The sequence below is a fragment of the Balaenoptera acutorostrata genome, chromosome X (assembly GCF_949987535.1).
Source record: "Balaenoptera acutorostrata chromosome X, mBalAcu1.1, whole genome shotgun sequence".
NCBI classification, from domain to species: Eukaryota; Metazoa; Chordata; class Mammalia; order Artiodactyla; family Balaenopteridae; genus Balaenoptera; species Balaenoptera acutorostrata.
In genome coordinates this window covers 42,009,831-42,151,956 of record NC_080085.1, presented here as the reverse complement: position 1 = coordinate 42,151,956, position 142,126 = coordinate 42,009,831, and the positions used below count along the sequence as shown (strand labels likewise).

The 142,126-nt window shown below is 45.0% G+C and overlaps 6 protein-coding genes and 1 non-coding gene across 14 annotated transcripts; 5 read left to right on the top strand and 2 right to left on the bottom strand.

Annotated features, from left to right (window-relative positions):
• The first annotated feature begins 24,427 nt into the window (after positions 1–24,427).
• UXT (ubiquitously expressed prefoldin like chaperone) lies at positions 24,428–30,976 on the top strand. 2 transcript variants are annotated; one of them, XM_007180275.3, is made up of 7 exons: positions 24,428–24,549; positions 24,727–24,833; positions 25,807–25,888; positions 26,024–26,091; positions 26,360–26,467; positions 30,602–30,665; positions 30,881–30,976. In XM_007180275.3, the coding sequence occupies exons 2-7, from the start codon at positions 24,736–24,738 to the stop codon at positions 30,929–30,931; spliced, it is 471 nt and encodes a 156-aa protein (XP_007180337.1). In that variant the 5' UTR covers positions 24,428–24,549; positions 24,727–24,735; the 3' UTR covers positions 30,932–30,976. The 2 variants fall into 2 exon arrangements, with proteins under 2 accessions (XP_007180337.1, XP_007180336.1); XM_007180274.2 differs by lacking the exon at positions 24,428–24,549 and having other exon boundaries at positions 24,685–24,833.
• Positions 30,977–32,138: 1,162 nt separating this feature from the next.
• On the top strand, positions 32,139–46,075 carry ELK1 (ETS transcription factor ELK1). Its single transcript, XM_007180272.2, has 6 exons — positions 32,139–32,298; positions 39,255–39,498; positions 42,182–42,631; positions 43,332–43,796; positions 44,484–44,585; positions 44,671–46,075. Exons 2-6 carry the CDS (start codon positions 39,289–39,291, stop codon positions 44,767–44,769), a joined length of 1,326 nt encoding a protein of 441 aa, XP_007180334.2. The 5' UTR covers positions 32,139–32,298; positions 39,255–39,288; the 3' UTR covers positions 44,770–46,075.
• A 4,264-nt stretch (positions 46,076–50,339) lies between these two features.
• CFP (complement factor properdin) lies at positions 50,340–55,938 on the top strand. The gene is given in 10 exon segments (XM_007180270.3): positions 50,340–50,654; positions 50,738–50,888; positions 52,070–52,245; positions 52,720–52,890; positions 53,028–53,219; positions 53,410–53,583; positions 53,835–54,026; positions 54,186–54,297; positions 55,709–55,847; positions 55,849–55,938. Coding segments are annotated over 10 exon segments (1,410 nt in total). The 5' UTR covers positions 50,340–50,578; the 3' UTR covers positions 55,876–55,938.
• A 4,091-nt stretch (positions 55,939–60,029) lies between these two features.
• SYN1 (synapsin I) lies at positions 60,030–106,394 on the top strand. Of its 2 annotated transcripts, none has more exons than XM_057537833.1 (13): positions 60,030–60,542; positions 71,446–71,503; positions 71,607–71,698; positions 73,348–73,504; positions 73,677–73,766; positions 100,128–100,190; positions 101,271–101,413; positions 101,511–101,585; positions 101,674–101,776; positions 103,088–103,234; positions 103,589–103,676; positions 103,775–104,366; positions 105,367–106,394. In XM_057537833.1, exons 1-13 carry the CDS (start codon positions 60,166–60,168, stop codon positions 105,392–105,394), a joined length of 2,013 nt encoding a protein of 670 aa, XP_057393816.1. In that variant the 5' UTR covers positions 60,030–60,165; the 3' UTR covers positions 105,395–106,394. The 2 variants fall into 2 exon arrangements, with proteins under 2 accessions (XP_057393816.1, XP_057393815.1); XM_057537832.1 differs by having other exon boundaries at positions 105,329–106,394.
• Positions 74,053–74,159, top strand: LOC114237720 (U6 spliceosomal RNA). Its single transcript, XR_003623231.1, has one exon. It is a non-coding gene; the product is annotated as a U6 spliceosomal RNA (small nuclear RNA).
• Positions 91,833–95,448, bottom strand: TIMP1 (TIMP metallopeptidase inhibitor 1). The gene is made up of 6 exons (XM_007180265.2): positions 95,290–95,448; positions 94,294–94,422; positions 93,458–93,537; positions 93,148–93,274; positions 92,784–92,908; positions 91,833–92,108 (listed from the first exon to the last, which is right to left on the bottom strand). The coding sequence occupies exons 1-6, from the start codon at positions 95,429–95,431 to the stop codon at positions 91,938–91,940; spliced, it is 774 nt and encodes a 257-aa protein (XP_007180327.2). The 5' UTR covers positions 95,432–95,448; the 3' UTR covers positions 91,833–91,937.
• ARAF (A-Raf proto-oncogene, serine/threonine kinase) lies at positions 106,384–116,765 on the bottom strand. Of its 6 annotated transcripts, none has more exons than XM_057537839.1 (16): positions 116,670–116,765; positions 115,176–115,330; positions 114,933–115,036; positions 114,068–114,170; positions 113,823–113,980; positions 113,612–113,710; positions 112,036–112,192; positions 111,904–111,931; positions 111,679–111,824; positions 111,382–111,584; positions 109,475–109,651; positions 109,327–109,373; positions 108,670–108,788; positions 108,300–108,431; positions 107,171–107,305; positions 106,384–106,965 (listed from the first exon to the last, which is right to left on the bottom strand). In XM_057537839.1, the coding sequence occupies exons 2-16, from the start codon at positions 115,269–115,271 to the stop codon at positions 106,831–106,833; spliced, it is 1,839 nt and encodes a 612-aa protein (XP_057393822.1). In that variant the 5' UTR covers positions 115,272–115,330; positions 116,670–116,765; the 3' UTR covers positions 106,384–106,830. The 6 variants fall into 6 exon arrangements, with proteins under 6 accessions (XP_057393822.1, XP_057393819.1, XP_057393820.1 ...); XM_057537836.1 differs by lacking the exon at positions 116,670–116,765 and adding an exon at positions 116,526–116,663; XM_057537837.1 differs by lacking the exon at positions 116,670–116,765 and adding an exon at positions 116,526–116,663 and having other exon boundaries at positions 112,036–112,177.
• Positions 116,766–142,126: the final 25,361 nt, after the last annotated feature.

The window sequence follows — 142,126 nt, the reverse complement described above, 5'->3', positions numbered from 1 at the left end:
TACCTTCATTGGAATTCTCCCCTTCTGTTATGTATACAGTGGACATTATATTTTTTAATGATTTCCTGTGGGTGTATATGGTTCCTGCCTTAAGTTTTTTTCTTTTTCAAGTTGAAAGGGTGACTCTTCTGTAATAAGGCTCTATCATGCTCATTATCTTCATATGGAGATTTTCTGATAATTGTTTAAGGCTGAATTATTTTATAAACACTCAATATCTGAGTCAAATTAATGGAAATATGTATGTATGAATTCCCAGTGAAAAAACATGTTTTGAGCTAAGTTAATAATATTTATAGTATCTTTCCTGAGATACTGCTTTCTCCTGTGTGAATTCCACTTGCCTAAATGACTTTCCCAGTTCTTAGATTGCATATTAGTTTCCTGTTACCTCTTTAACAAGTTACTACAAATTTAGTGGCTTAAAACAACACAAATTTTTTATCTCACAGTTCTGGAGGTCAAAATCTGAAATCAGTTTCACTGGGCTAATGTCAAGGTGTTGGCAGGGCTGGTTCTTTCTGGAAGCTCTGAGGAAAGAATCTGTTTCCTTACCTTTTTCAGCTTGTAGTGGCCACCTGTATTCCTTGAGTATGGGTCTTTCCTCCATCTTCAAAGCCTGATTCTCTCATCACATTGCCTTCTCTTCTGTAGTCAAAACTCTCTCAGCTTCCCTTGTATAAGGACACTTGTGATTACATTTAGGGCCCACCTGGATAGTCCAGCATAGTCTCTCTATCTCAAGATCCTTAGCTTAATCACATCTACAAAGTCTTTTTTTGCCATGTAAGGTAACATTCACAGGCTCCAGGGATTAGGACCTGGATATCTTTGGGGGTGCTATTATTTAGCCTTCCACACACGGCTTTTCTAATTCAGGGCCTTTTCAATATTCTCTTAATGTAAAGGACAAAGAATCATCCCTTGTGACTCTTACCATGACAGTTCAGGTCATTGCATGGCTGTTCCCCCAAACATCTCCCACTGAAAAGTTGACCCTGGGTGTTTAAGTAAACTCCCACTCAGAAACAAACTTGACAAATATTTAAAATGTGGAGAAAGAAACGCCAGAATAAAGGTTTAGAAAGTCAACATGGGGGGTCAAAAGGTACAAACTTCTACTTATAAAATAAATAAGTCATGGGGATGTAATGTACAAAAAAAGTCAGTACAGCCAATACAGCTTTCTTCCAAATTCAAAATACAGACCCTTAATTAGAAAAGAATGCAATCATGAGCAAAGACATACTTTGAGAACCTTGGCTATATGAACATGTTGCCAATTACAGGGATAAGGTGTAGACGTTTAGTTAATTTGCTAACAATAATTCTATGACAATTGAGACGGATGTTGACAAAAAGAAGTTATTATCAGAAATCCCCAGTGGAGGGACTTCCCTGGTGGCGCAGTTGTTAGGAATCTGCCTGCCAATGCAGGGGACACGGGTTCGATCCCTGGTCCAGGAAGATCCCACATGCCACAGAGCAAGTCAGCCCGTGCGCGACAACTACTGAGGCCCGAGTGCCTAGAGCCTGTGGTCGGCAACATGACAAGCCACTGCAATGAGAAACCAGCACACCACAACGAAGAGTAGTCCCCGCTCGCCGCACTAGAGAAAGCTCACACGCAGCAACGAAGACCCAATGCAGCCAAAAATAAATAAATAAATTTATTTTAAAAATTAAAAAGAAAGAAAGAAATCCCCAGTGGAGAGAAATTAAGAGCCCATATTAAGTGCAGAGTCCTAACCACTGAACCGCCAGGGAATTTGCTAAAATGTTAAATTTAAAGAAGATAAATAGGTCTTTCTCTGGGATTTGTATGCTGAGTTTGCATGGTTAATGTCCATTCGTGGGAAAGAGTACATGAAGTGGGATGACTGTATAGAAAATAAGACCTTCCATGAAACAGCTGCCAACATTTTCACCCTCAAGGATTCTAAAGATAGGCAAGTGTGAATGTGAGAGCAGCAAATGAGCATACCAAATCTCTCATCAATCAAATAAAAGTCTTTCAAAAGGATCCCAAACACAAATATCCATTCTGTGCCTCTAATATACTGAGGATCCCTGATCTGAAACTCATGCCCAAGCTTAGATACATATTTAAGGAATCCCAAGCATTTTAACCATGGAGGAAATAAAAAGTCAGTGAAAAGTACAGGTCTTCATTTCCGTTGGGAAGTCATTAGACAATAAGCCTCATGATGGCAAGGATCATTTTTGTCTCATGTACTGGTGTTTTCCCAGTCCCCAGCCCACATCCTGGAACAGAATACGTGCTTAAGAAATACTTGCCTCATAAATGACTAAGCGAAGGAATGATGCCATTTGTGCATATTGTCACCAGATTGCTGTAGTTCTTCAGCATCACATCTCTGTATAAGGTACGCTGAGTGAGGTCCAACAGATCCCACTCCTCCCCAGGGGAAGTCCATAGCCACATACCTGAAGACTGCTGATTTTAGTAAAATCACACAGATTCTGTCTTAGTGAGATACCATGTCCTTTAATGTTCATATGAGGACGAATGAGGTGATAGCCCTGTGGTATGAAGACCACATTCACAGGAAATTGAGATGGGTCTTCTACCCTTAAGGCTCAGTGTCCACACTCACTCCCAAAGCAACCGTATCCAGTCTCATGACTCTAATAGCACCTCTAACACATGCCTTAGCTTATATTTATAATACTAGAGTTCTTCCAAACTGATTCCTCTCTTTCTCCAACACTGAGCAGAGTCCCAAGAACAATGTAGGCGTGAGCAAAACACTCAATAACTGAAAAATTATTTCCCCAGTGAGAACATGGATCTCTTGAGGCAAAGACATTTTATCTCATTCTGTAGTGTCCACCGTAGCACTCAGCAGAATGTGATGCCCAGGGGAGGGCGTGTCAGCCCCGGCGAAGAGTTGAATGGGATCATTTCTGTGTAGTCCCCCCTACCCACAAGCAGCCCAGAGACCTGACAAAACATGATCAGGAATCCAGGCAGTTATTGCTGCAGTCTGTTTTAGGAAACTCCTAGCCAGGCAAAGGAGAAATGTCTACCTGGTGTCTGCTTTTTGAAAACGAATGTAATTCCTACTCACCTGTGAAAAATTTGTCATCAACCCAGAGCCATTATTTTCTCCCCTTGTGTCTCTTTCAGGAGACAGGCAGGCTACTGAGACAGTGGAACCAAGAGAATACAGGCTTCTTACATTTCACAGTCACAAGCCTGGATGCTTCCACATACACTAATTTTGAGCTCCTCCTCTCTCCTTACACATTTACACACTGCTGTCATAAGAATTCAGGGTAGTCATGTCTCACCCAGCACCAGAAAAGAGGACTCTGGATGGCGGGCACGGGGAGAGGGAATTGGATGAAGGTGTCAAAAGGTACAAAGTTCCAGTTGTATGATAAATACTAGAGATGTAATGTACAACAGGATTAAGATCATTAACAATGCTGTATGTTATATATGAAAATTGTTGGGAATTCCCTGGCAGTCCAGTGGTTAGGACTCTGTGCTTTCACTGCCACGAGCCCAGGTTCAATCACTGGTTGGTGAACTAAGAGCCTACAAGCCACGTGGCATGGCCTAAAAAAAAAAAAGTTGTTAAGAGAGTAAATCCTGAGTTCTTATCACAAGGAAAAACTTTTTTCTTTTTCTTTTATTTTGTATCTATATGAAATGATAGATATTCACTAAGCTTATTGTGGTAATCAATCGCAGCAACATGTTTTTGGATCCGTCTGTTAGAGTAATGGAAATAAAAGCAAAAGTAGACAAATGGGACCTAATAAAACTTAAGAGCTTTTGCACAGTAAATGAAACCATAAACAAAGTGAAAAGAACCTACAGACTGGGAGAAAATATTTGCAAACGATGTGACTGACAAGGGCTTAAATTCCAAAATACACAAACAGCTCATAGAACTCAATAACAACAACAAAAAAACACCCCAAAGTCAAAAAATGGGCAGAAGACCTAAATAGACATTTCTCCAAAGAAGACACACAGACGACCAATCAGCACATGAAAAGATGCGCAACATCTCTAATTATTAGAGAAATGCAAATCAAAACTACAATGAGGTATCACTTCACACCAGTCAGAATGGCCATCATTAAAAAGTCTACAAATAATAAATGCGAGAGAGGCATCAGAGAGAGGGTGTGGAGAAAAGGGAACACTCCTACACTGTTGATGGGAGTGTAAATTGGTACAGCCACTATGGAAAACAGTATGGAGGTTCCTCAAGAAACTAAAAATGGAGTTGCCATATGATCCAGCAATCCCACTCCTGGGCATATACCCGGACAAAACTATAATACAAAAAGATACACGCACCCCAATGTTCATAGCAGCACTATTCACAATAGCCAAGACATGGAAACAACCTAAATGTCCATCAACAGATGAATGGATAAAGAAGACGTGGTATATATATACAATGGAATACTACTCAGTCATAAAAAAAAGAATGAAATAATGCCATTAGCAGCGACATGGATGGATCTAGAGATTATCATACTAAGTGAAGTAAATCATAAAGCGAAAGACAAATATCATATGATATTACTTATATGTGGAATCTAAAAAAAATGATACAAATGAACTTATTTATAGACTCACAGACATAGAAAACAAACTTATGGTTGCCAAAGGTGAAAGGGAGGGAGGGATAAATTAGGAGTTTGGGATTAACATATGCACACTACTATATATAAAATACATAAACAACAAGGACCTACTGTATAGCACAGGGAACTATATTCAATATCTTATAATAGCCTATAATGGAAAAGAATCTGAAAAAGAATATATATATGTATATCAACTATATTCAATAAAAATTTTTAAAAACTTATTGTGGTAATCATTTCATGATGTATGTAAGTTAAATCATTATGCTGTACACCTTAAACTTGTACAGTGCTGTATGTCAACTACATATCAATAAAACTGGAGTAAAAAAAGAAAAGAGGACTCTGAGCCTTGCTGCCCATGAGGAAGAGATTAACAGTTCCAGCTTGAGAATATAGCTGGCCAGGTCAACTTCATTCCCCCTTGATCCAGTGGAACCTGGAGTCCTGTATTATCACCAATATCATCAACCAACAGTAATGCGACCTAAATCATTAGCTATCTCATGGCAGTGGACCAGGCCACACATGGGAAAGTCTTTTAAAATGTAAAGTGCTCTACTATATTCATATTAATTTTTAAGTGCCATTTACTGAGGATTCACTGTGTGCTGGAGATTGTCCTGAGAACTTTACCTGCATTTGTCCATTTAACTCATAATTCTGCCAAGTACATATTATTCCTCCCACTTAATAGCTGAGGAAACTTAGGCACAAAGATGATATTAACCTAAGACAGACAGGGTTATTAACATGCCCAGTGGGAAAGTGGCTGAGTTAGGATTTGAATGCAGGTCTGTCTGTCTCCAAAGGCTAAACTCTCCTAACCACTACATTTCTATAAAAAGAACCTTAAAGTTTTGGAATTATTGGGAATGTTATGATTCCTTAACATAACTAGGAGATGTTATACAATGTTGCTAATTCATGTGTGGTGTGTGGACTAGCAGCATGACCTGGGAACTTGTTATAAGTGAAGAATCTTGAGTCCCAACTCAGACCTCCTATGTAAAGATGAGCATTATCCTGAACAAGATGATCAGGGGTTTCCGGTGCATGGTTGAATTGGAGAAACACTAGGGTAGAACTCTGCTGGTCACCATAAATTACTAGCAGATGAAACGGTCTATTCCATTCCGATGTCCTGGAGCTCCTCCTGCTGGCAAAACACCTGTGTTTCAGGCCCCACTGCCTGCATTCAGGCCTTTACCTCCACTGGCTCATTTATTAAATTCAGAACTTGCTACACTGAGGCACTGAGGATTCATCAGTGAACAATCACAAATCACAGCACACATGGAGAATTTACAATCTACTGGTGGAAGGCAGAGATTAAACTAAAAATAAATTATATATTGGATGATGTTAAGTAAAAACATGCCAAAGACATGCACACAGCCAAAAGTATTTGTATTGAGAAGCACGACTGATTTTGAGCCAGCTAAGATAAATAATTATCTTTCTGAGCAGAAAGGTAAATAACTATTTCACAGAGCACTATAAATTGAGACCTGGTTTGCTCAAAAAAATGTTATTGGGGACTTCCCTGGTGGCGCAGTGGTTAAGGAGCTGCCTGCTAACGCAGGGGACACATGTTTGATCCCTGGTCCGGGAAGATCCCACATGCTGCACGGAGCAACTAAGCCCATGCACCACAGCTACTGAGCCTGCGCTCTAGAGCCCACGAGCCACAGCTACTGAGCCCACGTGCTGCAACTAGTGAAGCCCGCGTGCCTAGATCTGTGCTTCACAACAAGAGAAGCCACCGCAGTGAGAAGCCCGAGCACCACAACAAAGAGTAGCCCCCACTCACCACAACTAGAGAAAGCCCACGTGCAGCAATGAAGACCCAACGCAGCCCAAAATTTAAAAAAAAAACTGTTACTGAAACCCCCAAAGCATTAGAAAGAACTAGAATGTCATGGTTTTGCAAAATCTCGGGAGAGATTTCTGATGTTGGTCTACTTCAACTTACCCTAACCAGGAGGTGCTGTAATCAAATAGTTCTTGGCCCCCTTCATCTGTAGAGGACAGAACTTAGGTCTCCGCCCAAGATGTAAAGAGGCAGGGCAATGAGGGTCTAAAGAGTCCCCAAGCCAAAAATATGTTCTATTGTCATCCCTCTCTATATCCATACTACAATCTAATCAAGATAAAAACATCAGACATATCCAGATTGGGGGACAGTCTATAGAATACCTGGCCAATACTCCTCAAGACTGTCAAGGTCATGAAAAACAAGGAGGGAGTGAGAAACTGTCATAGACTAGAAGAGATTGGAGAAACATGATAATTAAATGCAACGTGGTGCCTAGATTGGATTCTAGATCAGAAAAAGAACATTAATGGAAAAGACTGCTGAAATCCAAAAAAAGTTTGGAGTTTTACTTAACAGCAATGTATCACTGGTGGTTTCTCTGTTTTTGACAAATAAACCATGGAAATGTAAAATCTTAATAATGGGGAAAATTGGGCGAGAGTTATACAAAAACTCTTCACACTATCTTTGCAACTTTTCTGTAAATCTAAAATTATTCCGAATTAAAAGTTAAAAAGAAAAAACAAAAACCTCAGTTCAAATACTGGCAAAAGGTTGATACTTGTTGAAGCTGGGTGGTAAGTACAAGGTGGAGTCATTTTACTTGTTTCTTCACTTTAAAGTATGTTTGAAAATATCCATAATAAAACTATTTTAGAGAAAAAAGCTCATTCTGATTCTTTGAAATATTTCAGAAAGCAAACGTCGCAAAACGAATTAATAAAGAAAGGAGAGAAAAGGCATCCCAAAAATAGACAACAGTCACTTTAAAAGACTTACAGAATATTGTAAACAATTATGCATTAATTCAAAACGTAGTTGATACTACCTGAATCTGCATATCAATCTTAGCATTATTAAAGGCAGGATGACAGACATTGTCAGTCAACAGGAATATATGGCAATAGAAAGTACACAACGTAGGTAGCCTCATCCACCAGAGGGCACACAGCAAAAGCAAGAAGAACTACAATCCTGCAGCCTGTGGAACAAAAACCACATTCACAGAAAGATAGACAAGATCAAAAGGCAGAGGGCTTTCTACCAGATGAAGGAACAAGATAAAACCCCAGAAAAACAACTAAATGAAGTGAAGATAGGCAACCTTCCAGAAAAAAATTCAGAATAATGATAGTGAAGATGATCCAGGACCTCAGAAAAAGAATGAAGGCAAAGATCGAGAAGATGCAAGAAATGTTTAACAAAGACCTATAAGAATGAAAGAACAAACAAACAGAGATGGGTTATACAATAACTGAAACGAAAACTACACTACAAGGAATCAATAACAGAATAACTGAGGCAGGAGGATGGATAAGTGACCCGGGAGACAGAATGGTGGAATTCACTGCCACAGAACAGAATGAAGAAAAAAGAATGAAAAGAAATGAAGACAGCCTAAGAGACCTCTGAGACAACATTAAATGCAACAACATTCGCATTATAGGGGTCCCAGAAGGAGAAGAGAGAGAGAAAGGACCCGAGAAAATATTTGAAGAGAAAACTTACCGAGCTTGCGAAAGAAAATAGCCACCCAAGTCCAGGAACCACAGAGAGTCCCAGGCAGGATAAACCCAAGGAGAAACATTCAGAGACACATAGTAATCAAATTGACAAAAATTAAATACAAAGAAAAATGAGCCCGTGTCCCTTGCATTGGCAGGCGGATTCTTAACCATTTGCGCCACCAGGGAAGTACTGGCAGACTTTTTTTAAAGCAATTTTTAGTGGATTGATAATTTTTCACAGTGCTTAGTTTCAAACATAACTAACAAAAATAAAAATAACTCAAAGAAGTATTTGTGTATAACCATTACAGATGACAAAATAACAAAAAAATAAACAAATTACAATTCATTTGTAAGACCATAAATTGAGATATTATCTACAATTTATGTCTATCAAGGCATTTTCAGAACTTAAACTTGTTGAATAAATAGTATATAATATTTAAAGGGAAACAGACTTAAGATTCTAAAATTAGTCTTCTCTGAATTAAAAATATTCTTAAGATGGATAAGAAAAATCTGAACCAGATACTTGTAATAACAAGAATGACATTCACTGGGAATTCCCTGGCAGTCCAATGGTTAGGACTCCTCGCTGTCACTACTGAGGGCCTGCGTTCATCCCTGGTTGGGAACTAAGATCCCACAAGCTGTGCGGTGCAGCAACATAAATAAATAAATAAATAACATTTACCTTCTTTAGAACTTGTTTTCACTCTATGATACTAGGAGAATCATTTTAGATGAAATCATCTTAGAAACCACAATTTTAAATTAAAGTCTTTAAATTTTCAGAACATATTAGAATGTGACATCAATCATTCTTCCACTTGGTTACAGAAAAATAAAACTACAAAATTATTCCTATTACCTAATCTAAGGTAACAGCTTAAGAAATAAGTAGTACAATATATAAAATAGATAACTAATAAGGACCTATTGTATAGCACAGGGAACTCTACTCCGTACTCTGTAATGGCCTATATGGGAAAAGAATCTAAAAAAGAGTGGATATATGTATATGTATAACTGATTCACTTTGCTGTACACCTGAAACTAACACAACACTGTAAATCAACTATACTCCAATAAAAGTTTAAAAAAAAGAAAGAAGTAGCAGAGGAAGCTTAAAGTGATATCTAGTTTCTTTATGTAAGTATTAATACATACTTTAAACACCATCTGATTGAGCATGTCAATGTATGAACTGAAATGTCCATGGCAAGGAGGCAATATTTCATCTGCTATGAGGGATAGTAAAGGAGAAACACATTTTTCCCCTAGAAGTGAGAAAAGAATGTTAAACAGAGCTAACATGTGGAAAAAAGACAAAAAAACTAGTCCCTGAAATAAAGGCACCATTAATAAGGAGAGTAATAATATTACTCATTTATTGATACTTCAAACTTTTGTCACCCATTTTGGGGAATAATGCAATATCTCTTCATTCTCATGTGTCACAAGCATCACATATATATGAATAAACATATAAAAATGCAGACTCTGCATGGTGACTAAGCATTTTTGGAACTGATTAAGAGTCTAAGTCACAGCATGCATAAGTCTTTTGTATCAAAACTGTTAATTTATACTGGCACAAATTTTCATTAAGCATACTAACACTTATTAAATGATGCAATCAAAAAATCTGGTTTCAGGAATGGAGAGACTTCTAGAATGGCTAAGTGAGGAGCTTGGCAAATCCTTTCCCCAAAAAGCAGCTACAAAATTGTCAAAAAACAACCAGTTAAAGACTCTGGAAATTGACCAAAATTATACAACAAATTGAAAAGTGCTTATTCGAGAAAATCTACTTGAATCTCAGTAGGAATAATGGGAGTCTGTAATGTTTCAACCTGGAGCTGTTCCTGCCCCCTCCAGCTCTGAGACACAGAAGTTTCACTAGGAAAGAACAGTCCCCAAGGACAAGCAGCTCTGCTGCAGGAGGCGGCTGACTTTTTTTAGAGCAGAGTGAGGAAAATTCCATGCCCAGGGGCATTATCAAAAACATCAGTGGGGCTTCCCTGGTGGCGCAGTGGTTAAGAATCTGCCTGCCAATGCAGGGGACACAGGTTCGAGCCCTGGTCTGGGAAGATCCCACATGCCGCGGAGCAACTAAGCCCATGAGCCACAACTACTGAGCCTGCGCGTCTGGAGCCTGTGCTCCGCAACAAGAGAGGCCGCGATAGTGAGAGGCCCGCATACCGCGATGAAGAGTGGCCCCCGCTCGCCGCAACTGGAGAAAGCCCTCGGACAGAAACGAAGACCCAACACAGCCATAAATAAATAAATAAAAAATAAATAAATAAATTAAAAAAAAAAAACCAACAACACTGAATCATACATTTAAAAAAAAAAAAATCAGTGATCTCAGTGGCTAACAATCAGGAAAGGTCAACATCACAGCTAGCCTGAGGCCTCAATGCTGATTGGGGCAAGCAATAAACCAACAAGTCAGTCATAAATTTAACAGGGAGATCCAGGGAATGACACAGACAAGACAGGCCTTGATAAGATCCTAATTACCAAGTGATCTAGAAGAACTGTGCACATGAGCAAATCTTCATGCATCTTCAGGAAAAACTGGAGCCAGCCCTAGCAAGGTACTCAACCCTGGTTGAACATAAAACACTAAATGTAGACAGTAAAAGCCAGGAGATACTTGGAAAATAGCTGCACTTTTAATGCATTCCCCCAAGCTACACACAGATCCATCAGCAAAGGGTAGTCGCCTTACTGCCTCAAGGTGTCTAAGTATAATCTCTGACCAATCATTGACTGACAACTAAGCTGTGCTGACGCAGGGGCTACCCTAACAAGGCCAGGCTTAAATATATAAAAACAATGTTTTTAAACACTGAGCAGAAATAAAAGCAGCCAGACACTGAGGAAAAACACTCTTTAGAAATAGTCCAAGCAAGTCACAAAACAAACAAAAACACCCTTTAGAGCAGGGATCCCCAACCCCCGGGTCCGCAGCCTGTTAGGCACCAGGCCACACAGCAGGAGGTGAGTGGCGGGCGAGTGAGAGAAGCTTCATCTGCTGTTCCCCATCTCTCCCCATCACTCGCATTACCACCTGAACCATACCCCCCCTTCGGTGGAAAAGTTGTCTTCCATGAAGCCCAGTCCCTGGTGGCAAAAAGGCTGGGGACTGCTGCCTTAGAGGTTGGGGGGATCAGAATCCAGAGTTGTTACAATATATTATCTAAAATATCCTGTTTTCACACCTCCCCCCAAAAACAACAAAAAATTATGAAATATGCAAGAAAACAGAAAAGTATGACCTATACACAGGAAAAAAGCATTCAGTAGAAGCTGTGTATGAAGGGGCCCATATGTTGCACTTAGTAGACAAAGACTTCAAAACAGCTATTATAAATATAAATAAAAGAAACTATGTTTAGAGAATTAAAGGTAAGTATGATGGCAATGACTCATCAAATAAAGAATATCCATGAAGAAAGATAATTATTTTTAAAAGTACCAAATGAAAATTTTGGAGTTGAAAAGTACAATAACTGAAATGAAAATTTCACTATAGGATCTCAAAAGCAGATTTGACCTGGTAGAAAAAAGAATCAGTGAACTTGTAGATCAATAGAGGTTGTCCAACTTGAAGAACAGGAAAAAAAGAATGAAGAAAAATGAAGAGAGCCTCAGAGACCTATAGGACAACATCAAATGTACAAACATACCTGTAATAGGAGTCTCAGAAAGAGAAGAGAATGAATAGGGAAGAAAAAAATATTTGAAAAATAATGTCCACTTACTTCCTAAATTTGATGAAAAGCATTAACCTACTCATCCAACAAGGTCAACAAACTCCAAGAAGGGAAAACACAAACAGACCCACACCTAAACACACCATAGTTAAATTGTTGAAAGACAACGAGAAAACCTAGAAACTGACAAGAAAAAAAAATCACACAAAAAAGGAATCACAATACAATTAAAGCTGACATGTCATCAGAAACAATGCAGGGCAGAAGGCAATAGAATAATATTAAAAGTGCTGAAAGAAAAACACTGTCAAGCAATAACTCTATGTCAAATATGTGCTTCAAAATGAAGGCAAACTATCTCTGCCCATTCGTGCCATTGTGGTTTCAGAGAAGGCTGAATGGGAAGCCAAGATTTTCATTCCCGCCCTGCAGTAATGAGGCTACACCCCTTGTGATGCCCCAGACACCTAGACACTCTGTAAGGACCTTGGACTTCCACATCCAGCAGTAACAAAGATCTTACCCACTGGTGTCAGTGGAGGCCACGTGGGAAGCAGCAATGAGACCCTGACCCCTTCCTAGCCAGGGCAGTGTCAGCAAAGGCCTAGTGGGTAGTATTAACTCCCACCTCTACCCAGCAATAATGAGGTACCCCCACCAGGGTATCAACAGAGGCTATGGGGGGAACTGGGACTTTGACCACTACCTGGCAGTAATGAGGCAATACTCCCTTTTTGCTGTCAGCACAGTGTCTCATATCATAATACCCACAAGTGAAGGATGCAATGGAAAATCACTCGTAATACCAAGAATGAGGAAAATCCTATGTTGAATGAAAAAAACAAACAACAGATGCCAACACCAAGACAATACAGATGTTAGAATTATCTGACAAGGATTTTAAAGCAGCCATCATAAAAATGCTTCAGTTACGAACACACTTGAAACAAATGAAAAAACAGAGAATCTAAGCATAAGCAAAGAAACAAAAGATACAGAGAAAAACCAAACAGAAATTTTATAACTGAAAAATACAATAACTGAATTAAAAAAAACTCAATGGATGGGTTCAAAAACAGAATGGAGAGGACAGAGGAAAGAATCAGTGAACCCGAAAATAGAACAATAGAAAATACCTAATCTGAACATCAGAGAAAAAATAGATTGAAAACAATGAGTAGAGCCTCAGGGACCAGTAGAACATAAACTCCAACATTTGTGTCATCAAAGTCCTGGAAGGAGAGGCAAAAGAGGGCAGGGCTGAAAAAGTATTTGAAAAAGTAATGCCCGAAATTTTGCCATATTTGGTGAAAAATATAAACCTACAGATTCAAGAGGCTGAGCAAACTCTAAACAGAATAAATCTAAAGAAACCCATGTCTGGACACATCATTGTCAAACTTCTGAAGAACTAAACACAAAAATTCTTGAAAGCAAAGAGAGAGAAACAATACTTTATATGTGTGGGAAAACAATTTGGATGACAGTGAATCTCTCATCAGAAAACATGGAGACGAGAAGGAATTGGCATAACATTTTTCAAGTGATGAAGTAAAAAAAAATGTCAACCAAGAAGTCTTTAACCGGCAAAAATATCCTTTAGGAATAAAAGGGAAATCAAGGCATTCTCAGATGAAAATATCTTAGAGAATTTGTCACCAGCAGACCTACTTTGAAAGTATGGCTAAAGGAAATCCTTGTAACAGAAAAGTAATGAAAAAAGGAATCTTGGAGCACCAGAATGGAAGTCAGAACAACTGAAGGAGTAAAACAGGGGTAAATAAAATAGAGTTGATTTCTCTTGAGTTTTCTAAATCATGTTTGATGGTTGAAGCAAAAATTATAACATTGTTTGATGTGGTTTTCAATGTGTGTAGAGGCAATACTTAATATTATAAAAGGAGGAGGATAAAGGGACTTAAATGGAGGTAAGGACTTTACATTTTACTCTACTGGCAAAATAGGGGAAAATGTGGTATATACACACAATGGAATATTATTCAGCCATAAAAAGGAACAAAATACAAAATAAATGTTACAAATAAAATACAAATAAATGTTACATAAAAAGGAATAAAATACAAATAAATGTTACATAAAAAGGAATAAAATACAAATAAATGTTACAATAAAATACAAATAAATGTTAAATGAATGAACCTTGAAAACATCATGCTAAATGAAAGAAGCCAGATACAAAAGCTCACATATTGTATGTTTCTATTTATATGAAATGTCTAGAATATGCATCTCTACAGAAACAGGAAATAAATTTGTGGTTGCTTAGGGCTGGAGTGGACTGAAGAATGGGCACAGGAGTTCAATTTGAGGTGATGAAAATGTTTGAAAATTAAATTGTGGTGATGTTGCACAACTCTGTGAATATACTAAAAATCATTGAATTGTACACTTCAAATGTGTGGATTTTATTGCATATGAATTATATCTCAATAAAGCTGTTTCTTAAAGCATCGTAAACTTAAGTGTAAAACATAACACTACAAAACTTTTAGAATAAAATATAGGAGAAAATCTTTGGGAGCTAGGCTTGTGAAGATATAACACCAAAAGCATGGTCCAAAAAGAAAAATAATCAATAACTTGGACTTCAAAAATTAAAAGCTTTTGCTCCGCAGAAGACCCCATTAAGAGGACAAAAAGACAGATGGAGAAAATATTTGCAAACCATATGTATGACAAAGGATTTGTATCTAGAGTATGTAAAAGAACTCTGAAAACTCAAAAGTTTAAAAAAAAAAACAAAAACCAAGCCAATTAGAAAATGAGCAAAGGATGTGAAAAGACATTTCACCAGAGAGGATATACGAATGACAAACAAGCACAGGAAAAGATGTTCCACATCTTCAGCTATCAGGGAAATGCAAACTAAGGCCACAATGAGATATCACTACACACCTATTAGAATGGCTAAAATTTTTAAAATAGTGACAACACCAAATGCTAGAGAGGATGCAGATAAACTGGGTCACTCATACATTGCTGGTGGGACTATAAAATGTTACAGCCACTCTGGAAAATAGTTTGGCAGTTTCTTAAAGAAATTGAACATCACTACCATGCAACTCAACAATAGCATTCCTGGACATTTAACCTAGAGACATAAAAACTTAAATCCACACAAAAATCTGTACACAATTGTTCATAGCAACCTTATTGGTAATAGCCAAAAATTGGACACAGATGTAAAGAACAAATGTATGGACACCAAGGGGGAAAGGGATGGGATGGGAGGAATTGGGAGATAGGGATTAACACTTATATACTATTGATAATATGGATAAAATAGACAACTGAGGGGAACATACTGTATAGCACAGGGAACTCTACTTAATGCCCTGTGGTGTCCTAAATAGGAGGGAAATCCAAAAGGGAGGGGATATATGTATATGTATATGTATGGCTGTGCAGTAGAAGCTAATACAACATTGTAAAGCAACTATACTCCAATAAAAATTAATTTAAAAAAACAAAAACAAAAATCGGAAACAACCTAAATGTCCCTCAATAGGTAAATGTTTAACACCCTGTAATACATCCATACCATGGAATACTACTTGGCAACAAAAAGAAGGAACTATTGATACCTGCAACAACTTGGATGGATCTCCAGGGCATTATGCTGAGAGAAAAAAATAAATCTCAAAAGGGCACATACTGCATAATTCCATTTATAAAACATTCTCGAAATGACAAAATTATAGAAATGGAAAACAGATTAGTGGTTGCCAGGAGTTAAGAGATATTAGGGAGAGGGGGGTGCGATTATGAAAGGGTAGCATGAGGCAGATAATTTCATTGAGAGAATATTTTTGTATCCTGATTGTTGTAGAGGTTATTGAATCTGCACATGTAATAAAACAGCATAGAACTATCTATATACACACATCATACTGCTGTCAGTCTCCTTTGTTCAATATTGTACTATAGTTATGTAAGATTTAACCATTGCAGGAAACTGGATGAAAGTGCACAGGACCTCTCTGTGCTATTTCTTCAAATTCTAGTGAACCTACAATTATCTTAAAATTTCAAAAATTTAATGAAGACAAAATACATTTCTAGAGAAACAAAGACTAAGAGAATCTTTGCTGGGTGGTCTGTCTGGCTTACAAGAAATTGTAAAAGAAGTTTTAGAATTTTATTTTTAAACTTTATTATTTTGAGGCCATGTTGTTGGGTACATACAGGCCCTGGATTATAACTTTCTGGTGAATAGTTCATGTTCTCTTGTACAGATGTACCTTAATTAGACCCGTCCACCATTGATGGACATTTAGGTTGTTTCTAATATTTTGCTAATACACACGATGCTGCCATGCATGTTCTGGTTGTACTTCAATACATAATGGTGCTAATATACCTGTAGGATAAATTCCTAGAAGTGGAATTTCTGGATCAAAGAGTTAGGTGTACTTTAAACTAGTTAAAGATATTCTAGATGAAAAAGTTCTGGAAACGGATGGTGGTGATGGTTGCAGAACAGTGTGAATGTACTTAATGCTACTGAAGTACACTTAAAAATAGTTTAAATGGTCAATTTTATCTTAGGTATATTTTACAATAAACAAAATTTTAAAAATTCAAATATATATATATTCCTCTGTTTACTTCCCAAACAGCATGTAACAATATTTGCTTTCCCACATAGCTGTCAACTGTGGCCAACGTGGAGATGAGCTTGTCAGACTCCTCTTCAAGAAAGGACTCATTGCCCAGCTTTGAGAGGTATGGTTACTTGAGAGTCTCCAGTTGTTGGCTCTGCTGCGGTTCACCTCAGCTTTAGCGCCAAGGTCCCACTATCCCCAGCCAATTACTGAGCAATGAGGTGGTTCAAAGTGTGAGGCAGGACTCCTCTAATAGGTAATCTTTGCTCTGGAGCTCCTCGTTGGGCTAGCTGCAACTTTGTCAGGCTGGCATCATGGTCTGACAGCTTCCAATCCTGCCCAATCCTCCTTCCCCCCTTTTTCTTTCACAGGTGTTACTGCCCAATAAACCTGCACTTCTAACTCCATCTCAGTATCTACTTCCCAGAGAACTTAAGCTGTGACACCAACAGTATATAGCTGACCCTTGAAGAACACAGGGGTTGGGGTGCTCCCCATAAGAATCCACGTATAACTTTTGACTTCCCTAAAACTTACCTACTAATAGCCTACTGTTGACCAGAAGCCTTACTGATAAGGTAAACAGTTGATAAACACATATTTTGTATGTTATATGTATTATATACTGTATCGTTACAATAAAGTAAGCTAGAGAAAAGAAAATGATATTAATAAAATCATAAGAAAGAGAAAATACATTTATAGTACTGTACTGTATTTATTGATAAGTTCAAGTCATCTGTTTACAAGATGAATCATCTCTCAGTACCTACATCAATATTGCCTTATATGATACAAAGCACTGTAGGGACTTCCCTGGTGGTCCAGTGGCTAAGACTGCACGTTCCCAATGCAGGGGGCCTGGGTTCGATCCCTAGTCAGGGAACTAGATCCCACATGCTGCAACTAAAGATCCCGCATGCCACAACTAAGACCCGGTGCAGCCAAATAAATAAATAAACATTAAAAACAGAACACTGTAGATGTTATCTGTATTACTAACACTAGACATCAAAAATGAAAAGATAATGTGAAAAAGATATTCATATTTATTCATAGTTATAATGTTTCATGCATTGATAGTGAAGAAGCACAATATGATTGCTTTATGATAGGCTAGTATAATTGATACAATTGTTTCACAGTAGCCTAGCCTATACACTAATAAATGAATCATTATAAAATTTTTATGGCATACAGTATTTGTCATATTCATAATACAATATTAGAAACACTGTTACTTTTTTATTTTTACTTTTTAAAAAATTTTAAATTAATTTTTATTGGAGTATAGTTGATTTACAATGTTGTGTTAGTTTCTGCTGTACAGCAAAGTGAATCAATTATACATATACATATATCCACTCTTTTTTAGATTCTATTCCCATATAGGCCATTACAGAGTATTGAATAGAGTTCCCTGTGCTATACAGTAGGTACTTATTAGTTATCTATTTTATATATAGTAGTGTGTATATGTCAATCCCAATCTCCCAATTTAGAAACAAGGTTACTGTTAAAAAACCAACAGTTACCTGTGATTATAGGCTGATACTCAGTTTCTCCAACTGAGAGAGAGAGAGAGAGAGAGAGAGAGAGAGAGAGAGAGAGAGGAGAGAGGAATACTGTATGGTAATGTTATTCTTTGAAAGCAAAGTTATAAAACAGTAAGAAAACTAACACTATTAAATCTTATATTTATATCACTCATCTTATGCCTATGTAGGGATAGACTAGTATCTACATATACTTTACACATTCATGATATAGCTTTTTCTTAATTTTTTCAATATTTCTAGGCTACATGTTTCATCTGCAAGTTTTTTCAAATTGTCACAAATCTCCAAAAAATTTTCCAATATATTTATTGGACCCATGCAGATCAAACCCTAATCCTGTTGTTCAAGGGTCAACGGTATTACAAATCTTTCTGGTCTTTTCCAACCTGATAGATGAAAAAGAGCATTTCATATCTTTATCTTGCATTTCTCTATTATGATTTAGGATGAACACATTTTCATGTATTTAAAAGTGATTTGTGGGACTTCCCTGGTGGTCTAGTGGCTAAGGCTCCGTGCTCCCAATTGCAGGGGCCCCAGGTTCAATCTCTGGTCAGGGAACTAGATCCCACATGCATGCCGCAACTAAGAGTTTGCATGCCACAATTAAAGATCCTGCATGCTGCAACTAAAGATCCTGCATGCTGCAACAAAGATTGAAGATCTCGTGTGCCGCAACTAAGACCTGGCACAGCCAAATAAATAAATAAATAAATAAATAAATAAATAAATAAAATTATAGGGCTTCCCTGGTGGCGCAGTGGTTGAGAATCTGCCTGCCAATGCAGGGGACATGGGTTCGAGCCCTGGTCTGGGAAGATCCCACATGCCGCGGAGCAACTGGGTCCATGAGCCACAACTACTGAGCCTGCGCATCTGGAGCCCGTGCTCCGCAACAAGAGAGGCCGCGATAGTGAGAGGCCCGCGCACGGGGATGAAGAGTGGCCCCCGCTCACCGCAATTAAAGAAAGCCCTCGCACATAAACGAAGACCCAACACAGCCAAAAATAAATAAATAAATAAATTTATTAAAAAAAATTATAAATAAATAAATAAATAAAAGTGATTTGTATATCTATGAATTGTCTCTGTCTAGTTCCTTTTAAATTATTGGCCTTTTATATTGATTTGTAAGCACTCTTTATATATTAAGTAAACTAGCCATTGATTGTATCTCTTGTATCTCTTGCAAATTTTTCTTCGCATTTGTCATTTGGCTTTAAGGCTTTTTAAGTTAATCATGCATACATTAATTTTATGTACACAATGTATCAATATATTCTCTCATGACTTGAGAATTTTATGTCATGATTAGAAAGGACTTCACTCTGAGAGAATAATAAAAGATTCTTCCATTTTTTTCCTTCTAGCACGCTTATAGTTTTATTTTTACATTTAAATCTTTAATCCATCTGGAATTCATTTTAGTGCAGGAAGTGAAGGAGAGTTCTAATTTTATAGTTTCCTGCTGAGTGCCATGAAATATTTCCTTCTGCTGATGAACTGGTATGCTTTTCCCTCATAAACAATACAAATCACATAACTGATGAAAGAAATTTTCACATTCTGACTTACTTCACTCTGTATGACAGACTCTAGGTCTATCCACCTCACTACAAATAACTCAATTTTGTTTCTTTTTATGGCCGAGTAATATTGTATTGTATATATGTGCCACATCTTCTTTATCCATTCATCTGTCCATGGACACTTAGTTTGCTTCCACGTCCTGGCTATTGTAAATAGTGCTGCAATGAACATTATGGTACATGTCTCTTTTTGAATTATGGTTTTAAGTCAGAAAGAGAAAAACAAATACCATGTGCTAACACATATATATGGACTCTAAAAAATGGTTCTGTTGAACCTAGGGGCAGGACAGGAATAAAGACGCAGAGGTAGAGAATGGACTTGAGGACACGGGGAGGGGGAAGGGTACGCTGGGACAAAGTGAAAGAGTAGCATTGACATATATACACTACCAAATATAAAATAGCTAGCTAGTGGGAAGCAGCTGTATAGCACAGGGAGATCAGCTCGGTGCTTTGTGACCACCTAGAGGGGTGGGATAGGGAGGGTGGGAGGGAGACGCAAGAGGGAGGGGATGTGGGGATATATGTATACATATAGCTGATTCACTTTGTTATACAGCAGAAACTAACACAACATTGTAAAGCAATTATACTCCAATAAAGATGTTAAAAAAGAAAAAGAAATTTTCACATATTGAGGTATAGGGAAGTCATTCTGGCATATACATAAGTTAACTTGAATTTTATGCTAACTAAAACTGCCTGTGGCCTATCAAACTTACATTGTGCATACGCTTTAATTATTAAGGAAAAGGGTGCATTGACCAGCAGTAAAAAATGTCCATGTTAAAGATTAAATGCCTCCCTTCCTGGGTTGACAATGGTTGTACGCCAATGTTTAACACGCCCTTAACAGGTGTCAAAGCCGTACTGACTCGCTCTGTATGTGCTGATCTGTTTTTTTTTAACTTTGAAGGAAGTATCCCTGACTTGTTTGATGTTCTTTCTTCTGACAAGATATAAAACCAAGCTTCTCCGGAGCAGTTCCTCAGAGTTATCTGAGAGAGACTGCCTTCCAGGCTAGAGTCCTCAATTTGGCTCAAATAAAACTCTGTTCTATTCCTATTATATTTAGATTGTTTAAAGATTATTTTCATCGACATAACTAACCCAATTTCCTTTTTGCTATGGCTGTGGGAAGATCAGAGACAAATTCACAGCTATGCATAGATGTGAATTTCATACATACTTCCCAATCTTCTTTGATGTTAATCTTTTACTTGCTTTATATTTTCTGTGATCTTACCTTTACTTTTCAATGTAATGGGATGTATTTTTATCAGGTTCCAAATATCCAGTGGAAAATAAAGTAGGTAGTGAATGAACAAATGAGCTATAACTCATCTGGGCCTCAGTTATTTCTTACTCTTCTTGGGTAAAGGCAAAGGCAGAGATCTCTAAGTCAGAGCTGGGGGAGGTTAGGGGATAGGAGGTTGGACCGGAGGAAGAGAAAATATAAATAGAGATATAAGAGCCTCATATCTCCCAGAAGCCTGAAAACGCCCACCCATAAGCCAGTAAGAAGTCACAAGCTGAAGCCAGGGAGGCCCATGTACTTATTATAGTCCCAACCTATGTATTGGTGACTGACATGATTGTGTAGAGCTAGGATTGGCAAACTTTTTCTGTAACGGGCCAGATAGTAAATTCTTTAGAATTTTCAGGCCATATGGTCTCTTTGGCAACTACTCAACTCTGCCATTGTAGTGATGACAAATTGAAATTATAATGGAGTAATCACAGTTCAGACATACAAAAAATGGAGTCGGGCAGCTGTTGGGGATCTTGTCTCAGAAACATCCCTGCACCACTGAGAACTTGAATTTTCTCTGAACTGTATCAAACTCAAGGACACCAGCACCCCTTTTCAAAACAATATCTGCTAGCAGCTGCTAGTTGCAACCTTGTAGTTTCAAAGTCCCCCCTTGGCATCTATGTAATCATTTTGAACCCCAGCCAATGCTTGCTTAACAAGCACACTCACTTCTTACCAGCTGCAATCCTAATTCTTGACAATTTATGTAACCTTGTGGTGTTTTTTTGCCTTTATAAAATTCCCCCATTTTGTAGTCCTGCAGAACACAATTCAAGTGCTTCTTGGGTCTGTGTCTCCTGGACTAGTCCTAACAAACCCCAAATAAATGCCTCTTTATTTCAACCACGCCTCCGTTCTTGGAATTCTTGGTTAACACAGCATGAAAGCAGCCACAGACAATAAGTTGTCGACAGAAATAATCAATAAACAGTCTATGATAGGAATAGGAATAGAAAAGAACTGAGCCAAACTGAGGACTATAGCCCAGAAGACAGCCTCTTAGATAACTCTGAGGAACTGCTCCGGATAAGCTTGGTTTTCAGCCGAGTTTTGTATCTTGTTAGAACAAAGAACATCAAACAGGTCAGGGATACATTCCTACAAAGTTAAAAAAGAAAAAAACAGATCAGAACGTGCAGAGCAAGTCAGTATGGCCTTAGCACCGGGGGAGGGAGTCTTATCATTGAAGGAGTACCAGCATTGGCATCCCAGGAAGGGAGGCATTTAATCTTTATCTTTAACATGGATATTCTTTACTTCTAGTCAATGCGCCCTTTTCTTTAATAATTAAAGTAGATGTACAGTGTAAGTTTGATAAGCCACAAACAGGCTGTTTTGTTTTAGTAAGCATAAAATTCAGGTTAACTCATGTATAAGCCAGAATGACTTCCCCATACCTCAATGTGTGAAAATTTCTTTCATCAAAGTAAATGAATGAGTGTGGCTATGTTTAAAACTTTACTACTGGACACTAAAATTTGAATTTCATATAATTTTCACACGTCACAAAGTATTCTTCTTTTTACTTTTTTTCAAGCCTTTAAAAATTGTAAATAGTATTCTTAGTTTGCAGGCAGTGGGAAAACAAGGGTCAGCAAACTGGGGGCCACAGTGTGCTGACCTCGATGTAAAACTTCGATGAGGAAGTTTGTTATTGGGAGTAGGTGTACAATGGTCACTTAACACTTGCTTTACAATACAAGCCTCCCTTAGATCAATAAATTACAGTCCTAGAAATTTGTCACAAGAAAATAAACATGGTAGCACACAAAATTTTGAAAGCAAAGACTGTTAACTTATCCTGGATTATAACAATGAAAAGAACTGGACACATCCAAACATCGAGGAACAGAAGACTGGCTCAAAAATCTGAGGCCATCCAAAAGACAGAATGCTATACAGCCATGTCAACAATTATTGCGTGGTCTGAAACGAGAGAAAGAAAATGCTATCAAATATTAACATTTGGTGAATCTAAGTGAAGGCTATATGGGTGTTCAGTGCCCACTTTTCTGTAGGTTTGAAATGTAAAAAATAAAGTTGGAAACCTTTTTAAAAAGAAAAAAAAAAGGTTTTTGTGGAATGTAAGTTAATAGACTTGCACAAACCCATCTCCAGCTCATCAGAACTCTGTGCTCTCCATGTTAAATAAAGATAATAAATGTAACACCTTTTTTTCACAAGAAAATGGTATAGATTAACTCGATATTTGTCTAACTACCTAGTGTCTGTTTTGATCAAACTAAATGTAATTGTAACCATATGTAACATGAGAAGATTTACCAAAAAAATTTTTTAACTCACAATATTTCCTTTGCAATCATCTTGTTCTAAGGGCAAAGAAAAGCTTGACTTGCTCAGGTTTTGAGTATTTGAAACAAAGCTTGCTTAAAAGACACGTAAACCCGCAAATTATCTGGGGAGACTTCCCTGATAGGGGTGGGTGCTCTAGGCCCGGCAGGTGGGAATATCATTTGGGGGATCCAGCATCCAGGTTCTCCTCCAGGCTCAGGCCTGGACTTACTGGGTTAGATGCTATTATTTGAAAATTTAACATGGGAAATAAATCCATTCAGTAGTTTGAGCGCTTAGAAATAAACTAATAAAAAGCTTACACATTTAGATAAAAACATAGGAACTATTTCAGCTACAAGATAACCTATCTTGGGCAGAGGACTTCAGCGACCCTCCAATTGACGCCCCTATTAAATGACGTGATTAGACATAGTGCATTGTCAATCTCTGCTTGAACCCCAGTTAGATTGTGGGCCACAGAGCTGGAGTCATCAAAGGTGCATTTTAGAAAAACTGTCTCCTTTTAAAAACGTTTTTTTAATGCTCACATTCATTTCCATTATCGGGAGTCAAACCCAAACTTCCCGTGTGAAAAATCAAAATCCAGGGCGATACAAGGATGTACTTTCCTTTTTACAGACCAGATCCATGATCGATTCTAGCCCGTCTGCTTCTGAAGCTCGGACTTATTTATTTATTTGTTTATTTATTTGTTTGTTTTTTTATTTATTTATTTTCAACATCTTTATTGGAGTATAATTGCTTTACAATGGTGTGTTAGTTTCTGCTGTATAACAAAGTGAGTCAGCTATAGGTATACATATATCCCCAGATCTCCTCTTGCGTCTGTCTCCCTCCCCCCCATCCCACCCCTCTAGGTGGTCACAAAGCACCAAGCTGATCTCCCTGTGAAGCTCTTACTTTTAAATACTAAACACTTTACTCTCTCTACTTCCACCTGTGCGTCCCGCCTCCTCTGGAACCCGCCAAATCCTATTAAACCCCACCCCCACCAACCACGCGCAGTCCTCATAGGCTCCGCGTTTAGTCCCGGTTTCCACGCTCTGCAGCCTTCCTTAATCTCATCGGATTTTGTAAAGGCCCGCCCTTCTCTTCTCTCAGGCGTTTTCTTCCGTTCAGGACCACCCCACGCCACCTGGTTATTTGGTTGGCCAGCGCCCTCGTTGTACGTCATTTACCCGCGCCACCCGGAAGCTAAGGTTCTTACCAACCCTTCTTTTTGCCGGCGGCTCTCAGGTAACGGCCGCGTTTGGGTGTCCCTGTGTGACCGGGTCCCAGAGTTGGGAGGGGCAGAAGGCTGAACCCCCAGCTTGAGCCGGAAGACCTCACTCCTAACGTTGAGAGGGTGCAGATGTACTGTGCTTGAGGGCAAACTGAGTGGTTATCATGGTCTTCCCCCTCCTCATTCCTCAGGAGCCCATCATGGCGACGCCCCCTAAACGGCGGGCGGTGGAGGCCACCGCGGAGAAGGTGCTGCGCTACGAGGCTTTCATCTCTGACGTGCTGCAGCGGGACCTGAGGTGAGTGACAGAATAGGGGGCGGGTCGCTTGGAGCGGTGCACGTGGTGAGCGGGGCGTTCGAAGTCTGGGCGTAGCCTTCTGATTGGTGGGTGAGGCGTTCGGAACCCGGCCCCGCGCGCCATTCAAGGGGGTAGGAGGGGCGATATCCGGGGTGCGACGGCGGGGGGCGGGGGGGGAGAAGACATGAAGGCCTTAATGGAGGGTGTGTCCGCGCATGCGCGGGCTCAGATGGCACTTAAGGATTACGAGCGAGTTTTCAGGTTCGAATCCTGGCTTGGCCTTTTCGCTTTCCGTGTGAACACGTTGTACCTCGCCTCGAGTTTCTGTGCCTCAGTTTTCTCATCTGGGAAATGGGGAAGTTAATGCAACCTTCCTCATGTGGTGGTTTTGAGTTTTCAACGTGTTCAGTCCTTGTAAAGGATTTAACTTGGATACTAGAGGCTCAATGAGTATGAAAAATTATTATTCCTATCATTATTAATCTGAGCAGGAAGTAGAGTTTTCAGGTCTAGGATTATGAGCATCCTAAAAGGGATGGAGGATTTTTTTCTAGGGTGAGAATGGGGTATCCTGATTGGAGGGAGGCATTGGGAGTAGAGTGTAATAATACTAATAAATAATAGCTAACACATATATAGAGCTTCTTATTTGGCAGGCACTATTCTAAATGCTTTATAGTAAACTCATTTAATCCTCCTAATGACTCTGTGAGGTAATACTCGTTATTCCTATTTTAAAGATGGGGAAATTGAGTTCCAAAAAGGTTACTCACTTGCCAAAGTCACACAGCTAGTAAAATGGAAAGCCCGGATTCAAACCGAAGTAGTCTGACCCAGAGTTCAAATCTTGACTTATGCACTAAAACACCTCTTTAGGGCATGGTGACATGAGAGTCTCAGAGGGTCATGATATGCGGTATTCCGAGAGAGACAGGACTTCCTCTTGGTCACCATTTTACTCTTGTCCCATCAGAAAGGTGCTGGACCATCGCGACAAGGTATATGAGCAGCTGGCCAAATACCTTCAACTGAGAAATGTCATTGAGCGACTCCAGGTAAAGATGCCAGGGTTAGGTACCATCTTTTTGTGGGCAAAGGAGGGGGAAGAGAGGAGATACCCCAGACCAAAACCTGTCACCTAACCTAAAAATTGACCACTGATCCCTACCTCTTTCTCCCTGGCCCCACAGGAAGCTAATCACTCGGAGTTATATATGCAGGTGGATTTGGGCTGTAACTTCTTCGTTGACACAGTGGTGTGAGTGTCTACCCGCCCCTCTGAGCCCACAGGGTTCAGCTTCCCCTTTCCTTCATTCAACAAAAATTTTTTTTGAGTATTTGCTATGTACCAGACACTGCTAGGTGCTGGAGATGTGACAGTAACTAAGATAGGACAAAATCCCTGCCCACCCAGAGCTTCAATTTGGGGAAGGCGGGCGAGAGGGGAGTAAAAAAAATCTCAAACTGTGTGGTGTGCTAAACAGGGATAAGGACTTGCCCGCTTCCTCTAACCACTGTTTCCTTAGCCCAGACACTTCACGGATCTATGTGGCCCTTGGATATGGTTTTTTCCTGGAGTTGACACTGGCAGAAGCTCTCAGGTTCATTGATCGTAAGAGCAGTCTCCTCACAGAGTAAGTCCATTGCATGAGGATAGTGCCTAAAAAACACCACCATTTGCAACACCCTTCTTCCCCCTTTCCCCATGGCTACCTGGGATGACACTTAGGAACCCATCTCCCCTCCCCCTCAGGGCTAGGGCTGAGGAAAGTGGGGATGCAAAGCTTAGCCCCAGGTGTAGAACATAATAAGCACTGATATATGGTCTTTTATTGTTCACTCACACAAAAATTTATTGGGCATCTGCTGTGTGCCAGGCTCTGTGCTTGGTGGTGGGGAGGCAGCAGGGAACAAGACAGAAGGGTTCCTTGAAGGCTTACCTCCTAGAAGGACTATAACTGTTACACATCAGCACAGTTTTGACCAGATCCTGGAGGTCTCGGCCTATAAATCAGAAACAATAAAACAAATTACCTCTGACTTCACCTCCTTCTAATTTTCCTGCTCGTTCACTGTGCTCTCACCACACTAACCTTCCCAGGCTTCTTTAAACACCCTCAGAATGATCCCACCTCAGCGTGATTGCAGGGGCTCTTCTCTCTGCCTACAGCACTCTTTCCCCAGGTACCTGCATTGCTTCCTTTCTCCTTATTCAATTTAAGTCTTGCTTAAATGTCACTTCCTCAATGAGGCTTTCTATAACCTAACTTTAAAATTGCAACCCCTGGCACTCCTGATTCCCCGCCCTTGTTCTACTTTTTCCTTTTTTCTCTAGCACTTACGACCTCCTAATGTTTACTGTGTAATTTACTTCTTTACAATGTTCACTGCCTCCTCGCGTTAGGATATAAGCTTTGCAAAGGGAGAGATTTTCTCTATATCCCAAGTCACTAGAATAGCACATAGCATATAGTAGGCACTCTGTTTGTTGAATGAATTTAAAAGCATATGCTGGAAATAGATTTAAGTGGGGATTGAAGCAGATCTCTGTTGGTGGTGATGGGGAGGTAATGTGGGGATAAAGAATGGGCTCCAGTTGAGTTTAAGGTTCTGTGCAGGGAACGGGAATTGGGAGTGTGGACGGGAGGTCTGAAATGTGGCTAGGGAAGGCCTCCCAGAGGAAGTGACATTTGAGTCACTTGGTTGAGTGAACAAGCCGTAGGGCTGTCTGGGGAAGAGCATTCCTGGCAAGGCAACAAGTGTGCCTGCCATGTTAGGAGGAACTGCCGAGAATGGTGAGCATTCACTCACTCAGATGGAGTGAGTGAGGGGACGCTGAGCAAATACACTTAGATTAACAACATCTCACAAGTGTGAACCCCACGGATCTAAGATTCCGTCTAGGTTATATTTCTCTTTATTCCTACATTCATTTCTTCCAGAGTTGCCTCCCTTAGGTTTCAGTAATTCTTCTCTTTTCAAACCTTTTCAGGATTTCAGTGTCCGTAGACCCAAATGAGCCTCAGACCCGCTGGGATTTCTAAGTCTTACTGATCAGGCCAGTTGGTGAATAATTTGGTTGAGGGACCTGGTTTCATAGGCCAATGCAGTTCTGAACTTGGTGGCCATTTAGACCAAGTCCAATTTTTTATGACAAAGCCTTCCTTGTTATGTCACAGGATTCCTGAGCCTTTCACATAGGTTTTAATTTTATGAGACTTGATGTCTTTCCCCAAAATGAGGTATTTGTCATTGCCTGCCCCCTGTCTGGTATTTTTGATTTATTGACCTGGTCTATTAGTGTGATGAGAAATGTGAATCTCTTACTACTTTATGATAATTAGTAGGACTCGGTAGTAATTGAATCTTTCTAGGAGATGAAGATTTGAGTCTGTGTAGCTCACTCTCTTCTTTAAAATACTTGGTTATTCCGGACACACTTTAAAGTAACTTTCTTTCAGGTTATTTTATTTAACCAAAATGGCCTATCAGTCCTTCCTGTTCTCAGTCTGTTTCTTTGTTTGAGGAGTGGGAGGATCAGGTCTCTGTGTACATTCTTTCTGATTACAGAGAAAGGAGTACACATCCATACCCATAAGCAGACATGATTATAGAAGAAACGAATAACCATATGACTATTAACACTGCCTTACATATTAATCAGTAGCAATAAATTAAACATATCCCTTTTGTGTTACAACTAGCATTTGGTGAACTTTATACTTTTCTCCTCCTTTTTTTTTAAGCGTTGAAACCTTTCACAGACTAAGCTTGTACATTGAGTGCCTACTATGTGCCGCACACTGTTTTTGTTCCTGAGGATACAGCGGGAAACAAAGCAGACCAAATCTCTGCCCTTACGCAGCTTACATTCTAGTCAGGGAAGACAGACAGTAAACAAATAAGTAAAGGATGTAGTATGTCACAGGTTGACAGTGTTGCAGAGAACAACAAGGATTGGAGATTAGAAACATTGCCTCTGAGGGAGCAGTTGCAATTTTAAATAGAATGCTTGATTGGATGTGGGGTGTGAGAAAAAGAGAGGAGTCCAGGTTTTTGGCTGAGCAACTAGGAGGATGGAATTGCCATTTTATGAGATGGAGAAGATAAGGGAGGAGCAGATTTGGAGGGGAAGATCAGGACCTGCAGTCTAGGACCTGTTAAGTGTGAGGTGCTCGTTAAACACTGAAATAGATTTTCTGAAGATGTAGTTAAAACTCCCAAGGCTGGAGTTCGGGAGAGAGGGCTGGATTGAAAATATAAATTTGGGAGACAGTGATATATAAATGGGTTCATACTATTTTTTCCCAATTTGACATCCTATGTTGTTGCCTTCTACTTTTCTTAACAGTATTTCGTTTCCTTAAAACACTCCTACACTGACAGATAGCTCAGCCAATAAAATCCACATTCCTATCATGATATCAAGACCCTGCATGATCTAGCCCCTTCCTACCTCTTGGATCTTATCCTGTGCCACTTTCCTTCCACCATTCGCTTAGTTTCTAACACTGGTCTCCTGACAGCTCCTCAGAAAGCTCTCTCCTGCCTCTTGGACTTTTTGTGGAAAAGACTGTCCTACTGTTTAACTCCTACTCATTCTTCAGAAAGGCCTTCCTTGATCCTTTGTATCAATTAGGATTCTTTTGGGTGAGACTGGTCCCAGTTGGCATAGATATAAGGAATTGACTAGTTCACATAACTCAACAGTCCAGAGCCAGAGTGGTTTCAGGCAACTCCAGCTTCCCAGTTGCTTAGGCCTTGGTGTCTTCCTTAAGTCCTCTCTCTCGCACCCAGCATCCTCCTTTGGTAAATCCTGTTGACTCTACCTTCAAAATATATCCCAAATCCAATCATTTCTCATCACCTCAACTGCTGCCGCTGTGGTGTGAGTCTGCATCTCTCACCTGGACTGTTTCAATAGCCTCCTCACTGGGCTTCCTCTTCCACGCTAGCTGTCCTTATCCCTAGTCAGTTCTCCACACAGCAGCCAGATGGATCCTCTTAAACCCTAGTTGTTTCACAAGCCTTCTCTGATCACAATCCTCCCCTGGCTCCCATCTCACTTAGGGTAAAAGCCAGAGTCCTTACTATGGCCTGGCAACTTTTACATGATCTGTCTCCCCCACTTCCCTCTCTGACCTCACCTCCTACAACCCCCCTTCGCTTATTCTTCTCCACCCATGCTGGCCTCTTTGCTGTGCCTCAGACATGCCAGGTACACTCCCACCTCAGAGCCTCTGCATTTGCTGCCCCTTGTGTCTGGAACACTCATCCTCCGTGTATTCACATGATTCGCCTCTTCATTTTAAGTCTTTACTCAAATGCTTCTCAGTGAAGCCATCCCTAAGCACTCTAATTAGAATTACAGCCCCCATGCCTGCACTCCTTATCCTCTCTTATCATTTAATTTTTTCATTGTACTTATAACCATCTGACATACTCTGTGTTTTATTCCATCACTGTCCCTCTTAATGAGAATTTGAGCTCCACGACGCCGAGATTTTTGTTTGTTGTGTTTGCTGCTATCTCCCCAGTACCTAAAACGACCCGGCATAGAGTAGGCGTTCAATAAATGTCTCTGAATCTGTGCCGTCCAGATGGCAGCCAGGCATCTCTGCATAGGAGCAGGTCAGGTAATAGGATGTCCTACCACCTGCCGTGTGGAAGTCATCCAGGATGTAGGTAGTTCCTGAAATGATGAGGAAGCATCATCCTCATGATCGTAAGTGGGGCCCACTTCGCCCTTTCTTGTTTCTTTTCTCCAGGCTCAGCAACAGCCTCACCAAGGACTCCATGAATATCAAGGCCCATATCCACATGTTGCTAGAGGTGAGAGCAACTCACCCCATTCCCAGACTCTATCTCCAAATGTTTACGGTGGTGACCTGAGGAAGAGAGAGAGCCAGAGATGGGAAGTACCATCTTTCCCTCTAAACTGAAGTCAAATTGAAGCCGAGCTGGCTCGGAGGGAAGGGAGTTCTGAGCAAGCCTGGGGTGGGGCCTGGACCCAGGCTCCGTTCAGTCTTTTCTGTTCTCTTTTTCAGGGGCTTAGAGAACTACAAGGCCTGCAGAATTTCCCGGAGCCTCACCATTGACTTCTTCCTACCTCCCCTGACATTAAAGAGCCTGAATGTCTTTGAGTCATATGGCCCTTCTTTCCCCCCTTAACCCCTGCAGTTTGCGAAAGTGCCCTATTTCTAAAGCACAAAGTTACTAGGAGGCCCAGAGATCCAGTCTGTGTGGAACCTTTAAAAACCACTGAAGTCCCGCCTTCAGCCTGTCCCCTGGCAGAATGTGCCACTTGACTTTCTGCTTTGCCCTCTATACCATCGCCTTGACAACCTGGGCCCCCACCTGACCCTTCCATTTCTTTTCCTGTACAATAGTCTTTGAATTACCTTAGAGAATGGGCCAATTCAGGGTGGAGGTTTGCTCCCCAAGGCAGCCTTTCACTCCTGGCCCTAGGGTTTACCCTTCTCCCACACCCCAATCGTTTCTCAGGTACCTTAAATTACACCCACGCCCGTCTAGGCCCAACCTTGGCCTTGCCCCAGCTTCTAATTATCAATAGTTCCAGCTACCAGCAATGGGCCTAGGGCTGATCCCGCCCTCCCTGGTCCAGCCCCTATTCTAGGTTGAGTCAAGCTTCCGCCAATCGATGCAGAGCCTGGTTCCACCGGTTTATTACTAGCTGCAGCTCGACTCGCCCTCGTAGGCATTTAGTTTCCGCCACTCAACACTCCTTCGCTTGTCTGGCAGCTGCTCGGTTCTAAATTCGTCTTTTCTAGCCAATCACTACAGAGTTACCCTGCCCGCCTACGCAGAACCCTTGCCAGACCTCCTCCCTGCGGGCTGCTACGCCTGTGTACTTCTATACAAGTCCCGCTTCCGCTGAGCTGCGTAGAGTTTGGCACCGCCCCGTTAGGGGTTCTGGCAGCTAAGAGTCCCTCGGCCGCCAATCAGCAGAAAGCAGGGCCTAACCACCCCTATCCTCGGACGCTGGCTGTCTTCCATCAATCCCATATAGGCCAATCAGTGCGAGGCAGGCGTCCCCCGAACCTTGCTGTCGCCCATGACCTAGCCATCTGTCTTGAACCAATCAGCGTGGAGCACTGGGAGGGGCCGAGCACGCCCCCTCGGAACCCAGGTGACCATCTGCGTTCCACCAGTTCCCCTCGGGCCAATCACAACATAGCTCTGTGGAGCAAGGCCCGCCTCCCCAGCCCTGGAAGCCGCGCCGTCGATCCACGGTGCTTTGGCCAATCAGCGAGCAGCGGAACGTTCGGCTCCTCCTTCATGGGCCCACGTGAGCAGTGGGGAAACGCAGGGGCGGCTTCTAGGTGCTGCCGCCGCAACCGCTGCCGCCACCGCCGCCTCGGAGCCCGGGCCTGGGGGGCGGTAGGGCCGCGCATGGAGCCCCCGCCCCCCGGAGCTGCCAACACCGCCGCTGCGCTACACACAGGTGAGCCCGGGGCCCGGAGGGTGGAGGGCCCGGTCCGTGACCCTATGTATCCTTCCCGCCCCCGCGCGGGGGGATGTGGCTTGGCCCATGGCCTGCTGGTGTTCGACTCCCCACCACCACCACCTCGGCTGGTGGACCTACCTGTGCCATTGTCCCCTCCCTTTGGCCCTTTGCCCCGTGGCTTAACCTCCCTTCCTGTTTTATAATGGGTCGGTCTGCGTGTTTGTATTTCTTCCCACCCCACCTTACAGTAGACTCGGCCGTGGTCTTGCCCCAGATCCCCGCTTGTAGGGAACCAGTCTCCGGCAATGTCCACCTCCTTGACAGTAGGTGCGTCTGAGTGTTTGTATTCTCCTGTCCTCAACTTTCAGGGGCCCCGTTTGTGGCCTTGTTTTTTCATCCTTACTGTTTCTGTAGTGAGTCAGTCCGTAGCGTTGTACCCACCCCCCCAACAGTGAGTTAATCTGTGAATTTGTATTCCTGCCTCCAATCCCCCAATGCATCAGTCCATGGCTTTATCAAACACACACACACACACACACCATTTTACAGTGGATCAGTCTACATGCTTGTTTTCACGTCCTCCTGCTTATCAGCACATTGCCCTGTCCTCCCTTTTTTGTAGACTATCAGTCCAGTCCTTGGGCTTCTCCCTTCCTTTTAATAGTGGGTCAGTTTAGTGCTTTATATCTCCCCATTTTCAGTAGCCCAGTCCATGGCCTTGTCCCCCTCTCCTTTTAATCAGTCTGTGGGGTGGCTTTTCTCCCTCTCCACTATTGTGCAGGAGTCAATGTGCTTTTCTGCTCTCCTTGCCCCTAGTAAATAAGGTGAGCCTTTACACACACACACACACACACCTTTGCAGTGGATCTGTTCATTGGCCTTCCTGCCACCCATGTGATTGCATTCACACCCCTCCAGTGTACCCTCCTGTGAGTCCAGTGCTTTGTAATCCCTCCAGGAGGGTCAGCCTGTGTGCTTTTATTTCCCCGCTCCTTTCCTTGTGGTGGATCAGTCTGTGGCCTTCCCTGCCACCCTCCCTCCTTCTTAATAGTGGATCAGCCTGTGTGCTTGTTGAACCCAGGACTTTTTTACTCTAGAACACACCCTCTCATACACAACTCTTAACCACTAAGACATCCTGCCTCCCTCCAGTAAATGAATACATTCGTGATAGTGATAATGCCAGTAGGAGCTAACACTTATTGAGCACCTGCTGTGTACCAGGCAAAATGCTGTATGTTAATGAGCTCATTTAATCCACCCTATGAGCTAGGTACTGAGGGAAGTTTGGCATAGGGAGGTTAAATACCTTACACAGAGGTGATCAGTAGGTACCAGGTTAGGTTGCCCCTCAGAACATAGGATAATTTTTGAGGCTTTCCTCTCTCGTTTCATCTCACCTCACGCGAGGCCCCACTCCTTAAAAACCAAATTAGTTCCCATCTCCACGCTTTTGTTTTTGCTGTTCCCTCTGCCTGCAGAGCTGTCTCCATTCCACACCTTGTCTCAGCACCCATCCACCCCCGATCCCAGCAGCTATGTGACCTTAGTGGTTTAACCACTTTCTCTCTGCACCTTTTTCCTCACTGGTTAAATGGGGGAATCAGAACTAGAATACCCTCCAATGTAAATAAAGAATACCTGTGAGTTAATAAAACAAGTAACTTCTCTGGCCTTACCTCCTACTCACCGCCCCCCCCCCCAACTCTGTTCCAGCCACATTGGCCTCCTAACTCATCCTCAAAAACACCAGGTGTGACCCAGCCTTGGGGCCTTTGCCTTGGCTATTTTTTCTGCCCAGAACGCTCTACCCCCATCTCTGTGTGGATCCTTTCAGGGCTCTGTTCAAATGTCAACCCGTCCCTGACCATCTGAACCTGCACACCCAGCAAGACTTAGACCCCTTCTCTGCTTTATTTGTGTCTTTCCCCTTTATCACTGTCAGGCACACTGTATAGTTTACCAGTTTGTCATATTTATTGTCTTTCTCCGTTAGAATGGGAGTCCCATGAGGGACTCTTTTTGTCTGCTTATTCACTGCTGGGTCTCCAGCACCTAAAATTCTTATCCAGTACTTGATAAGAATTTATTGCACGAATGAATGGGAAAAATATAATATCAGACAAATCAGGGTGGGAGGCAGATGGAGATGAAGAGGGCATAAGAGAGCTAGTTAAAAGAGGCTGGTTAGTCGGGACTGTTCATTCAACAAACACTTACAGAGCACCTACAGAGCACCAGGCATTCTAGGTGCTGGGGATATGGGAGGGAACAAAACAGGCAGAAATTCCTGCCTTTGTGGAGCAGACATTTGCTAAGAGTGCAGACTATATAAATAAGTCTAATTAGTTAGTATGTTAGACAAGTGCTAAGGAGGAAAAGTGAAGTAGGGAAGGTAGGAATAGAGTATCAGGGTGGTTGAAATCTTAGGCACAGGGCAGGCCTCACTTAGAAGGTGCTTCTTGAATTAAGGCCTGAAGGAGTTCAGGAAGGGAGCCATAATGCCTAGGGAAAGAGTGTACCAGGCAGAAGGAACAGCCGGTGCAAAGGCCCTGAGGTGGGATTGTGCCTGGCATGTTCAAGGGCCATGAAGGAGGCCAGAGTGGCTGGAGCAGAGTGGAGGGAGAGGTAGGAGGCAAGGTCAGAAAGCTGGTGGGAGCCAGATAGTGAGGCCATGCTGATACATAAGATTGTGGGGGAGGGGCTGGGGAGGGAGTAGAGTGTCAAGCCAGCTAATCGTAACATTTGAGTATCTGCTATGTCCCAGAGATAACTTTTCTAAGTCCTTTACATATACTGACCTTTAATCCTCACAAAAGCCTTTGAGAGTAGGTGTATCTTGCAGATACTTTACTTTGAGGGTGACATATCCGTCATTTTACAGGTACAGAAACAGAGCCAGAGAGGTTGAGTAACTTGCTCAAGGTCACACAGCTAGAACAGGACAGGAGTATGAGGCTGGAGACCCAGAGAGAAGAACAGATCTGCAAGGGCAGACAGGTTATTCGGCACATTGGATCACACAGAGGAAGAATTAATTCTGCCTGGGAGATACCAGAACTTGATGATGTGTGTAATAAAGGGTTCATCATGTGTGGGGAAGGGGGAAGGGCACTCCTGGCAGGGAGAACAGCACATACATATTCTGAGATGGGAACTGGATTAACTCAGGGTGCCCATGCCAAGCTTGGGCCCACCTCAGAGCCTTTGTGCACACTGTTCCCTGTGCTTGAAGCACCCTTCCCACAGATGTCAGCATGGCTTGCTATCTCCCCTCCTTCAGATCTCTGCTTAAATGTCACTTCCTCAGGGAAGCCCTCCCTGCTCACCCTGTGTAAAATAGCATCCCTGTCCCCCTGTAGGATCTTACCCTTCTGTTTTGCTCTATAGAGAGCTGATGGAGCAAGGTGGCCAGGATCACTGCCTAGTGCCAAACTGCCTGGGTTTGAACCCTGGCTCTGCTAACTTCCAGCTGTGTGACCTTAGGCAAGTTAACTTAACTTCTCTGTGCCTCCATTTCCTCATCTGGAAAACGGGAGGGTAATAATAATGCCCACGCATAGTGTTGGTTTGAGGATTGAATGAGTTAAGTGACTAAAATGGTTTGCAGTACACAGTAAGGGCTCTGTGACTGGTTCCTATTTTTTAGATTAGTATTATTATTTCCTGGCATACACGTAGGTATCTCACAGGGCCTCTGAGACTGACCATCTCCAAAACTGATCTCCCGATCTCCCCTCAAAACCTGCTCTCCCGCAGTGCTGCCATCTCAGGTGATCAGGCCACAAACCTAGAATCACCTTTGGCACCTCTCTTACCCCACCCCACCCCCATCCTATCTGCCAGCAAATCCTGTTCGCTCTGCCTTGAGATTTTATCCAGAACTCAGCCACTTCTCGCCAGTTCCACTGCTGCCACCACCATCTCTTACGTGGACTATTGCAGTAGCCTCTTCAGCCCGTACAGTTGGTTCTCCTCACAACAGCCAGAGGGATCCTGTTAAAATCCAAATCACAGCCTGTCACCCCTCTATTCACAGCCTTCTCATGGCTCCTGTCTCACTCAGAGTCAATGTCAAAGCCCTTCCAGGGCCCGAAAAAGCCTTACTCAGTCTGGCCCCTGCTGCCCCTCTGTTCTCATCTCCTGGTACTTTCCCCTCACTGCCTTCTCTCTGACCACGCCAGACTCCTTTCCCTTCCTCTGACCTGACAGGCTCTCCAGCCTCAGGGCCTTTCACCCTGGCTGTTTCCTCTGCCTGGATGGCTGCTCCCCAGGTTGTCACAGACCTGACGCCTTCACCTCTCTTAGGTCTTTCCTCAAATATCACCTCGTGACTACCCTCCCCTGACTACCCTTTCAAAAATAAGAACTCCTTCCCTGCTTCGTTTTTTTTTTTTTCCCCCGGAGCTCTTATCACCATCTGACATAGTCTTGTTTATCTTGTTTCTTGTCTGTCTTCCCCACTAAAATGTGAATTCTGCCAGAGCAGGGATTTTTGACTGTTGTATTCACTGCTGTATCCCCAGCACCTGGCCCACAGTAGGCCCTCCAAAAATGCTTGCTAAATGAACGAAATAAAGAGAAGTAAACACATCTGAGTGAGGCATATGACTAGAACTCTTATTAGGGGTCACATGGGAGACGTGATAATAAACAAAATACAAAACCCCATGTGCTGCGGAGGCTTGAAGCCAACCGTCAGGTTTCACCTTAAGTAAAAGATTCTGTGGCTACTGAAAGAGGAACTGGTAGAATTGCCTGTTGTCGCCACCAGGAGTCACACTGGTCTCTTTGTGCCTCTGAAACAAACAGGCCTTCCAAATAAACCCAGCAAGGTCTCTGATCATGGGACTCTGATCTGGACACTTCGTGGCCTTGTGACTTACATAATTGCCTAAAATTGTGTCTGCAGAATGAACTTCGAAACAGCTCAGACATAAGAGGATCAGACTGTATTTCATTACAGATTAAAGACTCAAGCTATAAATAATAGAGGGAGGTTCTTTGAAACCTTCCGATTTGGAAGGTCTTGTTCTTAACCCAATAGTCCCAGCTGGGTGAACAGTTGATTGATGAAAGCTCATTCCTTAAGGAAAAGGAACCTCATGTTTATTTCCAATTCACACTCAGCAAAGGGAGCAGTTATGGGGTGGGGGGGCGGGGCCGGGAGGGTCCTGTTCTCTGCTCGACATGCTGAGGGAGCAGTCAGTGCAAGGGGCAGTTTAGTCTAATGGTTGAAAAGATCAGACACCTGGAACTTGGCTGCCTGTGTCCAAATCCTGGCTCTGCCACTTAGGGCTGTGTGGCCTGTACATGTCATTTAGACATTTTGTGCCTCTGCTTCCTCATTTGTAAATTAGAGATAATAAGAGTACCTATTTCCCAAAGTTGTGATGAGAGAGAAATGAGTCAATAGCTATAGAAATAGCAATCCAGGTGTACATGCCCTTATCTAAAACCCTTGGGGCCAGATGTGTTTCACAATTTTGAATTTTTCAGATTTTAGAAAGGTGACAAGGTATACATACAAGATGTTACATAACACCCTTAGTGGGCTCTGTAATCAGCCACATTCAGATTTCTGCAGCAAGATGTATGAACAGTCACACCAAGTGAGGATCAGTGAAGACCACAAAAGGCCTTATTTTGTTTCAGATCAGGTTTTGGCATAGCAGATAAGGAATTATGAACAAATTAGAAACTAATATTTCATAAGAGCTTATCATACCCCAGGCGTAGTATATTTAATCTGTACGATAACCCTATGAGCTAGGTGGTATTATTATTATCCCTATTTTACAGATGGGAAAATTGAGGCACAAGAGGTTAAAGAACATGCCCAGTGTCACACTGCTAATAAGTAGCAGAACCAGGATTCCAGCCCTGGTGGTCTGGCTCTGGAGAGGCTGATTGTCCAGTAGGCCATATTGCCTCTGATTGGTACAATGCCTGGCATGTATTTAGCACTCAATAAATGTTCATTATTGCTGTTGTCAAGAAGGAGAACACAGAGGGACAGAGATGGGTCAGAGGAGCGTGGGGTAGAGAGACAGAAGAGAGCAGACATTCAGTGTTAGGAATTTTCATAAAGGCAAGGCCCTTGGGGTTGGGAACTGAACGATGGAGAAGACTTCTAGGCAGAGGAAGGGAACCCAGCATGAAGTGAACAGCCTTTGCGAGGAGCTGGCAGAAGGAACCTCCTGGAAAACTTAATATTTGATGTGGTAGAAGATGCAAATGAAAATGTTCAGGTGAGGGGCCTTATTCTAGTTTTCTATTCGTGCTGTAACAAATTATAACAAACTTTTAACTGCTTAAAACACAAATTATTCTCTTAGACTTCTGGAGGTCCGAAGGCCAGCACAGGTCTCACCAGGCTAAAATCCAGGTGTCGGCAGGGCTGTATTCCTTTCCAGAAGCTCCAGGGGATGATCCATTTCCTGTTCGTTTAGGTTGCTGGCAGAATTCAATTCCTTGAGGTTGTAGGATCTGTATAAAATAAATAAGCAACAAGGGTATATTGTAACCACAAAAAAAAGTTCATGTGATGAGATTGAGCTCACCCAAATAGTCTCTAGCTTAAGGCCCATAACCTTAAACTCACCTGCAACGTTCTTTTTGCCAGGTAACATAATATACTCACAGGTTCCAGAAATTAGGATGTGGACATCTTTGGGTGAGGGGCATTATTCTGCGTGTCACAGTCTGCCCTCTGGCCCCCAGAGGTTCACATTTGTCCCACACGCAGAAGACATTGATGCTATCCTAGCATCCCCAGAAGTCTCATCACATTACAGGAGTCATCCAAAGCCAGGCTAAGGGCGTTCAGGGAATGGTGGTGGCAGTTGGGGACAGAGGTGGAGGCAAGATGGCAAGAAAGGAATCCTCCTCCTGCTGACCTCTTCCCCTTCCTGTGTCTGCAACCTCTCAGCTCTGAGCTTTCTGCTCTCCAGGTACCCCTGGGATGGCGTGAGCGCTCCCCCAACAATGGACCCTTCTGTGACGCTGTGGCAGTTTCTGCTGCAGCTGTTGAGAGAGCAAGGCAATGGCCACATCATCTCCTGGACCTCCCGGGATGGCGGTGAGTTCAAGCTGGTGGATGCTGAGGAGGTGGCCCGGCTCTGGGGGCTGCGCAAGAATAAGACCAACATGAATTATGACAAGCTCAGCCGGGCCTTGCGGTACTACTATGATAAGGTAAGGTGTCTGAGACTAGGGCCAGGAACCCCACCCCCTGGCCTGTGCCAAACATTTAAATCAGTTATGTCATTTTCTTGACTAAATTGATAGAGCTCTAACTTTGAAAACGATATTAAAATTTACCATTTCTTACCCCATCCTCTGGTACTCTTACACGAACGTGGGGGCCCCTAAGCATTTATCTCAGTTGTTTTATTTTCTTGTATTTTATTTTAGCTTTGGCTAAAACCTTCATAGCACCATTAACACTGACCCCCTACTCACTCCACTCTCTCTGAGATCCCCAAAGTCCTGCTGTCCCACCATGCCCCGCACGACATTTCATCTTCTTGCCTTATTCCTCTGGCCAAAACTTTTGAAAACTCTTAGTAGTGACTCTTCCTCATCCTAGGCCAGTCCTGGGCTCCCCCAGTTATTTCATAATCTCTTATCCCAGAATAAGAATTCTAGAATATCCTTATTCTTAGAATCAAAGCCTCCATGACAGCATTATACTAACCTTTCCTTACCTCATTCTCCAGGACCCTCAACGTTTTTATCAATTCTTTTTATCTCTTATTCCGTTAGCTAAGACCTCCAAAACAACATGTATAATGCCCGCTCCACACCCCATCCTCTTGTATTCCCAGAGCAACACTGGTCCACTCCAATATTTATATCAATTATTTTAATTTATCATCTTATTCCTATAGCTAAAATTGTACATTTTCCTTATCTTATCCTTTCAGACTCCCAAACCAGTGCTAGATAACCCCCCCATATTTATACCAGTTATTTCAGTTTTTTATTTCTTTTGTTTTAAAAGTATTTATTTATTTATTTATTTATTTATTTATTTTTAATAAACCTGCACCGGGTCTTAGTTGTGGCATGCAGGATCTTCGTTGCTGCGTGTGGGATCTTTAGTTGCAGCACGTGAGATCTTTAGTTGTGGCATGAGGGCTCTTAGTTGCGGCACGCGGGATCTAATTCCCTGACCAGGGGTCAAACCCGGGCCCCCTGCATTGGGAGCGTGGAGTCTTAACCACTGGACCACCAGGGAAGTCCCGTCAGTTTCTTATTTCTTTACCTGAAACTTCCAAAACAATATTTTTCATCTTCCAGTTTTATTGTGATATAATTGACACACAGCACTGTATAAGTTTAAGGTGACAGCATAGTGATTTGACTTACATACAGCAAGAAATGTTCATCACGATAAGTTTAATGAACGTCCATCATCTCATATAGATACAAAATTTTAAAAAAGGAAGAAAAAATCTTGTGATGAGGACTCTTAGGATTTACCCTCTTAACAACTTTGATATATAACATACAGCAGTGTGGATCATATTTATCATGTTGTACATTACATCCCTAGTACTTATTTTTCTTATAACTGAAAGTGTGTACCTTTTGACTGCCTTCATCCAATTCCCCTTCCTTTCAACCCCCTTTGCAACTTCCAAAACAATATTAATGAATCTCGTTTTTCATTCCTTTTCTGAGAAACACAGACCCACCCTGTGAGATACATGACCAACACTTAAGATGTCCCCAGGGTGCTCTAGTGCCCTCCAGATGCCTGTTGTCCCCCAGAACAGCCCTGGACCTGTGCTTCACACCCTTAACTCATTTATAGCATTTATTCCATTTTTATATTTTAATCCTTTAGCTCAAACCTCTATAACAATATTAATAATGAGGTTGCCTCACTCTGTGCTCTGAGACCACCAGAATATCCCTGAGACCCTCCAGACCTGTCGTGAAATACCCCAAACGTGCTCTGTGACCCACCCAAGCCAGCCTTAAGATTCTCCCAATATTTATACCAGTATTTTAAATTCTTGTTAGTTGCTATCAGTGACTTCATTTTCCAATTGCCTCAGCTTAAACCTCCCCAACAGTATTAAGAATGAGGCTCCCCATCCTGTCCCCCCTGATGACCTTGCCCTGTTCCACGTCTGTGTCAAGAGCTTTAAATAATCCTGTAATAATTCATGTTTATTAACAATTCATCACCACATTCTTCTACATTCATTTAGTCTCTTCCAACATTTATTATCAGTGACTTCATTTTCCTGTCTTACTGTGTAAACTAGACTCCAAAACTGTCCTGGCAGCCAGCCCCAGGGCCTGGCCCTGTTAGCCCACAGACACTCCTGGTTCCTGGAGCCAGGAGGAAAGCCTGCTCCTGGATCTACTCCCCTAGGTGGGCCCCAGTGTGGAGAGGAGCCCGTGGGTGTGGCTGTGTGTATCTGAGGTGGGGGTGGGGGAATTGGACAGAGGGAGATGCAGAGAGTGTGACAGAGGGAGACTTGGAGGGGGATGGACAGGAAGGAGACGTGGAGGGGAGAAGGGCATTCGACTAAAGGAAGGATTATGGGGGGGGGGAACAGAAAAGGAGGAGAAGCTGGGGGAGAATACAGAGAGGGGAATCAGGTTGGGGGAGAGCGGTAGAAACTGGAGGACAACGGAGGAGACCCCAAATTGAGAGATGGGTGAGATGTGAAAGAAGCTGGGAGGGGGAACCTATGGGGGGGCAGACACTGAGGTGGGACGGTGTATATGTAAAAGGACAGGAGAGGGGCACGAGGAAAGAAAGGCACTATAGGAGACAACACCCCTTCACCCCCTCACCATCCGCACCCTCCCTGGCCCTTTCTTCTAAGACCCTCTATCCTGTCTCCCCCCTTCCCAGAACATCATCCGCAAAGTGAGTGGCCAGAAGTTCGTCTACAAGTTTGTGTCCTACCCCGAGGTCGCGGGGTGCTCCACTGAGGACTGCCCGCCCCAGCCTGAGGTGTCTGTCACCTCCACTGTGGCAAATGTGGGCACCACAGCTGTACACGCCGTCCCCGGGGACACTGCCTCTGGGAAGCCAGGCACACCCAAGGGTGCAGGAGTGGCAGGCCCAGGTGGCTTGGCGCGCAGCAGCCGGAACGATTACATGCGCTCGGGCCTCTATTCCACCTTCACCATCCAGTCCCTGCAGCCGCAGCCGCAGCCGCCCTCTCATCCTCGGCCTTCCACAGTGCTCCCCAGCACCGCCCCTGCAGGAGCAGCAGTGCCCCCCTCGGGGAGCAGGAGCACCAGTCCAAGCCCCTTGGAGGCCTGCCTGGAGGCTGAGGAGGCCGGCCTGCCTCTGCAGGTAAGGACTAGAACCCGGAAAGTCAGCAAGAGGAGGGATGTACAATTCCCAAATGAGGAGGGGGGCTGGGAGGAGGGGGGACATAAATGTCCTATTAAAGGAGATATAGTGGAAGGAGGGACACAGAAGTCCCCTTGGAGAAAGGGATGGGGAGGAAAGCTATGCAAAGCCTGGGAAGGAAGAAGGAAATTAAGTACACGACAATTAGCAGTACACCCAACATGTAGTAGGTGTCCTGAATGTGTTTGCTTAATGCACTGGTTCTCACACTTTTAGCACTCATCAGAAAGCACCTGGAGGGCTTTTTAAGCCACAGATTTCGGGGAGCCACCCCCCAGAATGTCTGTTTATGTGGGTCTGTGGATGGGTCTGAGAGTTTGCATTTTTAACAAGTTTCCAGATGAGGCGTATGCTGCTGGTCCATAAAGCAAATTTCTGAGAACCACTGCTTTCGTGAATGGGGGCGGTATCTCCTGGTGTCCCGCCCCTAAAGGCAGCTGTGCCGCTATCAGGTGTCTCACCCCTCCCCTGCCCCCAGATAGGAGGACCTACTCCAGAAGGAGCCCCAGTTCCTTGGCAAAGTCCCACGTCTTATTGGAGGACCTGCTCCCACTACCAGGTCCCGCTTTCCAAGGGAAATAATTGGCTTCACTACCCCAGCAATCCTTAGGCACCCCCTCTGCACTTGTTCCTCTCCCAGGTCATCCTGACCCCACCCGAGGCCCCAAACCTTAAATCCGAAGAGCCAAATATGGAGCCTGGGTTGGGCCGGCCACTCCCCCCAGAAGTCAAAGTGGAAGAGCCCAAGGAAGAGTTAGAAGCCGCAGCCACTGGGGAGGCGGGGTTTGTCCTGGAAGCCGTCAAGGCCGAGCCCTTTGAGCCCAAGGCCGAGCCAGAAGCCCCTCCCGCGGAGGGCGTGCCAGCCCGGCTGCCCGCGGTCGTTATGGAAACTGCGGCGGTGGGCGGCCTTGCGGCTTCCACAACTTCCAGCACGGAGATCGCCCAGCCTCAGAAGGGCCGGAAGCCCCGCGACCTGGAGCTTCCACTCAGCCCGAGCTTGCTGGGTGGGCCGGGACCCGAACGGACTCCGGGATCGGGAACTGGTTCCGGTCTGCAGGCGCCAGGCCCAGCGCTGACGCCTTCCCTGCTACCTACGCACACATTGGTGAGAACCTTCGAAGGGGCGGGGCTGGCACCTGGAATGAATGGGATTGGGGCGGAGTGGGGGTGGGAGGAATTAGACCGACCGCGAGGGCCAATGCGGTTACCTCTGAGTGAGTGGGAGGGTGGAGCCTTCGAGTGGGGTTGGCTGCGCGGAGAGACGGGGCTTGATTGCTACAAGGCGACCGAGCCTGCAATGCTGAGGGGTCGGGTCCCCAAAAGAAGGGCAGGTCTAGGGAGTTCTGTGGGCAGAGACTGAGGGGCCCGAGAGGCTTTCTGCAGGAACTCTTTCTGGGTTGGAGCATAGCTTGAGGAACCTAAGCGGGGCTTTTGGGTCTGGGATTTGCTTGGCGGGTTTCCTGTGAGGTATGCAGGTGGGGGATAAGAGTTGGAAGTTGACCCTGCGCTACTGGGATGGTGAGGTTTGAAAGCGACATGTGGGTGGGGTCTTGTAGGTGGTCTTGCCCAATGAGGCTGGGGTGGGCCCTCAAGAGTTAGGAGGGGTTGTCTGTTTAAAGCTGGAGAGCTGTCACGGGCATGGCCTTAGTAGTTATGGTCCAGGCCTGTGCACTTTTGAGGAGTGATCTCGGAAGTATGAGTGGGAAATCTGAAGGGGCTGGAACCAAGTTCCTTTGGTTTTCCCACACCTGCCCTCTTGCTCACTTGCGCCCCGACCACCCCTTCCCCACAGACCCCGGTGCTGCTGACGCCCAGCTCGCTGCCCCCCAGCATTCACTTCTGGAGCACCCTGAGTCCCATTGCACCCCGTAGCCCGGCCAAGCTCTCCTTCCAGGTAGGATCAGCTCCCCCCATCTTGGAAAGGGTGAGAGATCCTAGCACAGTCCCAATCCATGACCTCTCCCTATTTCTATCCCCAGTTTCCGTCCAGTGGCAGCGCCCAGGTGCACATCCCTTCCATCAGCGTGGATGGCCTCTCAACCCCCGTGGTGCTCTCCCCAGGGCCCCAGAAGCCATGACTATCACCACCACCACCACCACCCCTTTCTGGGGTCACTCCATCCATGCCCTGAACTTCTCTCCAGCCAGCCGTCTCAAGGAGAAACATAGTTCAGCTGACAGACTCGTGCTGTGGTTGTGGTTGGGTGGGGATTCTTAGGAGAAAGGATCTCTCAGTAACCCTTCCGCAGAAAACATACAACTTCTCTCTTCTTGGTCAGTCCCCCAGTGGCCGCTCTTACACGTCTCCTACTGCAGTGGTGGGGACGGTTTATTTATTTATTTTTTGAAGGCCACTGGGAGGAGCCTGGCCCAACTCTTTCGGGGAGGGGGGGTTGGCAAGGGCATCTCCCCCATCTCCACATTTTTTCCCCAAGATGAGATAGTCGGGGTCTGACTTGAGAAGGACCTTTCTTTATTTATTTCTCAGGCTGCCCTTGGGGAGCTGAGGGAGCCCTGTCTCCATTTTGGGGTGTGGGTAGAGGAGCTAGATTGCTGTAGTTTATTATTCCTGGCCCTCCCCAAGGGTCCAGGAAGAATTTGTGCTGTTTAACGGTTTGGGAGTTTTGGCCAAGGAAGGCTCACACCCTTGGAAATGGGAATTTCCACCTCCCCGGCCTTTCTCTCAGACAGCTTGTCCTTTTTCAACCACCTTTTTTGGCCGGGGAGGAATGCCCCTTTTGTTCTTCTTCCCCTGAGAAGCCAATCCTGTGTCTGCCAAACTCCTGGGGTCCTGCCTGTTTCCTCCCAATGGAGGGTTTTTTTTGGGGAGTGGTCCCCGTCTGGGGGGCCCCTCCAACCAGTACTCCAGGTCTCCCTATCCCCCACCCCCTGCCATTTTGATAGTATAATCTATTTTTAAACAGGGCTTTTCAATAGGGGAGAGGGAGGCATCTGTTCCTATATCTGAGATAGGGTGGGTGGGAAGGAAGGGATTTGGGGAGGGGGTCTTCCTGCCTCCCCCAAGTGTTTATTTTTGATACCAAACGTGTATTTTCAGCTCCCTCCCTCCCAGCCCCCCAATTTCCTGCGGGCGGGTACAAAGGACCCTTTAAGTGTCCCTGGAGTTGGGAGGGAGGAATGAGAGACATAAAGCCTGTCCTGTGTGAATTCTAGGCTGGAGAAGGGCGGGTTCAAAGGACTCCTGGGTTCACCTCCCGTCAGCACCGGCCCAGCCTGGGCCTGGGAACCTGGGGGTTGGTGATTTGGGGGACGGTGCTACACCTGTCTCCACTGTTTGTTTTACTTCCCCAAAAATGGATCTTTTTTTCTAAGAGTCCCAGAGAATGGGGAATTGTTCCTGTAAATATATATTTTTAAAGGTGATGCTGGAGGCTGCTAGCATTTTTGTTCCCCCTAAAGCCATTGGAAGTAACTGTGTACAGAGGCGTGACTCTATGTGAAAGGCGGTGACGGTGTGAGATTGATCGTGAGGGTGAGAGAGCATGGTGGTGTGTGTCCGAAACAGTGGTAGAGACTGTAGATTGGTAACCAGGTGTGTGAAAAAGAGAAAACTATGGAAAGCTGTGATTGCGCACGTTCGTTTGTGAAGCCATGTGTTGAGAGAGTGGAAGTTGTAACCGCAAACTTGACATTGTGCCTATGTGAGAAATCGTGGCTGGGTGGCAGAAAACCACCGTAAGACTGAACGAGTGATTAAGGTACTATACGAGAAACTGGTGGTGTGTGTGAAATAACGTTTATGAGAAGGAAGTGGGGACTGTGCATCAGTCACTGTTGAACAGGCTGATGGTGAGCAAAACAGACTGAGTAACCAAAACAACGTGTGAGAGCCTGTACGAGCACGAAAGTGCCATAGAGATCGTCAGGGACCGTGCGTAGGTAAGGAACTTCACTGTAAGTAAGCAGGTGACTCAGTGTTTGGGAGATGGCTTGTGCGTGAAACTGTTCACGCAAGGCTGTTGGATCAACTAAAGTAATGGGAGCGTATGTGTGAGAGGTTGATGGTATGAGAGAAAATGGCTGTGAGGCCAGATGGGTGCCTGAGACGTAAGATACCAGAATACACAATTGTGTGTATGAAAACCGTTCCTGTGAGACTAAACTAACAAAGACTGTGTGAGAGACTGAGAAAATGTGGCCGCGACTGGAAGAGCGTGAGAGGCTGTAATTGTGTGTGTGTGTGTGTGTGTGTGTGTGTGTGTACTTCAGCCTAGTGGCAGATTGATTTGCAGTTACTACTCCAGTCTAGCCCACAGGTTCAGGGACTCTGAAAGTGTAAGAGAAAATGATGGTGAGACTGAGTGAGTGAAAGTGAGCTAGAGACCACCTCACTGTGAGTGAGAGGCGATGAGTAAAAAAGAAGGAAGTCAGTGCCGCCTGAGAGAAAACTGATGACTGAGCAGCGTGTGAGAGTGTGAAACGTTTCATGAAAGACTGTAAACCGGAGACTACATGCTGGTGAAAAACTGAGAAAATGAAACAGAGTAAATGAGACACAGAGACCATGCGATCAGTGTGTGTGAGAAACCACTGAGGCTGTAATTGTGTCTGAGGGTACACGATACGCTGGCTGGATGCAGCAGATGATGGTGTAAATGACTAAGACGGGCCACGAGAGGCTGTGTGTGTGAGACTTACTGAGAGCCTAGTAACGTTGGTGAATTAGTGATGACAGGATGTCAGAGGCTGAGTGAGGGCAAGTGACCGTGACACTGATTGGGTGACTGAGAGTGTCTGAGAAAACGAGTGAGAGTGTCTGAGAAACTGTGGGTCTGTGTAAAACTGCAAGAGACTTTATTAAAGGCTGTAGAGCAAGGACTGGGCATGTTGGAAGCTGCTTGCAAAGAAATGTGAGACTAGGCGACTAAGACGGTGTCTGAGACTCTGTGCGATTGTGTATGCGTGTGAAACTCAGCATAGTGACTGGGTGTGCAGAATGGGTGCGAGTGTGAAGAGGTGGGAGAAAGAGTGATTGTGGGTGTGGGTGTGGGTGTGTGCGTGAGAAACTTCCAGAGAGACCACTGGTGGCTAAAATCACTAACCATTTGTGTATGTGAGAAAATGACGGCCCGAGCGAACGGTGGAAACATCCTATCAAAAGGCGTGACTCTGTGTGGATGTGCAAAACTGACCCGTGAGGGTAACTGTGGTCTTGGCCGAAGGAGACCATAGTAAGACTGGGGGCCAATGACAGTAAACAACTCCCTGAGTGGCTGAAAGAGGCTGTGCATTTGAGTATGTATGTGAGCTTGTTCGTAAGAGACTATAGTAGAGGCTAAATTCAGAAGTGTGTGTGTAAGTATGTAAAAAAAAAGAAAAAGAGAAAATGAGGCTGAATTCGTGTGTGAGAGCCCATGGATGGAATGTGCCAGGCCTAGAGGAAGGCCCTCTTCCATCTGTCCTCTTCCTCCTCAGGCCCCTGGGCTGGCTTCTCCCGGTTCTCCAAAACGTGAAATGCTGGAGTTCGCCGGGGCTTTGCCTGGGCTTCCCTTCCCTCTTCTCACGAGCCAAGCCCTCTCCAGGTGGTCTGGTCCAGTCCCGGCACTTGAGACACTACTTCTCCCTGCCGTGATGCTCGCATTTTTACCTCCAATCCAGATTATTCCTCTTCACGCTTATCAGAATCTCTAAAGCTCTATTTATTGCATTTATTTATTCATTCAGCAGAGGTTTATTGAGCACCTACTGTTTGCTGGTGCCCATCCAGGACCTCCAGACACAGCAGTTAACACACCAGACACAAATCCCTGCCTTTGTGGAGCTGGCATTTTAGTGAGGACAACAGACAAATACATCATATTAGGTGGTGTTGCAGTGATTACATGAGATAAGACTCAATCTTTGTTTAAATAAGAAATCTGCAGTCATTTTATTGCCCAAACGTGTAGCAGAAGATGAAAGTGGTGACAATCCCCTTCCCAACGAAATCCAGTGAGTAGGTATACAGTTTAGGAACAAAGGAAGTATCGATTATAACATTATTACCAGGGCAACAGGTGATTAGATAAAGCAGCCAACCAGAATTACAGGTTTCTTGGGGAGTTTGTTTTCATAGGCTAACAGCACTGATGTCTGAAGTCCTAGAAGCATAACAAAACCCCTTTGTTCAAAGCACACTTTCAAAGACAGGCTTGTCTTACCAGGAAACAGTACATCTGTAACGGATACGAATGTCAACACACCTTATCACCCATAAAGCAAGACCAGTATTCTTGAGAAGGTTCTGTTTTAACGCCTGGCCAAATCGAATCCTTCAACCTTGTTTTAATTTGCAGAATGGTGTTCCTCCTTGGATGCAGGGGAAATGAGACATTGCCTTCCTAATTCTTAGACTCCTTTTTGTTAATTAAAAAGATTCCTGTTTTTAAAGCAGGCTCTGGAGTTTCACTCATTAGGACTTATTTTAAAAAAACAAAAAAGGCTCTGTGGAGCATGGAAAATGGGCTGCATTGGAATTAATTATTAAGATAAGGGTTACGAAGAATAGTTTTTCTACATGAGATCCACAAAGAAAAGTAAAGGGTCAGGAACTAGAATGATGGGTCTTAAAGTGTGGTCCCCGACCAGCAGGATCAGTGTCACCTGGGACGTTGTTAGAAATTCACATTCTTGAGCCCCACCCCGGACCTACAGAATCAGAAACTGGGGTGGGGCCTGGCAATCTGGATTCAACAAACCTTCCAGATGATTCTGATGCACATATAGGTTTGAGAGCCACTGGGCTAGAGAATGAGAGGTGCCCTACAAAAAGCTGAGGAAGGCTTCTGTGAGGGAGGTGACATTTATTGTCTGCCTCTTTTAGAGCGTAAGTCCCTTGAGGGCCAGGATTTGGGGCTGTCTTGTTGTCTGTTCCAGCCAATGCCCAGAACGACTGGCACCCAATAGTTGCTCAGTAGATGTTGAATCAGTGTATTTAACAAAGAGTGCCTGCTGTATGCCAGGCACTGGGCTAAGGACTTTTAAAAATCTTAACTCCCAATCTTCGCAACATGCCCTATGATGTAGGCTGTGTGTGGGGTGGGGAGGGGTGGCAGGTATTACCTACCCAAGATACTTGATGGAACATGGCCAAGCCAACCACCCCCTTCCTCGGGCCCTGAGGGTGTCCCCAGCTGGCCCCTGGGGCAGTGGATATCCCCAGTTTAGTCCTTCTGAATTCTCCTCCCCATCCTCTTGCCACTTCCCCTTCTCACTTCCCTTGTGCTGACCTCCCCTCCACATTGCTGACCACAATGAACCTCACTTTTAGGAAAGAGGAGGGTGGTGGTGAAGTCAGGATGGAGGATGAAGTAATTACCTCGATGCCCGCTCCACCCCATGAGGAGGGACACGCTGAGCATGCCATGCTCACTTCACCCTTGTTCAACACCCCTGTGAGTTTGGCCCTGTCATTGTGGTAGAGGGCGTGCATTTTACAGGTGGAGAAACTGAGGCTCAGAGAGAGGTTCAAGTGACTTGCTCAAGGTCACACAGCGAGGGAGTTCAATCTTGCTTCCAACTTCCAGGCTCCACTTCCCCCTCAGTAAGAATTTGTCCAAAGAGCATTGATTGAGTGCCACTGGGCTGCTGGGCGGGGCCTAGGGTGTTGGGGACACAGTGACAAAACAGGACCGAGAGTGAGGCAGGAAGTAGGGAGGGGAGAGGAGAGGAGGAAGCTCAGGGACAGAGGTGGCAAGGGAGAGGTCGGAGCTGAAGAGACCTGCACGATACCCTCCCCTCCCCGCCATCCCCCATCACCACCGCTGCCCTTCACCCTCCTAGTTCCTCCTGCCCTTGGTTCCTCTTTCCCGCTGACTCTAGGAGCAGATCAGCCCACACAAAGCCGGGCCTCCTTTCTGGCGGGGCTGCAGGGGTGCAGTGCTCAGCATGCCCACCCGAGTGCAGGCCCACCGGTTACTGCTGCTACTGCTGCCGCTGCCGCTGCTCACCCTGCCAGCCACAGGTGAGTGGGTGGGGGCCCGGCTGGCCCCCAGGGGTGCCTGGGCCCCCCCACACCCCTGACCGTGCTCCCCCGCCCTGTTCCAGGCTCAGACCCTGTACTCTGCTTCACCCAGTATGAGGAATCCACGGGCAAGTGCAAGGGCCTCCTTGGGGGAGGTGTCAGCACGGAAGACTGCTGTCTCAATGCTGACTACGCCTTCCAGGAGCCCGGCAGCAAGCTCTGTATGGCGTGCAGGTTAGGGGGAGCCTGGGGTTTGAGGGGAGGCAGAAAGGACTGTCTGCAGGGCGACCCAGAACTTGGGCTCTGGCCTTCTCTGAGATTCTCAAGCGTGGCTCCAAGGCCCTGATCGTGACCATGACTCCAGGTCTCTCAGCCTCGGCTCTGTTGCCATTTGGGGCCAGAAAATTCTTTGTTGTGAGGGCTGACCTGTGCGTTGCAGGACGTGTTGTAGCATCCCTGGCCTCCCACTAGATGCCAGTGGCAACTTGCAACAACTAAAATGTCTCCAGACAGGTAAAAATCATCCCGAGTTGAGAACTGCCATGGCTTACATGTATTGAGCGCTTCCTGAATACCAGAAGCATTGTGGGTGGGGTGCAGCTCAGGTATTTCTGAAGGTAGCTCAAGTCCCCAGATGGTGATGACAGCTCATACGGAGCACTTACTGTATACAGACACATTGCTGGAGGGGGAGAGTTTGGGCAATTCTGAGGGCAGCTGCAGGTCCCTAATTATAATGACACTTCATATTCATTGAGCACTTCCGGCATACCAGATGCATTGCAGAGGTTGGGGGTAGCCAGAGGATTTCTGAGGGTATCTCTAGTCTCCTAATCGTGATGCCAGCTTACGTGTACTGAGCCCTCTCTGTATGTCAGACGTATTTTCTAACTCTTTACTATATATATCCCAGATACACCATGGGGATGGGGCACTTGGGGATTTTTGAAGGCAGCTCTGGGTCCCTAGTTGTCAACAGGTCCCACCTGTTTAGCATTATGCCATGCAGGGGCTTGGATCTGGGGTATTTCTGATGGGGTCTCTGAGCTCATTGGGATGATGGCTCCTATTTATTATGCACTTCCTGTTTGCCCGCTACCGTGCATGGCTGTGGCCTGGTAGGCTTCTGACAGCAGTTCTGGGCCCCCAGTCCTTGCACTTGTTTACTGCGTGCCTGGCACTGTCCTTGGGGGACTTCAAAGGGTAACTCCAGGTTCCTGATCATGAAGGTAAATGATATTTAAGTATTTGTTGTGTGCCCATTTCCTCCCCAACATCACTAAGAGGTAGATACTCTCATCACTCCATTCCACATACATTTATCCCACACCCCTGTCTGTGCCTACCCACACTCTGGTTCCATACACCATCCTTGTCAGAGCGTGCCAGGATGGGACACGCGTTTCTCTCTGCAGGCTCCCACAATGGTCACCGTGGTCCGAGTGGGTCCCCTGCTCAGTGACCTGCATGGAGGGCTCCCAGCTGCGGCACCGGCGCTGCATAGGCTGGGGCGGGCAATGCCCCGAGAAGGTGGAGCCTGGGAACCTCCAGTGGCAGCTGCGGGCGTGTGAGGACAAGCCGTGCTGTCCTGGTGAGGAGGAGCAGCAAGGCGGGCGAGCACCGTCAGTTACCCGGCACTGGGAACTATCAGGGCAGAAGCCCTGAGGGTGGGAGTGTGCTTCATGTTTGTGAGGTGTCGAGGAGGAGGCCGGCGTGGCTGGAGGAGAGTGGTGGGAGGTGAGGTCAGAGGGGGACTGATCCCTGTGGGCCACAGTGAGGATGTTGGCTTTTATTCTGACTGATGTAGTGATGGCGGAAAAACATGATCTGACCTGGGTTGTGACAGATCCCTCTCGCTGTCAGAACGACAGACTGTATGTGGTGAGTAGTGAAGCAAAGGGACCACTGTGAAGGCTACTGCAATAGTCCAGATGAGCAATGGTGGTGGGCCAGGTGTGGCAGAAACAATGGGCACAGGATTAGCTGATGTGGGATACATGAGGAAGCCTGGACCCCTGAATGACACCACCACCTCCATCTTGTCCCCCTCTTTTCTCTCCCACAGAGATGGGTGGTTGGTCCAACTGGGGGCCCTGGGCATCTTGCTCTGTCACCTGCTCTAAAGGGACCCGGATTCGTCATCGAGCATGTGATCGCCCCACCCCCAAGTGTGGGGGCCACTGCCCAGGAGAGGCACAGGAGTCAGAGGCCTGTGACACCAAACAGGTCTGCCCCAGTGAGTGAGGGCAACCACAGAGCAATGATGTGGGCACCCAGGGTGGGTCTGGGGGTTACAGCAGGGAACTTCCAGGGTGGGAGGACTGCAGCATGCATGACCACACTTGGCATCTCCCCACCCCCACCCCATCACAGCACACGGGGCCTGGGCTGCTTGGGGCCCCTGGGGCCCCTGCTCAGGCACCTGCCACGGTGGACCCAAGGCATCTGAGGAGAGACGAAGCCGCACATGCTCTGCACCTGAGCCCTCCACGCAGCCTCCTGGGAATCCCTGCCCAGGGTCATCCTCTGAGCAGCGGGCCTGCACCGGCCTGCCACCCTGCCCAGGTACTCGGGGATGAGGCCTCTGACACTCTGCTCTTGATTTAGGCACAGATGCTCTGCCATTTCAAGGGACAGCGATCTGAGACCATGTGACCATGGAGCCCTTCGTTTGGGGGCAGCCTGTCTCAAGGGTCTAGGGGCTGAGGGGGGAGATTGAGGTGGCCTTTCTCCCCACTCCTGTCCTCCCCAACAGTGGCTGGTGGCTGGGGGCCATGGGGCGCTGTGAGCCCCTGCCCTGTGACCTGCGGCCTGGGTCAGACTCGGGAACAACGGACATGTGATCGCCCTGTGCCCCAGCACGGGGGCCCCTTCTGTGTCGGTGATGCCACCCGGACCCACGTCTGCAACACGGCCGTGCACTGCCCCGGTCAGTACCCCAAGATGCACCATTTCCATGCCTAAGCCCCCCACCCATCTCTGCTGCCCAGTCCCCGCTGTTAATGCCTTGTTCCTGCCTCTGATTCCTCCATTCCTGGCTCCGATGCCTTGGTTCCAACTCTGATCCCCCTTTCCCACATCTGATCATTCCCACCCCCTCTCCCAGCCCCCATTCCTTCCTCTGAACCCCCTTGCTGGCTCCTTTCTTTGGTGCAAGCCCAGCTGCCCCTGTCTCTGCAGTGAACGGAGAGTGGGAGCTCTGGGCGGAGTGGAGCACCTGCATCCGCCGGAACATAAAACACATCAGCTGCCAGGAGATCCCAGGCCAGCAGACCCGCTCCAGGCTCTGCAAGGGCCGCAAGTTTGATGGACAGCGATGTAGCGGGGAACAACAGGATATCCGGCACTGCTACAACATCCAGCGCTGCCTCTGTGAGTGCCCCCAGAGACCATGCTGTGAGGGTGCGGCAGCCGGTGCAGGGACAGGGGCTTTCTGACTCTCTGCCGCAGACCGCATGTCCCTGCAGCCTCTCTCTCACCACCCCACCAAGACCTCTAATTCTGACTCAGGAACCCCTCCCCTCATGGCAGGGAAAGGCTCCTGGTCGGAGTGGAGTACCTGGGGGCTGTGCATGCCCCCGTGTGGACCCAACCCCATCCGCACCCGCCAGCGCCTCTGCAAGGCCACGCTCCCCAAATTCTCGTGAGTGAGGGGGAAGTGTGCCTTGGAAGGGGTCATGATATTGATATGTCAGCAGTCAGGGTGGGAGAGTTGGCCACCCCCAACCAGGGCTTCCACCACTGGGTCCAAGGTGCCTGTCTGGCCGAGTGCCATCTCGCAGCTGTAGGAAGAGGGGAGAAACTAAAGAAGAAGCTGAGAAAGAGGATGTTGAGGGGAGAATCAGTAGCCTCCGTGCCCTTCAGTGACTCATTCAGTCACTCAGCCATTCTCCCATTCACTCCGTCCTTCCTGTGCCCATGTGCTCTGGCCCCTCAGTTACCCGAGCTTTGACTTGCTCGTTTAGTCACTCATGCCTCCATTCACTTTCTCATTCCCTCAGTCACCCGTGCCCCAAAGCACTCTAAGGCCTTTTTGGCAAAACAGTTGCAGACACACAGAACCCAGATCCCATGGATTCCCCCACGGGATCCAGGTCCGCTGGGCCCTGACAGAAGGCATCTGAGAAATGGTTGGTGTGTGGAAAAGGGACTGCCACCTCAATCTGGGTCCAGGAAGCTGATGGGGCCTCCCCTGGCAGGAGGGGGTTGGGGGAGGCTTTCCCACCATGTAAACTGTGTGAGCAGAGTCCCGGACACAGGTGATCAGCCGCCTGAAGTGTTTCCAGGTGGCCAGGGTGGCCCAGGTGTTGGAGAGGGTTGAAACACTCACTTACCCCTTCCTTATTTCCACATGCATCAAACTACTAGATTAAGTGGCCTCTTCCCAACTCATGGAAAGCCTGCCATCTGGTCTCTGGGTGTGGGGTGTAGAGTGGGTCCAGAAGATGAGTTAGGGGTGTTGAATGGAGGCATGAAGGACTTGACAGAGGGAGGGAATGAATGGAGAAAGGACTGATTGAGAGAATCGGAATGGGAGTGAGTGGAGAGCTTGCCTAGTGGGACAAATAACCCAGGCAAAGACCATTTTGGACATGGGGCTTTGAATAAAGTGGAAGCGAGAACTAGAGATTGACTTGGGGGCAGGGATTTGCACCTAACAACAAGGCTTGAATGCCAGGGCAAGGCATTTGGGTTTTTTCCAGTGGGCAATGGGGAAATAAATAAAAGGTTTTAGAGGTGAGAGAAGGTAGCTCATATCAACAAATAATTACCAGCATTTATTGAGCACTTACTGTGTACCCAACATGACTCTGAGCACTTTACCTGAATCAACTCATTTATCCTCACTCAGCCCAGTGAGGTGGGTATTACTAGTATTCCCATTTTTCAGATGAAGAAAACCGGGGTACAGGGGAGATAAAGAAATTGCCCAATATCTCACAGCTTAAAAAAAATAGTGTTGGGCACACAGTAGGCACTCAATAAGAGTTTGTTGAATGCATTCTTGCCTTCCCTGAGCTTCTCGCCTTCATCCCCCACCCCTAACGCACCAGGCCCACCGTTACCATGGTCGAAGGTCAGGGTGAGAAGAATGTGACCTTCTGGGGGAAACCGTCGGCACTGTGCGATGTGCTGCAAGGGCAGAAGGTGGTGGTGGAGGAGAAACGGCCATGTCTACACGTGCCTCCCTGCGAAAAACCCTGAGGATGAGAAGCTCTAACATCTCTCTCTTCCACTCTGACCCCCTGACCTCTCAGACTTCAATAAACCAGCCTCTTCCCCAGGAGTGGAGCCATGGCATCTTCTAGGCCAAAGAGCGCAGCACAGGCAAAGTCGCAGTGGCCTGTGGTGGAAAACAGTATTTTCCGCCGTGGCCACGGTGTGACAGGAGTGAAGGCGAGTGTCCGTCCCTGCTGTAGCCCTGATGTCTGTCCCCCTTCCCCGCAGTGCCCCGGGTCACCCAGCACGTCCCTCTGCAGAGTCCCGATTTACGAATTACGGGCTTCCTGATTGGCTACCCTCCCTGGCAGGCACTTTCTGATTGGCCAGAGTGCTTGTTTTCCATCTCCCCGCTCCTAAAGCTCCCTCCGCTGGCGGATTCCGCGTCATCCGGCAATGAGGCCTGGCAGGGGTTGGCGCCCCACGGAGCGAACACCTGCACCCACCCACTCCCAACAGCCCAGCTCCAACGCTGCAATTATCGGCGACAAATAGCTCCCGCGAGGCGGGGGGCGGGCTGAGGAAGTGCCTACGAGGTGCTTTGAGCCGGGACAGGGGCAAAGAGAAGCTAGAGTCAGCATCTGCCAGGAGGAGCCCCCAAGACACTCAGACACATTCCTTTAGCGTTTGTTCATTCATTCAACACTTATTAGCATCTACTGTATACTAGAGCTAAGTCTGGGCATCGGGTGGAGGAGGGCTGGTAGAAGGGGAGGACATCTAAGCAAGGGAACAGACTAGAAAGGGTGATCCTTTCATTCGAACATTTTATTCAACACTTACCAACGCCTACTGTATACTAACAATAGCGCTGGACAGCATGGGGGATGGGGAAGAAGAGTCAGAGCCATATGTGTCTCCACAGTGAAGGGAACAAACCCAGGCTGTGTGCCTGGTAGTGTTTTAAGACTTTCCATAGCATGAATTCATTTAATCCACAATGAACATATGAGGTCAATATTATTATCCTCATTTTACCAAGGAGGAAACAGGCACAGATAGGTAGTGGGCTGGACATTTTTGAAACACCATGTCAGGAGCAGAGTTTAGGACTTTGTCCTGTGAGTGGAGGGGCACCTCTGTGTGGGAGGCTTCCGTTGGGAAATCTGTGACACCTGGAGTCTGTCAGGGCGCTCACTTCTCTGGGTCGACTTTCCCTTGTGTAAAATGGGTCAATTGATGGATTGGGGTGAAGATGAAATCGATGGATATTCGGTTATCTTGGAAGGAATGAGCCTAAGTGAGGGGTTCCGGTGCTACTGCCAGGGTATGAGAAAAATATGGGTTTATAAGAAAGTGGAAATTTGGCTCTATGTGTGCGTTATGAGGCACATATCTCTGTGAATGTGTGATATGCAGACCTATGGGTCTGTGCAGGAATTAAGGATGTATTGAGTGTATGTGGAGTGCGTGTGAAGTTACAACCGTGTGCATATAACAGTGTGTAAGTTATAGGAATGTGGGTGTGTGTGCATGCTCATTAAAGTGGCATGAATATGTATGTGTGAGTTATAAACATGGGTACAATACTGATTACGAACATATGTCAAGTGTGTGTGATTCAGAGTCATTGCTCACCAATGCACAACAAAGAAACACATTCTTGGAGCCCCTTCTGTATGTGCCTTCCTGCTGGAGAAGATGAAGCCAGTACAGAGGAGCCTTACCTCTGCCTCAGGGAGTTGAGACACTCCTGCGGTGGGGGTCGGGGGAATCTTCGTTCTTCTGCAAAACAGTCTACCAAAAAATTAATTTCTGGAAAATGAGCCACCTGGAGAAAGGGAATGACACTGGGGGACATGAGTACTAGGAACCTGGCAATGGGGCTACTGGGAAGAGGCAGACTGGAGACAGATTCCTAAGGAGCCCAACTTCTCACTCCCAGAGGAGCCAGAAAGATCTGTAGACCTGCAGCTGCTCCCATCCCCCAGAGAGGGCACCACGGGCCCAGCAGAGCTTGTTTGCTTGTGTTACTGAGCAAAAACTGGGGAGCACATACTTCAAAATGTTGGGAGATACCCAATTTCTGGAGAGTTCCCCATTTGGGGAACACTGGGATATGGGATGCCAGAGAGGGCATCCATGAGAGGGGGAAGGAATGGCCAAAGCAGAGGCCTGCAAGTGGGCTGAAGCTGGCTGCGATGGAGGAGGGAACAGAGATAGTGGACTGTGAGAGCCTAAGGGAAGAGGGGACTTCCTGGAGACCTAGGCCAAAGACGATCCTTGAGAGAGAGAAGGAAAGGACATTCCTGGCAGAAGTCACAGCACTCCCCCACCCCCACCCTTCTAGAGTTGGGTCGGGTGATCATTTTTACAGATGAGGAAGCCAAGTTTCAGAGGCTGTTAAGTCACTTTCTCAAGAGTATAGTGGAGGCCCAGTTTGAACCCAGGCTCTCTGGCTCCAGACCTCACACCACGACCTTGTTTAAACAGGCCAAAGATGTAATGAATGAAGAATAAACAAATGAATAACTGGATGATTCACTTGAAAATCCTGATGGCACAAGGAGCTCCAAATCTGCCTACTTCTTGCCATATCTTCTTCCACTTCACTTGGTCCACCATTATCGCTCACGATGGCCCACAAGGCCCTGCTCCATCTGGTCCCTGCTAACCTCTCTGTCCCCATCTCCTGCCACAATCTCCCTCACTCACTTTGTTCCAGCCACACTGACACCTCTTTCTGGCACATTCTTAAAAGAAAAAAAAAATGTATGGATCACAAAGTGAACATGACCCTCTGGGAATGAATTGGAGTTCGTGGATTCCATCTGTAAAATGGAAATCATATTACCCGCCCCATAGTACTGTAGTGAGGGTTGGGTACAATCAGTCAACAAATGATTATTTTTAAATGGATTTGTGTTTTCATTGTAGCCAGGATCTTACAGGGAGCTTCCACAGCCCACCTCTGCCCAACCTACAAGGATCATTTGCTCATGTGGCAAACGCTATTTGGCACCTACAGTTTGCATACCCTAGGATGGGTCTGCCTCTGTCTGTGGAAAGTTCTTTGGTGCAGGGGAAGATGGCCTTGAGCACTGACGATGCCAGATGGTTATCGTGGTTTTTGACTGTGTCCAGGGCAAAGGGATGGGGACCTATAGGCCAAGTGTGTGTGTAGGGGGGTGAGGTGGGGAGGTGAACACACATCAAGGCTAGAGCTTCAGGAAATGTCTGTGTGGAGATCTAGGTTTGTCCATGATTGTCTGTGGGTGTGTTTTGTCTGGGTGTGCATGCTCATGTGAGTTTCCCTGGGTCTCCGTGTGTCCGAGTGGTGCCTGTGTGCGTGTGTAGGCGTATTTGCGTGCATGTATGCATGCATGCCCATGAGTGTTACCCTGGGCTTATGTGTGTCTGTATAGATACCTAGATCGGTGTGTTCTCTCTCTGCACATGCCTCCGTATGTTTCCTTACTTGTGTGTGTGTCTATATTTCTCCACATACGTGGCATTCCCTGTGTGCCTCCAGCCCCCCCCCCCAGCGCAAGGGTATGTACTCCCCACAAGTGTCCACCTCCCCCTGTCTGATGCTGTCTACGCCACCCCCGCATCCATCTCTCTGCCTAGCTGAGCCTATGTGGACGTGGGAAACTGATCTCGCGGAGTACTGCGTGTGACCCCCAGCCCTCGCCGTGAGGGGGTTATTTCACTACTTTTGAGTCTCCGGGTGTTCCCATCCCCCCAAATGCCTCCTGTGGTGAATATCAACACTGGAAACCGAGTATCTGCGGAGGGTCCTGCGCGTGAGTGCGAGTGCGTGTGAAGACCAGGATGAGGCGGGGTGGGGGGCTTGCCTGACGCACCCACCCGGACCCTCAGGACAAACACCCGCCCCGCCCCGCCCCCACTCCCCAAATTGCGCATCCCCAATCGGAGGCGGGGGAGGGGAGAGAGGATGCGGCGTGGCGCTTGCGCAATGACGCCTTCAGCACCGCGGACAGTGCCTTCGCCCCCGCCTGCCGGCGCGCGCCACCGCCACCCCAGCCCTGAAGGCGCGCTGACGTCACTCGCCGCTCCTCCGCAAACTCCCCTTCCCAGTCGCCTTGGTCGCGTCCGCGCCGCCACCGGCCCAGCCGGACTGCACCACGCGGGGCGCGAAAGAGGGGGTCACGGGCGCGACCATCCGCGCTGCGGCGGCGGCGGCGACTCAGCGCTGCCTCAGTCTGCAGCGGGCAGCGGAAGAGTCGCGTCGTGCCTGAGAGCACAGCTGTGCTCCTGGGCCCCGCGCGGTCCGCCCCCGCGGTCCTGACCAGACTGCTCCTAGGACGCCCTGCCCCGCGTCGCAGCCATGAACTACCTGCGGCGCCGCCTGTCGGACAGCAACTTCATGGCCAATCTGCCAAATGGGTACATGACAGACCTGCAGCGCCCGCAGCCGCCCCCGCCGCCGCCCGCTGCCCCCAGCCCGGGAGCCACGCCCGGTCCTGCGACCGCCACTGCTGAGAGGGCCTCATCGGCAGCCCCCGTGGCCTCTCCGGCTGCCCCTAGCCCCGGGTCCTCGGGGGGCGGTGGCTTCTTCTCGTCGCTGTCCAATGCGGTCAAGCAGACCACGGCGGCCGCGGCCGCCACCTTCAGCGAGCAAGTGGGCGGCGGCTCTGGGGGCGCAGGCCGTGGGGGCGCCGCCGCCAGGGTGCTGCTGGTAATCGACGAGCCCCACACCGACTGGTAAGCCACTGCTGCGGACGTCCCCCCGCGGTTCTGGGTCCCCAGATCGTTCCATCATGAGCAATTATCGAGCGCCGCTTGTGTGCCCTGTGCCTGGCCCCCTCGCCCAAACCCTTTTCCTTTAAATTATTATGCGGAGCGCTTCCTGTGTGCCCCGCCCTTGCCTCCTCCTTGCCCCTACCCAGACCTTCTAGATCCATACGGGGAGCAGTTATCAGGCGCCTGCTGTGTGCCTCCTTCCCAAAAGCCTTGACTTCAGTATATCCTGCGAGCAATCAAGAGCCTGTGTGCTCTGCACCCCCAACCCGTGCCCCAAAGGTCTTGTCCTCTAATGGATCTTGTGAGCATTTATCAAGTGCCTGGAGTGTGCCTCAGTGGGAGCCCTTCCTCAAGGCCTTTGGCTTACGTGAATTTTGTGAACATTCGTTGAGAGCTTGATATGTGTCTTGTCCCCCTCGGTCCTTGCCCTAAGGCCTTCTCTGATCTTGTGAGCATGTATCCAGAGTGCGCTATGTGCCCCCACCCCAGCCCTCACCTCAAAAACCTTTTAAACTATTCACTAAACATTGATTGAGTGCCTGCTATGTATCCCATCCCAGATTCTCGCCCAAAGCGTTGCCTTTAATGGATCCTGTGAGCCTTTATTGAATGCCTTCTTTGTGCCCCAACTCAGTCCCCCTCTCTAAGAGCCTATTTCTCCAAAGGATCTAGGAAGCATTTATTAAGTGCCTGGTGTATGCCCCACCCCCAAGCCCCTTCCTCAAACATATTTTCCTCAAATGAGTTCTATGAGCATTTTTGAGCCTTCTGTGTGGGGCTCATCTTCAGGCTCTCTGCTCCAAATCCTTTTCCTACAACGGATCTAGAAAGCATTCATTTGAGTGCCTCCCTTAACCCCTATTCTCAAGCTACTTCTTCAAAGACCTTTCCTTTGGTGGACCCACTTAGCATTTATCAACTGCCTGATCTAAAGGTGTGAGCCTTCTCTAAAGGCTCTTTCCTTCAGTGTATTCAGCAAGCATTTATTGAGTGCTCGCTGTTTACCTCACCCCAGACCCTTTTCCCAATACCTTTTCCTCCAGTGGCTTCAGTCTGTATATATTGAGCACCATCTGCATGACCCAATCTTAGACCTTCTCCATAAAGGCCTTTGCCTCCAATTAATAGTGATCATATATCTGCACTTACTGCGTGCACCGTTTCAATCTTTCTTTCCAAAGACCTTTTAAAAAACTCACTCCTGGAGCATTTGTGGCGCACCCACTGTGTGCCTGATTCTGTGCCTTCTCCATAAAAGCCTTTCCTCCCAAGAATGGAGAATCAAGCTTACATAAATCAAGTTACTGTATCCCCGTTCCCCTTCCCCCAAAGACTTTTCCTCCAATGGATCCAGTGACGATATGCCCATCTCTAGCCACCCCCCTTCCCCAAAGACCTTTTCTTTTAATGGATCCAGTGAGCATTTAGCCATTGTCTGCCGGGTGCTCGATTCTAAATCACCTTCCCCCGAAGGCCTTTTCCTCTAATAGCTCCTGTGAGCATTGATGGAGTGCCTTCTGTGTGTTCTATAGTCACACCTCCTCCCCAAAGTGCCTTTCTTCCAGTGGGCCCAGTGAGCACGTATGCAGTACCTGTCGTGCGTAGGAAGCAGATTCCCCTTCTTTACTCCTAGGATAACCTGTGCCAATCATAAAGCCTCTCCCCAGGGTCCTTTCCTTCAATAAATCTAGAACCAAATTTAGAAGGGTTACCCTTTTCCCACTCCCTTCAGTATCGCTAGGATTCCCTCTCCCAATCTTAAGTCTATACCCCAAAGGGCCTTTTTTCTATTTAAGCCAGTAAACACTTACTGAGCACCTACTATATAAGAGCCATTCTCAACTTCCTCTTGCCAAGCTTGGAAGTTCCTGCCCTTGTCTCAGGAGCTCTCTCTCCAGGGGTCTCTTTCAGCCTGAATTTATTGAGTACCAGTTCTTTACTGGTTAGTCACCCCTCTCCCCAGGAACCCTTACCCAGAAGCCTTTGTCTCTATTCAGAGCTCTCTCTATTTATTCATTCTACAGATATTTATTGCATACTTTCCATGTGTAAGAGTATGGGAGGCATTTATTAAGCACTACTATATACTAGGATGAACCCTCCTCAGTTCCCTTTCCTTCTAATCCCAACCACCAGCTGTATTCTCCATACTTTCTCCTCCACTCAGCCCCAACAATCTTTTAATGAACACTTACTGTATACTACTGAGAACCCCATATTCAGCGCCTCTTCTCCCCCTCCTGTAGCCCTAACTCCCCCTTCGACAATCTCCATCCTGCCTTTCACACGACACAATCGAAAGCTCATGATGTGTACCTACTGTTTTCTGGCTAGGTTCCCTCCCCCACATAGCAGCCATCTTCCCAACTGCCCTTTTCCCCCAATTAATCCAAAAAGCATTTATCACTCTTTTACTGTGTCCTGTTCAAACAACGACATTCCCATCCCTGCAGCAGACTCCTCCACTCTCTTCTCCCTCAATCCATAAAGCATTTATTGAACACGTGTTGTAATTCCTTCACTAACACCCACTCACACAGATGCCATCTTCCTGGCTAAATTTGCTCCATTGAAGTCAACAAACCTTAATGAAGCCCCTGCTGTATACCGGTAACCACCCTCCTTTAGACTTCCCTCCTTCACTTCGACCCTCCAGGCAGGTCCTTTGCTGCCTTTTCCCTCGTTCCATCAAGCATTTATTAATTATCTACTGACTACTGACAAGACCCTTCCCCTTTCCATAATCACAACTCCAGTGTTTTCCACTTTTTTCTTCGAACTTGTCTAGCGAGCATTTATTGAGCATCTGCTGAATTCTGTGAACAATTCTTCCCTTCCACTTCTGTATCCCAAAAGCCCTCCTTTATCCCAGCAGCCACTCCAGTCTTCTCTTCCAATCAACCTAGCAACCATTTCTTTAGTGTCTGCTGTAGGTGGGGTGGGATGGGCAAAGGGAGAGAGCCTGTGTACACCAGGTTCAGTGTGAGGAATAGAGACCTCTGCATCACCAACTTGCAGACATTCAGAAGCACGCAAGCTTAGGGGTTTCAGCCTGGAATAAAGGAGGAGTTGTGCAAACTCTGTAATGGATTGTACACCTAAGCACAGTCTGATGCCTTTCCCACCAAACCTCACCACTCTCATTCCTTCCTGGGTCTTGAGCCCTGTGTGGTTTAAAGTTGCAGACTCAGAGTTGAGACTCGTCACCTCTTTCTACAGATAATTTAGTCCAGTGTTTTTTCGGCTCTGGGTCACCTCTTGGCTTGTGACCAGCATTTCATTCTCTTCATGAAATGAAAGTAGAACTGTGATACATGATCATATTGATACATAAAAATAGTAACAGAGTATATTGCACATAGTAAGTGGAATTATTATTTAGTGAAACTGTCACTCCAACAAGAAATGTAATCAATAATGTATACCATATATATTATGTCTATTCTCTAATACATTTGTTATATAATGAGTTTATAGTATATAATACATATATATGTGTATGTTTTTCTTCATGAAATGGAATAAAATAGAATAGGAAATATCAGACTCCATTGCAAATACTAAAGGTAATTATTTACTGAAACTTTCATTCTAATATATGCATATTTATACACATTCTAGATACTGTAACACATAATATATAATATGTAATATGTTATATAAGACATCCTATATTAAATTTTCTGTACAACATTATATGTCTTATATAATATATATTACATATATAGGATGGGTTATTATGTAAATTTGTATATAGTGGGTTATATATTTCTTCTTGTGGCTTCTTTTCTTAGACTTTCCTGGAAGCAGACCCTGAGACTCTGAGATTTGTGTGCAGATTGATCGGAGAGAGCTCTTGGGAATAACACGTGTTGCAGGGGAGGAGTGGGGGAAGCAGGATTTGGCAGAAGGAAAGGCTGAGCTGTGATGCTTCACAACAGTTGTCCCAGCCGATCATCTGGGGAGCTCTGGAGCTGGGATGACCCTTCAGAGTTGTCCCAGTTGAGATGGGGTGGCCAGGCTTTTGTAGTCCTGCATCAGTCAGTCACTGGCTGCAGGCTGCCCTCTGGGAGGAGGCATAATCTTGCGGAAGGTGAGTCCCTGCTTCAGGGGGCAGTTCCCAGTGACGGACAGCACTGTGAGCCTTCAGCAGCAGGTGTTCCCAGAAGCTGGGGGACAGATGTGACAAGAAGGAGGAGTGTGAAGATCTGGATGGAGCGCACAGCCTACCCCCTGGGCTGCTCAGATTCACTTGCTTTTTAGAAGTAAGTTCACCCCATCTGGGAACAGCGTCTCCAGGATTCTAATTGATCTTGTTTTCTGGGGGACACTTGAAAGAGCACAGTTAGTTGGACAAACTACAGCCTCCACTGCCATAGTTGATAAATGTGGCATAAGTAAATGATGCATTGTTTCCTTCCTCTCCCTCACATTCTAGATTCCCCTCACCCTCGGCTAGCACCCCCCTTGGTCTCAGTGGCTTACCTGGTGAGTGATCCATTCCCTCATCCTTGAGGGATCCCTGAGCTCCTGGTCCCCATCCCCTCAGGCTGTGGCTGCTGTACTCGTCCATTTGCCATCAATGTTAAGCAAGGAGTACCGACGGATGCCCAAGCAGATCGCCTGGGGGCCAAACATATTCCTCCCTGCCCCCACTGTGTAACAGCAACCCTATCTCCTCCTGATGATTAGGGTCACGTGCCCCTGCCAAGACAGTGACTCGTCTTCCTTTCCGTTGGCATGAGAAACCTGAAGCGTCCAGGTAGCAGTCAAAGCTTAGAAGGTAATGGGATTCTTGCTGTGTCCCCTGGTAGCAGTGTTCCCCCTTGGAAAACCAGGACCTCTAACCTTGCAGAACCCTGAGGGAACAGGAAGCACACATTCCAAAAGTGGATCACTGGGATTGATGGTAAGCCGGGCCACTCCTACTTTCACCTCCGAGTCTCCAGACAGGTGTATTCTACCTCTAAAGAGCACAGCACAAACAACAGATTTAGCGTGTACCCTGTGTTTTGGAGGATGGTATCCCATTCCTGCACGGTATCACCTCCAAGCTTAGGTCTTAGCTGCGGCTACACCAGGTTGTTCTATCACTCTATCAGGCCAGCAGCTTCTGGGTGGCGCGGTATATAATGTCATCAGTTGATTCCATGGTCGTGGGCTTACTTTTGCACCTCCTTTGCTGTAAAGTGTGTCCTTCAGTTTGATGCAATGTTATGTGGGATCCTATACTGGTGGATCAAATATTATGTAAGCCCTTGGACAGGGTTGCTGGCTAAGGTCCTGTAGTCAGGAAAGACAAACCCATATATAGAATATTCCAGTCAAAATCAGTCATTACTCTTTCCAGAGTGGAAGGAGCCCAGTGTAGTCAGTTCGCCATGGAGTGGCCGGTTGGTCTTCTTGAGGGATGGTGCTGTGTCAGGGACTCAATATTGGTCTCTGGTGCTGGCAGGTTGGACATTCAGCAATAATGCCGTAGGCCTCACATGCTGCCTCTATCTCTGTTACCCTTGCCACTTCATACGTGTGCCCATCTGCCAGCACTGGCTGATTCTAGAAGCTGGCTGACATCATTTGGCTGAGTCATTCTGTCTACCTGGTTGCTTAGTGCCACTTCCAGGGTGGATGCTATCTGATGGGTGTAAACACACAGTACAAATATCTTCACTCCTCACTCCGTTTCATCTCCACTCCCGTATGTCCACCCACATTTCGGTGTCCCAGACCTCCTTTTCCTGATCTTCCAATATTGTTCATTCAAGGCCTCTGTCTAATCAGCCAAGCCATTTACCACTGCCCATCAGTGAATATGTATTCGAATCTTGGGTCACTTCTCTTTCCCCACAAAATAGATGACCAGGTGCACAGCCCAAAGCTCTGCCCATTGGGAGCTTTGCCACTGTTTTTCAAGACCACTCTGAGTGGGGCTATAGCATCGTCATTGTCCATTTTTGGCTTCCACCCACGTACCAAGCCAACTCATTTGTGAACCCAGCTTAGGCTTTTTCTTCCTTCATCTGCTGGTTGTAAGGTGTTCCCTTAGTGAGCTGAGGGAGGCACTAACACACAGTGTGGATGACACGGGCATCCGGGTTACTTGCTCAGGCAGCTTGCATGGTCCTGCCTGGGGTCGATCCTGGCTCCTGGGCCCATCTGACTTCATTACTTGGGGGCCTGGCAGGACCCAGCTCATAATAGGCACCAGGATACGTGGTCCCTTGGTACCCCACGGTCAAGCATTCTGTCTCTCTCGGGGCCCAGTACTGCACCAGGATTTGTTTCTCAAAAACTGTGTAATTCTCTGCTGCAGATGGCATGGCCTTGCTCCAGAACCCCAGAGGCCTCCCACTCAGGCATCCCGTAAGCTGCACACTGCATTTTCCCCACTATCCAGTATCGTAGGATCTGCCAGATCATATGACCTGAGTGGCAGGACTGCTCACACCACGGCCTGGACCTGCTCAGGACTGGCAGCCTTATGTGTCACCTGAAATATGGATCGGAACAGTATTTCCAGGTGTGGAATATGCTGCCTCCAGAACCTAAAGAGACCTCTCACCTGAACCTGAAGAGGCCTTCCTCATGGTGGAAGGTGCAAGATGCAATGCTCTGCGCGATTATTTGGAGGGGCTGTCCTGGCATACCTTGGCCCACTGAATCCCTAAAAATCGCACTAATGGGCAGGACCCTGAGTCTTTTCAGGGTTTATCTCCCACCCTCTGGAGTGCATGTGTCTTATCAAGGCAATGTGCTAACCATCTCTTGCTCATCTTGGCCAATCAATATGATGTAATCGATATAGTAGTCCAGTGTGATATTCTCTGGGATGTACAGATGGTCCATGTCCTCTTGGACTATATGATGACATAGGGTGAGGAAGATAACATAGCCCTATGGCAAGACCATCAATGTATATTGTGGTCAGTCTCATGTGAGTGTGAAATGTCTCTGATCCTCTCTTCTGATCAGAATAGAAAAGAAGTCATTCACTAAATCAGTGCCCACCTGCCGTACCTGAGATCCTTTAATTTGCTCCAGCAATGAGAGCATGACCAGTACAGCAGCTTCAATCAAGGCTACCACTTGGTTGAGCTCGCAGTAGTCTACATTCTTTAGGATCCATCCAGCCTCCTCAGGGCCCAAACTGGTTAATTCAGTGGAGATACGATGGGACTGACACCCCTGCGTCCTTTAGCTCTTTCAGAGGAGCACTAATTTCCACCATCACCCCTAGGATAGATACAATATTGTCTTTGATTTACAGTTTCGATCAGGGGAGGGGGGTATAATTTCCGAGGCATGCATTTGAACTTCCCCACTACCATAGCTCTGCCCCGGCAGGCCAAGGAACTCATGTAGGGGTTCTGAAAACTACAGATATGTCCATTCCAATTATGTATTTGTGAGCTGGGGAAGTGACCACTAGGTGGACCTGTGGACCCAACGTACCCACTGTGAGCAGGACCTGGGCCAGGACTTCATTTATGACCTTATGTCCACTGTGCTTCTCAACATGGCTGGTGCCACTCTCACCAACATATTCATCATTTTGTAAGTCGGGTATATCCTCTGGGCCCTCCCATAGAATATAGTCAGCTGGTTGGTTTTCCAGACTTAAGTAGTGTATCTCCTCTAATACATTTGCTTCTCTGAGCCCTTTGATCCTTTCCTCCACAATCTGCCATGGAAGTCTGGTATTTCTGCTTCACTTGGTGTGGGCCACTGTTTTTTCCAAGCTTCCACAAGTCATCCAAAATTGTATCAGCAACATTTCCTAGAGTCCTTGCCGTGGTTTTAAGTTCTGTGTCCTGGGAGAGTGCTCCAAGTTCATGCTTCACTCCCTTGGTCCATTGTCCTCAGCATCCAGTCTCAGGCATGCTTTCCCAGCTCCTGCTGATACATGTTAGTCAGATTCTTCAGCTTCTGTATATCATTCCTTTCCTTCCTTTGCAAGCTTAGAACCTCTCCAGTCAGGTTGTGCTAGGATTTGACCCTGGTTATTGATGGTTGCCAAGAGGGGAAGGGAAGTTGATTCTGAAAGGGGTAAGAATTGTTTTATAAGACACATGCTTCGTTCGAGGCCTCTGCATTATTTTCAAGCACAGGGAAGGTCTGTATTCTAACAAGGAATGGGCTACTCCAGCAGACCCAGTGGGTTCAGGTGAATCTGTAAGTTCAAGGTGTTACATGCATCTTTCCAGATATCCCCATCACAATCTCAGGGTTCCACTCCTGTCCTTTTAGAGCCCTGAGCATGGCATAGGAGATGTACTGGGCCTGAGAATTCAACCTTCTCTGAAGTTCTGCTACACTTACAGTTAGGTCCTAAGTCTGATCTTCTCCTCTGTCTGCCCTCTGGTTGCAGAAGATTGGGGTTTCCTTAAATACAGCCAAGGAGGTCTTCTGCCTTTTACAGTTTGCTTTGAATTGGTGATTATTCACCCTGAGCATGTCATATCTTTCTTCAGCTGATCAATGGTGTTTAGCGAATAGTCATCCAAGTCTGGTTACCATTTCCCTCACACCTCCCTAGTACCAGGAATATTTCACCAGCTAGTGCATTCCCTTCCACTAGTATCTCATTACAGTCCACCATCAGTTAAAGTTCCTGCTGCTTCAAAACCCCATGGGCCTGCACTATAATTCTCCCACTCAGGAGAATCAACTCCACACTGCATCTTTTCTCACTACAGACATCTCCAGTATCATAGGGTTTGCCAGATCATATGGTTCAAGTGGCATCCTGCTTGCACCACAGCCCAGACATGTCACAGGGCGCTTTGTGTTGCTACAGCACGTCAGGGACTATTGTGGTCCACCCCCACAAATGATGCTTCCTTATTGCCTGCTGGCTGCTGGGTGGCCCAGCTCCAGAAAGGCAGTAGAGTCTTCTTTGTAGTTTGACTTCTCTGGCCCACTGTTTTAGGTTGGGGTCTCTGAAAACAGATTTTGAGGCAGAGAATTGCATGCACAGGCTTACTGGGGTGTGCCTTTGGAATCAGCACCTGTAAGGAGGGCAAGGTTGAGCAGAGGGAGAAGTGGGTCCACAATGCGGTAGCATCCAAGGCCTCAGCTGATCCTAAGGGGGAGCTCTAGAGCTAGGATGGTCCTTCAGAGTCAGCCTATATTGAGGCAAAGAGGCTGGCCTTTGTACTCACTCATAGACCAGATATCAGCCATGGGCTGCCAGAAGCAAGTATAACCTTGGCCAAGGAAGTTCCCTGTGACAGAAGACAGTTCCCAAGGGGACACAGCTGTGATCTTTCAACAGCTGATATTCAGGGTGCATTGGCCCTGCAGAGGAGATCTGAGCAGAACACCACAGTATCTACTACATTTATGGTCAAAAAGGTTTTTTAAAAAAAGTGAGATAGTCTATGCTCATCATTTTCATTTATTTATTTATTTATTTTTCCATTCATCTAATTTTTTTATTTTTATTTTTTTAAATTTTTTATTGGAGTATAGTTGATTTATAATGTTGTGTTAGTTTCAGGTGTACAGCAAAGTGAATCAGTTATACATATATCCACTCTTTTTTAGATTCTTGTCCCATATAGGTCATTACAGAGTACTGAGTAGAGTTCCTTGTGCTATACAGTAGGTCCTTACTAGTTATCTATTTTATATATAGTAGCATGTATATGTCAATCCCAAATTCCCAATTTATCCCTCCCCCCCCCTTTCCCCCTGGTAACCATAAGTTTGTTTTCTACATCTGTGATTCTATTTCTGTTTTGTACATAAGTTCATTTGTACCATTTTTTTAGATTCCACATATAAGTGATATCATGTGATCATCATCATTTTCTAAATGAAAAATGCACAGGTCTAAGAGATTCTCTTCCAACATCTGTGAGGGGACAGTGTCAGTGATGGAGTAGGGGGTAGGAGGGAAGAGGGAGAGAGAGGAGAAAATAGCTGTGCTTGGGGTCTTAGGGGTATGTCAGTGAAATCACTAGGGCTGGTTGTGCTGTGTATATCACAGACCCTGACTGTGTGCATGTAGGCAATCCCAGGAGTGGCTCCTCCCCTCAGCCTTCTTCTACGGGAAACCTGATTGGGGATGAGCTTCTGTCTGTGGAGAAGCCTGTCAGGAAGGAATCCTGGGCCTGGGGGAGAAGCCCATCTGGGAATGGGCCCAGGGACAGTGACTTAGCAGTTCGTGATGTGTCTACTGCTGTTCCTACGCCTCTCCCCTCCTGTGGCTTCCCCTCATCCTCAGCTGCATTCCTCCCCACCCTCATCATGGCTGACTCTGGCTTCTATAGAACCCCCACCGGCCTGCACCCCTCAATCTGCTCCTCCTTTTCTAATGCAGCTGCCCACTCATGGCTGCTGTGTCCCTCTCAGTGCACAACTACACATGGTGAATGTGTTCTTCCTTGGGAAAGGGCTAGAAAGCAGAGAGATGCTTCAGGCCACACAAGCAGACATAGGCGCTGACGCATACCTGGGCACACTCCGTATATATATATCCCCTAAGGTTCTTTGCCATTTATAAACCTCCATGCAATTTCAAAGTATGTTACACTTTACAAAGCACTCCTTGTTTTGCAAAGCTTTTCAGATAGCAGTGTGACAAGCAGACCATACTTTGGGAAATGCCTGCTCTCTGTGTTTTAAGAACTTGTTTTATAGTTTGCAATGTCCTTTGACATTTACATACCTCCACAAGGATTACAACAGACTTCATTGTTCACAAAGAACTGTTAGGTTTTTCAAAGTATTTCAACAATTATAAATCACATTATAGTTTCTCTAGTGGCACTGGAGGGGCAAAGGGGTCAAAGGACCAGCCTGGGTTTTGTCTTCCTGAGATTTGGAGCATTGACGGATGTGCTCTGCTTTTCCTCTTCAGGGCGAAATACTTCAAAGGGAAAAAGATCCATGGAGAAATTGACATTAAAGTAGAACAGGTTAGTTCGGGCAGGTGGACATGGGGGTCAACTGTCCAGACTGCAAACTGAGTGGTCTTTTTTGTGTGATGTGAGTGAATCCCTGATTTTTTTTCCTTCCCAGGCTGAATTCTCTGATCTCAACCTCGTGGCTCATGCCAATGGTGGATTCTCTGTGGACATGGAAGTTCTTCGGAATGGGGTGAAGGTTGTGCGGTGAGTGTAAAAAGGTTACCTTGGTGTTATGGGGGAAGCATAAGGGCTCCCTTAGAGCTGAGGGAGAGTCCCCACCTCCCCTCTCATCCTTCTGTGAGCAAGAACTTAGGCACGTTGCAATAGCCAACCTAAGTATCCATCAACAGATGAATGGATAAAGAAGTGATACACACACACACACATACACACACACACACACGGGATGTTATTCAGCCATGAGAAAGAAGGAAATCCTGCCATTTGTGACAACATGGTTGGATCTTGAGGACATTATGCTAAGTGAGATAAATCAGACAGAGAAAGAGAAATACTGTATGCTATCACTTATATGTGGAATCTGAAAGAGCCAAACTAATAGAGACAGAGAGTAGAAAGGTGATTGCCAGAGGCTAGGGGGTGGGGTGGAAGAATAGGAGAGATGTTGTTTAAGAGTACAAACTTGCAACTGGTAGATAAATAAATCCTAGAGATCTAATCCACAGTACGGTGGATACAGACAATAATATTGTATCATAATCAGCAAACCTGCTAAAAGACCAGATCTTAATTATTCCCACCATGAAAAAGGAAATAATTATGTGACATGGTAGAGGTACTAACTAATGCTACAATGGCAATCATATTATAATATGTAAATGTATCAAATCAACATGTTATACACCTTAAACTTATACAATAATTGACATATAGCATGCCAATTGTATTCCAATTTTTAGAAAAAGAACTTAGGCACAGAATGTAAGGAGATAGCTTCTCTTCTGGAGAAGAGCCAAGGATCCCAGAAGACCACAAGCCAAACTTCTCAGTTATTGGGTTGGCCAAAAAGTTCATTCGAGTTCTTCCATAACATCTTACAGAAAAATCCAAACGAACTTTTTGGCCAACCAAATATTGATTCAACAAACATTTCTTGAGCATCTACTGCATGCCAGGTGCTGCTCTCAGCATTTTACATTCAACAAATATTTACTGAGTATCTATTGTGTGCCAGGAGCTGTTGTACATGCTGAGGTCCTGGCAGTGAACAAAACAGACCCCAAAAAAGACAAAAAATCCCTCTGCTCTCATGAAGCTTACATTCTACTGTGGGATACACACAATAAACAAATAAAGAAGAAAATTCAAAGTGCTAAGAAAAAAATATCAGCAAAGGGATATAGGGATTGGTGAAGGGATTGGGGAAGGGTCTGCTGTTTGGTTGGGGGTAGACCAGTAGTGTGAGAGACATTTGAGAAAAGGCCTGAAGGAGGTGGAGGAGTGGTGCATGTAGAAATCTAGAGAGGAAGCGTTTCAGGCAGAGGGAATAGCCCATGTAGAGGCTCTGAGGCTGGAATTTATTCTGGGCAGCATCCTTTGTGGACAGAAGTAGTCTGAGAGATTGTGACCGGGAGCTGTGAGAGCTGAGCGGGCAAGTTGCAAGCTCACCTTGGTGAGGAGAGGAGCAGGCAGGAAAGGCTTAAGAGGGCCACCAGATGAGGAAAGGGTAGGAAGGGCACATGTGGTGGAGGGAACAGCTTGTGTATGTGGCTGAGGTGAGAAACCACTGTGTAGTTTCTAGGAGCTGTGGAGATTTCAAAACTTGACCTTTATTCTAAAGGCGGTGGGGAGCTTCTGGGAGGACCATCTACACTCTACCCTTGCCACCCCAGGTCTCTGAAACCAGACTTCGTGCTGATCCGCCAGCATGCCTTCAGCATGGCACGGAATGGAGACTACCGCAGTTTGGTCATTGGGCTGCAGTATGCCGGAATCCCCAGTGTTAACTCTTTGCATTCTGTCTACAACTTCTGTGACAAGCCCTGGGTGGTAAGTGACAGGAAGGGTGCTACTGGCAGAGGGAACAGCTCATACATGCATGCAGGAGCTTGAAACCACTGTGATCTGGGGGAACGGAGGAAGTTTGGAAGCTTGGAGTCCCAGCTTGGAGACTCCCTCCAGGTAAAGGGACTTGCTGACCCGTCTCTCCTGACTCTCATAGTTCGCTCAGATGGTTCGACTGCACAAGAAACTGGGGACAGAGGAATTCCCTCTAATCGATCAGACCTTCTACCCCAATCACAAAGAGATGGTGAGTCTGGGGAAAGGGAGTGAGCTGGAAGGAAAGGCATCATGCCTATTGCAATAGTATTGCCAATGGATGTATTACCAGTGGTATGCTATCAGAGAGTGCAGCCGGCACATGCACATGGAGGGCGACGTTGCTTCGTGATAGGGTTTATTACTACCAGGAATTTACTTATGTTGTTACAAGTGTGATTAAATCATTGATCCTGTTATAGTATCTATTCTCACCAGTATTAAAAAACTGATTTCTAATGTAAATTAACAGAATTAATGTAATGATTCAGATTATGGTGCTCACTTCGGCAGCACATGTACTAAAATTGGAACGATTCAGAGAAGACTAGCATGGCCCCTGCGCAAGGATGACACGCAAATTCATGAAGCGTTGCATAATTCTAAGATCCCACATGCCTCACGGCCAAAATACCAAAACATAAAACAGAAGCAATATTGTAACAAATTCAATAAAGACTTAAAAAATAATGATGCACATCAGATTATGTTACATATACAAATCAAGTCATTGTTACTAACATTACCAAATATTCCTCCTGATAGAAATGTTAATAGTGTTTCAAATTAGGATTGCCAATAAAAATTATCAGTAGCAGTGTTAAAAATTAGATTGTATACAAATAGAAAATTGGATTGTCGGCTACTTTTACCACAAATATAATCACTAATATTATAAATTATACCCAGTATTACAAATTACTGTTATTGATAAAAAATTGTGAGTACCAATGTTATGAATTAAATTATAGTTCCTAATAGAAGTTGATAATTATTACTAGTACCATTGAAGATTATAACTATTATTACAAATTATTATCAATATTATAAATTGTGCTCTAATATAAATTATAAGTCCCTGTTTTGAATTATATTACACTTAATAATAAAAATTGTATTATCATTACTAATATCATCAAATATTACAACTAAGATTACAATTTATTACAGTGTTACAAATTAAGATCATCAATATAAGTGATTAGTACCTATGTTGTGAATTAAGTTATAATTACTAAAAGAAATTAAACTATTAGTACAAACATTGTAAAGTACTGTTACAAATTACTGCCAATGTTACAAATTAAGATTACTAATATAAATTATGAGTACCTATGTTTTGAGCTATCCTACAGTTACTAACAGAAATCATTATTAATATGGTTAACATCCAATTGATATCATAAATAATTACTAACATTAAAGTTATGTTTACTAGTATAAGTTATGAGTACCACAGTTATGAATCAGGTTTTAGTTACAAATAGAAATTGGAAAAAAAAAAAGAAATTGAATCACCATTACCAATGCCATCAAGTTTTATAACTAATTTGAGAAGTTTTTTACAATGTTACAAATTATGTTTACTTATATAAATAATCATCACCAGTTTTATGAATTAAATTACAATTAAATATCAGTATTGACCCAGCTTTACCAACTTAAATAAACATTGGTACTAATATTAAAAATTCTTACAAGTATTACAAATTATGGTCACTGATATAAGTCAACAGTGCTATGAATTAAGTTTACTAACAGATGAAGATCAAATCATTAGTTCTTAGGAAACCAAGTTTGTTTATCATTATTATTATTTTACATTCACTGAGAGATAGTATAGCTGACTATGGTTAAGAACATGGACCCTGTAGTCAGAATTTCTGTGTTGTAATCCTAACTCCACAACTTATTAGCTTCCGAACATAAGAAATGTTAGTTAAATGCTCTGTGCCTCAGTTTTCCCATCTGTAAAATATGGGTAATAATAGTTCCTGCCTTATAGAGTTAATGTGAGAATTAAATTATTTAATGAACATAAAGTGGTTACAACAGTGCATCTGACATTTATTAACTGCTACCTAAGTGTTGATGAAGTTCCCTTCTATTCTTTATTTGTTGAAGTGTTTTTATCATGGAAGGATGCTGGACTCTGTCAAATGCTTTTTCTATGTTTTTTGATATGATACGGCTTTTTGTCCTTTATTCTATGAATATGGCGTATTACCATATTGATTTTCATGCAAATTGAGCCACACTTGCATTCTTGGGCCAGATCCCACTTGGTCTGACATATAATCCTTTTTATATGCTATGGGATTCAGTTAGTATTTTGTTGAAAATTATGGTATCAATAATCATAAGGGATATTGATCTGTAGTTTTCTAATGATGTCTTTGTCTGGTTTTGGTATCAGGGTAATAGTAGCCTCATAGAATGAAATGGACAGTGTTCCCTCCTCTTCTATTTGTAGGAAGAGTTAATGAAAGATTAGTGTTTATTTTATTTTTAATATTTAAATTTTTGTATTTTTTTGCTGTGCCGTGCGACACGTGGGATCTTAATTCCCCAACCAGGGATCAAACCCGTGTCCCCTGCAGTGGAAGCATGGAGTCTTAACCACTGGACCTCCAGGAAAGTCCCTAGTGTTAATTTTATTTTAAATGTTTGGCATACTTCACTGGTGAAGACATCTGGTCCTGGGTATTTCTTTGTAGGAAGTTTTTTTTTTTTTAAATACTAATTCAATCTCTTCACTTATCGTAGGTCTATTCAGATTTTCCATTTCTTCTTGAATTAGTTTTGGGAGTTTGTGTCTTCCTAGAAATTTGTCCATTTCAACTAGGTTTTCTAATTTGTTGGCATAGAATTGTTCATAGTGTTCTCTTATAATCCTTTTTATTTCTTTAAGGTCAGTAGTTATGTCTCTTTCATTCCTGATTTTAGTAATTAGTTTTCTCTTTTTTAAAATCTTAGTTTAAATAAATAAATAAATAAATAAATAAATAAAACCTTAGTCTAAATGTTTGCTTATTTTGTTGATCTTCTCAAAGAACCAACTTTTGGTTTCATTGATTTTCTCTATTGTTTTTCTAGTCTCAACTTCATTTATTTCCACTCTAATCTTTATTACTTCTTTCTTTCTGCTTGCTCTGGTGTTTGTTTTTGTTTTTTGTATAGTTTCTTAAGAAGATTAGGTTATTTTTTTTTAAGATTAGGTTATTGATTTGATATCTTTCTTCTTTTTAAATGTAGACGTTTACGGCTAAAATTTCCCTATAAGCAATTTTTGTATGTTGTCTTCATTTTCATTCATCTCAAAGTATCTTCTAATTTTCATGGTGAGTTCTTCTTTGACCCATTGGTTATTTAGGAGTGTGTTGTTTACTTTCCACATATTTGTGAATTTCCCAAATTTCCTTCTGTTATTGGTTTCTAATTTCATTCAGTTGTGGTCAGAGAACATACTTTGTATGTTTCAGCTCTTTTACATTATTGAGATTTGTTTTGTGTAACATATAGTCTGTCCTAGAGAATGTTCTATGTACACTTGAGAAGAACATGTATGCTGCTGTTGTAGGATGGAATGTTCTATAGATGTCTGTTAGGTCTAGTTGGTTTATAGTGTTGTTTGGGTCTTCTCTTCCCTTGTTTATCCTCTGTCTAGTTGTTTTATCCATTATTTAAAGTGAAGTATTGAAATCTCCAACAATTATTGTTCTTTTGCTTTTTTTATTTTTTGGCTGCATTGGGTCTTTGTTGCTGTGCATGGGCTTTCTCTAGTTGCAGCGAGTGGGGGCTACTCTTCATTGTGGTGCGTGGGCTTCTCATTGCAGTGGCTTCTCTTGTTGCAGAACACAGGCTCTAGGCACACGGGCTTCAGTAGTTGCAGTGCATGGACTCAGTAGTTGTGGCTCACGGGCTCTAGAGCACAGGCTCAGTAGTTGTGGCGCACGAGCTTAGTTGCTCCGTGGCACGTGGGATCTTCCTGGACCAGGGATTGAACCTGAGTCCCCTGTATTGGCAGGCATATTCTTAACCACTGTGCCCCAGGGAAGTCCCAACAATTATTATTGAATTGTCTATTTCTTCCCTTCAGTTCTGCCTGTTTTTTTGTTTCATGTATTTGGGGCTCTGTTGTTAGGTGCATATATGTTGATAATTGTTATATCTTCTTGATGGAATGACCCTTTTATCAGTATAAAATGTCCTTTTTTATCTCTAGTAACAATTTTTGTTTTAAAGTCTATTTTATCTGATGTTAGTATAGCCATTCCAGCTCTCTTTTGGTTACTATTTGCATGGTAAATCTTTTTCCATTCATTTACTTTCAAGTTATTTGTATCTTTGAATCTAAAGGGTGTCTCCTATAGACAGCATATAATTACGTCATGTTTTTCATCTATTTTGCCTATCTCTGCCTTTTAATTGGAGTGTTTAATTAATTTACATTTAATGTAATTTCTGATAAGGTAGAATTTATGCTTGTAATTTTGCTATTTGTTTTCTATATTTCTTATGCCTTTTGTGTTCCTGTATTCCTCCATTAATGCATACTTTTGTGTTAAATAGATATTTTCCTGTGTGCCATTTTAATTCTCTTGTTGTTTCTTTTCCCATGTTTTTTAAAAAATTATTTTCTTTGTAGTTTCCCTGGGGATTACAATTAACATTTTAATTTATACCACTCTCATTTTAATTAAAACCAATTTAATTTCAATAGTATTAAAAAAAACTTTGCCTTTTTATAGCTTTATTCCCTCACTCTGCCTTTGTGCTATTATTGTCATACAAATTACATCTTTACACATCATATGCCCATGAATATAGACTTATAATTATTGCTTGATGCAGTTATCTTTTAAATCAGATAGGAGGAAAAAAGCATTACAAATAAAAAATGCATTCACACTGTCTTTTATATTTATCTATGTAGTTACCTTTACAGGTGCTCTTTATTTCTTCATGTGAATGTGAGTTACTGTTTAGTGTCATTTCATTTCAGCCTGAAGGACTCTCTTAGTATTTCTTGTAGGAGAAGTGTGCTAGTGACAAATTATCTAAGTTTTTGCTTATCTGTGAATGTCTTAACTTTTCCTTCATTTTTGAAATATAGTTTTGAAAGATATAGAATTCTTAGTTGACAGTCTTTTTCTTTCAGTGCTTTGAATATGTTGTCCCACTGCCTTCTGGCCTCCAAGGTTTCTGATGAGAAATCAGCTGTCAGTCCTACTGAGGATCCTTTGTATGTGAAAAGTCACTTCTCTCTTACTACTTTCAAGATTCTCTCTTTGTCTTTCACTTTTATAGGTTTGCTTATGATGCACCTAGATGTAGATCTCTATGAGTTTATCCTATTTGAAGTTCATGAGCTTCTTTGATGTACAGATTAATCTTTTTCATCAGATTTGGGAGGTTTTCAGCCATTATTCCTTCAAATATTCTTTATTTCACTTTTCTCTTTTCTCTCTCCTTTTAGGACTCCCAGTATGTGTGTGTTGACATGCTTGTGGTGTTTTACAGGCCTCTGAGGCTCCAGTAATTTTGTTTATTGTTTTCTTTCTGCTCCTCAGATTGGATAATCTCAGTCGACCTATCTTCAAATTTGCTGATTCTTTCCTCTGCCAGCTCAAATCTACTGTTGAGCCCCTGTAATGAATTTTTCATTTCAGTTATTATGTTTTTCAATTCCAGAATTTCTATTATTTTATAATTTTTATCTCTACTGATAGTTTCTATTTGTTAGAACACCATTCTTATACTTTCATTTGGTTCTTTAGACATGGTTTCCTTTAGTTCTTTGGAAATATTCCAAGTAGTTGATTTATAGTCTATTAATTCCAACATCTGGACTTCCTCAGGGACAGTGTCTACTGACTGCTTTATTTTTCTGTGTTTGGGTCATACTTTATTGTTTCTTCGCATGTCTTATAAATTTTAGTTGAAAACTGAATATCTTAAATAATGTAATGTGGCAACTCTGGAAATCAGATTCCCCCTCCTCCCCAGGGTTTGCTTTTGTTGTTCTTTGGGGGGTTTTTTAGGGACTTTCCTGAACTAATTCTGTAAAGTCTATATTCTTTGTCATATATGGTCATTGAAGTCTCTGCTTTATTAGCTTAGTGGTCAACTAATGATTGGACAGATATTTCTTTAAACACCTGGATCTAGTAAGTCTCCCAGCCTTTGCTGATGGGCTCTGAGGGCACGTTGGGGCATGCCTTCAATGTTTAGGCAGGCTGTTTACAACTTTGCCTTAGCCTTCACTTCCTGCCTGTGCAGAGCCTCAAGGTCAGCCAGAGATCCTAGGCATGCACACAGCATTATGCATATTTATGGCTTTCTAGATTCCTAGGAATATGTCAGAACTTTTCAAAGCCTCCTATGAACGTCTTATTACTCAGATTTTTCTGTTAAGTTTTGGTCAGCTTGTTGATTGTCTTAACTGTAATCGTTGCCTCAAACAGCTGCTGTGTTAAACAATTGCTGCTGATTATTTTTGAAAAGCACCCCCAAGAAAACCTGTTCACACCAGGTGAATTCTGAGTCAGGTCAAATAGACAAGTCTGGTGAATGGAGTTTTCTGGGGAAGTGCCATACAGGTCAAATAAAGATAGTTTCTGGGAATGGGGCTTTAGAGGAACTCCTACCCTGTTCTGCTTCCTCCATTGGCTGCTAGCCAGCCTGCTGTGTTTTCATCAGAATTGCAAGGGTATTGATTTTAAAATCTGTTGTGGAAGTGGGAAGAAGAGAGTGGGAACAGGAAAAGTTCAAATGCCACAAAACTTACTGTTCTTAGTGAGATTCAGCCTTTTTCTTCAATAAATGCTTCCTGAATTATTGTAAACCTCTGGTCAGTTTCCAGAGTTCTGATAAAGTTGATTGTGACAATTTTTACCAATATTCTCATTGCTTTTATGGAGGAGAGGATTTTTATAGGCCCTTACTCTGGCATTTCTGCCAACATCACCTCCAGGCATATCTTATTCTTTCACAACCCTAGGATAATGGTATTTCAAAGCCAGGATCTGGGAGCTAGATGTACTCATTGCTACTGGAATGTCCTTGCTTCTAGATCCTCTCGTTGTGCAGAGCTTAGGAAATTTCATTATATATATATATGAAATATATACATATGAAATTTTATATATACATATATATGAAATTATATGAAATGTGTTCATACTGATACTTTTTTTGGGTTTTTTTGGCTATACCATACGGCTTGTGAGATCTTAGTTCCCCAACCAGGGATCAAGCCTGGGCCCCCAGCAGTGAAAGTGCCAAGTCCTAACCACTGAACTGCCAGGGAATTCCCCTGATACTTTCTTTTTCTTTTTCTTTTTTTTTTGTATTTTTTTTAAAGGATTTTCTTATTTATTTATTTATTTATTTTATTTTTGGCTGTGTTGGGTCTTCGGTTCGTGCGAGGGCTTTCTCCAGTTGCGGCAAGCGGGGGCCACTCTTCATCGCGGTGCGGGGACCGCTCTTCATCGCGGTGCGCGGGCCTTTCTCTATCGCGGCCCCTCCCGTCGCGGGGCACAGGCTCCAGACGCGCAGGCTCAGCAATTGTGGCTCACGGGCCCAGCTGCTCCGTGGCATGTGGGATCTTCCCAGACCAGGGCTCGAACCCGTGTCCCCTGCATTAGCAGGCAGATTCTCAACCACTGCGCCACCAGGGAAGCCCTTTTTTTTTTTTTTATGGCTGCATTGGGTCTTCGTTTCTGCGCGAGGGCTTTCTCTCGTTGCGGCAAGCGGGGGCCACTCTTCATCGCGGTGCGCGGGCCTCTCACTATCGTGGCCTCTCTTGTTGTGGAGCACAGGCTCCAGATGCGCAGGCTCAGTAATTGTGGCTCACGGGCCCCGTCGCTCCGCGGCATGTGGGATCCTCCCAGACCAGGGCTCGAACCCGTGTCCCCTGCATTGGCAGGCAGACCCTCAACCACTGCGCCACCAGGGAAGCCCCTCTTTTTCTTTTTTAAGAATTAAATTGTTTTATTTCTTTATAATAAACTTATGAACAGTAGTGTGAGCAATGACTGCCTTCTTTTCATGGCATACCTGATGGCAGGGAGCCAACATTATTTCTATGCTTTGTAAATTGTCATCCTCCTTGCCAAGTTTGGATCAGCCTTCCACATTGGATCCTTTGTGTTTCCAATGTCATGAAATTCCCCCAGAGTTTTGTTACTCTGAAATTTCCTGGCTGTGTCACTTCATCTGGGGCGTCTTCAGAGTTTACTTCACACACTTTCCTCCTTCCTGCATCTCTGGGAGAAGGGGGGATTTGAGCCTGAGAGGAACAGAAGCCATGGAGAGAGGGGCGCCCTTGACTGGTTCAAGATCACACGCAGGAAAATGGAGGGAGAAGGGTCTGGATTTACATGCCTTTTATCCACAGGAGGTGCCTCACCACATTGTCTCACTGTGCAGGTTGGCTCCACTGAAGGAGAAAGGGCGCAGATCAGCAAGTCACTGAAGCAGCAGGAGGGAAACATTCCTACCAGTATTAGTGTGGTGTATCTGATGAAAACTGTTTTTTTCATTCTGGGCAGAAACTCACAGGATCCTCGTGATCAGCAATCAGTTGGACCAGGGAATTGGGAGGAGTTTCTTCTCTTTGAGCTAGGATCCCCGATACTTTCAATTCTAATCCAACACAACATAGGGTTCCTCCTAGCCTTCCCTCTTTCTATATTTATATTTATCTTCTCTAACATTGAGAGCCCTAGCTTCCAACATCATCGATATATTTACTCATTTGGTCAATCCTACAATACACAGAAAGTATTTTTAGAGTTTCAACACCCTTACCACTGTGAAAAACAACTGTAGTAAGGTATAGCTTGAGATTTGTTTGCCCTTTTTATGTCTTTAGATGAGGATATACAAAGTACTGTATTCAAATGTTACATGGTTTAGTTCATTTTGTCATTCAACATGGTTATATTATTCATGTTATTTCAAATATAATTTGTTTCCCTTTATATTAAATTTTAGGTTTCCCCCCATCTATACTGACTTAATTTTATGCATTTAAATGTAATATGTTAACATGATTCCAAAAGTTAAAATATAAAAAGGCATACACAGATAAAATTTTAAACCTACAGGAAATGGATAATTTTCTAGGGAAACACAGTTTACCAAAATCGACCCCATTTGAGCTTAACAGACCAATTTCCATAAAAGAAATAAAGTTATTAAGGAACTACCCCCTAAAAAAGCATCAGGCCCAGATGGTTTCACAGGGGAATTCTACCAAACTGTTACAGACCAGTTAATCCCAATGCCACCTAAATTGTTACAAAGAACAGAAAATGAAGAGAAACTTCCACATTATTTTTCTAAAGCAATTATAACATTGATAACACAAAAAGAAAAGCATAGACCATTTTCAATCATAAATATCAATGCAAAAATCCTAAATAAAATATTAGCAAACAAATCCAGAACTAAATTAAGAAAATAAGATAGCATAACTGTGTAAGTAAGTTTCCTTCTTGGAATGCGAGGATGGTTTGTTATAGGTAATGTATTAATATAATACAACATATTAACAGATCTGAGGAGAAAGTCATATGATCATTTCCATAGATATTTTAAAAGCCTTTAACAAAGTTCAGCACCCATTATGATAAAATCATTCAAAAACAGAAATCAACTCATGCCTTCTTAACATAATCAAATTTGTATACCTCAATCCGAAAGTTATTATCAACTTAATAGGACAACATTGAAAGCATTTCCACTAAGGTCAGGAACAAAGCAAGGTGCCCACTGTCTCCATTCCTTTTCAACATTGTACAATACTTAGAGGTATTAGACCAATGCAGTTAGACTAGGCAAAGCAATTATAGATGCAAGAATGGGTAAAGAGGATGTAAAAATATCTCTATTAATAGATGATATGATAGTATATCTGGAAATCCCCCAGAGAACCAATAACAACTTCAAACAATAAAATAACTTAATAACATAGCAGAATATAAAATCAACGTACAGAGATCAGTAGTTTTCATATACACAAATAACCAGATAGAAGAGAAAACCCCATTTAAGGTAGCAACAAAAAAGATAAAATATTTCAGGATAAATTTAGCAAGGGGTGTGCAAACTTATATGAGGACAAGTTTAAAACACTCCTGAAAGACTCAAAGGTAGACTTACACAACTGGAAAGACATTCCTTATTTGTGGATAAGATTAATTAACATCATAAAGATGTCAGTTCCCCTTCTTAGGTCTCTATTTTTAATTTATAAATACAATGTGATCCCCCAAAATATACCTATAAGCTGTTATCTGGAGCTGGACAAGTTGATAGTAGAGTTCATATGGAAAAGCAAACATGCAAGAATAGCCAGGAAAACCCTGAAAAAGAAGAGCTATGAGAGGGGACTAGCCCTACCAGCCTACAAGGAGTTTAATGCATTTGCCAGCAAACATTTTATGAAGCTTTTCTAATTTAAACAATATGATGCTGACACATGAATAGATAGACTAACAGACTAAAAGAAGAAAAATTAAAAACCCAGATTTAGATCCATGTACATATGGAAATTTAGTAGATGATAAAAGTGGCAAGCTTTGTTTTTGACATTTAAGTTCTTCATCCATCTGAAGTTGATTTACTTTTTCTGTTTCTTTTTAGCATTCTTACAAACATCTTTATTACATGTTTTCTTTAACGCTTGCTTGTAACATGCATTACAGAGTGGTCATCACATCCATTCACTTACATTACGCTGTTCTCAATGTAGCAATCAAGTAGCACTCTTCTGAACATCTTTATTATATGTGTTCCTTGAAATTGATTTTCATATACAGTGTGACATAGATAAGGATCCAGTTTCATCTTTTCCCTTATAGGCAACACTTTTTTCCCCACTGATCTGGTATGCCACCTCCGTCATATCCTAAAATCCTATATATGTGTGGGGCAAGTTCAGGACTCTCTGTTCTACTCCATCGGTCACTTTCTCTATACCTGTTCCAGTGCAGTACTGTCTTAATAACTATATTTTCTCATTAGTTCCTGATATCTAGTAGGGCAGACGCACCTCCTGGCTGTCTGTAGCTGTGCAGAGGCTATTTTTGTCAAGGGACAGAAAGAACAGGACTTCAGAGGCCAGGAAGAAGACAAAGTTAATGGTGGGTAATGGTGGCGAGTGGTGGCAGAAGCATTAGACTTCCCACAGGCCAGCTTGCCTCCCCTATTTCCTCTTTTGTCCCCAACCCCACTGTGCAGCATGGAGGGGCAAAAGCTAGGCATGGATTTGTGGGAGCAGTCTTGCGCCACCCCGTACTTTGAAGCTGGAAGACACATATCAGGAGTCTGGCCCCCCTACCCCATCTACTCCCATCCAGTTTGGAGACCACCAGGAATCCTCAAGGATACTCATCTCAATGTGTCTAAATAGTCACCAGTCAGGGGTGGGGCACAGGGAAGATCTTGTGAAGCACAGTTTGACTTCTTTTCACCCCAACTTCCCTAGCCTGGTGATCTACTTACATCAACTTGGTCATGCAGACCTAGAGGGTGGGGTGCTATGGGCATAAGGACTTCCCTTCCCTTGCTACCTGCACTCCAGGTGATTTGTGGCTCAGCAAATATTTGCAGAGGGTTCATGATGTGACGGGTGGAGTCCAACACCAAGGTCTCTCCGGATCCAGTCCCCTCTCTGGGCCCAGGATTCATGGTCCCTGTGCTATGAGGAAAGAGAGGGTGCTTTGGGGTGAGAATCAACAGGGTCAGGGATGTGGGGATTGTGTGAAAAGAGAGAGAGCAGGAGTGAGGGAGCAATTGAAGTAAAGAGCGAGGGAGATATGTCAAGAGGGCGGGGGTTTCTTTTTCTTCCCTTTCTTTTTTTTAACTTATTATTTTTTTATTGAAGTATAGTTGACTTACAATATTATATTAGTTTCAGGTGTGCAACATAGTGATTCACAATTTTTATTGATTATACTCCATTTACAGTTATTATAAAATATTGGCTATATTCTCTGTGCTGTACAGTATATTCTTGTAGCTTATGGGGTTTTGTTTTGAAGGGCCAATTTCACTGAGGTATAACAAGTTCGGAAAAGGGGACATATCATAAGAGTACAGCTCATTGAATTTTCACAAAGTGAACACACTCCTGTCTTCTGCACCCAGATCAAGAAACACAACACAAACCAGACAGATCCCTAGCACAGTTAGAAGCTGGTGGTCTTTGGGAGGCTTGAGGGGGTGGTGGGGGAGGTTGATGGGCTTAGATTTGTTTGTGATGTTGAAGGAGGTGAAGCGTCCCCAGCCCACTGTGGTTGAATAGAAGTCTGGGTCCAAGGCCAGAGGCTGTTGTACAGGAAGATTCAATAGCAGATATCAGGTCACCGGGGAAGACAGCCAAGTTCATGGCTTCATGTTCTTCTTGCCAGTGCTCAGATAAACAGAGGTCCCTCCACGGACACTGTGCAAGGTTGAGACTCAGGTATGTGGCTTTGTGGGGGTGGCAGGGAGGCACCTGGGGGTGGTTGGGCAGGGCACTCCTCCACTCGCTTCTCCTCATAGCTTCTGCTCCTGGAAGAGAAGGGCCACAGACGCTAAGGATAGGCAGGGGAGCCAGGGACCCATGAAAGGGAATAGCAAACAACGAGGAAACAAAGAGGAGTGGGGAGCAGAGAGGAAAGAAGAGAGCAAGGAGAGGGCGCAGGAGCGGGGGGAGGGATAGAACACGGAGAAGGAGCAGGGGCAGGGGACCAGGAGAGGAAGTAGGGCCCAGCAAACAGGAACAGGGAGCAGAAAGAACAGGGCAGAGCTGGAGCTGTGGCTGCAGGCATACCTGAGGGGCACACTCAAGGCCCCGGGCATCCTTACCTGTAGATATTCAAGATACCTCCTGATATACTCCTACCCGAGCCCCTTCCAAGGCTACACAACTCAGTGCAAGTTCCCATCCCTCAAAGAGCCTAGAGGGGATGGATGCCATGTCCTGATGGTCAGTAAAGTGTGACCAGATGTCATTTGGCTGGGACAGATTGTGATCCCCAGGTAGTCAGCCCCAGAGATCCAGGACATTATGGGTCAGGGACAGAATTTGCTGTGGTTGGCTGAAATCAAGAGCACAGTATCCTGAGGTTGGGGGTATTTGGTAGAAGAATGCCCCAGGGAGGGGCACTTTGTTCCAGGGCTGGGACAGAGCCGGAAGTCTGAGGATGAGGAGTCCATGCAGGGTGGGGACAGGCTGGCTGACCTGAGATAAGGAATTCCTAGAAGAAAACTTCTCCCCGTGGATGTCACCACCACTGTTCTTGGTGGGTGTGTAGATAGATACAACCACATTGCTCTTTATATTTGGGTACTTTCATGACCCAGAGTTTCAGGACCCCTTTCAGGACGTTGATTGTCTGTGAGGGGGGAAAAGAGAGAGGGACACTGGGACTGAAGAGCATTTATGGGGTGAGGGGCTGGGTCTTAGTATTGCATCATTAGCTTTTGGATCTCAAAGACCCACCCTATTCCCTCAGTCAGAGCAAGGTAGGGGCTTGTATTTTGGTGGGGAGGTGGGTACAGGGAAGAGGTGAGCAGGGTGCCCTGGTTGCTTGAACTCATAATGCCTCATGGTCTCAGTGAGAAGACCCAGGAATTAAGCCACAAGGACTAAGGGTGGGAGAAATGTGTCAGGGAACCCCTTGGGGTTCAAACATTCAAGATTTTCCCTGTCCCCAAGACTCTTGGGAAAAAAAGGTTTGCAGAGCAACTACCATCCAGGTTCAACCACCTCAAGGGGCTTTATTCACCCTTCTGGAACCTCACTGTGAGTCCCTGCATCAGAGGCTTCTCTGAGGTCTACCCAGACTTACCCACGTCTGAGTTACAATAAACAGTATGAGGGCCAGCCCAAGGGTGGTCAGGGACAGAGCCAGGAGCAAAGCAGGGGCCAGCAGGAAGTCGGAACTCATGGCAAGGACCTGGAGACACAGTGGGGGTGGGGGGAGTCGAAGCATAACTTTTCCCTGGCCCAGCTCACCCCCAATCAGGAGAGGATTCAGGGAACATTTAATTAACACTACTACTTTCCAGGGGCCTGGGGTCAGGGGAGGCCCCCATGGTGTGGTGGGGGGAAAGGACACTGAGACTGGGCCTCTGGTACCAGTGGCCCCACCTCCATTCATCAGAGCTGTAACTCTCCACAGAGGTTCAGCAGGAGGCCCAAGCTCAGTGGTGGATAAATAGTCAACAACAGGGAGGTGCGGCCTGGGCATTCCTGCCCATTTGAACCCTCTGTTTTACTCTTATAAGAGATCATGTCTTTAGCCTTCTATTGGAGTGGGGATTGGTATTTGGGGCGTGTCTGGGGTTCTCACAGCTTCTCATGCAGACTTTCAACTAATCTCTTTTTTAAACTCCACCTTCACGCCTGCATCCAGAGAGAGCTTGTGCCCTAATCATTTCCTTTGGTGGGCGCTCTACAGTATAACTGGGGTTGGTCCTCAGATTTCACCACTACTGGCATAGGAAGTGTCCAAGGCTGGAGAGTGAGACGTAGGTGTCAGTATTGATAAAAAGGAAGGGTTGTTCGTATAGAAATCTACCTCTTCATCTGTCATTGGGGGGTGTGGAGAGATGTTTCAACATATAGGGTAATATATTGGGAGCTGTTCCAGCAGGGAGATTTTCCAACTAGAGATATCTAAGGATGGGGAAATGTCAATGGGGGAAGTCAATCAAGAGGGGCTATATGGATGGATGGGGTTTTATGAATGGAAAGATTTTAAAGTCGGCTTATCAATGAGGTAGATATCAATGGTGGGTATTTCTGAATAGGAAGATTGACAATGAGAGCATTTTGATGGGCATGTCTGAATGGGGAGATATGCCAGTAGAATACATGGGAAGATTTGTCAGTAGAGGTTGTCAGTGAGAATTATGTCATAGAAAGGTATTTATGAATAGAGAGATTTGTCAACTGAGTGGTCATAGGAGATATGCCAATGGATCGGGTAATTATGAAGAGAGATATTTGTCACTGGGGTCCATGAGTGGGTGATAGATTACTTCTGGGTATTTGTGAATGGGGATATTTGTCAATGCGGGGGGTCTTCAATGGAGATATGTCAATGGGATATTTAGGAATAAAGAGGGTAGGGAAGAGGTGAGCAGGGTGCCCTGGTTGCTTGAACTCATAATGCCTCATGGTCTCAGTGAGAAGACCAATGCGGGGGGTCTTCAATGGAGATATGTCAATGGGATATTTAGGAATAAAGAGGGTAGCTCAACAGAGGTATTTGTTAGTGGGGTGTTTGTGAAAGAGGTATTTGTACAGTGAAGAGAGGGGACTTTTCAAAGGAAAGATTTACCAAGGGCTTAGAGATTTGTCACCTGTAGTTTTGGCAACAGTAGAGATTTATAAATGTGGTGATTTGTCCACAGTGAGGACTTCATAGTGGGGAATGTTATCACTGGGGAGAGGGGTTGTCCTCAGAAGTCTTTTTAAATGTTGGTATTTTTAAGTGGGGTGATTTGCACATTGGGAAGCAGTGTAAAAGTATCATAGTAATAAGAAAAAACAAATGAGCATATTAAATATTTGTAACATCTGTGGGGGAGATTATCAGGATCACGAGTTAAACTAAGGTTTCCAGGGTGCATTCAGTTATTACTACTGATATTATACATTATTTCCAATATTGTAAATTATCATTCCTGACATTAAATGTGATTTTCAATATTGTAAATAATCATTAGTGAGAAGAATGATCACTACTAAAGTTATACATTAAATTACATTTATCTTACTACTACTAACCAATACTTGTAAGTGCTATGTGCCTAACACAGTTCCAGGCACTTTACATGTAAAGTTACATTGTCCCTAGGAGTTAGGCATTTGTTTTATACCAATTTTACAGATGTGGAAACTGAGGCATAAAGAGGTAATGTGATTTCCCCAAGGTCTCAGAGCTAGTACATGGAAGGGGCAGGATTTGACTGCAAATGACCTGGCTCTAGTGTTTAGGCTCTTAACCACTACACTACACTGCCAGTCTAGAAATTAATATCACTGTTAGTAATCTTACACAGGAAGTTATTGTTATGAGAGTTTCATGTGTTTTGACCCCCCCCAAATACCCAATGAACGAATGCACCCATAAATCATCCTCCAACCCTAGCACAGACCTCGGAAGGATTCTGGGTAGGGAGTGTGAGACCCATTTTTCAGGGAGAAGTACTGAGGCTCGGGTGAGGGAAGGGCCAGCCCCCAGGCTACCCATGGAGCTGGACCCCATGCTGCACACCTCACAGGACTGCTACCCCCTCGTGCTTTCTCTCAGCCATCAGAGATGCTCTTCCAAGCAGAGATTGACACACAGACACATGGAATGTGGGGGTGAGGGGTAACTCACTTCACTCACTGTAGTGGATTTTCTAGGAGAGTGATGAGGGATGTAGTGACCCCAGGACTACAAATCTCCTGCCAGGAGCTCCTGCCGGGGTCTGGGGGAGGTGGCCTTGTATGTTGTTCTAAATTCTGTGAAGTGGGCTGCTGTTGGGCCTGGCGGTCAGCCCCGTGAAGCGTTGAGTCCTGATCCAGGGCACTACCTGCAGGTGGACAGGTCGGCAGGAGAACCGTCTCCACACCAGGCTCCATCCTTCTTATGCCACTTTCTCCTTCACCTTCCTCCCAGGGGTTAAAATAGCAGAGCGCTCAGGGAAGAAGCCCTGGCATCAGGGAACAGTGTAAGAGTACAGGGTATGGTGAACTGTCAGGAGCTGCCAGACTCTTGCAGGCAGTTGAGCCAATAGCGACAAGGCCACCAGGGCCCAGGTCCTTCCCTTACACTTGTACCCATCAGCGGAAGCTGCCATTTGCCCCTTTCGGTGGACAGGGTTCAGATCCTCCCAGGGCATATCAACATGTAGATACTGACATAGAAATTGTTGCTGGACGTATCTGCACAAGCAGCCACTGGGTGCTCAAAATCCACACATCCCTGGGACATACCTTAGACCCTGGCAGAACCTTCCAGGAGTGCAAAAGGACAGGGACCACAGAGGATCCAGGGGGCCACGCTTGGTGACCCAGAATGTCCTGGAGGAGACCTGGGTTCTTATTGGTAGCACCAGTAGGTAGTCTGATGGGAGGGAATTTGGGGGTCTTTTCCTTCAACAAAGATCTCTGTAAAGAGGATTCAGGTCAACAGGACACTTGAGTGTTCCACTGAATGTTTGCACCAATCTGAAAGCCCAGTTCCCACTTCAGTCAGGACCTTTGGAGTGTAAGGGGTAGGCACCAGGGACTGGGAAGAGCCCAGAGGGGCCTGGGCCCGGCTGTGTGAGCAGGAAGGCCTGAGGAAGGGAGTGTTTGGAGGGTCTCTGACTCAGATTTCATGGGGGAAGATGAAGCAGAAAGGTGAGGCTCGAGTCTAGAGGCCTCAGTTTTGGTGAAGGGACAGCTGTGTAGGGGAAGGGGGGGCGGTGCTAACGTGCCTGGTTGGTCCTGATTTTGAACACTACATGTACTTCACTGCGTCAGAGTTGGTCAAAGGAGTGAGGGGAGGAGAAATAGGGAAGAGGGGAGAAGGGCAGAGCTTGGGCATTTCCAGATCACACCTTCTCCCCATCTCTCCTTTTCTCCAAACGAACACTTCCAAGGAATCTCCCACAGGCTGTGGGTGGGAGACCAGGGCTACCCTTTCTTCCAGAGTCCCTGGCTCGGTTATGTTGATGGGGGGCCTCTGGGCCCCCTGGGAGTCTCCTCTTTCACTCAAGTCAGACTCACAGTACAAAACCTAAGGGTGGGGACAGTAACACCCACAGGTTTGGATGGGGTAAAATATCCTCCCTGAATGACATCAGGACCACACCCGAGGCAAGGAGGAGAGCCATTTACTGATTGATAGGGCATTTGTCAATGAGCTGGTCAACTGGAGGGATTTGTGAATAGCGGAATCTGCCAGTGAGGTAGTGATTTGGCAGCAGTGGGATAATTTATGAACTAGAAAGCTCAATGCAAATAGGAATTACAAATTAGTCTGGTAAAATGCTTTTAAGCGTTGAGTAGAGAGATTATCCAATAAGCCGTGGTTGATAAGGCAGGTTAAATTACCATTACTGATGTTGCAGGCGCCAGCACTAATGCCAATGTAGAGAATTATTACCAATACCTCAAATTTTATGTAAAATATAAAAAGCATTTGACACCCCTCACCCCCTCAGCATTGGTCCCAGGATGCTCGCACCAGGTCGTCTGACATAGGTTTGTTCCCAGACACTACACAGGGACACTGCCTGCTGAGTGGTAGTTCTTTATTTCATTGTCTTGGAGAAAGACAGGCAGGAGTGGAAATGGGGGTGAACACTGTGCAGGCTTCAGCTTCCGCTGAAGGGGTAGGATTCAGGCCATCCGGGGCCGCAAGGACTGCCAGGTGCACATCCCTGGCTCCCGGGGCAGGCAGGCAAGGTGGCGGCTCTGGAAGCCCTTGTCAGAGCCCGTGAGGAGCTGGTCCGTCCACAAGCAATGAGTGTCACTCTGCAGTTTGCAGGGGATGGATGAACAGGGGAACACCTGGAGGAGGGGAGGGAGACACATCTCTGAGGGCTTCTCCTCCTGCGCCTACCTCCCCTCCGGAGGAGAACTTTCTGCTCCTCAGCTTTTAATTTGGAGCTGCTGGGGAGACCTGTTGTCACCCCACCTGGGTACAGACTCAAGAACACTCCCTCCCATCGTGGGGAACAGTCATTGGGCTTGAGGAGGTGACAGCAGTCCAGGGAAAGGATCAGCTTCCCGGAATGGTGGTGGGGGAACAGTCAGGCAGGTCTCCTGGGGACCTGTCCCACTGGATAGGGAACAGCTGGCAGTAGCAGGGAACAACCGGTGGGCACGAAACTTAAGCATAAGGAGATGTGGGGCTCAGAGATAGTCACTGGAGTCAGAGGACATTCAGGGCCATCAGGGAGCAGTCTTGGAACAGTCAGAGTGGCCGAGCAGTCACAAGGGGGAGTCAGAGGGACAGGAAGCAGCCAGAAAGTCCAGGAAACAGCGAATTCCCAGGAACAAGCAGAATGTCCAAGGGAACAGTCTCAGATTTGAGGGAACAGCAGGAGAGATCAGGGACATCCCTAGGGTTTGGGAAGCAGCCATAGGGACAAGGAATAGTCAGAGGGAACCAAAAACGAGCCATGGTTTGGGGAAGAGCCCAAGGACTGCTCTCCAGGTGGCGGGCAAGGTCCAGGCACTCACTGTGCATTCCTCACAGCCAGCAGCATAGGTCTTGGTGAAGCCCCGGCGCTGAGCGGAGCTCAGACTGTTCCAAGGAGCCACGAAACTGCAGGTGGTGATGTACAGGTTCCCGTTCGACAGTTGTCCTGCGGGGGGGGGCAACAGGCAGATTCTGATTGGCTGGGCCAGGGACAGAGTGGTGCCAGATTGGTTTCCCAGGACCACAGACCCCGCTGGGCAAAGCCCCAGCCTTCTGATAGGCTGGAATTGGGGCGGTCCCCATTTCAACTGGGACCATTCCCACAGAGCCTCTCCTCCCTCCCTTGCAGTTGCCAGGCAGCAGCGGAGGGGTGTCGTGGCACAGGGCGATGGGGCGGGGCCTCACCAGCTATGAGAAACTCCTCACTGCGGTTCTGGGACCTGTGGAAGTATCCGCAGACGCTCTCCATGGCGGCGGTGTAGATGAACCGGATGTCAGAGGCATCCCCCAAGGCATTGAACCCTTTGAACATCTGTCAATGGATGAGGGGAAGAATCTTTTACTGACATAATCCTCCCACTCCACATTCTTCCCTGAAGTCGTATAGCACTCTGATATCACAGCTAATTTCCTCGCCAAACCGGTGGCCAAAGGCTTTTATTTTGACAGGGAGGAAGATTTTAGGAACTGCCGGGGGAAGGGGCAGGAGGGATACCTTGGTCATCTTGATCTCGTAACGCTGGTATAAGGAAGTCCGATTGACTTCTGCAGTCCCCACAAATTTGGCCCTGATGACTACAGAAGAGGGGAAAAAAACGAGTCAAAGGGACTGCATGAGCCAATAAAAATAATCACAATAATAATACTAGCAAAGCACATACTTAAATAGGGATTGCTGGATGCCAGACAGCACCCTAGCGATTTATACATTGGTTAATTGCTTCACCTGTATGTTGGTGCCTACTCTTAGCCAAGCACTGCTTCAAGCCTCTTTCACATATTCATCATGTGTTCGTTCACTCAACAAATATTTTGCAGCGCCTGCTCTGTGCCAGGCACTGTTCTTGGTGTCAGGGACATAACAGTGAACAAAACACAGAAATCCGTTCCTTGTGGAGCTCACATTCTAGCCAGGAGAAGAGAGACTAAACACAAGCAAAATAATTAAGTATATAGGAAGTTAGACGGTATTAAGTGTGATGGGGAACTTCAGAGCTGGGTGAGGGGGATCAGGAGTAGTAGGGGACAGGGGTTCAAGTTTTGAACAGGGTGGTCAGGGAAGGCCACCCTGAGAAGGTGACATTTAAGGCAGCCACCCATGTGGATACCTGGGGGGATGGGTATACCAGGCAGAGGAAGTAGACAGTACAAAGGCCCTGAGGTGGGATTGGGCCTTGAGTAATCACGGAAGTGTGAGGATGGCAGAGCGGCTAAAGCAGAGTCAGTGTGGGGCTGAGTGGAATTGTTCTAGAGGTAGGCACCATCGTGAACCCCACTGGACTGAGAGGGAAACCGAAGCCCAGAGTGTGTGGGCAGGGTGGATACACTCACCGAGGTCGGAGCTGCAGAAGGCCGTCTGTGGGTGGGGTGGGACGCAGGTACAGGCTCGGCTGGGGGCTGTCAGCCACAGCAGCAACAGGATGCCAGAGGCCAGGGGTGCAAAGGGGGCCATGGTGCGTTCTGTGGGGGTGGGGAGGAGGGTTCAGAGGGCCCCCAGCTCAGCCGATCCATGTACCTGGGCAGGCCTCCCACCCCATTCTACCCCCTACACACACCGGGTTGGGGAGTTTGGGGATTTTAAGGGGCTTGGGGATTTGAGAGCCCAGGGGAGTTTAGGGGGGTAGGGAGTCAGGAGGGTTTAGGAGTTGTGGAGTTTGAGGGATTTAGGGGACTAGGTGAGTGGGGGAGTTATGGGGCTGTAGCGTTTGGGGAATAAGGGGGCTGGGGAGTTTGAGAATTTAAGAGTGTTGAAGAAGTCGGAAGGTTGAGGAGTTGGGGCTGAGGAATTTGGGCTTTGGGGAGCTGGAGGAGTTTTTGGGGAGGTTGGGAGTTTGGGGGTTGCGCATATTGAGAGGTGGAGGAGGTGGGGGAGTTGAGGGAAGTTGAGGAATTTGGAGGAGGTTGGGGATTTAGGGAGTTGAGGGAGTTTGGGGGCTTAAGGGGGTGGGAGTGCCTGAGGGATTTGGGTTCAGAGGAAGCTTTGAGTTTAGGGATTTGGGAGGCTGGGGATTGGGAGGCTGGGGGAGTTTAGGGAGCATCAGGGGTTTGGGTTGCTGGGGGACAGGGAGGGAATTTAGAGGAGTTGGCAGCTTGGGAGGCATCTGACATTAAGGGCTCATGGCTTTCGGGGAGCTGAGGATGGATGCCAGGGGTTCAAAGGAATTTGGAGTGTCGAGATTGGGGGAGCAGTTCCAGCACCCCACCCTCTTCCCCTGGACCAGCCTAGGCTCCCGGTACCCGCTGGCCAGGCTGAGCAGCCGAGTATCATCAGGCAGGAAAGCTCCAGCCCAGTTCCAGGCCCTGCGGGCCGCCCAAGCCCCTACCTACCTCTAGTGTAGCCTCTCTGGGCGCTGGGTCTTCGGCGATGGCGGCAGGGCTGGAGCAGCGGAGGATAAATATCCAAGCGAGGGGCGGGGTGGCAGCTGGTAGGAAACCACAGGCCTCCAGGCTTCCTGGATGCATTACTCATCCGCCCACCATCCGTGGAGGCCAAGGGGCGGGCCCTGGGCTGCCGAAAAGGAGATGCACCCTCCTCCTCTCCCTCCCCCTGAGCCTCGCCCTGACCACCCCCCTCCCCCATCTCCACGTCAGGCACCAGTCCCTCCAGGCGGTCTCATGGAGGGCTTACAGGCAGGATTCCACCCAGTGCAATTCCCTAAAGTCTCCAAAATCTATCCGATCACCCACATCCCCGAAAATCCCCATGGCTAAAGCCCAAATTAGTTCATTCCTTCAATAAGCATTTCTTGTGTACCTACTGTTTTGGGAGGGGGCGGTGAGCGGCAGAGAGCAAACAAGTAGAAGCAGTGGAGGGAGGTAGGGCAGGTGAATGGAGGAAGGATACAAGGTGGGGAAACTGAGGCACGGAGAGGTTAAGTGATTTATCCAAGGTCACAGTTAATAAGTGGCAGAACTGGGATTGGAACTCAGGTGACCTGGATGGAGCCAGAGCCTGGGTCTTAACCCTTCTCAAAAAAAAAAAAACACAGGCAAATAGTCAGCATTTATATAGCACCAACTGTGTACCGGGCGGCACTCGGCATAATTTATTTCACTTAAAGCTTACGATAAGCCTCTGAGGTGGTTATCGGTATTATTCCCATTTCCCAGACAGGCATAAAGGAATTGAAGAACTTTCCCAGGACCACAGGGCATGGCTGGGATTTGAACCTAGGCTAACTGGCACCAGGATCTTAACCCACGCTGGGCACAGTCCTGGCAAGCGGGGAGGTCGCTGGTGAATGAATGAGCATTGGGGTGGGGGGAGTTGAATGGTGGTGAAAGAGGCCAGTGAGTCAGTAGAAAACTGATCCCCTCCCATCCTGCCCTGCCCCTTCCCCACCAACCCTCCCACGCCCCTGGTGGGGATCGGCGTGAGGCAATCTCTGTCCACCAGCTTCCAGATGCTGCCTGAATCTTCCCTGGCGTCCTGGGAAAGGGCTCTGAGGGCCGATTAACATCCTCGGTTAGGTCAGGGAGGACAGGCCAATAATAATAATGATGATGGTAGTGATGATAGGAGCCACTTATGGAGCGCTTACTGTGTACTGTGCCCTGAAGCCTTTGTGTAGTTCTCTCATCCAATCCCCATCACCCCCTTGCTAATTAAGCTTGATTAACTCAGAGTGGCTAGCACAACCATCACCACCAACACTACCACCAAAACAGAAACTACCACCAGCACTACGAAGTGCTTACTATTACTATGTATCAAACACGGCTCTAAAATCTTTGGAAGTACTTTATCTGTCAGTCAATCCCAATTACCTCCTTGTTAATTAATATTGGCTAACCTAGGGATATTAAACCAATAATAATAATAGTGCCCAACACCTTTTGAGGATGGAGGCTTCCTGTGTGCCAGATACTGTGCTAAGCATTTTGCCCGAAATAACTAATGTGTTCCTCACAACATCTGTGAGTTAGAGACTGTTCGTGTTCTCATTATACCAATGAGGAAAATGAGATACACAAAGGGGTCAAGTGATCTGCCCAGGAAGGAGAGTGAAGAAATGACTCTGTTGGGGGGGTGGGCAGGACCAGATAAGAGGGAAGAGAAGTAAACCAGGAATTTGGAGGAGCTGACTGTGAAAGTGGGAAATGAGAGTGAATGAGATGGGGGGGCTAAGTCGGTGGTGGAGGCGAAGGGAGAAGTGAGGGCAGGGGAAGTCCTGCTGCAGCATCATGACTTTGAAACCTGAGTCAGCACAGAGTTTTGCCCACTGTCTACATGTGAGGGGTTGTGTGGACCCGGGTTATCGTGCAGGTTTTGAAACTGGTGGGGTTTCATGGACGGGTGTCTGGCTGTATGGCCACCTGGCGAGCTGGATGGGTGTGGGGGGCGTGGGGTCCAGCTGGGTGTGCACAGCAGACACCTGGCAGTCCCCACACACACCGACTGCTTGGGCCTGATTGTACCCTTTATACAGATCAGGAAACTGAGGACCAGAGAGGGTTAAGTGACCTGCCTGGGGTTGAACATGGCCTTAGGAAGAGGAGAGGCCAAGATTCAAACCTAGGGTTGGCCAGGGGATCCCAGTGTTCAGAGCTCCCTGCATGCACACATGTGTGGGCACACGCATACACATATACACAGTGTTGTGTTCAGGCTCAGGTCCAGAGAAAACAAGGAAGGTTTATGAAAAGAGCCTAAAAACCTCGGGGCGGGGGGCGGTGTGCGTGTGTGCTTGCACACAGTTTCCTGCTGCGTCTCTGCCTCTGAGAGTTGCCTGTGTGCCTTTAGGTGGTGTGTGCCCCTCTGTGGTGTGTGTGTGTACTTGAGTGTACCTGAGCCCAGTATGGTTTTTTTGTTGGTGGTTTTTTTTTTTTTTTTTTAAATTATTTATTTATTTATTTATTTATTTTTGGCTGTGTTGGGTCTTCGTTTCTGTGCGTGGGCTTTCTCAAGTTGTGGCAAGTGGGGGCCACTCTTCATCGCGGTGCGCGGGCCTCTCACTGTCGCGGCCTCTCTTGTTGAGGAGCACAAGCTCCAGACGCGCGGGCTCAGTAGTTGTGGCTCACGGGCCTAGTTGCTCCGTGGCATGTGGGATCTTCCCAGACCAGGGCTCGAACCCGTGTCCCCTGCATTGGCAGGCAGATTCTCAACCACTGCGCCACCAGGGAAGCCCCGGTGGTTTTTTTTTTATTGTATTATTTATTTATTATTTTTCGCTGCATTGGGTCTTCGCTGCTGCACGCGGGCTTTCTCTAGTTGTGGCGAGCGGGGGCTACTCTTCGTTGCAGTGCGTGGGGCTTCTCATTGCAGTAGCTTCTCTTGTTGCGGAGCACGGGCTCTAGGCGCATGGGCTTCAGTTGTGGCACGCAGGCTCAGTAGTTGTGGCACACAGGCTCAGTAGTTGTGGCACGTGGGCTCAGTAGTTGTGGCTCACGGGCTCTAGAGCGCAGGCTCAGTAGTTGTGGCGCACGGAGCTTAGCTGCTCCGCGGCATGTGGGATCTTCCCGGAACAGGGCTCAAACCCGTGTCCCCTGCATTGGCAGGTGGATGACTAACCACTGTGCCACCAGGGAAGTCCTCAGCCCATTATGTTTTCTGCTGCTTCTGGAGTTGTGCCTGCCCCTGTAAAGCAGGTCTGGGTTGCGAATGGAATTGAGGATGTGCTACCACCTCTGTGATCTGCGTGTGTGCCTGTTATGTCATCTGCCATTTCAGCCTGGTTTCCCTGGAATGCTAATCAGAGCATCCTGGTAACAACTCAGTGCCTCTCAGCGCCCCATCATGACGCCAGTCATTTGGGGAATGAGGAAGGTGGGGGGGCGTGCAGAGGGAGGGTGAGGCCTGAAGGTCAATCGGTCACCCTGACCCTGTGGACTTCCTGTGCCTGTCGGGAACTGGGAACCGCCACCGCCCCAGCAGCCCCTCCGGGAATGCCATCCTCTACCCTGTCACCCCTGTCGGCACAGAGGAGGGAGGGCAAAGCCCTGCATGTGCATCCATATATGGTGGCGCTGGGGTCGGCCAACTAGGTCCCCTCTACTCCACCCAGGGTTGGGGGAGACTTGAGGTATCCCCACGCCTGAATGTGAGTGTGTGTGCATGTACACACCCCGGGGTGTTGTCCATGTACTTAGGAGGTTCTGGGTGTCTCTGGTTGTGTGCATGCCTCTCCATCTGTATATATGGCAAGGCACGTTTTTTGTGTGTGCGTCCCTGCATACACTTTGCGTGTGCCCAGGAGTATGAGTCTCTGTGTTGTGGGTCTCGGTGGTTCTGTGAATACCTAGAAGTGTGAATACCTAGAAGTGTGTATACCTGTCCATGTGGTGTGGGTCCTTCTGTTTGTTGTGCGTATGCCTAGGAGCGTTGCATGTGTATCTGTCAGTGTTGAATACGTGCCCAGTTCTGTTGTGTGTGCCTGTCAGAGTTGTGTGTGCCTCTGCATTCTGTGGCTGTGCCTCTGAGGGTTGTTCGTCTCTGTGTTGCATGGATAACCTTCGTGTTGCGTGTCCCTCTGTTACGTGGATTTGGGTGAGAGGAGGAGGGCTGTGTGTATGTCTCTGCCCAAAAGTGTTGATTGCGTGTCTACAAGTGTTGAGTGTGTGCTGCTGGGCTGGCTGGCTGGCTGTGAGGGTCTCTGTGCAGCCACACAGCAAGGCAGGCTCCGGAACCGGTGTTGGTGGTGGATCTTTCCATCGCGTGGGTCTCAGCATGTGTGGGAAGCTCTGGGTTTGGCTGTGTAGATCTGAGTTCTGAGGGTTTGTGTGTCTCTGGGTTGTATATGTGTGTGGAGGAGACACACACAAGGCCTGGCTGAGGGGTCCAGTTGCTACATGCTCGCCACTACGCCCCCACGCACGCACATGCACACACTCACTTCTCTATCATCCATTCACTGTAAAAACAAACTTTCCCTTTTCCGGAAAAGTCCCCCACCCCTATCCCATGCCTCTGCCCAGGAAAGCAGAGGCGGGAAGTCTGGGACTTGGGGGTGGTGGAGGGAGGGACAGGCAGGCAGGGCTCTGGGTTCAATTCTGGGCGCCGAGGTACTGTGTGACCCCCAGCTGCCGGCTGGCTGTCTCTGACCCACCTCTTCTGGGAAAATCGCTCTCAGTGTGGCTCCCGCTGGATGGGCTCCCCTCAGCACCACCCCCAGCCATGGCTGTCAGCCCTTCTTCCCTGACCATGCTCTCCCTTTCCACCCTACCAGCTCAGCAGCACAACGTACCCTGTGGTTGTGAAGATGGGGCACGCACACTCTGGGATGGGTAAGGTAAGTCCCCGGGTGGGCTTTGTATGTGCGTGCTTGTAAATGATGCATGTTCCTGGCATCGTGCGGATATAAGAACAGGCATACCTCGTTTTATTGCACTTCGCTTTATTGCGCTTCACAGATACCACATTTTTTTTTTTACAAATTGAAGGTTCGTGACAACCCTGGGTTGTCAGATGATGGTTAGCATCTTTTAGCAATAAAGTATTTTTAAATTAAGGTACGTACATTGTTTTTCTTAGACACTTAGATGTATTGCACACTTAACAGATTACAGTATAAGCATAACTTTTATATGCACTGGGAAACCAAAAAGTTTGTGTGACTTGCTTTATTGTGACCTTCGCTTTATTGCGGTGGTCCAGAACTGAACCCACAGTATCTCCGAGAAGGTACGCCTGTTAGAAGTATATTGTGTATTCAGTGCACACAATAATTCTGTATAATTGTGTCGTTTATCTATTTGTATTTTTCCTCATATTCTTACATTTTGGTGGCCCAATTTTCTATCATGCGTTCAGCCAGTTTTGTGTGTCCTGTTATTTTGTTAGTGTATCCAGCACTGTGTCTGTGTATAGGCAGGCCTCTGTGTTGAACACACACTACATCATCTTTTACATTCAAGGGTCTTGGGGTCCTGTATGCTGTCCACCCATCTGATTTTGTCTGTGTCCGTAGAAAGCAGACTTGTAATTTGTATGTTTGAGTGTGTCCATGCTTCTGTATGTTTATATATTGTGTGTACAATTGATTTTGTCTGGGTGCCCACATGCATATACTGTATATACACACAATTTTCCCACAGCTTTATTGAGATATAATTCACATACCATACAACTTAACCATTTAAAGTAAACAAGTCTAAAAGTCGGGTTTTGTGTGTTCACAGAGTTGTAGACGCCCAATTTGGTGTCTGTGTGTACATGTAAAAACCAGGAGACCCAGAATTAATGCATGCTTGAGTGCCTTGGGCTGTCCACCAAATTTCTGTGCACTCACCACACCTGTGTCATTTGCCCTAAGGCACCCCGACTGCCGCCCCCTCCTGACCGGGCCCTGCTCCCCACCCCACTCCCACAGGTCAAGGTGGACAACCAGCACGACTTCCAGGACATCGCGAGTGTCGTGGCACTGACCAAGACATATGCCACTGCCGAGCCCTTCATTGATGCCAAATACGATGTGCGCATCCAGAAGATTGGGCAGAACTACAAGGCCTACATGTGAGTAAGGAGACCAAGGCCTGGGTAGGGGTCCCCTGCCCTGCCTTGTGCAGCCCAGGCCCCCCAAGCCTCTCTCCTGTCTCCTCTTACTCTCCAGGAGGACGTCAGTGTCAGGAAACTGGAAGACCAACACCGGCTCTGCGATGCTCGAGCAGATTGCCATGTCTGACAGGTGGGCGGCCTGAACTCGGGCTTGGGGGGTAGAAGTGTGGCCGCCCAGACCAGGCACTGACGGGCTTCCTTGCCTTGTGTCCTGGCAGGTACAAGCTGTGGGTGGACACGTGCTCAGAGATCTTTGGGGGACTGGACATCTGCGCAGTGGAAGCGCTGCATGGCAAGGACGGAAGGGACCACATCATTGAGGTAGGAGCACCCCAGAATTTGGTGGGGGCACAGAGCGGGGAGCAGGTGCAGGGCAGCAACACTGTGAAGCACGCCAGGGCCTAGAAAGCCCTCAGCGAATGGCAATATGTAAAACTGTAAAGTGCCTTGTGAACCGGGACATCCCTGGCAAATGGCAAAATACTTACTAAGTTCTAAACTGCTCTGTGAACTTGGACATCTTTAGTGAAGCGCAAAACACTTGTCAAGCTGTAACGTCCTCTGTGAACTGAGACATTCTGGTGAATGACCAAGCACTTAGTAATCTTTAAAGTGTTCTGTGAATTTGTACTTGGCCAACAGCAAAGTACTTCGTAAGCTACAAAGAACTTTATAGAGAGTGGTGGTTGATACTAAAGCATTCTGTAAACTGTAAAGTACCTTAGGAAGGTACTGCTTAGTGAACAGCAAAGTGCTTCATAAAATTATTTTAAAGAGGAGCTCTGTAAACTGGGAAATCCTCATTATTGAAGCAAAGCACTTTCAAAATTCTAAAGCTCTTTATAAGCAGCAGTGTCCTCGGTAAACAGTAAAGCAATCTGCAAACTGTAAAATACCTTGAAAATTCAGAGTGCATGGTAAACGGTAGCGCTTTATACATGGTAAAGCATCGTGTAAACAGTGGTGCCCTTTGCAAAGCACTTTCCAAAGTCTAAACACGCCATATATGTAACAGTCCTTTGTAAAGGGCAAGGAGCTTTGTAAACTGTAAAGTACCATGTAAACCACAAAGTTCTTTGTAAAACACAGAGCACCGAGCAAACTATAAAGCAGGGATTGGCAAACGTTTTCTGTCGAGGCCAGACGGTGCGTATCTTAGGCTTTGTGGGCCATACGGTCGCTACTGCAGCTCCTCAGTTCTGCAAGAGCAGCCACAGATGATACGGCAAGAAAGTAAGGGTGGCTGTGTTCCCATGAAACTTGGTTTATGGACAATGAAATTTAAATTTCATATAATTTTCACGTCATGAAATCTTTTGATTTTTTTTCAATCATTAAAAAATGTAAAACCCATCCTTAGCTCCGGGGCCTGGGGCTGCACAGAAACAGGTGCTGGGCCGGATTTGGCCAGTAGGCCCTCATTAGCTCACCCCTGCTAGTCTGTCCTAAGCTGTAAGGTATCTCGTAAAAGGCAAGCCTTCCCCACACTGCATAATCGGTGCTTCTCATACTGAAGTTGGTTTCCTGGGCAGCCGCCAGTCATGCCTTTTCCCAACTTAAAGCACTTCGTCATCGTCACCCTCCCATGCACTTCCTGCTTCTCTCCTCACTGGATCCCTTCTCCTCCCCCAGGTGGTGGGCTCCTCCATGCCGCTCATCGGTGACCACCAGGATGAAGACAAGCAACTCATCGTAGAGCTTGTGGTCAACAAGATGGCCCAGGCCCTGCCCCGGCAGCGGCAGCGGGATGCCTCTCCCGGCAGGGGCTCCCACAGCCAGGTCAGGCCCCTGGCTCTGGCCCTTGGAGGCTAGTGGCGGGCAGGCCAGCCCTTGGTCATACTGTGTCACAGAGCTGATAATCAGCAGGCTAGGGGCATCGCCATGACGCACATGTGTCGCAGCAGTTACCAACTATTTTCAAAAATGATAAATAGCTGCTACCCTGACTGCCCTGAGTGCCTCCTGACCCCTCCCCTGGGAGTGAGTCCCGCACCCCACAACCTGCCATCCCCTCAGCTCAGCCACAAATGCGGCAACACCCAGCACACAGGGAACCCATGTCATTCTGATTGGCTGATGCTCCACCGGCTGGTAACTATTTTTAACCTCTCCTGCTCCACTCCTCTGCCGCAGACTCCGTCCCCAGGGGCCCTGCCCTTGGGCCGCCAGACCTCCCAGCAGCCCGCGGGGCCCCCAGCTCAGCAACGACCCCCGCCACAGGGTAAGTGAGGGGCCAGCTTCCTGGGCCCCGACCCCGCCGGCAGCCCCCCACCTCTCACTTGCTCGCTCTCACGTGTGCACTTTCTCTCTGTCCCTCAGGCGGCCCTCCACAGCCGGGCCCAGGCCCCCAACGCCAGGGACCCCCGTTGCAGCAGCGCCCGACCCCGCAGGGTCAGCAGCACCTTTCGGGCCTTGGACCCCCAGCTGGCAGCCCCCTGCCCCAGCGCCTACCGAGTCCCACATCAGCGCCCCAGCAGCCTGCATCCCAGGCCACACCGCTGCCCCAGGGTCAAGGCCGCCAATCCCGGCCAGTGGCGGGAGGCCCCGGGGCACCTCCAGCAGCCCGCCCGCCGGCCTCCCCCTCTCCCCAGCGCCAGGCAGGCCCCCCACAGGCTACTCGTCAGACATCGGCCTCTGGTCAGGCTCCGCCAAAGGCCTCTGGGGCTCCACCGGGTGGTCAGCAGCGCCAGGGCCCACCCCAGAAACCCCCAGGCCCTGCCGGCCCCACACGCCAGGCCAGCCAGGCGGGTCCCATGCCCCGCACTGGGCCACCCACCACGCAGCAGCCTCGACCCAGTGGCTCGGGCCCCGCTGGACGTCCCACCAAGCCACAGCTGGCCCAGAAACCCAGCCAGGACGTGCCGCCACCTGCCACCGCCGCTGCCGGGGGACCCCCACACCCCCAGCTCAAGTAAGGGGACCCCACAGCAGCCCTCACCTTGCTGCTCACAGAATGCGCTCCTGCACCTGGAGGGCAGCCCCAGCTCCCAGGCTCCTCAGACCCAGGTCCTACACAGGGGTCCTGAGAGCTCTCTCTCCAGTTCCAGTCTGGGCCAGACCCCTCCCAGTTCACAGAGGCTCCTGCCCTCCATCCCAGAGAAACCCCCTTTGAAGTGCAGAATCCTCCCAGTAGGCCCTGGGAAAGCCCCCCAGCCCAGCTCCTCTCGGCCCACCCCAGGCACCTTGCTGACCCTCCTTCAGTACTTCCCTGCCAAACTCATCCTCCTCCTGCCCAACCTGACTCCCCCCCAACCGAACCTGCAAACTCCTCCCGGCCCCATCCACAGTCCTCCTATGTCACTTCACTCTTCCCAGTCGTCCTCATGCTTTTCCTAAAGTCTAGGCTCCCTTCTGGTCCATCTCAGTCTCCTCCCAAATCACACCATCCTCTCTGCCTCTTCTGGTCCATTCCAGACCTCCTCTCTTAGCTCAGAAGTCCTCCCTGCCCCACCCAACTGCTCCCCCTTAGATTTGCCCCTTCCAGCCTGTCCTTGGTCCAAGCACCGCCCCCCCCCTTTTCTGGACTCCTCACCCTTAGACTGGAAACCTCCCTGCCCATCATCACCTATATATCAAACTCCTCCCAATCTAGCCTAGAATTATAAGAGAAGATTCAGCCCAGAACTCTTCCCATCAATCCCAGGCTTCTTCACCTTGGATCCAAGTCCTCCCAGCCTGGCCCAGGGCTCCTCCATTCGTCCTGAGACTCCCTCAGGGTCCAGGCCCGTGCTGGGGGGTGGGAGGGTCACAGGCACAGCCCCAGGACCAGAGGGGCAGGGCTGGGGCCGGGCCTGGGGTAACGTTGTGTTTCTCTCCCCCTCCTCCCTTCCTCTCCCCCCCTTCCTCCCACGCCTCCACCTTGTTTCTCTCTAGCAAATCCCAGTCTCTGACCAATGCCTTCAACCTTCCAGAGCCAGCCCCGCCCAGGCCCAGCCTTAGCCAGGACGAGGTGAAAGCTGAGACCATCCGCAGCCTGAGGAAGTCTTTCGCCAGCCTCTTCTCCGACTGACACCCCACCCTGAGAGCCCCCAAATCCCTGGGCAACCCCTGTCTGGGCCCTGAATCTAATTCTCACTTTTGGAAGCTCATCCCTTGAGAAGCCCTCTCCTGGATCGCCAAGATCCCTCTTCTCACTCCTCAGAATGCCCAAGTCCCTGGGGAAACCTCACTCCTGGTCCTAAATCCAGTTCTCATGTTTAGAATTCCCAGGTCCTTTCAAAAACTGAGACCTACTTCTCAGTTTTAGAACCTCCAAGTCCCTGAAGACCTCCACTCCTGGTGCCCTCAGAATGCATTTTCCTTTCTGGAAGCTCCCAAACACCAGGCAACCCCTCCCGGAGCCCTGAAATTCCTGGAAAACCCCACTCCTGGTACCAGATCTCTCAAGCACACCTTGTTCCCTATCAAAATTTCCCAAATCCTTAAGAAACCCCTACCTTTGAGACCCTTTCTATGGATCTCACATCTCTGGAGATCCACCTCTTCAACTGCCCCCACCCAGCTCCCCAAGGATTTCCCTTCACCCCCCCACCCCAACCAACCCCACTCAACACACTGGGAGCCCCTCCCACTGCTAGGACCCCTCAATTCCCCAGGGACCCCTGCCCCACTTTCCTGCCTCTGACAGCTGTCTTTAAATATGCAAACTCCACCCATCCTCCCAGAATCCTTTGCACACAGGCCAGTGGTCCCCCACTTCCCCACCTTTGCAGTGATGTCTGTGTCTGTGACTGACGTGGCCTCCTCTCGTGCCGTGCTTGGCATATGTGGTCCTCGTTCATCGTGCCGCCTGTGGTGATGCGTGCAGTGGCGCTGTTTGTGTGGTCCGCACCTCCCCTCAACCTCCAACCCTTGCCTGGACTCACCCTCACCCCTCAGCGGCTCTGAACCCCATGAGAAGAGTCCGGAAGAAAAATAAACAAGCAAAGGCCCAGCAGAATTCTGTGCTTCTTGGTGAAGAAAGAGGGGAGTCCTTGAATGGTGGGAGAGAGACAGAGGGGACCCCCCAAATCCACATGGGGTGCTGGGGACCCCAAAATCCAGTGGAAGGCACATCAGGCACAAATTCCAGAGAGGTTCTGAGTGGAATCCCTGCCACAAATCCCAGCCGTTGGAGATGGAGGAACTCCCGAATTTAGAAGTATCGCCAAAGCCAAGAGGAAACCGAATTATGGAGGAGGCAGGGGTCTCGGTCTTTGAGGGTCCCCCAATTCCAGAGGAACTTGAAAAGTACATGGGCACCCCCTCATCTCCCAGGGCAGGGATGGGGGATCCTGAGGCAGTAACGGGGCAGAGACAGAACATTGATTGGTTGGTGGGCAGGGCTCCTTGGCGTGGCAGGTTGAGATTGGCTCCCTGGTGGCTGGGGGTGGGGCCTAAGGCACAAGGCGGGCTGCGCTGAGTAGGCAGGCAGGCAACTCATCAGCCTGGGTACGGTGCAAGGAGGGTTCGGAGGCACTCCGCTCAATCTTGGGGAGTGACCGCTGCAGCAGCTCAATCGTGGCCAGGATCTGGGGGCAGGGGCGGGTGAGGAGGGGTGTCCAGAGCCGCGTGGGCACCCTGACACCCCCAGACCCCAGCCTAATGGGGAAGCACACACTCACACACATTGTACACCTCGGAGCCTTGAACACAACACAGTTCACATTCACACCTCAGAGTCCTTCTCCTCAGAGGCTCCCTCCCCAGGGTGTCCAGCCCTCCTCCTCGGCCCACCTGTGGGAAGAGGGGCCGCTCCTCCCGCTGGAACTTAAGGCAGTCAGACAGCAGGCGCCTCATGGCCTTGGGGCAGTTGCTGGAGATTTTGCTGAGGTCCGGGGACAGATAGCCACGGCCCACCATAAAGATAATCTGGGAGGGAGGACAGGAATGGGGTGATCTGGGGGTCTGGGCTGGGAAGCCCAGGGAATTCTGGGTCTTGAGGGACCTGGAGGGCTCCTTTTAGGAGAACTGGGGTATTCTGGGTATTGGGGCCCAGAGGACTGTGGGTATCTTGTGGATCTAAAGATTCTGGGTCTCTGAGGACTTAGAAGGATTCTCTGCTTACAGAACAGAAGGATTTAAGCTTGGGGGAAGTCAAGGACTGTAGGTGTCCAGGGCCCAGATGATTATGGGTCCACAGGTTTCTAGGGGGCTTAGGGGCCTAGAAAGTACTGAGTCTGGGGGAAACATGAAATTCTGGGTCTGGAGGAAGCTAAAGGATTCCAGCCCTCAGTAGCTTGTATTTCTGTAGAGGTCTGGGGCCTACAGGACTATGGGTCCACGTGGTCTGTAGGATTGTGAGTGCTCAAGACCCAAAGACTACTGGTACCTGAAGCCTAGAGGATCCTGGGTTTCTGAGGGTCTGGGAGAGTCCAGGCCTTGAACCTGGAGAAATGTCTGGGGCCTAGAATATTATGGATTCAAGGGCCCTGAAGTCTGACAGATACCTAAGGCCTGAATGGTTGTAGGTAACTGTGAGGATTCCAGAAGTACAAAGGGATTGTTTCTGGGAGAAATGGGACTCTGGTCTTTGGGGACTTTGGAGAGTTTGAGTACCCAGGCCAGAGGACTGTATGTGTCTAGGGGTCCAGAGGGCTTCTGGGCTTTGGGGGGCCTAGGGGGATTCTGGGTACAGGGGATTCAGGAGATTCTGGACTTTGAGGACCCAGAGGAGTAGATGTGGGTGAAGGAGGGAATTCTGGGTACGGAAGACCCAGAGGAATCTGGGAATCCTCAGCTCAGAAAACTTGGGGTTTCTGGGGGAAGTGTGGTGTTCTTGGTCCGTGCAAAGGTGGAGATCTGAGGTTTGGAGGCTGAGGGGATCCCTTGGCCTGGGAGATGGCAGGTAAGGCACGGGGCTCACCTGGTCACGGCTGCCAATGTGGCTGTAAGGCAGCGAGCCGGTCATGAGCTCGTAGAGCACAACCCCATAGGCATAGACATCTGACTGGAAGCTGTAGGGGTTCGGGTCCTGCATACGGATCACCTCAGCTGCCTTCAATAGGCCGGACCGGGCAGGAGGAATGTGGAGGTCAGCAAATGACTGGCCCATAGGCCCAGAGCCCACCAGCCACACTGGGTGTAACTCAGAGCCACCCACATGGGGTGAAGCATGAGCAGTCCAGACACCCACACCTTGGGGTGCAGGCATCCCCGGCCCCACTCGGCCTCCCACATCCTAGCCCAGCAGCCCATGTCCCTATATGCCCCCAGTCCAGCCTGGCCCAACTCACCATCCATAGCACAGAGCCCGAGGGCTGCTCCAAAGGCTGGGCTCCACTCCACCGCGTCTTCACTGTGGCCAGGCCAAAGTCCCCAATCTTCACCGTGAGCCCCTCGTGTAGGAAGATGTCCGCCAGGGTCAAGGGCCACTACAGGGACTCCCAATAGCCGGGCTTCTCGCCCTGACTGGGGGGCTCTCGTTGACACCTCCACACCAGTCACGCCTCTAACCCCGACCAGAAGCCCCGCAATGTCACACAAACTAGCCACAACCTTGACTTGGGTGGGGAGCTCCAATTAATGCCCCCTACACTTGGCCCTCCTGTGCCTCCTGACTAGGAAGCTCCTCTAATGGCACCCACACTCACCATGCCTGTGACACTGGTCAGGAGCTCCCCTAACGCCCTCCACAGCTGCCGCTCCTCAGACCCTGACCAGAGTCCCGAAGAACAGCACCTGCACCAGCCAAAACCCTGACTCCTGACCAAGAGACTCCCATTAAAGGCCCCTCCCCAGCCACAGCTCTGGCACCTGGCAAAGGGAAATGCCACGTGTGCCCCTCCCTGTTTGTCCCCAGAAAGCCTCCCACAAGAGCCATCCCTCTAAGCCCTCATCCTGTTTGATGCCCCCCACCCCAGCCCAGCCCTTAGAGAGGAACATGTAGATACTGTTCGACTTGAGATCTCGATGGATGATGTTCTTGGCATGGAGGTAGCTGTTGGGGTACAAGCAGGTGTCAGATGGTCTGAGGGCTACCTCATCTCCCCACCCCCAGATCCCCCAGCCCCTCCCTAGTCCCCGGGCCAGGACGCTCACTCCATGCCCTGGGCAGTCTGCCGGGCCACGTCAATGAGCTGGACCATGTCGAAGCGTGTGTCGGCCACGTGCAGGTGGTGGTAGAGACTGGAGCCCTCGCACCACTGTGTGATGATGGCAAATCCCGGCCGGGTCATGAAGCCCATGAACAGCAAGATGTTGACGTGACGTGTCTTCCTGCAGGCAGGGCGGGAGGTATCAGGGCAGGGAGGGTAAACAGCAACTTTCTGAGCACTGGGAATGGCGCTGTTCACTGCTGCCTTCTGCCATCATTCCCACCCTGGCTTTCAGGAGGCTCAGGGCCAGACTATGGCCAGATTCAATGAATTTGTGAGATGTGTTTGCTGGGCTATGATTCCACGCTGGGCGCTTATGTCCTGGGCTTCCTCATCCAAGTCTCCCAACAAAAGCAGGAGGGAGGGATTACCCCTCACCCCCTGCTGACCAGGAGTGTCTTAATCATCAGTACCTGCCATACCTCTGACCCTGACCATGACCTGAGCCTGTGACCATTTGAGATGAGATGAGAAAGTGGAATGCCAACCTTCATCAGTGATATATCAACAGAATATTGATAAATGCCGGGTAAAAATATCAGTGATGTGTGACTATATCCTGTTAACCATGAGAGGCTTAGAGGTAAAGAGCTTGGGATTTGGACTCAAATTAGATCCTAAGTTCCAATCCAGGCTTCCCTGGGTACTCACTGTACAATCTCAGGGAAGACACTTAACTTCTCTGTGCCTCATTTTCCTCAACTGCAAAACTGTGATAATTCCGTGAGCTACCTGACAGGGGTGTTGGGAGGACTATGTGAGTAAATAACCTGTAAGGTGCTTATTAGAACAGCTGAACACAAGCAAGCACCCTGAAAATATCACTGTCCTTGCTGTTATCGCTACTGGGTACCTAGGTTACCGGATAGAAACTCTGTCCTGTATGAATGGGGCCACCCTCATTTAGAAGAAAACTTTCACTCCTTATAGAAGTATTAACTGCAGTTACAATGGTAACTTACACGCAAAGAACATCAACAACGCTCCGCAATTTTGCTCACAGCACGTTAGTATTCTTCACAGCAGTTAGGTTATAGTTTCAATACGAACACAACGCAAATTCACAGCCTGCTCAAATCATTGTCATTTCATAGAGAGGAGCAAAGACTGAAAATTTCCTTACTGTGGCATCCATTATGAGGATGAGTATTAAAACAGCACAAGGAATTATGATAACGTCAACTCTGCAACATAATTGTGCCCACTTGTCAGAGGGGAAAGCCCACCCTGGCAACCCCAGGAGTGGTAGGAACTAGGGTGGCAAAAAGGGAGCATCAGGGTTTCTTAGCACAAATGAGTTAATATAGTATGAATGATATATTAGGCAGAGCAACCACAATCATTAATCAAACAATGATTAAATTCTGGTTCTGATTATAGTTCTAATACTGTTCTTTAAAGTATGGTATTGTTATAATTAATAACAAGAAGGCAACACAATAAACATATACTAATGATGCAGAACAAGCAGAGGAGAGGGAAGGACGCCAGGCTGCCTGGCGATGCAGTTAACTCACATTATGCCATTGATGTAAGTACCACAGTAACATTAGTGATACCCATTTCACAGCAGGCAAATGAAAAGACCCACATTTTGGAGGCAGAGCCATTAATTAATACCAGTATTTACACAAACACAAACACCAATGTGACCAGAGGTCCTCTAAACATACCCTTTTCCCAGAGGGGAAAGGGGCTTCTCTGATAGAGAAGAAACTTACCATTATGGTTATAACACCACACGTACACAGGGGACGTGCAGGAAGTGCCTTCAGTATGGCCTTTCTCCAGAGAGGCACCAAGGCGGTGCCCACCGCCCCTGCCCCCATCCCTGCGCGCGAGCAATCTCACCTGAGCACCTGCATCTCGTTCTTGAAGGCCTGGGCCTGCTCAGCTGTGGGTTGGGCCACCTTGAGCACCTTCACGGCCACATCGCCGTGCCACCGCCCACGAAACACGGTCCCAAACGAGCCCGTCCCGATCCTCTTCAGCAGCTGCACCTCACTGGGTGGCACCTCCCAGTAATAGCCCGAGTCCCGGTACCCCAGATTCTTCTGCGGGCCACAAGGGCGGCATCTCAGGGGCCTGCCCACACCCCTCATCACTCGGCCTGCGGTGCCCCCACCAAAGGTGCCCCCTGGAGCTCACCACTTTCTTCTTGTCATCGGCCAAGGACTTCCGCTCCCGCTGCTCTGACGGGGACTTGGAATGTGGGGACTTCCTCCCCGAGGACACGCTGGCCGGGCTGGGGCTCCCCCGGGGGGTTCCATCGCCACCACCTCTATTCCCGGCAGCTGCAGTTGCAGAGAAGATGTGAGTGGAGCCGGGTGGGGTGGGGTGGGGGACTCAGGGTGCAGGTAGCGGGGGGCTCACCGTCAGTGTTGAAACTCTGGGCAGGGAGCTGGAAGCAGAGGGCTGGGCGTCAGAGAGAGGACATGGAAGACAACAGGAATGGCCCTCCCCTCTGCCCGGTGCTCCCCCGTGACCTCCCGCCTCGACACCAACCTGGATGAGGCCGGAGTCCATGGGGGCTGTGGTGCTGACCATGTGGACGTTGGGGGTGGATGTGGAGCGGATGCGCTGGAGGGGGGCGTTGGCCGGGGCAGGGAAGGGGAAGTGCTTGGGGTCGCGGTGCTGGGTGCAGGAGCTGGCAGGGGAAAGGCTGTGAAATCACTGTCGAGTGAATGAGAGAACCAGCAGAGCTGCCACCACCGCCCACGCCCCGCCCCGTCCTAAGTGTGTGTTTAGCTCACACAGAGTAAATGTCCACTGTCATTACTATTATGCATTTGTTCAAGAAGCGCTGACTGAGTGCCTGCCATGTGCCAGATACCATTCTAGGTAGTGGAAATAAAACTGTGGACGAAACAAATAAAGGTTCTACACGCATGCTGATTTGAACTGTACTAAAAATTTTAAATTTAAAAAAAACAAAAAACAAATAAAGGTTCTTGCCCTCATGGGGCTGACTGCAGCAGGAAAAAAGAGAAATAAAAAACAAAGAATATTTAATATGTCCAATGGTGATAGGTGCAATAAAGCAAAAAATAAAGCAACATAAGGAGACAGGAAGTGTCCCTGGTGATGTCAGGAAAGGCTTCTCTGAGCAAGTGACATTTGAGCGAAGACTTAAAGGAAGGACAGCAAGCCATGCAGATAGTGGGGGAAGAGCAATATATAATATTGTATAACTCTATGTACTATTCAAATATATTATGTATTATATAACATACAGTATGTTATCTATATTAAAATTACAATGCTTTACACATATTATAATAATGTTATATGTTACACGTACACATCTGTTATACATGATATATACTAAATATATTATAATGTTACAAAAATATTTCTTAATGGTCCCTTCACTATCCTGAAATGCAATTCATAGATAATTTATTCACATATACCCATAATTAAAAATAACATAATGCTCTAACTTTACTATTTTATATATTACATAAAAATGTTTGATGTTCTACATTATATGAAAATATTATCAACATAACACATAATACAATAGCATAAATATATCATATAAATATTGACATTATAAAATATATAGATATATAAAATGCATATCATATGAACATGATATATTAGAGCAATAATATATTTCAACATTGAAATACTATAGTATTATAATACTTAACATAAAGGAGAAGCGAAAGGGAATTTACGATAAAATAATATGTATTTCAAAGTGGAAAGGCTTGAGCATGGTTATACTGGAAGAATTAACTAAGTAGTTAGATGCATATATATAGATATATATTATAATTAATAAGAACTTATCCTATACCAGTTCTTGGTCTAAGCATTGGACATGTCTTAACTCATTTAATCCTCACCAGAACCCTATGTGGTCATTATCCGCTCTTTACAGATGAGAAGACTAAGGCCCAGAGAGATCAGGGGACTCACCCGAGGCCCCAGAGCTCCATGCCCTTACTCACACTTGTAGGTGCTAAATAAATGTTCATGGCGTAAACAAATGAATTCAGTATGGCTTGTACTCTACGGAGGCCTCCAGATCTTTTTCTTCTGACAGCAGCCCTTCAGCTAAGGCATTCCCTACCTGGGACCCTGAGGGGTGAGTGGCTCATTCAGGGGGCGGTTCGAGGGAGCCTCATGCTGTCTGGAGCCTCCGGACAAATCCTGGACACTGTGGTAGAACCTTGAGGGCATTCAGGGTGTAAAGCAAGGGAACATGGGTCAGCTGTCTGTAAGAGCCTTGTGGCTGGGCCTCTGTCCTCCCCATCCCCCTGCCCACCCCAGGCCAGGCTCACTGTCGGCGGTTGGTACTCATGTCGACACAGACTGTGGGGACCTTGGAGGAACAATGCTGGTGGAACTTGTATCCACAGGTTTGGCAGCGGAAGCCATGGAACAGAAACTTAAGGCAGAAGTCACAAAAGGCCAGGCTGAAGAACGTCTTCCGTACCTGCTGTCACAGAGTAGAGAAGATTGAGGCCTGGTCAGGGACCCTCCCGCCACACCCACGGTCTGCCCCCACTTTCTACCCTGCACTCACAAAATTGTGCATGGTCAGGGGGACGTCTTCGAGGACCTCCACAATGAGCTCCTCGCCATCCAGGGGGGCAATGGCTGTGTCCCAGGCGGTGACTGTCTTTCGCCTGCAGAAGGCATGGAAGGGAGTGAGTGGGAGGGTGGACAGGGGCCATGGGGAAGAAGGGAACCCCCCAAAAGTCCCTCCAAGCCTGCCATCCATGCAATAATAGATGACATGTTTCATTCTTAGTACAGCAACTCTAGGAACTAGTACTATCCTTGCCCCCATTTTACGTATGGGGAAACTGAGGCTCAGGGGGATGAAACGACTTGTCCAGAGCCACAAGGGATTGTGAGTGGCAGGACAGTGCGAAGAGTCCATGCTCTTAGCCACAAGACGAGCAGCAAATGAGACTGAAGAAACAACTAAATCTTAGAAGTCCTGAGCAAGCCCCCGACAAAGCAGCTGGTGAGGCACTGAGATAACAAATAAAAAGCAATGCGTGAATTGAATACAAAAAAGTTAAGGAACTCTAAAACGGAGGAATAAAGGGAAGGTCAGCGAGGCCCACACAGCAGACAGAGAACAAGGAAATGGGGGAAGGAGAGAGCTGACAAATTGATAAAACAGTGAAAGATGAAACAGATGAATTCTGGGAGGACATGACGGAGCACGGTGAGGATTTGGGGTCCAAGAAGAAAATGAGTTGCTGACCTTACAGGCCAATAAACTAATGAAGTAATGAGACAAAAGCTGGATGCACTCACGGATTCACTGAATGAAGGGAAGACTAACAGAGACTGCACAGCGGAGTGGAGAGTCGCATGACTCTGAGGAGGGGCTGGAAGGCTGCGCGCCCAGTTGGAGGTGGCGGTGCCACACTTACCCCTTGATGAGCCGGTAGACCACACAGCAATCCTGATTGAGACCCCGCACCTTGAGGGCCTTGTCTAGAGAGTCGTAGACACTCATGCCATCCCGGACAGTCACCTGTGTGTGTGTAGGTGTGAGGAGTCAGCGCTCAGTGGGGTCCCCAGCTGACTCTCCCAGCCCTTGTCACCTTTCTGATCCAAGATTTACAACTGGGTCCACGCCCACCCCTTGCCAGTTTTGCTCCCGTCAGACTCACCACCGTGCGTTGCTTGTTGGGCAGGTACACTTTGACGGTGCCCACTGCCCGGGACGGCTCGGCCCCGTTGGCAGGGGGGCCCCGTGGTGGCTCCATGGAGCCTAGGACTTTGTCAAGACGGGCTAAGGTGGGGCTGGGCAGGTGCCATGGGGCTCCTAGAAGACAGAGGGAAAATTCAGAGGTCCCATAATGATGGTCTGGAAGCCAAGTGGCAGGGGGCAAAAATTCAATCTCCCAGCTCCACGTCACCCCTTGTAGCCTAATTTCCACACAGCCCAAGGGATCCAGTTCCTCCTCTGCTCAGCCGCTCCTGTTGTTTGTCTCACACTTAAGTGCCAAGGTCTCGGATTCACTGCATAGGGCAGGGTGGGGTGGGGGGTAGGACATAGTGAGAGGTACACACACTGTCCCGGAGGGCACAGGAGCACGTAAGTCTCCGTGCTAGGGACTAACGGGGAAGTCAGCACGCACTGCACTGGGGCCTGTCAGGTACGTAATGGACATGAACAGGCTGCCCTGGCTTTCTAATGGCGAAGGGGGTTACCAGATACTGTGGTGCGGAGGGAGTCACAGACAGGGTGATGGGGGAACTAACAGAGGATCATCAGATACTGCCCTTAGTTTGAGGGAAGTGGGAATTGCATCAAACAGCGTTCGTAAGGGCACTGTGGGCATCCCAAAGCCCTGAACTGTTATGATGGTAGGTTCACGGATACTGTGTTAAGTGGCTAATGGGAGTCACCAGACTGTGATGGGGAGTTCATAGAGGCTCAGCAGACACTACGCTGAGGGGAGATGTAATAGGGGTCACTAGGGACTGTAGTGGGAAGAAGAGTGGATAACGGGTGTCACCAGACACTGTCATGGGGGAAAGGAGGGTAATGGAGCATCACCAGACGTGGCTGAGTTGAGATAAACGGGGGTAAAGCGCGGGTGGGGCGGAGGGCGCGCCAAAATTCTCCCTGACAACTAATGAAAGGGTCGCAGGCATATTACTGGTGATAATGGAAGGAGGGTGGGGAGGGTTAAAGAGGAGGAATGGGGGAATCCTCAAACATTCTCCTAGTGGGCTAGACATTGATCCAGAATAAGGAAAGCGAGAAGTGAGCTACGTCTTCACGCATTCCCCGTTGTCGGTAAGCAAGGGTCATCAGATACCTTAAGGAGGTTAAGAGGGACTGCACATGACAAGGCACCACAACCCAAGCCCCATTCGGCCCGGCCCCGCCCACCGAGGGCCTTCCAGTTCTGCGCAGGCGCGCTGCCACACGCGACGGGCGAAACCATCCCCCGCAGCCTTGCACCCCTATTCCAGTCTACCCCCCCCCGCGTTGTCGACGATGGTCTCACCCCAGGTCAAACCACTCCTCCGGTTCCGGGCGGGGGGCGTCGGGGCCCAGGCGCAGCCATCCTGGAGCTGAGCTTTCGGTCCCGGCTCCCTACCCGAGCCCAGCGGTCGCTCCAGAAACCTAACCCTGCCGGGCCCGCCCTCACCTGTCACGCCGCTACAGCCGCCGCCGCCTCCATCTTGGGCCTGTCTTCTTGTTTCCTTACAGAGTCCGCCTCCACCGCCCCTTGGACTTTGGCTATTGGCTCCGGCGGACTCAGCCCTCCATTCGTATTGGATTAGAGTCACGCCTGTCAAGGCAGGACCGGCGGAATGTGGGTCGTGTTCCGCATTAGGAGGGGCTGCCTGAAACGTCAGGGTCTAGGGCAAATTCGCCTGTCCTGAGTCGCGCAGGCGCAGTCGGGAGGAGACCCGCGTTCCGTGGGCTTTAACCCCAATCGTGCCGTAGTGGAATCAAGCAGGGTTTTTTTTGGTTTGTTTGTTTTTTTTTGGTCACCTGGGGCTGACTTTAGGGATCCCCGAATTTGGGCGGGGGATCCTTAAGCGTCCTTTTTGCTCCAGTGACCCGGCGCCTTAAGTACCCATTTGGGATTTTCCTGTCTCAGTTTTACCGTCTTTGAAATGGGTTAGAATCAGACCAAATATCTGCAAAGTTTTCCAATTCTGAGAGACTGTAGTCATAGCCTTTGATAACAGCGAGTCTCTAGTGTGGCCGTGGCTGTGGCTCTAGGAGTGGCGGCCTGCTGTTTGGGGAGGCTTCCTTTAGGAATGGAGTTGATAAGGATTTTGAAAGACTAATAGTAGAAGGTCAGGGGAAATTGTGGACCTGGAGTAGGGCATAACGCAGGGAAGCGTGTGGAAATATTGTAGGGTAAACACAAAGTTTTTAAAAGTTGAATTTTTCCTGGTGTCACAAGTGAAAGAGACTTTCCATCCTCCCTTTTCTTGGAGTATTTCCTTCAGAAAACTTGTAACTTTTTTCTCCGTACCTTCAAGATATATGTAACTCTTTAAAAAAAAAAAGCTAAATAGGCCTCCTGCCAGTTTTACAACTCAGGAATGTCGTTCTTGAGGGCCTGGGAGCCATCTCTTTGAAATGTAAACGTCAGCGGAGATAGCGCCCTATCTCCACGACCCTAGGAATTTGACCTAGGCGACTGGCTCCAAGTTGTCACCTGCTTGTCAAGGAGATATGTATTTTATTCTTCCTTTGCCTAAAGGCAGATGGCTACACCGATTACCAGGGAATTTGAGATGACCTGTGTGTAGTAAATGGTGCTGTCAAGTTCTCTTGAGGGCAAGTTATCATCTGTCTTAAGAACCTGTGTGCAATGGGTTGTATCTGCCTGGCTATATAAAAGGATGAGGTTTCTTTCCTTCTCTGAAATCTCTACAGTGAATTGCTTGTGATGCACATCACGAGCTGGTTTAATGCTTATTCGACAATAAAACTATTTCATTCTTTTCTACATTTGTGGAGCGAATTCACTGGGTTGGCACAAGATTTTATTTTTAATTATTCCCCAACAGTATGAACGCGGCCTGTTGTGTTTGAAGTGATTACCTTCTCCCATTAGGAGCCTCAGCATTCCTCTGAGAAGAAATGGGAAAGATCAGGGAAAGGGCATTATGTGAGGGGATCTCAACATGCTTCAACTTGTATTTACTGAGGTCTTTCTCTGTCTATAAGGAGAGAGACAAATGTACAGCTTACTTGGCTGCCATATTACCTCCATTTCCCATCACCCCTCTTCTATTCAGATCTTCATTCAATTGCTAAAATTAAAAAGACTGACAATACCACGTATTCATGAGAATGTGGAGCAACTGGAACTTTCATATGTTGCTATTGGGAGTGTAAAATGTTACACCACTTTGAAAACAGTTTGGCAGCTTCATATAAAGTAAAACAGACATACCATAAATCCAGCGATCTCACTCCTAGGTATTTACTCCAAAAAAAAAGAAAACGTATGTCCAATGGTGTACTGGTAAATGTTTACCAACCAGCTCTCCGGGGAAAGAAAGCTCTAATTTGTAGCAATTGCCAACTATGGTGTAAATACTCCCATCATGGCTTATTTCAAACTGTGTACTAATATGACGTCACAGAACCAGAGTTGAGAAGAGATTTGCAAAATTGGCTCTGGTGAGCCAGCCACAGCATGCTACCGCAATGTGTCCACACAAAAAACTTGTGCTCAAATGTTCACATTAGCTTTCTTCACGATAGCAAAAAAACTGGAAACATCCCAGGAGTCCAGCAACCTAAGAATTGACAAAGAAACACAACAATGGGATCATGGAATACTACTTAGCAAATGAAAGGGACAAACTACTTCATATGTCTGTGAAGTTCATAAACACAGGGTTGAGTGAAAGAAGCCAGACACAAAATAGAAATACTGTAATTATTCCATTTGTATGAAATTGTAAGCCAGGAAAAATAATCTGTAGTGAAGGAAATCAAACTAGTTGTTGTCTTGGGGGAGAATGATTGGGATGAGCATGAAGGAATTTTGGAGGTTGATTGGGACGTTCTCTATGCATTTGTCAAGATTCATTGAACTCTATACTGAAAATGGGCATATTTTATTGTATGTAAAATATACCTTGATTTTTAAAATGCATGGCAAAAAATGGCTTCAAACGTAATTCTAAACATTTAATTTCTTATGAATTCTTATTGATTAGAGGATTTAAAAAACAAATTCTCTATTCTGAAATTGGATCCCTGGACCGGGCATGCCTGTCTCCCAGTGCAGGAGCCCTGGCGGCCACCTTAGCGCCACGTGGGGTAAGGAACAACTCCAGCTGGAGCTCAGTGAGGGGCTCCGAAATGCTCACCAGGAGAAACAATAATTTCATGGCTGGGGAGAGTGTATTTTAAATTTCAATTCATTTAAATATTATTTAATTTGATTAAAAACTTTAATTTCTAGGCAGTATTTGAACACAGATTTCTGACTCCTTTGCACAACGTTTATAAAAAGATGAGCAAAATCCCAGGGCAAGCTCACTGCACAGTGCTGTGTGGGGAAGAGGAAGGATGGGGCGGGGGCGGATTGGGGGGGGCGAGGCTCACTCAAAGGCGATCCGTTCTCTCCAAAGACTCATAGACTCACTCAAAACCCATCCCAACTAACACGACTTCAGCCATATACCTCACAGGTACCTGACAAGCCATGAAGGCCATTAAAGGGATTTGGGTTTTTAATCATCATCATCACATTAAAATCATCAGAAGCACCATGTATTAAAACAAAAATTAAAACCCAAACTAGCTGATTATGGTTTTCTGACATCACCCTCAAAATTATCCACCTAAAACTTTTAAAAGATTTTAAACTCGTTGTTGGTTTTTGTTAGTGTTGATTTTAAATTCTGAGAAACATTCAAAACCTGAAGTGTTCACCGACTGCTGTTGTAAGGCTACCCATTTTACAGCTGAGCAAATTGAGGTTCAGTCTGCCCTTACTGGACAGAGGTGAGGGAGCCCCAGGAATAAATGTTTGGTTAACAAAAAATGTTAAACAAGGGTGCAAGCCAGGGGCACCTCCTTAAGGAATCTTGGCTCTACCCCAGCAGTCCTGCGTGCCTGAGGCTCCCCTCTGAAACCTGCCACTCCCATTTCCCAAGGCCACTGCCCTGGCTCGCCCCTGTGGCCGCCAGGTTAATGCCACCTCTGAAATCCCATCACCCTGCCTCCCGCTCAGCAACCCATTACAGGAGAGATGACTGCGGAAGGGGACTGCGTATACACATTTTGCTGAGTGACAAACCAAGACTTAGCCGGGAGTCCCAGGTCCTGGCTCAGCGCCCTCAATTATCGGCTCCTCTAGGCCACTGCAGTGGTCTGCAGGGAGTCACTCTGAGCCCAGGTGGTCTTTGGGCCGTCCCAGCCAATGAGAGGTGGTGCGGGCCTGAGTCTTGCTGCAAACCAGCTTTAATGTTGCTCTTAGATGAGTGCCAGTGCAACTGTAAGTGTTCCATCTAAAGCAGAGTGTGGAAGTTTCCACTTCTGAATATTTCTTGAAGACATTTATAATATACAACCCAGGGGTCAGAAGTGTGGGAAATTTGCAAGTGAACCGAAACACTACCTGTAACATTAATATTCCTTATTAAAAAGTCTGTCCTACAAAATGCATTGGGTGATAATTTGAATTTGCTATCCCTGTGATCCAAATGGATGAGAAACATACCATTAAACCAACAGACAGGGTTCTTTTGTTTTAAATTAATTTTTTTAAAAGTTCCTTATATGTTAAATATGATACTTCCATGTTTTCATAAAACGTGTGGTTTTGTATATTTTCAGTTTCCAAACCCAAGGACCAGATGAGTTTAAAAAAAAAAAAAAGTCAACTATTTCTCAATAAAGCTGGGGGAAAAAAGAAAAAAATAATTAAACCAAATAACAGGTCCTGTAATTCTGTTATTAAAGTTTACTCTGATGAGGAAATCCTTCGGTGGCTATGTTTATTTCTTAGAAATAAAGCAAAACTCGAATATGAAAATATTTAATAGTCAAACAAAGAGATCAATATAAACCTACAAACTGATCTGTGGAACCATCTTTGAAATGCCATGAACAGTGACACACACCTCTGGCCCTCCCTGGTAGCTCCTTTGGTAGGGATTGCAATTCAATATGTTCAGCAATTATTTTTAAATTTTTAATTAAACAAACAAAAAGCAATTTCCCCAAAGGAAGTGATTCTGTAATGTTTGCTTTTGATTTTGATCAGAAATGCATTTGGTAAAAAATTTCTCAAGGTTAGCATATTTATTCCAAGCACATGTACACTGACCCACAGGTCCATCAAAGGTGAAAAAAAAGTTTAATATCTGTTGGTTCACTTCACACATATTCAATAAGTTTTTATTCAATTTGTAAAACCATTGTAAATGAGATTTCAGACAAATATGCCCCAAATAAATTTTCATTATTTCTGGATAAATGATCCACATATGGTCTTTGCTACATCATTCTTGATATTATATATGTATTATATTTAGTCCTTTGTATATATAAAAATTCCTCATAGTTTTTGGGCTGCCCATATACATGTTGTGTACCATCATGTACTATGAGAAAATCAATTCTGAAGTTACCCAGAATGTCTTAAGAGTTGACCTTTTGTCTAGTTAGAGTGTGTGAGTATCCCCATGTCCTGCTATGTAACTGTACGACCTTGGACGAATTGTTTCCTTTCTCTGTGTCTCGGTTTCCTTATCTTTAATATATATATTTTTAAATACTTCCATCATAGGGTGGTTGTAAGATTCTGTGAACTAACCTATATCAAACTTTACACAGTGCCTGATGCATAGTGGCTGTGCAGTAACTGTTAGCTATTCCTATTATCACTATCATCACCACTGATATTAGTAAAGTATCAAAGCAAAGATCTATGTCCCTTGGCAGAACTTGATGTATGATCCAAGTTCAAGGACGCTGACAGGATTACGAGAGATTAAACATCTCAAAGAATCCAATACGAAGGCTAGTTTCATTTCAGAAGGCTCATTCCCAGCATTGACAGATGTTTTAGCAATCCTGGTGGCCTGCAGGTACCCAGCTTCGCCAGCCAGGGCTATGGCCTTGAGGAGCTCTGCTCCTTTTTTTCCCTTTCCTTTCCTTTTCCCAGATACCCTATAAAGTTTCCTGTTATCCTAATTTTCTGGGGGTTTTTGTCAAAATGAGTATCAGATTTTGTGAAATGCTTTTCTGCATCTATTTAGATGATCATGTGGTTTTCTTTTTAACTTTGTCATTGTGGTAATTGTGGTGAATCACATTAATTGCTTTTCAAATGTTAAACCAATTCTGCATTCCTGGGATAAATCCCACTCGGTCACAATGTATTATCATTTTAATACATTATGGAATTCGATTTGCCAAAATTTTGTTTAGAAATTTTATATCTATATTACTGAGGGATATTGGTCTGTAGTTTTCTTTTCTGGTAATGTCATTGTCTGATTTTGGTATGAGGATAATGCTGGCCTCATAGGATGAGTTGGGAGGTATTGCCACCTCTCCAATTTTGGGGAAGAGTTTGTGTAGAATTGTTATTATTTCCTCCTTAATATTTGGTAGATTCACCAGTAAAGCCACGGCCTGGAGTTTTCTGTTTTTTGTTTTTCTGTAGAAACATTTTAAACTACAATTTCAATTTCTTTAAGGCTACTCAGATTATCTTCTGGAGTGAGCCTTGGTAATTTGTGTCTTTCAAGGAATTTGCCCAGTTCATCCATGTTGTCAAATTTATTACCATAAAGTGGTTCATAATATTCCCTAATTATCTTTTTTAATGTCTGTAGAATCTGTAGTCATGTCACCTCTTTCATTCCTGATTTTGGTAAGTGGTGCCTTTTTTTCCTCATCAGTCTATCTAGAGGTTTATCAATTTTATTGATCTCAAAAAGACAGCTTTTGATTTCATTGATTTTCTCTATTGTTTTTCAGTTTTCTGTTTCACTGAGTTCTGCTTTGATCTTTATTAATTCCTTCCGTCTGCTTACTTTGGATTTAATTTTCTCCTCTTTTTCTAGTTGCTTGATGTGGAAGCTAAGCTCATCGAATTGAGATCTTCTTTCCTAATATAGGTATTTCCTCCTAAATACTGCTTTAGCAGCATCCCACAAATTCTAAGATTTAAAAAAATTTTCTCTTGATTTCTCTTTGATCCATGGGTTATTTAGTTTCCAAATACTTGGGGATTTTCCAAGGATCTTTTTGTTATTGGTTTCTGCCTGCTGCATCTGTCCATTTATGAGAGAAAGGTGTTGAAGACTCAAACTATGATAGGGGATTCATCTGTTATTGGTTTCTAATTCAATTTCATTTTGGTCAGAGTACATACTTTGCATGACTTTAATCTTTATAAATTTATTGAAACTTGTTTTATGGCCCCAAATATGGTCTATATTGGTAAATGTTCCATGTGCACTTGAGAAGAATATATTCTGCTGTTATTGGGTGGATTGTTCTATAAGTGTTAGTCTGGTCAAGCTGGTTAGTAGTGTTGTTATAAACTGAATTGTGTTCCCCCACAATCATACGTTGAAGACCTAACCCCCAAAGTGACTATATCTGGTGACAGGGCCTTTAAAGAGGTAATTAAAGTTCAATCCGGTTATAAGGGTTGGTCTTAATCCAGTATGACTGGTGTCCTTTTAAGAAGAGAGAGAGTCACCAGCAGCACACATACACACAGAGAAAAGACCATGTCAGACACAGTGAGTAGGTGGCCATCCGCAGCCAAGGAGAGAGGCCTGAGGAGAAACCAAATCTGCCAACACCTTGATCTTGGACTTCCAGCTCCCAGGACTGTGAGAAAATAAATTTCTGTTGTTTAAGCCACCCAGTCTTTTTTGTTATGGCAGCCTGAACAGAATAATACAGTGTTGTTCACATCTACTATATCCCTGTTAATTTTCTGCCTACTTGTTCCATCAGCTTTTGAAAGAAGGGTATTGAAATCTCTATTTCTTCTTGCAGTTCAATCAGTTTTTGCTTCATGTATCTTGATCCACTGTTATTAGGTGCATAAATGTTTAGGATTGTTACGTCCTCTTGATTAATTGGCTACTTTTCATTATGAAATGACCTTTTCTGTGATATATTCTTTGCTCTGGAATCAACATTGTGTGATATTTATATAGTCACTCCACTAGTGTTCACTAGTATTAGCACAGTGTATCTGTTCCCACACTATTACTTTTAACCTATTTCTGTTTTTATATTTAAAGCATTTCTTGTAGGAAGCATATAGTAGTGTCTTGCCTTTTTATCCAATCTGACAATCTGTGCCTTTTAATTTGGATGTTTAGACCATTTATGTTCAGTGTGATTATTGATATGGTTAGGTTCGAGTCTATCATCTTGCTATTCATCTTCTGTTTGTCCCGTCTGTTCTTTGTGCCCTTTTATCTCTTTTTCTACCATCTTTTTTTTTTTTTTTTTTCTACCATCTTTTGGATTGATATTTTTACGATGATTCCATGTTATCTCCTTTGTGGACTTATGAGCTATAACTGTTACTTTAGTGGTTGCTTTAGGTTTCATAGTAAGCATATTTAACTTATCATAGTCTACATTCAAGTTACAGTATACCACTTCATATATAGTATAAGAACCTTACAATAGTATACTTCCATTTCTACCCTCTTAAAATTTGTACTATTGTTGTCATGCATTATATTTTTACATGTTATAAACCCCATAATGCATTATTATTATTTTTGTTTAAACAGGCAATTTTCTTTTAAAGAGATTTGAATGTACAAAATCTTATATATTTACATATGTAGTTTCCAAGGCCAGTGTTCATCATTCCTTTGGGGTTTTTAAAATATTTTATTTATTTATTTTTTGACTGTGTCGGGTCTTAGTTGTGGCATGTGGGATCTTTCATTGCTGCGTGCAGACTTCTCTCTAGTTATGGCACGTGGGCTCAGTAGTTGTGGCATGAGGACCTAGTTGCCCCGTGGCATGTGGGATCTTAGTTCCCCAACCAGGGATCGAACCGGCGTCCCCTGCATTGGAAGGCGGACTCTTGACCACTGGACCACCAGGGAAGTCCCTCATCATTTTTTTGGGTAGGTCCTGATTTCCATCTGTTATCATTTGGTTTCTGCCTGAAGGACATGCTTTAACATTTCTCATGCTGCAGGTCTACTAGTGATTAATTCTTTCAGCTTTTCTATATCTGAAAGCACCTTTATTTCTCTTATTTTTAAAGTTAAAGTTTTTTAAAACTTCATCTTGACATAATTGTAGATTCACATGCAGTTGTAGGAAATAATACAGAGAAGTCCATGTACCCTTTTCCAAATTTCCCCCAATGGTAACATCTTGCAAAACTGTAGTACACTATCACAACCAGGAGATCTTCCCAACTCAAGGAGTCTACTGGGCTTCATCTCATTCTCTGACACTTTGCTGGGCATGGAAACTCTCTCAAGGTGGTAAGCTGGGGCAATCACAGGTCTCACCTTGTTTATCTTCCATATCTCAGGGATCATTGTCCTTCATTGCCTGATACCCAGTGTCTTAAAAAACCATTGTTTCATTTATATTGTCCACTGTCATTTATATTGTTTCAATTATTTTGGTTCTTTCAGATGGGAGGTTATATCTGTTACCTGTTACTTCATCTTGGCTGGAAGCAGAAGTGCCTGCTCCTTTTCTTAATGACTCCACACAATCCCCAAAACCAAGACCTTGGGTGCTTTTTCCAAAATAATGATATAACTCTGGCTAAAGTCTCTTTAAAAGCTGCTGTTTCCCTGAAACTTTTGGGTTTTGTTTTGTTTTTTTTCACAGTGGTAGGAGAAGTTTTGCTACACACAGCATCCTTCCTCTTGAAAAGGCCTGTCTGTTATTCCTGGGTTTAATTCTAGGTTAGCAGTTAAATGCTTAATATAGAAATGGTCTAGGTATACAATATGCTTCAGCACAATATTTCTGTCAATCAGATATTTTATAGGAAACATAAATACCTTCAGGCATAGAGAGAATATTCTCTGAGCCTTCTGAAAAAATTTTACTATGCTGTGGAATGCCATCTTTAGCTTTAATATTTAAAGAGATTTTACCAATATATTTATGGGGAACAAGTACATTCAGTACATTCAGCTCGTTATTTATGGGAGAGAATGAAGGCATCTTCACCATATGTTATGGAGTGAATGCTGCGTCCCCTCAAAATTCACATGTGTGGCTAACCCCCCAGTGTGGCTATATTTAGAGATGTGGCCTCTAAGGAAGTAATTACGGTTAAGTGAGGTCATAAGGGTGGAGCCCTGATCTGATGGATTAGTGTCCTTAAAAGAAGAGACATCAAAAAGTGCTCACAAGCTTTCTCTCTCCCTCTCTCCATCTCCCTCTCTCTCTTTCTCTCTATCCCTCTCTCTCTCTTCTCTCTCCCTCTTTCCTTCCCTTCCTCCCTCTCTTCTTCTCACTCCCCTCCCCTTCACAAAGAAGAGGTCATGTGAGCACACAGTGAGATGGCAGCCGCCTACAAATCAAGAAAAGAGGTCTCAGAATGAAATTTACTTTGGGAGCAGCTTGATCTTGGACTTCCAGCCTCCAGAACTGTGAGAATTAAATTTCTGTTGTTTAAGCCACCCAGTCTGTGGTATTTTGTTATGGCAACTCCAGAAGCTAAATACACCATATTTCTCGTTCAAGGATAAGGATCTGGGAACATTTCTTTCCTCTAGATTACACAACATTTTTGTCTCAGTTTCACGTTCTCAACAACTATGTGAGCAAAGATGATGTTAGCAAAGGGCATGGAAGGAAAATATTCAAAACATCTTCTTATCAGCGTTCCCTTGAGAAATCACTGAAAAATAACAATTCTTGGCATTCAGAAATGCACACTCACTTGAAAATCTTTACAATTTTATAGATAATGCCTAATTTTCCAGTCTAAAGGTCATTCTGTCTCATGGGAAGCCTCTTCCAATGCAGAAGGAAAAAGAGATGTCTTAAGGCATTAATGTAGAGTGAGGTGCCCAAAGGTGGAGACAGTCTAGGCAGAGGCTGGTAAACATGAAGTTGGAACAAGTAAGGAGAATCAGACTCCCTTTCTTCCCTCCCTGGTCCTAAGGATGAGGGGGCTGAACTTGCCAGGGACAGAATGAGGGGGCCTAGACCCACCCTTCCCAGCAGTGCCTAGCCTAGCTCTCTAAACCTGTGTCCACTCCTTTATTCCCAATCTTGCTCCTAAAACAATGTAATTTGCATCGTAATACTAGAAGAATTTTAATTGATGCTAAAAACGGTGTCAAAGCTTTTAAGAATGCCACAGAAGGGTGAGCTTCTTTTAACCTTTTTTCTTTAAAAGTTCAGGTTCCCATGAGAAATGGTACTTCTTAATTCTGAAGAGCAGTATTGGCACTGTTAGGCCCTAGGACATCTAAGATCCTTCCTGTAACCCATCAACACCTAATGTTTTGTTGTCACTGTCTACCTCTCTCTCTCTGTCTCCCTCTTTCTCATTTTCTTCACGCAAGTTATTTTCTATCTTAAAGTTTTTAAGGCTCTTAAAACCAGCAATTGCTAAACCTAGCAACCTCTACTATACCAAGTGTTTCCTTAGGTGCAGGCCCTCTAGTGGCACTGTTGAAAGATTTCAAGAGAGACTTAGTCATTTATACTGCACTAAAAATTTCTATTTCAAAAAGATGCAGGGCGGGGAGGTATAAATTAAGGGTTTGGGATCAACAGATACACACTACTATATATAAAGTAAACAATAAGGACCTACTGTATAGCACAGGGAACTATATTCTGTATCTTGTAATAACCTATAATGGAAAAGAATCTGAAAAAGAATATATATATGAATATATGTGTGTATATATATACATATATATGTATATATATATATATATATATATATATATATATATATAACTGAATCACTTTGCTATACATCTGAAACTAACACAAGATTGTAAAAAGATGCAAATATTTTGCTCTGAGTTCAAATGTTTCTGTTCAGATTAATCTTAAAATTTATGTCACACTAAAGTATAAGAAACAAAAAAGGCTAAGATGGTAAAAAACATTTCATCCTCAATATGAAGTTTTAATTCAGGTAAAATTCTTACATTTCTAGATCACCAGTTTTTTTCTTTTTCTTTCTTTCTTCTATTTTTTTTTTTTTACAATTAATGGGCAGGTTTTCAGGTTTAATCCAAGAATCTGAGTGCCTTAGTATTCGTACAAACTAGTTGAAATCTAAGCTGAGTTAAAGGATTTCTTTCCATTTATATCTTCAAAATGCACACGTTTCACAGTAGGCCGAAGCTTTGCAACTTGAGGTGTATTTTAGCTATATAATATTAGCTATGTTATATACAGAAGTTTGTTGAAACCATATACCTTGAAGCCAAAGACTCATCCATCTGATCTGGTAGTTGCAATGTTTGTCATTTCCTTTAAAACCTGACAGCATAGGCAGCAAGATAGGAAGGTGGTATTGCAGGTGGGGCTCTCTAACAAGCAGGCCCCACGATGGAGTTTAGTGTTCAGACTGTTTATTCTGGAATGTTCTTGGTATCGGTGCATGTGGAGGGGAGGTGGAGAGGCCAGACTGGACAGAGGGACACGTCGAGTTGTTATGTGCAGTCCCTAGGATAGCCTTGGCTGATCACGCAGGAAAGCTCTGGAGATAGGTTGGCCCATCAGAGATTTCCCAAGCTGGGCTGAAGGTAGCCAGGCCTTTATGCCCCCACCCCCATCCTGCATTGGTCAATGACTGGGTGGGGACCACCCTGGGAGGGCATGGCCTTGTGCAAGGAAGCTCTCTGAAGGGACTGATGGCTGAGGACTGTGCTCCAAGTGCTCCCAGCAGCTGGGTCCACAAGTCCTTGCTTGAAGGGGGATCTAGGTACCACATCAGAGTCTCTACCATTGGTGGGTTGGTTTTTTCTCCCCTAGCTTATTGAAGCATAATGGACAAAATAAAAATTATATGTATTTAAGATGTACAACCTGATGATTCGATATACCTATACATTACAAAATGATTACCACAACCAAGCTATTTAACACATGTATCACCTCACAGAGTTGGCTTTTTTTTTTTTATAGTGAGAACATTTAAGATATACTCTCTTAGGAAATTTCAAGTATATAATACAGTATTATTAACATAGTCACCATGCTGTTCATTAGATTCTCAGAATTTATTCATAACTGAAAGTATGTACCTTTTGACCAACATCGGTGGGTTGATTTTAATTGACACCTAGAACAACAAGTTGTTCTAATTGAGAATTCCCACAGCAAGGACAGTGAGCTAGCATTTGTTCGGAAAGGCCTCACTCTGGTTGTTCATCTATATTATCTCTGATCAACACTTGAGGCTTTGCTAATTTGTATAATGAACATTTAAAATGTCTTTTCAATTGAAAAATTAGTGCTTGTTATTAGCTTGTGAATGTTAAAAATGGGCTTTCAATGGTCAGATTACTGAGGTTCAGGATATATACACCAACTGAACTATTTAGGGAAATCCCTGCACTGGCATGGGTTAAACTGCAGCCAGCCTATCCTGAGGGATGGCTCAGACAGACATGTATTTGCACCTCTGTGTCATAGAGAGTACATATCCTTAATGTCATTAGATAATGCCAAGCTGTTTCCTATAAATGTGCACCTATTACAGTTCCATCACACTTTAAAATGCTTGACAATCTGTTGGGTGTGTAGTAACATCTTATTGTGGTTTTAATTGGCAATTTCCCTACTACTAGTAAAATAGAGCCCTTTTTCATATGTTTATATACCATCTGAATTTCCTCAATTATGAGTTGCTTGTATAGACCCTTTCCTGTTGGGTTGCTCGTTTTTATATTGATTTGCAAAAACTCTTTTCACCTTCTGGATAAGAGAACTTTCATAGCTATGTTACAAATACTTTCTCCCATTCTGTGGCTTGTCTCTTTATTTTAATTATAGTATAATTTGATGAACAAATTTCCTAATTTAATAGAGTAAAATAAATCACACTTTTCATTTGAGTTTTGTGATTTGAAGTTTTCGTTTAAAAAGAAATTCCTTACCACCAAGTCATGAAGCTATCCCTGTATCTTATCTATTAAAGGATTTATAGTTCTGCCTTTCTTATTTAGCTATAATGCCCTGCTAGTTGATGCTTAGTGGATAGTGTGAAATAGGGAACCAAATTCAGCCTTTTTCCATGTAGATACACAATTGGCCCAGAGCCACTTATTGAAAAGGTCTACCTTCCCCATTGCTCTGTAATAACACCTTGATCATAGGTCAAGGGTCTGTACTGGACATACTGCTATACTTTCCATTCAACTTCATTTATTTGCTTGCCTATCCCTGCACTATTACCACATTGCCCTAATTTATATACATTCTGACATCTGGTGGAACAAGTCTTCCAAACTTGCTTTTCTTCAAAAAGATCATCTACACAATCTAAGCCCACCTCCAGCAGGTCCTAAAGCAAGAATGCATATATATATATATATATATATACACACACACACACACACACACACACATACATATATATACACACACATATATATTCATATATATACATATATACATATATGCATATATATATTTAAAAGTTATAAATCAAACTAAAAATTTAAATAAACATGTTGTCTCTTCCAATCTTGACAAATAAACTTCATAATGACCAACCAGAGGTTTTTTACTTTTAAAAAATTAGTTTTAAATTTACAGAATAATTGAGCATGGAGTTTCATATACCCATGGCCTCCACATCCCTCCTGGCACTGGTACAAGTTTCCCCTATTACTAACATCTTGCATTAATGTGGTACATTTGTTACAAGTAATAAATCAATATTGATACATAAGTATAACTAAAAGTTATAGCTTACATTTAGGTTCACTCTTTGTATTATATAGCTTTATGGGTTTTGACAAATGCATAATGATATGTATCTAACATTATAGCATCATACTTGATAATTTCACCACCCTAAAAATCCTCATGTGTCACCTATTTATCCCTTTCCTCCCTTACCCCGAACCCTAGGCAACCACTGATCTTTTATTGTCTCTATAGTAGTTTTGCCTTTTCCAAAATATCACATACTGGGAATCATACATTATGTAGCTTTTCAGACTGGCTTCTTTCACTTGGCAATGTGTGTTTAAAATTCATCTATATCTTTTCATGGCTCAGTTCTTCTTATCACTGAATCATATTCTATTATATGAATGTACTATGGTTTGTTTGCCTATTCACCTATAGAAAGACAGTTTGATTCCTTTTAGTTTTTGGCAGTTATGAATACAGATGCTAAAAACATCCACGTGCAGGGATTTTTTTGTGTGGACATAAGTTTTCAACTCAGTTGGGTAGTATGGTAAATCTATGTTTACCTTTGTAAGAAACTGCCAAACTGTCTTCCAAAGTGGCACCACTTTGCATTCCCACTAGCAATGAACGAGCATTCCTGTTGTTCTGCATTCTCACCAGTATTTGATGGTGTCAGTTTCTGGATTTTAGCCATTCTAATAGGTATGTAGTGGTATCTCACTATTGTTTTAATTTGCAATTCCCTAATAACATATGATGTTGAGTATCTTCTCATATGCTTATTTGTCAACTGTGTATTTTCTTTGTTCTTTATTCTGCTCAGATATTTTGCCCATTTTTAACTGAGGTGCTTGTTTTCTTATTGTTGAGGTTTAAGAGTTGTTAGTATATTTTAGATACAAGTCTTTTATCAGATATGTGTTTTGCAAATATTTTCTCTGAGTCTGTGGCTTGTCTCTTCATTCTCTTTTTTTTTTTTTTTTTATAAAGGAACTCCTTTATTTTATTTATTTATTTATTTTATTCATGACTGTGTTGGGTCTTCGTCTCTGTGCAAGGGCTCTCTCCAGTTGTGGCAAGCAGGGGCCACCCCTCATCGCGGTGCGCGGGCCTCTCACCATCGCGGCCTCTCTTGCTGCGGAGCACAGGCTCCAGACGCGCAGGCTCAGCAGTTGTGGCTCACGGGCCCAGCCGCTCCACAGCATGTGGGATCTTCCCAGACCAGGGCTCGAACCCGCGTCCCCTGCATTGGCAGGCAGACTCTCAACCACTGTGCCACCAGGGAAGCCCTCTTCATTCTCTTAACAGTGTCTTTTGCAGAGCAGAAGTTTTAAATTTTAACAAAGCCCAACAACGATTTTTTCTTTCTTTTTTAAATATTTTATTTATTATTTATTTATTTATTTATTTATTTTTGGCTGTGCCCGGTCTTCGTTGCGGCATGTGGTATCTTTAGTTGTGGCATGTGGGCTTCTTAGTTGTGGCATGCATGTGGGATCTAGTTCCCTGATGAGGGGTCAAACCCGGGTGCCCTGCATTGGGAGTGTGGAGTCTTACCCACTGGACTACCAGGGAAGTCCCCCATTTTTTCTTTCATGGATCATGCTTTCGGTATTATATTTTAAAACTCACTGCTAGGCCGAAGGTCATTTAGATTTTTCTCCCATGTTATCTTCTAGAGGTTTTATAGTTTTGCATTTTACACTTAGGTCTAAGATCCATTTTGAATTAATTTTTGTGAAAGGTATAAGGACTGTATCTAGATTTTTTTTCATATTGATGTCCAATTGTTCCAGCACCATTTGTTGCAAAGACTATCCTTTCTCCGTTGAATTGCCTTTATTCCTTTTCCAAAGATCAATTGACTATATTTGTATGGGTTTATTTCTGGGATCTCTATCTATTCTGTTCCATTGACCAATTTGCCTATGCTTTCACTGATACCACACTATCTTAATTAATGTAGCTTTATATTAAGTGTTAAAGTTTGGGAGTCAGTCTTTGACTTTGTTCTTCTTCAGTATTGTGTTGGCTATTCTGGGTCTTTTGCCTCTCCATATAAACTTTAGAATCAGTTTGTCAATATCCACAAAATAACTTGCAGGGATTTTGATTAAGATTGTGTTGAATCTATAAATCAAGTTGCAGAGAATTGACATCTTAACAACATTGATTCTTCCAATCCATGAACACAGAATATCTCTTCATCTATTTATATTTTCTTTGATTTTTTCGTCAGAGTTTTGTAGTTTTCCTCATATACATTCTGTCCGTACGTATATTGTTAGGTTTATGCCTAAGTATTTTTTGATGTTAATGTAAATGGTATTGTGTTTCTAATTTCAAATACCAATTGTTCATTGCTGGTACATAGAAAAGCAATTGACTTTTATATGTTAATTTTTAAAAAAAATTATTAGCACCTTTAATTATTATTTATTTAGTTATTTATTTTTTTGGCTGTGTTGGGTCTTCCTTTCTGTGCGAGGGCTTCCTCTAGTTGCGGCAAGCGGGGGCCACTCTTCATTGCGGTGCACGGGCCTCTCACTATCGTGGCCTCTCTTGTTGCGGAGCACAGGCTCCAGACACGCAGGCTCAGTAGTTGTGGCTCACGGGCCTAGTTGCTCCACGGCATGTGGGATCTTCCCAGACCAAGGCTCGAACCCGTGTCCCCTGCATTAGCAGGCAGATTCTCAACCACTGCGCCACCAGGGAAGCCCTATATGTTAATTTTATATTCTGTGACCTTGTTTAACTGCTTATGAGTTCCAGGGTTTTTTTTTTGATTCTTTGGGATTTTCTACATAGATAATCATATCATCTATGAACAAAGAGTTTATTTCATTTTTCCCAATCAGTATAACTTTTATTTCCTTTCCTTACTGCATTAGCTAGGACTTCCAGTACAAAGTTGAAAAGGAGTAGTGAGAGGGGACATCCTTGCCTTGTTCTTGATCTTAATGGGAAAGTTCTAGTTTCTCACTCTTAAGTATGATGTTATCTGTAGGTTTTTGTAGATGTTCTTTATCAAGTTGAAGAAATACCCCTCTGTTCCTATCTTGCTGAGAGCTTTTATCATGAATGAGTGTTGGGTTTTGTCAAATGCTTTTTCTGCATCTAGCAATATGGTCATATGATTTTTCCTCTTAGGCTGTTGATGTGATGAATTACATTAATTGATTTTCAAATATTGAACCAGTCTTACATACCTGACATAAATCCTACTTGGTCATGGTATATAATTCTTTCCTGGATTCAGTTTGCTAATATTTTGTTGAGGATACTAGCATGTATGTTTATGAGAGACATTGGTCTATAGTTTTCTTTTATTGTAATGTTTTTATTTGGTTTGGGTATTAGGGTAATGATGACCTCGCTGAATGAATTAGGAAGTATTCCCTCTGCTTCTATTTTCCTGAAGAGATGATAAAGAACTGATGTCATTTCTTCTTTAAATGTTTGGTGGAATTTGCCAGGGAAACCATTTGGGCTTGGTGCTTTCTGTTTTGGAGGGTTATTAATTATCGACTCAGTTTCTTTAATAGAAAGAGCCTATTCAGATTATCTCATTTAGTGTGAGTTTTGGTAGATTGTGCTTTTTAAGGCATTTGTCCATTTCATCTAAATTATCAAATTTGTGGGCATAGAGTGATTCATAACATTCCTTTATTACCCTTTTAATGTCCATGCGGTTGGTAGTGATGGTCCCTCTTTCATTCCTAATATTAGTAATTTGTTTCTTTTTTTCTTAGTTAGTCTGGCTAGAGATGTATCAATTTTTTTAATTAATTAATTAATTAATTAATTAATTTATTTATGGCTGTGTTGGGTCTTCATTTCTGTGCAAGGGCTTTCTCAAGTTGCGGCAAGCAGGGGCCACTCTTCATTGCGGTGTGCGGGCCATTCACTATCGCAGCCTCTCTTGTTGCGGAGCACAGGCTCCAGACGTGCAGGCTCAGTAGTTGTGGCTCACGGGCCTAGTTGCTCCACGACATGTGGGATCTTCCCAGACCAGGGCTTGAACCCGTGTCCCCTGCATTAGCAGGCAGATTCTCAACCACTGCGCCACCAGGGAAGCCCGAGATGTATCAATTTTATTGATCTTTTCAAAGAACAAGGTTTTGGTTTTGTCATTTTTCTCTATTGCTTTACTGTTTTCAATCTCATTGAATTCTGCTCTAATTTTTATTATTCTTTTTCTTTTACTTGCTTTAGGTTTATATTGCTTTTCTTTGTCTAGTTTTCTAAGATGGAGGCTTAGTTTATTGATTTTAGATCTTTATTCTTCTCTAATATATGCATTTAATGTTATAAATTTCCCTCTAAGCACTGATTTTACAGCATCCCATAAAGTTTGATAAGGTGTTTTTTTCATTTTCATTTAATTCAAAATATTTTAAAATTTCTCTTGAGAATTCTTTCTTTTGACCCATGTGTTATGTAGAAGTGTGTTTTTTAATTTGCAAATATTTTGTCGTTTTCTAGCTATCTCTGTTATTGGTTTCTATTTTAATCTGCTGTAGCCTGAGAGTATACTTTATATGATTTCTGTTCTTCTAAATTTGGTCAGGTGTGTTTTATGGCTCAGAACGTGGTCTATCTTGGTGAATGTTCTATGTGAGCTTGAGAAGAATGTATATTCTCCTGTAGCTTGATGAAGTAGTCTATAGATGTCAATTGGATCCAGTTGATTAATGATGTTCAACTATGTCCTTACTGATTTTCTGCCTGCTGGGTCAATTACTGGTAAAAGGGTATTAAAGTCTCAACTATAATAGTGGATTTGTCTATTTCTCCTTGCAGTTCTATCAGTTTTTACCTCATGTATCTTGATGCTCTGTTCTTAGGAGCATTCACAGTAAGGATATCTTCTCACAGAATTGACTCCTTTACCATTATGTAATGTCCCTCTTTGTCCCTGATAATTTTTTGTGCTCTGAAGTCAGTTTTGACGGAAATTAATATAGCTTCTTCACCTTTCTTTTGAATAGTGTTAGTTTGATTTATCTTTCTCCATCCCTTTACTTTTATTCTGTATGTATCTTTATATTTAAAATGAGTTTCTTTTAGACAACATATGGTGGAGTCTTGGTTTTTTTCATCCATTCTGACATTCTTTTAATTGGTATATTTAGACCATTCACGTAAAAATTATTATTGAAGTAGTTGGACTAATACCTACCATGTTTGTAATTTTTGTATTTGTTGCACTTGTTCTTTGTTTCTTTTTTAAAAATATTCCCCTCTTTTTTCTGCCTTCTCTGGTCTTAGTTGGGCATTTTTTATGATTCAATTCTCTCTCTTTCTTCACATATCAATTATGCATCTTTTTAAAATTTTATTTTAGTGGTTACCTTAGAGTTTGCAATATACATTTACAACTAGTCCAAGTCCACTTTCAAATAAAGCTATAGTGCTTCACAGGTAGTGCAGGTACCTTATAATAGAGTATTTCCAATTTTTCCCTCCCATCCTTTATAGCATTGCTGCCATTCCTTTCACTTATTATTCATGCTTTAATCACCTAATACATTGTTGCTATTATCACTTTGAATAGTTATCTATTGGATAATACTAAGAAAAATATTTTCTTTTGATTTCATTTATTCTTTCTCTGATGCTCTTCGTTTCTTTATATATATCCAAATTTGTGACCTATATAATTTTCCATCTCTCTGAAGAATTTCTTTTGACATTTCTTGCAAGTCAAGTCTACTGGCCACAAAGTGCCTCTGTTTTTGTTTACCTGATAAAGTTTATTTTTCCTTCACTTTTGAAGGACAATTTCATTGGATACAGAATTCTAGGTTAATGGGTTTTTTCCTTTGAGATTTTGAATATTTCACTCCACTCTCTTCTTGGTTGCATGGTTGATGATATGCCTAGGTATAAATGTTTTGGGGTATTTATCTTGCTTGGTAGTCTCTGAACTTCCTGGATTTGTGGTTTGGTTTATATCAATAAATTTGGGAAATTCTCAGCCATTATTATCTCAAATATTTCTTCAGCTTCTTTATTCTCCTTCTGATATTCCCATTACATTTATCTTACATCTTTCATAATCGACCTACAGTTATTGGATATTCTGTTCTGTTTTTCTCACTCTTTTTCTTCTCTTTGCATTTCAGTTTGGGAAGTTTCTATTGACATATCTTCAAGCTCACTGCTTCTTTCCTTGGTCCTGTCCAGTCTACTGATCAGTGCATCAAAGGAATTCATTTCTATTACAATGTTTTTGATTTCTAACATTTCCTTTTGAGTCCTTCTACAGTTTTTATCTCTCTGCTTACATTACCTATCTGTCCTTTCATGTTGTCCACTTTTTCCATTAGAGTCCTTAGCATGTTATCAGAGCTATTTTAAATTCGTGGTCTGATCATTCCAAATCTATGCCATATTTGAGTCTAGTTCTGTTGCATGTTTTGTCTCTTCAGACCATGTTTCTTCTTGCCTTTTAGCATGCCTTGTAATTTTTTTGCTAAAAGCCATACAGATATAATGAGTAATTATACTCAGGAACTGAGGTAGACAGACCTTTAGTGTGAGGTTTTATGCTGATCTGGCTAGGAAGTAAGCTGTGTTTACAGTTTGTTGTAGCTTCAGGTTTCAGTGTCTTCAATTTCCTCTAGTGTCCTTGTTTTACCTCTCTTGTTGTCTTTGGGTTTCCCTAGAAACTTCTTCTTAAATGAAGACTAAGGCTCGAAGTTCTTTCAGCTTAATCCACTATTATTATACAGGAATGCTGTTTATGTGGTGGTTAGGTGTGGGAGGAAGAGAAACATTCTATAATCATATGATTAGGTCTCTGTCTTTTAGTGATCCAGTGCCCCTGGCCTGTGACATACACAAGTGTTTTTCAGTTCCCCACCTGCAACCCTTAGTTGAGACAGAAAACCTGGAGGGGACTGAAGTTGGGTAATTTCCCTTCCTCCAAGTTGGATAAGGCTCTGGCAAAGACTTTTCCATTGTGGGGTAGTTCTTTGCTATGGGATTAACATTATGGGAGAACATTCATGGGAGAACATTCTGGAATTATTTCTGAATGGTTACTTTTTGCCCTCCCCTGGCCAAACACAAATTATTTATTTGCTCCAGTGGCTTCTGCTTCAGGTAAACTGACTTGAATTCTCTGTATTCATGGGTCTCTCCAGTTTGGGGGGTGGAAGTTTGTCCTGTGACTTCAGTTCTCTGATGGATCTAAGAAAAGTCATTGATTTTCAGTTTGACCAACTTTTTTCTTGTTGTGAGTATGAGAGAGATGTCTTCCAGTTCTTACAGATTGGAACAGCTGTAGTTTTATTATGACTGAAATTCAGCAAAATATTATAGGTGACTAAGTGTAATTGTCATTGCCCATATGTATTCTGTTGATGGATAGCTGATATTTGGATGAATACTAAAATATGAATTCACATAAAATGTTTACATTATTACATGTACCTTCCATATAATTTTCCTTCATTTTAGCAAAAATACTAAAATCAAGATTTTGTGAAATTTTGGTTGTATTGATAGTAATGAACTAAAGGATTAAAAATAAAATGCAATTGAAATAAGTGTACAAAATTTTATGTATATTCCATCACAATATAAATTAAATGAAATAGAAAAAGAAAACTTTTTTTACATTTAAAATTATTTGCTTCAAAAATACTCAATATTAACTGTTAAAAGGAAAATGTAAATTATAACTGATAAATTATAAATAAAAAGCTTTAATGTGCATACAAATCTTGATTTCTAAATTTCATTCCCCATTAAAAGGAACCCGGGGAAGGGGAAACAAATGAAGTTGAAACATCTTGTTGTGCAATTAAGTAAGGATGTGCTCAAACAATGATGAAGACATGTCAAAAGGACACAAAAGCCAGCTTGCAGGGGCTCCCACGGGCCAAATATGGGATCATTTGAGCAAATATGGGATCATATGAGCATCAAAATAGATGCTCATCATAATAGATTATAACCATTTAAATAAAATAAGAATCCATGAATCCATACTATATATATATTATATAACATATATTTTATATATATATATATATATATATATATATATTTGTGTGTGTGTGTGTGTGTGTGTGTGTATATGTTATCTTAGTCTGTTTGGGCTGCTAAAGCAAAATACCACAGACTAGGTGGCTTACAAATAACAGAAATTTATCTCTCGCCATTCTGGAGACTGGAAGTCCAAGCATGGGTGCCAGCATGGTTGGGTTCTGGTGAAGGCCTTCTTCTGAGTTACAGACTGCCAACTTCTCTCTGTGTCTTCACTCGGTGGAAGTGAAGAAGGAGCTCTCCGGGGTCTCGTTTATTCACCTCCTAAAGGCTAATCACCTCCTAAAGGCTCCACTTCCAATACAATCACATTGGGTGTTAGGTTTTCAACATATGAATTTAGGGGTATGCAAACATTCAATCTATACCAGGTGCCTTACATTAGAAAGCAATTGTTAAATGTAGGAAAATAATGACAGAGTTAGAAAATCATCATTTTCAACCATTCTTGATTTAGGTAAGAGTAATCAATGAATACTAAATGGGAGGGGAGGAGTTTGAGTCTACAAAATATTTTATTCATCATCAAAGTGTCTCCCTACAAGATGCTTATTAATTAGGAAGAGAGAAACAGTAACTTTATAATAGAGAAACCTGGCAATCATCACCTTACCCATGTGATCAAAGCTAATATTGCAACAAATGTATTGTTCCAGATTAAATGTAACTAAAAAGAATGTGACAATTAAGGCAATATGTGATTCTGGATTGTATCCTGGACCAGGAAAAAATTGCTTTAAAAGGCATTATTAGGAAAATTGGCAAAGTTTGAATAAGGACTGAAGATTAGATAATATTTGTATCAATGTTAAATTTCCTGAATTTAATAATAGAATTGTGATTTTGTAAGAAAATGCCCTTGTTAATAGTATATACACTCTGAAGTATTTGATAAAATTTTAATATCTGTATTTATTCATATTATATTGAAAGTAAATATAAGATTTCAGGCAAGTTATTATTACTTACAGGAATAACTACATCAGTTTCCCTTTGCCCCAATCCTTCCCCCTTCTGGGGCAATGCATTCAGAGCCAGATGGACAGACCTGCAACGTAGGAGTTGGACTCTAAGGGAGGCGCACCAAAATTAGGAATGTTGGAGCTTACATAGGAATAGGACAGCTGCACAGCCACTTCCTTTCTGAGAGAGACAGGGAGAACCCATTGCACCATAGTCCCAGTCTTTCAGAATCCTCTGGAATGTAAACAACTGGCTCTGGGTTTCATCTCACTTTGAAATGTAAACACATACCTTTGGGATGCCAAATTTCTCCTTATGATTTCCTACTATCTATTCACCCTTCAGCTTCCAAGTCTTGTCTTTTAGCCCAAATTTCTTTTCTCAGAAAACCCTAACTATGCAGAAACATGGAAATATTTTCTTTACAGTCCCACAGTATTTAAGGGTAAAAGGAAATCATGCCAAAATATTATATATACAAATGGAGGGGGTGGCAAGAGAGAAGGATAAAGCAAATGGGACAAAATGTTAACAAGTGAGGTATCTGGATGAAGGGTATACAAGAGTTCTTTGTACTATTCTTGCAAGTTTTCTGTTAAGTTTGAAATAATTTCAAAATAAACATTTAAAAATGTAAAATAGAAAGCAAACTTATGGTTACAAAAAGGGAAAGGGGGAGAAGGAGGGATAAATTAGGAGGTATGGATTAATGGATGTAAACTACAATACATAAAGTAGATAAGCAAGAAGGATTTACTGTATAGCACAGGGAACTATATTCAATACCTTGTAATAGCCTGTAATGGAAAATAATCTGAAATATCTATATCTATATCTATATATATGTATATAACTGAATCATTTTGCTGTACACCTGATGTACATGTTGTAAATAAACTATACTTCGATTTTTAAAAAGTAAAATAAAATATGGTGGGAAAGAGAAGAAAGACCCCATATCGGAACTAGAGAATGCTTACAAACCTACTTATTCTATAAGTACAGTTCACTTACACACACATGGGACTTCCATGTCAGCAGGTTTGCCTCAAGGGTTTCCTGGTCCTTCCTTCCTGGTGCCCACAGTTCAGCAAATGACCTGGTGGTATCTGCAAGGAGTTTGATAAGCGCATGCATCCAAGAATACTGAGGAAGCCAATGTCCAGAGGGCAGAAGCCAGTTGCAGTGGGGGGGGAGAAGATCTCCCTGAAGAACAGAGAGTGAAATCTAAAAAATAAAACAAATGAATACAGCAAAAGAGAAACAAACTCACAGATATAGAGAACAAACTAGTGGTTACCAGTGGGGAGAGGGAAAGGGGGAGGTACAAGATAGGGGTAGGGAATTAAGAGGTACAAACTACTATGTATAAAATAAATAAGCAACAGATATATATTGTACAGCACAGGGAAATATAGCCATTATTTTACAATAACTTTAAATGGAGTATAATCTATAAAAATATTGAATCACTATGTTGTACACCTGAAACGAATAAAATATTGCAAATCAACTATACTTCAATTAAAAAAAAAAGAATAGTTGGAGAACTTAAGAATGAAGGAGGCCTAAGTCACAGTTGGAGTTGGGGAGATAGGGGACCTACCTAGAGGGGATAAGATAGTTCTAGTTTCCTGATAACAAGGGCTTGTGATCTAGATTAGTGAGGCAAACATTTTTTGTGGGTTTGATGGGGGAGCTGTTCAGGGTGTGAAAAATGCTTGGCACATAAAAGGAATCTAAATATTCGTGGAATAAAGGAGTAAATGATCCTTTAATTCAAAATATACTTTAATGACAGAAAGTCATCAGACAGGGTTTTCCCCCCTCCTTGAAATCGAGATAAAAACAACAGCAGTTTTTAAACTTTGTTTCTGGAAAAGAGATCCATTCCTTCTTCAAATAAGTGGATTCTTCCACTTTTTTTCGCTGAAAGGATAAAAATGACCAATTAGATAAAGGCTAAATGAATCATTTTCATGTACACCATTTTATACTGTTCTAAAAACTCTTTCAATAAAGATTGCTTAAAGTTGCTCCAAATGGTTGTTTTGTTTTGTTTTGTGGTTTTTTTTGTTTTGTTTTTTTGGCCGCATGGTGGGATCTTAGTTCCCCAACCAGGGACTGAACCTAGGCCCCTGCAGAGAAAGTGCTGAGTCCTAATCACTGGCCCACCAGGGAATTCCCAAAGTTGCTCCAAATGTTTTGAATCTTTTTGATAAG

Bases quoted from the DNA above. Each gene is read 5' to 3' on its own strand.
- UXT (XM_007180274.2), top strand. From the start codon at position 24,700: ATGGTCTTCCCCCTCCTCATTCCTCAGGAGCCCATCATGGCGACGCCC. The intron at 24,834-25,806 runs GTGAGTGACAGA...TTGTCCCATCAG, and splicing joins GTGCTGCAGCGGGACCTGAG to AAAGGTGCTGGACCATCGCG. The intron at 26,092-26,359 runs GTGAGTGTCTAC...CTGTTTCCTTAG, and splicing joins TTCTTCGTTGACACAGTGGT to CCCAGACACTTCACGGATCT.
- ELK1 (XM_007180272.2), top strand. From the start codon at position 39,289: ATGGACCCTTCTGTGACGCTGTGGCAGTTTCTGCTGCAGCTGTTGAGA. The intron at 39,499-42,181 runs GTAAGGTGTCTG...CCCCCTTCCCAG, and splicing joins TGCGGTACTACTATGATAAG to AACATCATCCGCAAAGTGAG. The intron at 44,586-44,670 runs GTAGGATCAGCT...TTCTATCCCCAG, and splicing joins CGGCCAAGCTCTCCTTCCAG to TTTCCGTCCAGTGGCAGCGC.
- SYN1 (XM_057537832.1), top strand. From the start codon at position 60,166: ATGAACTACCTGCGGCGCCGCCTGTCGGACAGCAACTTCATGGCCAAT. The intron at 71,699-73,347 runs GTGAGTGTAAAA...TTGCCACCCCAG, and splicing joins AATGGGGTGAAGGTTGTGCG to GTCTCTGAAACCAGACTTCG. The intron at 103,677-103,774 runs GTAAGTGAGGGG...TCTGTCCCTCAG, and splicing joins GCAACGACCCCCGCCACAGG to GCGGCCCTCCACAGCCGGGC.
- TIMP1 (XM_007180265.2), bottom strand. From the start codon at position 95,431: ATGAGTAATGCATCCAGGAAGCCTGGAGGCCTGTGGTTTCCTACCAGC. The intron at 94,423-95,289 runs GTAGGTAGGGGC...CCACCCCCACAG, and splicing joins CCAGAGAGGCTACACTAGAG to AACGCACCATGGCCCCCTTT. The intron at 92,109-92,783 runs GTGAGTGCCTGG...CCCCTCCTCCAG, and splicing joins CTGGCTGTGAGGAATGCACA to GTGTTCCCCTGTTCATCCAT.
- ARAF (XM_057537839.1), bottom strand. From the start codon at position 115,271: ATGGAGCCACCACGGGGCCCCCCTGCCAACGGGGCCGAGCCGTCCCGG. The intron at 111,932-112,035 runs GTTGGTGTCGAG...CTCTGCTTCCAG, and splicing joins TGGACTCCGGCCTCATCCAG to CTCCCTGCCCAGAGTTTCAA. The intron at 109,652-111,381 runs GTGAGATTGCTC...CCCTGCCTGCAG, and splicing joins AACGAGATGCAGGTGCTCAG to GAAGACACGTCACGTCAACA.